The sequence below is a fragment of the Physella acuta genome, unplaced genomic scaffold (genome assembly GCF_028476545.2).
Source record: "Physella acuta isolate Inbredline_101_S28 unplaced genomic scaffold, ASM2847654v3 ptg000257l, whole genome shotgun sequence".
Taxonomy (NCBI): Eukaryota; Metazoa; Mollusca; class Gastropoda; family Physidae; genus Physella; species Physella acuta.
In genome coordinates, this window is record NW_026731776.1 from 1,130,510 (window position 1) to 1,259,517 (window position 129,008).

General features: G+C 41.8%; 7 protein-coding genes and 1 long non-coding RNA gene across 13 annotated transcripts; 5 read left to right on the top strand and 3 right to left on the bottom strand.

Annotated features, from left to right (window-relative positions):
* Positions 1–203: 203 nt before the first annotated feature.
* Positions 204–3,874, bottom strand: LOC131938787 (uncharacterized). 4 transcript variants are annotated; one of them, XR_009386359.1, is made up of 3 exons: positions 3,792–3,874; positions 1,218–1,654; positions 204–497 (listed from the first exon to the last, which is right to left on the bottom strand). It is a non-coding gene; the product is annotated as an uncharacterized LOC131938787 (long non-coding RNA). The 4 variants fall into 4 exon arrangements; XR_009386358.1 differs by having other exon boundaries at positions 1,218–1,361; positions 3,792–3,859; XR_009386360.1 differs by having other exon boundaries at positions 3,798–3,846.
* Positions 3,875–4,136: 262 nt separating this feature from the next.
* Positions 4,137–17,023, top strand: LOC131938773 (coiled-coil domain-containing protein 177). Its single transcript, XM_059296938.1, has 17 exons — positions 4,137–4,234; positions 5,336–5,448; positions 5,611–5,725; positions 5,975–6,073; positions 6,388–6,460; positions 6,542–6,628; positions 6,806–6,926; positions 7,530–7,715; positions 7,813–7,917; positions 8,178–8,231; positions 8,575–8,700; positions 8,882–8,955; positions 9,194–9,301; positions 10,088–10,190; positions 11,057–11,166; positions 12,953–13,061; positions 15,966–17,023. Exons 1-17 carry the CDS (start codon positions 4,225–4,227, stop codon positions 16,119–16,121), a joined length of 1,749 nt encoding a protein of 582 aa, XP_059152921.1. The 5' UTR covers positions 4,137–4,224; the 3' UTR covers positions 16,122–17,023.
* Positions 17,024–19,495: 2,472 nt separating this feature from the next.
* Positions 19,496–76,744, bottom strand: LOC131938778 (FMRFamide peptide receptor frpr-18). Of its 3 annotated transcripts, none has more exons than XM_059296949.1 (3): positions 76,588–76,744; positions 24,711–24,765; positions 19,496–24,215 (listed from the first exon to the last, which is right to left on the bottom strand). In XM_059296949.1, the coding sequence occupies exon 3, from the start codon at positions 24,206–24,208 to the stop codon at positions 22,988–22,990; it is 1,221 nt and encodes a 406-aa protein (XP_059152932.1). In that variant the 5' UTR covers positions 24,209–24,215; positions 24,711–24,765; positions 76,588–76,744; the 3' UTR covers positions 19,496–22,987. The 3 variants fall into 3 exon arrangements, with proteins under 3 accessions (XP_059152932.1, XP_059152931.1, XP_059152930.1); XM_059296948.1 differs by lacking the exon at positions 76,588–76,744 and adding an exon at positions 44,439–44,642; XM_059296947.1 differs by lacking the exon at positions 76,588–76,744 and adding an exon at positions 44,439–44,642 and having other exon boundaries at positions 24,711–25,139.
* A 14,632-nt stretch (positions 76,745–91,376) lies between these two features.
* LOC131938793 (uncharacterized) lies at positions 91,377–92,132 on the top strand. The gene has a single exon (XM_059296981.1). It carries the CDS (start codon positions 91,377–91,379, stop codon positions 92,130–92,132), a length of 756 nt encoding a protein of 251 aa, XP_059152964.1.
* Positions 92,133–95,453: 3,321 nt separating this feature from the next.
* On the top strand, positions 95,454–95,825 carry LOC131938795 (protein FAM98A-like). Its single transcript, XM_059296982.1, has one exon. It carries the CDS (start codon positions 95,454–95,456, stop codon positions 95,823–95,825), a length of 372 nt encoding a protein of 123 aa, XP_059152965.1.
* A 28-nt stretch (positions 95,826–95,853) lies between these two features.
* On the top strand, positions 95,854–96,372 carry LOC131938796 (putative PE-PGRS family protein PE_PGRS20). The gene has a single exon (XM_059296983.1). It carries the CDS (start codon positions 95,854–95,856, stop codon positions 96,370–96,372), a length of 519 nt encoding a protein of 172 aa, XP_059152966.1.
* A 215-nt stretch (positions 96,373–96,587) lies between these two features.
* Positions 96,588–96,989, top strand: LOC131938797 (golgin subfamily A member 6-like protein 2). Its single transcript, XM_059296984.1, has one exon. It carries the CDS (start codon positions 96,588–96,590, stop codon positions 96,987–96,989), a length of 402 nt encoding a protein of 133 aa, XP_059152967.1.
* A 15,584-nt stretch (positions 96,990–112,573) lies between these two features.
* Positions 112,574–120,312, bottom strand: LOC131938798 (neurogenic differentiation factor 6-A-like). The gene is made up of 2 exons (XM_059296986.1): positions 120,273–120,312; positions 112,574–113,932 (listed from the first exon to the last, which is right to left on the bottom strand). The coding sequence occupies exon 2, from the start codon at positions 113,861–113,863 to the stop codon at positions 112,574–112,576; it is 1,290 nt and encodes a 429-aa protein (XP_059152969.1). The 5' UTR covers positions 113,864–113,932; positions 120,273–120,312.
* Positions 120,313–129,008: the final 8,696 nt, after the last annotated feature.

Genomic DNA, 129,008 nt, shown 5'->3' on the forward strand with positions numbered 1-129,008 from the left:
TAATTTTCAACAACTCTGAGACACACCCCCTCCTTAATGTAGATACTAAGCAGCAGCTGCTATTTTTAGTTTGACGTGAAATGAAAGCTGTTTGACGACCTTCCTAACACTTCTATAAATATTCTACAAATAAAACAGTTCTAGATAGTAACTTTCAGTAATATACAACTCCCTTGAAAAATCATGAAATGCACACACAGTCAACAACAAAAAATTTATTATTATTATTGAACTATTTTTGTGTTTCGTTTATTCACATATTAAAAACCCCCTACACTTTATTAGCTATCTATTTGAAAGTAACATCTTTACTGTCTTGATTTGAGTTCAATTGTTTTAACTTTAACTGATATAAAGTTCTTCCATCTTCTTCTATGTTGTTCATTGTCCTTTTCTCCAAGTAAGGCACTCCAAGAAACTTGTAACACATTGCTCCAATAGTTAGTGTAGAGAAGACTACAGTTACTTTTAATGGTATCTTAAGTGACATGTTTCTGCTGTAAAAATAAACAGACAAATACAGTTAAAACTCAAATGAAGAATGCAGGTAAAATGTTTATAACCTATTTTAGTTACATCTATTAATGGGAAATAAACATTGAAACATTGACTTGACTGAGAATGGGAAAAATTAAACCAACTGTGAAAATCATACGAGAAAATAAAGGCCAAAGTGAAACAGTCAACATTATAAATACACTAAGTACTTGCAAGAAAGTCTACCACTAGAATTACTGGGGAGAGGGAAAGTTAAATTCCTTTTCAGACCAATTGGTCCATGGGGCACATGAAGTACAAATCATCTGTTTCTCTAATATTATAAATTAATAAAAACATTATAGGCCTACCGCTATAGCATCATACAGGAAATGTTAAATTTCATTATTTAATAAATTAGCTAATTAATTAATTAAATATCACTACTGATCAGATAATGAAGGGAGATTTATTTTGGTTAAGGCTTGACACACAACACTGCGTGTGGTATGTGGCTTGACAGTGGTGACTGGTATAATGAGATTGTTCATATTATTGTTTATTATATATAGCGCCGGGATGTGTCGCTAAGCCTCTGGTCTTATTAATTAGGCCTATAATAATTTTAATTATTTAGTAATTAGACCTATGTCTAATAATTCATTAGGTTACAACCAGGCCTAATTAATAATTATAGACCTAACCTAAAAGTCAACATAAAATATTACACTGTTCTTTACCTTGAGAAAATGCTGCCGGCAAAGAAAAAGACTCTCTAAGACTGTAAGAGTTTTTTAAAAATTATTTCTTGAATTATTCTTTTCCACTGTCCAGTTTGTTGTCTGCTTGTGTGGATTTATTCCCTTGATTGTTCAAGCGTTGCTCTGCAAAAAGTGGATGCCAAATATAAGCTCCACCAGCTACTCCAAGAACAGTTGTAATTAAGTACACAGAGATTGGCATGCGTCGTCTTATTCTTAATCGCATGATTCAATATCAATTTACACAATAATAAAACTTAGAATCTATTCTAGTCACTTGTGATTGACTTAGAACTCTAGAGTCTAGTCTAGAACTAGTCGCCTCTAGTTTCAGTAAGTTCGTATGAGTTTAGTTTTTTTTATGTCCAGGATCCATCACTCATCACACACAATATGATCAGCACAGGTACATGAACCTAAAAGTAAAATCTTAAGTCTTAAACTATTCTTAAACTAACTACTAGACTAGAATTTAGACTTACTATTACTAAATTAGTAATTACTAAAATACTATAAAGCTAAAAATTAAAATAGTAAAATAGGCCTAATAGTATAGTTAATATAAGTAGGCCTAATATTTAAATATTAATAATATTATTAGGGCCTATTAATTAGATCTAGTTCAAAGTTAAAAGAATCTAGATGACTCTTTAGATCTATAAACTAAATACAGTAAACAGATCTAGGGTAAAACTTCATTTTAGCGTATTTTGTTCGCTGCTTCACGTTCACCTCTGGTTGAGCGTATTTTATTATAAACAAAACCAAAACACACAAAAAGTTAGGAAAACACTAGGATTAGAATCATTAGATTATAGATATAGATCTACTTATTTTTTATTAAAGTGTTTTAATTAGAAACGGTAAAAAATATTATAAATAGGCCTAAGCAATACAGTTACAGTCCCAATTAAATAGCTTGTGATCGTCGGCGGGGGAAAAATCCCTAGATTTCTACATGGTCAAGTGTTCACCGTGAGTTCACATTGACTTTAATAAAAATTATCAGCATACGTCATAACGTAGGGTCATTATGAGTTCATGATAGTTATAGTATCATCATACATGCCTTGCAATTAGATCTAGATTATATGCGTTTCTCCTTTACCCATTACCATGAAAATCTTAACTGACACGAACACATTTTCAAGAAAAAAAAGTTAAATCTAGATAAATATAGCCTACACATTCAATATTCCAAATTTTGGATTTTTTTCAAGTTTTGACAAAATTAATTTAAAAAACTAAATAAAAAATTCATAAAGAAAAATAGGCAGTGTGATTTCCTAACATTTTTGTGTGTAAGTCATATAAATATAAGGTAATCTATCATTTTAGGTGCGTAAAATCGGCAGACGCTAGTAATGTGCGGAAAAGTTGCCTCATTGTTAATGCTTTGATAGAAGTAAATTGTGATATATTTGTGTCAAATATTAGAGATAACTGAATAATAAACCAACATCAATGGCTTAATACTAAATATATCAATATAGGCCAGAAATTAACTTTATACAGAAGTGTTTGCCAGCAAGATTTGCTATATTAAAACTATATTTATATAAACATCGGCCATCTGTAAGTAAGAGTGGTTTCCCCTGAATCTCTAACTATAATTTTACAAAAAAAAAAAACCTAAACAAGATGGCTGCTAAAAGTAAATAAGCTTGGCTGCATCTGATGAAAACATCGCTAGTCATTATTTTCTTCTGAAAAGTTTTAATACAGTTGTTTAAAAACAGCTACATTAACTTTGATAATATTTCTGTAAGTTTCAAAACATAGATCTAAATCATCTTTAAAATATGAAATAATTACTAAAATTTAATGAGTCACCTTTTTTTCACATTACTAGTCTCGGCCGATTTTACGTACCTAAACAAAACGGTAATCTATCGTTTTGAGTACGTAAAATCGCCCGCGGCTATTAATGTACGAAAACGTTACCTCATTGTCAAGGCTTTAATAGAAGTATATTGTGATATATTTGTGTCAAATATTATAGATAAATGGATAGCCTAATAAACCTAAATCAATGGTTAAATATATCGATATAGGCCAGAAATTAACTTTAAACAGCAGTGTCTGATGGCATGATTTGCTATATTAACAGCAGCCATTTGTAAAATAGAGTGGCTTCCCCCTGAATCTCGCGCTAAAAGCTTATAAAAATAAAACGGCTGCTATAGTAAATAAATGAGCATGGTTGCATCTGTTGGAAACATCGCTAGTCTTCATTTATTACGGAAAAGTTTTAATTCAATTGTTTAAAAACAGGTACATAAATGAAACATTTTTGTATTTTAAAAAACATAAATCCTCCTCAAAATGTGAAATAATTATTAAAATTTAAGGAGTCACCTGGTTTTCACATTACAAGTCGCGGGCGATTTTTTTACGTACCCATAAATTAAGTCAGTGAGTGTGTTTCGGTTGTGTTTTGTAATAAAATACGCTCAATTTGAGGTGAAGGGGGGAATAAAATTCGCTAAAATGGAGTTTTACCCAGATCTATTCAAGTAGTGATAGATATTCTAAACTATTTCAAAAAGTGACCTTTACTTCCTAAGTAACAGTGTACTGTAGAACTAACACATATAGTTCTCCTACTTGTTCTTTTTTTTAAGAAACCAAAAAAGGCATTAACACTAGCCTAGTCTAAATAAATTCAAAATCAATATTTTAAAGAAGAAAAGTCCTAAAAATACTACTAAAAATTGGTTTTAGAATCTGCCTGGGGTTAATTATTATTATAGATATAATTTTATAATTGTTATGAATTACACTAAGATTTTTTTACAGAGGAAAAACTAGATTAAAAAATAAAACCATCATCATTTTTTCCGTGTAAAAAAGATCTATAGTTACCAAAACAACTTTTTAACTTTCTGTTGTTGTACAATGGCGGCATAAGCCTACTTTGGTACCTAATCATGGCTAGCCAATGACAATATTTCTAAAAAAAATTGTTTTACCATAAGTGAAATAAATGGAGACCGGTAAGTCTGATTAATTTTTTACGTTATTTAAAGCACTGAAATCAAAGCTTAAACTTTAGAGTATAAATAAATCCAGTGTTGGATTTTAGCTAAACGTCTCGTAGATCTACCTATCCCAGGGCCTACTTATAACAACTATACTTTACTAAACAAGTCAGAACACGACTCAGGGTAAAATCAAAATTTAACTTCAAAATTATCAATTTAAACTCAAATAATTCATTTTATTATTGTTGGCCCATAATAACATTTACATTAATAGTAAGCAATGGGTTTTAAGTTAAGGCTTAGCAGTTCAGAGTAAGCCTACTATTTATTATACTATAGGCCATACATAGGCCTACTATAAATCATAGGCTATTAAAGCAGGTATTGAGGAATTATTAATTGTTTATCAATTTTACTGGTTACATAGCATTTCTAGTGAGTTGTCATTTTGAGGCTTTAAGTTAAAGTACTATTTAAGCATCTCATCTTGGTCAACCGCATAGTTTTTATGTCTGAACAGTAAAATTATAGGCCGATTCTAGCTGGAAAAAGATACACATGCACAATGGAGAGAAACTGTAAAACCCTAACCCCAGTGCAGCAGTTAAGGTCACTGCGCATGCGCAGAATTATTGAGTTTCATATTTTCCACCAAAAAATCTTTTTCCGAGTAGTCACTTTGAAAATTATATTTCCCTGGGGTCTTCCATAAAGATGTCACACTCTTAAGGGGGGGGGGGGATATCTGCAAGTGTAAAGTCACATTATTGCATTTAAAATATATATTTTTTTATCAGAATTATAGTAGTTATTTTTCATTTTAAAAATAATTCTAATAAGCCTACCAAATTTAACCCAATCTAATAACCTTTTTTTTCTTCTAAAATTGAGATTTTTTGGAGAGGGTAGGCTGCAGTGTGACATTTTGGGGTGTGTGTGTCAAAAAAAAAGTGGTGTCATGGCTTTTGTGATATGTGACAATGGACTAGGGGAGATAAGATGGGGAAAAAAGCATCACATCTTTAATGGACAATTATTTTTGTGGAGATATTGTTCTATTTATGATTCTATTATGACTTTCATCACAGTTTATTGTTTTAAATGCATATATAGAGCTGAGTGTGAAAATTGACCTGTACAACTTGGATGATGCAAAGTTTGAAAATAGCAAATATGTCCTGACTAGCCCAAGATCTTTAGAAGCCTGCTCAAGGTTAAATGTAAAGGTGGGCGTACCAGTGTATTACTTATCTTAAGTTAATTGTCAGCTCAGTTTACATTGATTATCATTTATTAAATTTATTGAAAGTAAATAACCATTATGCATCCTAAATAAAACCAGCAATAAAATTAACTACATTGTAAAATGAAGAAACTTTTTTCCCTAGCCTATAGAGCTCCTGTACAAACCATTATCTGAGTTTCATGAGGAATTTTTACCCCAAGATGTCCCCCAACACACCATTTATGCCCTCTATGACGAGAGCGAGCAAATCAGACAAAGTAAGAAATTTAGTTCTCTGTTGCTCAAATCTTCTAGTTACCATAAGCGTTTATTTTTAAATGCAATAAACATAAAGTCTTGAATTCAAACAACCCTTATGAGTACCTGGCATATTTAGGGGAGAGTAAAGACACAACTTTGGCATTGGCAACATAAACAGATGAAACAGGTGCATCACACACTCTCATTCACTAATACTGTGTGTGATGCAAAGTTGTGATTGAAACTTTTCAATTATTTTCTTACAGAAAAGTTGAAATTATGTAGAGAAGAAAGAAGTAGGTTAATACTAGAAAACCAGAAGAAATCCAGATTGTTGGTGGAGGCTAAGATGTTTCCAACTCATGGTATGTTAGTATGTTGATGTCACTGTGTCTATTTGGTTGCTTTAAAATGGTATGTTAGCTATTTTGTGTGATATTATGTTAATGTGTAATGTTTATGTATGTCAGTATGTTACATCATGTCCAAATTATTAAATGACTTACAATGATACAACACATATCAGTACGGAAGAGCAGCTGAAAATCAGCAAAATGATGGTTATATGTCAACACAATCAATAACACATATACAAATTAAAACAAATACATTTTAGTTGACAGAAGTATGTGCTAGATGAGAAATAATATTATTTTAAAAGTTAGAATTTTTTTAACAGGTTTTCCTAGTCATGCCCTAAGGAGGAATAACTCATCTAATCTGGCGTTGAATTCTACCAAGGGACGGAAAAGGTTGAGATTAACATAAACTTCATTAAAACATTCTGAGTTCATTTAAAAAAAAATCTGATTTAATCTTTTTCTTTTAATTAGGTCATTTGAGAGAGAAAGCCCAAAACTTCACAGAGAACTGATATCAAAGAAAGACTTGCTGCCCCAAAAGCATCATTCTGCCAGAAGGTAAATTAGTAAAGTTGTATTAGAAAATTTTGTTGAATGAAAGGATTTTCATTCTTAAAATTTAAAAATGCTGGACTATATTAGAATTTATATATAAAAGCATAACCCTTCAACTTAAGTGGAATTATAAGCCTGAATATGCAATAACAATGTTGGCATTATTGTATCCTTGAGCAGGTCTCGGCCAGTGTCAGCAGAAGGAAGGAAACCTCAGCGCCGTAGCACCTCTGCTGTTGTAGGCTCTCGTGTAGAGTACAGAAGTGGCTCTGCTCCATGCCATGTCCGTCTGCCTGCTAGAGTAAGTTGCTGAAACAACATTAAGTCATACAACCTCATCAGGATTCATTACGTCATACAACCTCATCAGGATTCATTAAGTCATACAACCTCATCAGGATTCATTAAGTTATACAACCTCATCAGGATTCATTAAGTTATACAACCTCATCAGGATTCATTTAAGACAGCTGAAGACAGTTTTCTATTGACAAAAGCATTTCTGGCAAATGGAGCCAAATTTTAAAATCTTGTTTGGTTCATTTCCAATACATTTTTCACACATTAATTTTTATTTAATGTTACATGTACACTTTTTAAAAAAAAGTTTCCTTTTTTATGTTTCTGTGCCAGATTTGTTATATTTTTCTGAGTGCATTGGTGTTTTTAGATTTTAAGTTGATTATTGTTTTGATAAGAAGAATATTATTAAAAAAAACATGTTAAAAAAAGACCAAGTAGCTTCCCCTTGTTCAGAAATTGGTTTGTAAACTGAAAGCAGGTATGTTAAAAAAAATTCAATAAGTTAAGGTAAAGCAAACCATCATAACTTTTTTGTGTGCATGTGTGGTAAAGATCATGACCTTTATGTTTAGGATGAAAAGATCATGACCTTTATGTTTAGGATGAAAAGATCTTGAAGCTGATGACAGAGCGCAGAGAGAAGGAAAGAAAAAACTTGTCAGTCAGCAGAGAGGCTCACAGAGTGTGGGAGGAACAGAAAAGGAGGGAGGAGATTCTAAAACTCCTGGCAGAGAATAAGAGAAGACAACTCTTAGATGAAGAAAACAGACTTAATTACCTTTACAAGGTGTGCAGAAACTAGATGTCAAAGTTTTGTTCAAACAGAGCATTGTAGGGGGCCTAATCTTGTACAACTTTACCATAAAAATTTTCAACTTCCCCAGACAGATGGACCAGAGAAGTTGGAAGATGACAACAAAAATAGATTGAAGGTGGACATTGACCAACATAGCTCAGATGCTTCTTTAATGAGGCAGTTACGCTTGCAGGTAGACTATGGATGTGTTTGATGGTGGAGTATGGATGTGTTTGATGGTGGAGTATGGAAGTGTTTGATGGTGGAGTATGGAAGTGTTTGATGGTGGAGTATGGATGTGTTTGATGGTGGAGTATGGAAGTGTTTGATGGTGGAGTATGGATGTGTTTGATGGTGGAGTATGGAAGTGTTTGATGGTCTAGTGTATATGTGTTTGATGAATATACTTGTCACTTGAAAACCAAATTTTTTGTTGATGTCTATCACTATCAGGAACAGAAACTTGAGGACAGAATCAGGAAAGAAACTTTAAAAAAGACTTCGCAGGTAAGACTTGTTACGTTTGGTGATCAACTTTTTAGTGTTTAGTTCTGTCTATGAGTTTACAAGTAGGCCTACATTGTTTATTGTCTAGTATATTGCTAGCCTCTGTTTCACATGCTTGTCTTGCTTGTATGAGAAAGATTTTTGAGTCACTTTTTCCCTGTATTGTTTTTGGTCAACTAGCAAAAATAATTTGAAGATTTTTGAACACAAGGAGTTTATTGAGGTTCATGTCTAGATTCTGGTGTTGCTGCTGGGTTGCGTATAGTTCTCCTTCTATTGGTGCTATTGAAAACAACTTTAAGTAACATTGTTTTAATTATCTGAATTCTTTAACACACTATAGGAGAGGAATCTGCAAAGAATTTCTGACTCTGACAAATACTTGGCCAAACTACTTTTAAAGGATCAAACATCTGATCTGAACTCAGCCTCTGAGAGGAAAGGTGTTCGGATCCACCATGAATCATTGGTGGGTAGTGAAAAAAATTTAATGGAAATAATTTTTTTCCAAAGCACAATTTTTTTACTTCATTATCTCCATTAGTACCTTTATTATACATAATGCATATGTTTAAAATTCAGTTTTCTTTTGTAAAATGTTAATATTCTATATATTTGGTTTTAAAATCTAAATTTGAATTTTATCTTAGAAAAAATTCTTGGAAAACAGAAAAGCAAGAGAAGAATTTGAACGAAGAAAGAAAAGCCTGACAAATCAAGAGAAGTAAGTTCAATAAAAAAACCATGATGGTGGAAAAATTTTTGTTACTGGGTGTTTGTAGAAATGCCATGCAGAAAATATGGGGAGGAGACTGGTCAGTATAGCCAGTTGAGTTCATACCTAAGAATTGTGCTGGTTTATTTTTATTTAATTTGTGTTTCTGATGCCCTCTGATACATCTCTTTGATCCCATCTTCTGCTCTGTGTACTCATCTACAATATATTTTATGATGGATGACAGAGAAAATGAAGATTTGATTCGATCTTCCATGGAAGTCAGACTGGGCCAAGCAGAAGCAAAGTTATACCAGGTGCTTGACAAGAGGAATAGGCAGCTAGAGGAGCAACAGTAAGTGGTGGATGTTGTTGTTATAGCAGTAAGTGGTGGATGTTGTTGTAGCAGTAAGTGGTGGATGTTGTTGTAGCAGTAAGTGGTGGATGTTGTTGTAGCAGTAAGTGGTGGATGTTGTTGTAGCAGTAAGTGGTGGATGTTGTTGTTGTAGCAGTAAGTGGTGGATGTTGTTGTAGCAGTAAGTGGTGGATGGTGTTGTAGCAGTAAGTGGTGGATGTTGTTGTTGTAGCAGTAAGTGGTGGATGTTGTTGTAGCAGTAAGTGGTGGATGTTGTTGTTGTAGCAGTAAGTGGTGGATGTTGTTGTAGCAGTAAGTGGTGGATGGTGTTGTAGCAGTAAGTGGTGGATGTTGTTGTAGCAGTAAGTGGTGGATGTTGTTGTAGCAGTAAGTGGTGGATGTTGTTGTTGTAGCAGTAAGTGGTGGATGTTGTTGTAGCAGTAAGTGGTGGATGGTGTTGTAGCAGTAAGTGGTGGATGTTGTTGTAGCAGTAAGTGGTGGATGTTGTTGTAGCAGTAACTGGTGGATGTTATAGCAGTAAGTGGTGGATGTTGTTGTCATTGTTGTAACTGAATTTTTCAGCTTTGGTAGAACATTTTTGTTTGAGGTATTAGATGAGCAGATTAAGATAATGATTGAGAGGATGACTGAGGAAAATGACTGAGATAATGATTGAGATATGATACTGATTGAGATGATTGAGGAAAATAACTAAGATGATGAATGAGATGCCGACCTAGAGAATAATTGAGAGAATGATTGTGATAATGACTGCCAACTTTCCAGCCATCAGGAACAAGTTAAACTACAGAAAGCTCGCAGCTCTAATAAACAAAAAGATGCCGCCATTCAGGAGTACCTGCAGGAGCTCTTGGAGCACAAGAAGCAGGTTTCTGTCTTTCTGTCTGTCCACTGTCTGTCTGTCCACTGCCTGTCTGATGCCCATGTCATCCAAGTGAACAACCACTTTAATTAAACCTTAACCAGCTTATAGTTAGGGTGTAGATGTACTCATGATCCAGGTATCACTGATCAATGCTCCAGTCATTTGGTAGAGCTTGTATTGTTCCTATAACTGGTATGAAACAAAACAATTTGTATACATGACAAATGACTGTCCCATGTTTGTGCCTATAACTGGTATGAAACAAAACAATTTGTATAGATGACAAATGACTGTCCCATGTGTGTGCCTATAACTGGTATGAAACAAAACAATTTGTATACATGACAAATGACTGTCCCATGTGTGTGCCTATAACTGGTATGAAACAAAACAATTTGTATACATGACAAATGACTGTCCCATGTGTGTGCCTATAACTGGTATGAAACAAAACAATTTGTATACATGACAAATGACTGTCCCATGTGTGTGCCTATAAGTGGTATGAAACAAAACAATTTGTATACATGACAAATGACTGTCCCATGTGTGTGCCTATAAGTGGTATGAAACAAAACAATTTGTATACATGACAAATGACTGTCCCATGTGTGTGCCTATAACTGGTATGAAACAAAACAATTTGTATAGATGACAAATGACTGTCCCATGTGTGTGCCTATAACTGGTATGAAACAAAACAATTTGTATACATGACAAATGACTGTCCCATGTGTGTGCCTATAAGTGGTATGAAACAAAACAATTTGTATACATGACAAATGACTGTCCCATGTGTGTGCCAATAACTGGTATGAAACAAAACAATTTGTATAGATGACAAATGACTGTCCCATGTGTGTGTTCAGGTGGAGCTGCGCGCCCAGGCAACAGCCCAGCGCAGCATTGAGCACAAGTCTCATCAAGCCAGGGTCCAACGCACACAGAAACAACAGGAGCACAGGAGGAACATGAGCAAGTGGGTCACAGCCTGTCTGGACAGCCAGTCTGGACAGCCTGTCTGGTCAGCCTGTCTGGACAGCCTGTCTGGTCAGCCTGTCTGGACAGCCTGTCTGGACAGCCTGTCTGGTCAGCCTGTCTGGACAGCCTGTCTGGTCAGCCTGTCTGGACAGCCTGTCTGGACAGCCTGTCTGGTCAGCCTGTCTGGACAGCCTGTCTGGACAGCCTGTCTGCTCAGCCTGTCTGGTCAGCCTGAGTAGGGCGGGTGGCAGTGACCTGACATTAGCCTGACAGTGAGCTGACACTATCCTGACAGTTAACTGACAGTGACCTGCCATTAGCCAGACAGTGAAATGACACTAGCCTGCCAGTGACCTGCCAGTGAGATGACACTAGCCTGACAGTGACCTGCCATTAGCCAGACAGTGAGCTGGCACTAGCCTGACAGTGAGATGACATTAGCCTGACATTGCGATGACATTAGCCTGCCAGTGACATGACATTAGCATGACAGTGAGATGACATTAGCATGACAGTGAGATGACATTAGCCTGACAGTGAGATGACATTAGCCTGACATTGAGATGACATTAGCCTGACAGTGAGATGACATTAGCCTGACATTGAGATGACATTAGCCTGACATTGAGATGACATAAGCCTGCCAGTGAGATGACATTAGCCTGACAGTGACCTGCCAGTGAGATGACATTAGCCTGACAGTGAGATGACATTAGCCTGACAGTGACCTGCCAGTGAGATGACATTAGCCTGACAGTGACCTGACATTAGCCTGACAGTGACCTGACACTAGCATGACATTGACCTGACACTAGCCTGACAGTGACCTGACATTAGCCTGACAGTGACCTGACACTAGCCTGACAGTGACCTGACACTAGCCGGACAGTGACCTGACATTAGCCTGACAGTGACCTGACAGTGAGATAACATTAGCCTGACATTGAGATTACATTAGCCTGACAGTGAGATGACATTAGCCTGACATTGAGATGACATTAGCCTGACAGTGAGATGACATTAACCTGACAGTGACCTGACAGTGAGATGACATTAGCCTGACAGTGAGCTGACATTAGCCTTACAGTGAGATGACATTAGCCTGACAGTTACCTGACAGTGAGACGACACTAGCCTGACAGTGCGATGACACTAGCCTGACAGTGACCTGACACTAGCCTGACAGTGAGATGACATTAGCCTGACAGTGAGATGACATTAGCCTGACATTGAGATGACATTAGTCTGACAGTGAGATGACATTAGCCTGACATTGAGATTACATTAGTCTGACAGTGAGATGACATTAACCTGACAGTGACCTGACAGTGAGATGACATTAGCCAGACATTGAGATGACATTAGCCTGACATTGAGATGACACTAGCCTGACAGTGACCTGACAGTGACCTGACATAGCCTGACAGTGACCTGACACTAGCCTGACTGTGACCTGGCATTAGCCTGACAGTGAGATGACACTAGCCTGACAGTGACCTGACACTAGCGTGACAGTGACCTGACAGTGAGATGACACTAGCCTGACAGTGAGATGACACTAGCCTGACAGTGAGATGACACTAGCCTGACAGTGACCTGACACTAGCGTGACAGTGACCTGACAGTGAGATGACACTAGCCTGACAGTGAGATGACACTAGCCTGACAGTGAGATGACACTAGCCTGACAGTGACCTGACATAGCCTGACAGTGACCTGACATAGCCTGACAGTGACCTGACATTAGCCTGCTGTATCATCAAAAATATTGTCCTCTGCCACAGGATCCAGAAAGAAAAAGACAGACAACGCAAGCTGCTTGAGATCTCGCTGTCACAGAAAGACAGAAAAATTGAGGAACTTCTGGAAGAAAAAGAGAGGACAGTGGCTGAGGTAAGTGACAACATTTTGTGTTAGACAAAAGTTGGGATGGAGAAAAGTTGAGCAAATATTTCAAGTTGTATTCATCATTCTAACATTTTGTGTTAGACAAAAGTTGGGATGGATAAAAGTTGAGCAAATATTTCAAGTTGTATTCATCATTCTAACATTTTGTGTTAGACAAAAGTTGGGATGGAGAAAAGTTGAGCAAATATTTCAAGTTGTATTCATCATTCTAACATTTTGTGTTAGACAAAAGTTGGGATGGATAAAAGTTGAGCAAATATTTCAAGTTGTATTCAGCATTCTAACATTTTGTGTTAGACAAAAGTTGGGATGGATAAAAGTTGAGCAAATATTTCAAGTTGTATTCATCATTCTAACATTTTGTGTTAGACAAAAGTTGGGATGGATAAAAGTTGAGCAAATATTTCAAGTTGTATTCATCATTCTAACATTTTGTGTTAGACAAAAGTTGGGATGGATAAAAGTTGAGCAAATATTTCAAGTTGTATTCATCATTCTAACATTTTGTGTTAGACAAAAGTTGGGATGGATAAAAGTTGAGCAAATATTTCAAGTTGTATTCATCATTCTAACATTTTGTGTTAGACAAAAGTTGGGATGGATAAAAGTTGAGCAAATATTTCAAGTTGTATTCATCATTCTAACATTTTGTGTTAGACAAAAGTTGGGATGGAGAAAAGTTGAGCAAATATTTCAAGTTGTATTCATCATTCTAACATTTTGTGTTAGACAAAAGTTGGGATGGATAAAAGTTGAGCAAATATTTCAAGTTGTATTCAGCATTCTAACATTTTGTGTTAGACAAAAGTTGGGATGGATAAAAGTTGAGCAAATATTTCAAGTTGTATTCATCATTCTAACATTTTGTGTTAGACAAAAGTTGGGATGGATAAAAGTTGAGCAAATATTTCAAGTTGTATTCATCATTCTAACATTTTGTGTTAGACAAAAGTTGGGATGGATAAAAGTTGAGCAAATATTTCAAGTTGTATTCATCATTCTAACATTTTGTGTTAGACAAAAGTTGGGATGGATAAAAGTTGAGCAAATATTTCAAGTTGTATACATTTGTTTGACTGCCATTAGTCAGCTGTTGATTGGTTTATGTTTGAATGCCATTTGTCATCTGTTGATTGGTTTGTTTGACTACCATTAGTCAGCTGTTGATTGTTTATGTTTGACTGCCATTAGTCAGCTGTTGATTGGTTTGTTTGACTACCATTAGTCAGCTGTTGATTGTTTATGTTTGACTGCCATTAGTCATCTGTTGATTGGTTTGTTTGACTGCCATTAGTCATCTGTTGATTGTTTATGTTTGACTGCCATTAGTCATCTGTTGATTGTTTATGTTTGACTGCCATAAGTCAGCTGTTGATTGGTTTGACTGCCATTAGTCAGCTGTTGATTGGTTTATGTTTGACTGCCATTAGTCAGCTGTTGATTGGTTTGTTTGACTGCCATAAGTCAGCTGTTGATTGGTTTGTTTGACTGCCATTAGTCATCTGTTGATTGGTTTGTTTGACTGCCATAAGTCAGCTGTTGATTGGTTGACTGCCATAAGTCAGCTGTTGATTGGTTGACTGCCATAAGTCAGCTGTTGATTGTTTATGTTTGACTGCCATAAGTCAGCTGTTGATTGGTTGACTGCCATAAGTCAGCTGTTGATTGTTTATGTTTGACTGCCATTAGTCAGCTGTTGATTGGTTTGACTGCCATTAGTCATCTGTTGATTGTTTATGTTTGACTGCCATTAGTCAGCTGTTGATTGGTTTGACTGCCATTAGTCATCTGTTGATTGTTTATGTTTGACTGCCATAAGTCAGCTGTTGATTGTTTATTTTTGACTGCCATAAGTCAGCTGTTGATTGGTTTATGTATGACTGCCATTAGTCAGCTGTTGATTGTTTTTGTTTGACTGCCATTAGTCAGCTGTTGATTGGTTTATGTTTGACTGCCATTAGTCAGCTGTTGATTGGTTTATGTTTGACTGCCATTAGTCAGCTGTTGATTGGTTTGTTTGACTGCCATTAGTCAGCTGTTGATTGGTTTGTTTGACTGCCATTAGTCAGCTGTTGATTGGTTTGACTGCCATTAGTCAGCTGTTGATTGGTTTGACTGCCATAAGTCATCTGTTGATTGGTTTATGTTTGACTGCCATTAGTCAGCTGTTGATTGGTTTGACTGCCATTAGTCATCTGTTGATTGTTTTTGTTTGACTGCCATTAGTCATCTGTTGATTGTTTATGTTTGACTGCCATAAGTCAGCTGTTGATTGGTTGACTGCCATTAGTCAGCTGTTGATTGGTTTGACTGCCATTAGTCAGCTGTTGATTGTTTATGTTTGACTGCCATTAGTCAGCTGTTGATTGGTTTGACTGCCATTAGTCAGCTGTTGATTGGTTTGACTGCCATTAGTCATCTGTTGATTGTTTATGTTTGACTGCCATTAGTCAGCTGTTGATTGTTTATGTTTGACTGCCATTAGTCAGCTGTTGATTGGTTTGTTTGACTGCCATTAGTCAGCTGTTGATTGTTTATGTTTGACTGCCATTAGTCAGCTGTTGATTGGTTTGTATGACTGCCATAAGTCAGCTGTTGATTGTTTATGTTTGACTGCCATTAGTCAGCTGTTGATTGGTTGACTGCCATAAGTCAGCTGTTGATTGTTTGACTGCCATTAGTCAGCTGTTGATTGTTTGACTGCCATTAGTCAGCTGTTGATTGGTTTGTTTGACTGCCATAAGTCAGCTGTTGATTGTTTGACTGCCATTAGTCAGCTGTTGATTGGTTGACTGCCATTAGTCAGCTGTTGATTGGTTTATGTTTATGTTTGACTGCCATTAGTCAGCTGTTGATTGTTTGACGGCCATATTTTTGTTCGCCCCACAGACCCGGGCCCTGGCCCAGTTGAGCCAGACCCTGAGGGACGACATCAAGGACAAGTATGAGTCAGACACTTTTGACAAGAAAGTTCTGGAAGCCCAGCTGTACGCCAACCTGGAGAAGCCAGTCAGACAAAAATCATGGACAAAAGCTGGACATTGACAAAAGCTGGAGATTGACAAAAGCTGGACATTGACAAAAGCTGGACATTGACAAAAGCTGGACATTGACAAAAGCTGGACATTGACAAAAGCTGGACATTGACAAAAGCTGGACATTGACAAAAACTGGAAATTGACAAAAGCTGGACATTGACAAAAGCTGGACATTGACAAAAACTGGACATTGACAAAAGCTGGAAATTGACAAAAGCTGGACATTGACAAAAGCTGGACATTGACAAAAGCTGGACATTGACAAAAGCTGGACATTGACAAAAACTGGAAATTGACAAAAGCTGGAAATTGACAAAAGCTGGACATTGACAAAAACTGGAAATTGACAAAAGCTGGACATTGACAAAAGCTGGACATTGACAAAAGCTGGAAATTGACAAAAGCTGGACACTGACATAAGCTGGATATTTTATTTTTTAACTTTTTCTTTTAATGAATTTTTAAGCACATTTTTTATTCAATGTACAAATTATACACATCTACATAATTGCTTTAATCTTCTGTACAAATATGCTTGACTTGATAAGATATGATTCTATTTCTAAGCAAATATTTACATACATTTATTATTTGTATTTCTTTATTTGATTTGTACTACTTCTTAAATATTTTAAAAAGTATTTAGTGTTTATGTTTTAATGTGTATTTGCTATTTTTTTTTTCCAAAGAACTGTAGAATTTGAGTACTTTCCCCATACCAGATTTTTATGAACAACACAACTATCTAACTACACCTTAGAACTACTCAAGTTGATTTACTTATATAAATGATGTACAATACACAATTCTGTTGCTTTTTTTTTCACAAGCTGTATAAGTTTAAAATACAATTTGTGTGCAATTTTTTATTAAGCCGCGCATATTTTCAAAATAAATGTGACAGTCAAATGTAAAGTTGATTACCAAAGCAGTATTGTGCCCTACATTTGCTAATGCAACATCCTCTAACTATGACACTGGCTATGTGGTTAAAATAACCTATAGCCTACCTGCTTGGTTATAGGCCTATGTGCTGTAAGTTATTACATGGTTAGAATAAAATGTGTGAGACACTGTATAGAGATTTGTGCGGGGAAGACACTAGATAGATGGGGCAGAGATTTGTGTGGGGGAGACATTGGATAGAGATTTGTGTGTGTGGGGGGGGGGGGGGAGGGGAGACATTGGATAAATGGTGCAGATATTTGTGGGGGAGAAACTAGATCATTAATTAATTACTAAGTAATACATATTACATAGATCTACTAAATACTGTTTTAAAATGTAAACTAAAAAAAAATACTAAAATGTTGGGCTGAAATTTTAAACAACCACAGATCTAGCTTCACTACTTTACTAACCAGATACTAACTCAAGCTCAAGACAAAATAACATCTAGATCTAGATATCTACTAGTAACACATTCTAGATCAATCACAAAACTAACAGCTGTGTTACAAACATAATAATGAGGTTATCAACATCTCTAGATTTGTGTAGCAAATGTAGGACACCCTTCATAAACGAAGTAACAGAAACTTAAAAATCACAAGGCGGAAGTGACTGTTGTTATTGAACTCGATTATTCCAAAAACAAGTTATCAATATTTTATCATCATCATTATCTCTTAATTTAGAATAGAATTCCTTACGTTTTAATTTTAACGACTAATATTCTGTGGTCGTTTTGCAAAGGTCATGGAACGTAGATTAAGATCTGTAACGTCTTCAGTTTTTAAAAGACGTTTGACAAATAAGATTAAGATCTAGATCTAGTTTCTAGAATCTAGATCTAGAAAATCTAGATTCTAGATACTAATAGTAATAGTCTACCTTACCTACGTTTGAAATGCTAAAACAAAAACAGTATAAACAGAGTTTCTTCCAGGCAGTGGCGTAGCCAGGAATTGGTCATGGGAGGGGTTAAAATATTTTTCCATATCTATAAAATTATATATATATATATATATATATATATATATATATATATATATATATATATATATATATATATATATATATATATATATATATATATATATATATATATATATATATAAAGTATATAGAGGTGTGAGTCCATGGGAGGCAGGGGCGTAGCGAGGGGGGTGGGGCGGGGGGTGCGGACCGCACCGGGTGACACCATTTAGGGGGGGGGGGGTGACACCAAGGCAAAAAATTGCAAAATATATAGAGAAAAACTTGAGGGGGGGGGGGGGTGCAAATCGAAAATTTGAAAGTTTGTCCCCGGGAAGGGTCGCTACGCCTCTGGGGGGGGGGGGGGTGACACCATTAAGTGCCGCACCGGGTGACACCCGACCTCGCTACGCCACTGATGGGAGGGGTTATAACCCCCCTAACCCCCCCCCCTTGCCTACGCCACTGCTTCCAGGCATCTTTTCGGGGTGGGGGGGGGGGGAGAAAGTCCACCCGAAGAAACTCCCCCCCCCCCCCCCCCCAATCGAGATGGAATTTATATAGTAAACATATACTTCTGATTCACGGCCCCCGTGACGGCGCATGACGTGATAGCGTGACACAGCAAGACCCTATGTGAGGCTATGTCTGACTGCTGTTTGACGTCACGGTGACACAGGACAGCACTGCCCACCACGGATGAGTCGAGATGACGCACGGCCCACCACGGATGAGTCGAGATGACGCACGGCCCACCACGACCACACAGAGTGGGGTCTGCGGTCCCGTATCCTGCCAATTAAAAGTCTCGAGTTGCTGAAGAAAAAATAAACATGATGCTAAGCTGGAAATTTGAAACGTGAGCTCAAAGGAAGTCGGGATAATGAGTTCTTTCCCCTACCATTCAGGTCACAACCTCGCTTATTTCCCCTGGCCGCTAGAGGGCTTATTTTTTCTTTTGTCATGAAATGCTAAATTATTTTTCTATCTTTTGTTCGTGAAGCGCTACTTTCGTTTTATTATCTTTTGTTTATGAAATGCTACATTAGTTTTATTATTTGTTGTTCAAGAAGTGCTAAATTATTTTTTCTATCTTTTGTTTAAGAAATGCTAAATTATTTTGTCTCCAGCCAAAGCAAACAAATGCCCTTTTCTACATGCAGACACAACAATGCCCTTTTCTACATGCCTGACACAACAATGCCTTTTTCTACCTGCAGACACAACAATGCCCTTTTCTACCTGCAGACACAACAATGCCCTTTTCTACCTGCAGACACAACAATGCCCTTTTCTACCTGCAGACACAACAATGCCCTTTTCTACCTGCAGACACAACAATGCCCTTTTCTACCTGCAGACACAACAATGCACTTTTCTACCTGCAGACAAAACAATGCCCTTTTCTACATGCCTGACATAACAATGCCCTTTTACTAAAGAGACCAAGAAAAAACCGATTAAAGAAGTCAATAATTTTAATAAATGCATTAATTATAAACAAAGTTAACATCAAAGTAGCACCGATTGCAGTTAAGTCATGTATAGCATCGGCGTAAGTCATGTATAGCATCGGTGTGATAGGTCATGTATAGCACCGGTGTGATAGGTCATGTATAGCACCGGTGTGATAGGTCATGTATAGCATCGGCGTAAGTCATGTATAGCACCGGTGTGATAGGTCATGTATAGCACCGGTGTGATAGGTCATGTATAGCACCGGTGTGATAGGTCATGTATAGCATCGGCGTAAGTCATGTATAGCACCGGTGTGATAGGTCATGTATAGCACCGGTGTGATAGGTCATGTATAGCACCGGTGTGATCTAGGTCATGTATAGCACCGGTGTGATAGGTCATGTATAGCAGCGGTGTGATAGGTCATGTATAGCACCGGTGTGATAGGTCATGTATAGCACCGGTGTGATAGGTCATGTATAGCACCGGTGTGATAGGTCATGTATAGCACCGGTGTGATAGGTCATGTATAGCACCGGTGTGATAGGTCATGTATAGCACCGGTGGGATCTAGGTCATGTATAGCACCGGTCTGATAGGTCATGTATAGCACCGGTGTGATAGGTCATTTATAGCACCGGTGTGATAGGTCATGTATAGCACCGGTGTGATAGGTCATGTATAGCACCGGTGTGATAGGTCATGTATAGCACCGGTGTGATCTAGGTCATGTATAGCACCGGTCTGATAGGTCATGTATAGCAGCGGTGTGATAGGTCATGTATAGCACCGGTGTGATAGGTCATGTATAGCACCGGTGTGATAGGTCATGTATAGCACCGGTGTGATCTAGGTCATGTATAGCACCGGTCTGATAGGTCATGTATAGCATCTGTGTGATAGGTCATGTATAGCACCGGAAGCTTCGTGGAAGTGGGGTGGTTAGGACTAGCTTCGTGAGAGTGGGGTGGTTAGGACTAGCTTCGTGGAAGTGGGGTGGTTAGGACTAGCTTCGTGAGAGTGGGGTGGTTAGGACTAGCTTCGTGAAAGTGGGGTGGTTAGGACTAGCTTCGTGTAAGTGGGGTGGTTAGGACTAGCTTCGTGAAAGTGGGGTGGTTAGGACTAGCTTCGTGAGTGGGGTGGTTAGGACTAGCTTCGTGAGAGTGGGGTGGTTAGGACTAGCTTCGTGGAAGTGGGGTGGTTAGGACTAGCCTCGTGGAAGTGGGGTGGTTAGGACTAGCTTCGTGGAAGTGGGGTGGTTAGGACTAACTTCGTGGAAGTGGGGTGGTTAGGACTAGCTTCGTGAGAGTGGGGTGGTTAGGACTAGCTTCGTGAGAAAGGGGTGGTTAGGACTAGCCTCGTGGAAGTGGGTGGTTAGGTCTAGCCTCGTGGAAGTGGGGTGGTTAAGTCTAGCTTCGTGAGAAAGGGGTGGTTAGGTCTAGCTTCGTGGAAGTGGGGTGGTTAAGTCTAGCTTCGTGAGAAAGGGGTGGTTAGGTCTAGCTTCGTGGAAGTGGGGTGGTTAGGACTAGCTTCGTGAGAGTGGGGTGGTTAGGTCTAGCTTCGTGGAAGTGGGGTGGTTAAGTCTAGCTTCGTGAGAAAGGGGTGGTTAGGTCTAGCTTCGTGGAAGTGGGGTGGTTAAGTCTAGCTTCGTGAGAAAGGGGTGGTTAGGTCTAGCTTCGTGGAAGTGGGGTGGTTAGGACTAGCTTCGTGAGAGTGGGGTGGTTAGGACTAGCTTCGTGAGAGTGGGGTGGTTAGGACTAGCTTCGTGAGAGTGGGGTGGTTAGGACTAGCTTCGTGAGAGTGGGGTGGTTAGGACTAGCTTCGTGAGAGTGGGGTGGTTAGGACTAGCTTCGTGAAAGTGGGGTGGTTAGGACTAGCTTCGTGAGAGTGGGGTGGTTAGGACTAGCTTCGTGAGAGTGGGGTGGTTAGGACTAGCTTCGTGAGAGTGGGGTGGTTAGGACTAGCTTCGTGAAAGTGGGGTGGTTAGGACTAGCTTCGTGAGAGTGGGGTGGTTAGGACTAGCTTCGTGAGAGTGGGGTGGTTAGGACTAGCTTCGTGAAAGTGGGGTGGTTGGGAATAGCCTCGTGGAAGTGGGGTGGTTAGGTCTAGCTTCGTGGAAGTGGGGTGGTTAGGTCTAGCTTCGTGATGAGAAACTGATAAAATCGATCCATCACAAGATACTGGCGTCCACAGGAAACCAGCGTCTCGTCGCTGGAATTCGAATCACTCCCAGCCCTTGTTTACCCATGCGCAATGAGGCAAGACACGATTGGTGAGAGAGCGCATGCGCAGTCGAGTATCCCACTCTAACGACACACAAGCTTCTTGTCTAAGCTGTTAGGGCTATCGCGGAGTTTGTATGTCTCACCGGTTCAAATCACTCATGATTAATATTTTCAAATCACTCATGATTAATATTTTAAAATCACTCATGATTAATATTTTAAAATCACTCATGATAATTATTGTAAAATCACTAATAATAATTTTTTTGAAAACACTTATGATGACATTTTAATAAATAATAAAAATGCGTATGTATTTACAAAGTATTTCTAACTTGGTCGGCTATTCTCAGTTTGTTTTAATGCATCGTTTGACCCCCACATATGTTTAAATATGGTGGCCTGCAGCATACAGCTGGACCCAACACACCATCCGCCTCAAGTTGGGCTGGAACCCCCTGACAAACGAGGAGAATCAGACTGCTAGAACTGCCAGACAAATGTGGTAGATACCCAGAGTTCGGCTATCACAGATTAGACGTCACACTAGTCACATCAACAGCCTGACAACATACGGGTCCAATATAACGGTCCCTGGGACTGTCAGTGTCAGCCATGTCATCCTGATGACATCCACGGTGACACGTGTGCGTATTGACATTTGTGGTGTCATCCTGATGACATCCACGATGACACGTGTGCGTATTGACATTTGTGGTGTCATGCTGATGACATCCCCAGTGACACGTGTGCGTATTGACATTTGTGGTGTCATGCTGATGACATCCCCAGTGACACGTGTGCGTATTGACATTTGTGGTGTCATCCTGATGACATCCACGATGACACGTGTGCGTATTGACATTTGTGGTGTCATGCTGATGACATCCCCAGTGACACGTGTGCGTATTGACATTTGTGGTGTCATGCTGATGACATCCCCAGTGACACGTGTGCGTATTGACATTTGTGGTGTCATCCGGCTGACATCCACAGTGACACGTGTGCGTATTGACATTTGTGGTGTCATGCTGATGACATCCACGGTGACACGTGTGCGTATTGACATTTGTGGTGTCATCCTGATGACATCCACGGTGACACGTGTGCGTATTGACATTTGTGGTGTCATCCTGATGACATCCACGGTGACACGTGTGCGTATTAACATTTGTGGTGTCATCCTGATGACATCCACGGTGACACGTGTGCGTATTGACATTTGTAGTGTCTTCCTGATGACAATGATACATGTCATTGAGGCCAGCAGAGCTCACATTGTGGTAGAGAAGTTGGTGGTGAATGTCTCGGACAACTGACCGCCGTTGGTGGACACCATGGAGTACTGCTCCCTGCCTCTCCTCCTCGACACCATGTTGGCCAGCCTCCCGTGGAGCGTCAGTAAAAAATAAATCTCTTTCCGGAAGTGCTTGCCCGTGCAGCAGTAAATGAGGAAGTAGCAGGCGTAGTGGGACAGACACAACGCATCCACCACCCTCTTCACTTCCAAGTAGCGGAACAAGCTCATCCAGGTGGAGTCTTGACGGATCTGGTCGTCCGTCATGTTGTGGTCGCCTGTTGGAAACAGGGGCTGCAGGTTGTTGGCCACGGTGGCGCTGAGCTGGGTGACGATGAAGAAGAATGAGACGGCCAGGAGCGTGACCGTTGAGGCCGTGCTGCCCCCGCCCCCGCGAGTCTGCTGGCGATTGACCAGATCGTTGCGAGAGATCTTGTAGATCTCCCTCAGCACCAGCATGTTCAGGAGCAGCACCAGCAGCGGGAGGAGCACGAAGAACGGGATCTCCGTGCACCAGCCCCACACGCTCCAGAAGTTGCCGTCGTGCGCCTCCTCCCGCAAGTAGCACGCGCTTGTATTCAGGTTGTACGTCCAGATGTAGCCTTGAACGGATGCCACGCACAAGCTGAAGACCGCTAGGCACAGGACGATCACGACAGCTCGCCAGACGGTGCACCACTTTTCCTTCATGAAGGGATGGCAGACGGCGATGTAGCGCTCCGCGGTGAAGCCGAGCACCAACAGGGAGGACAGGTACTGGGGTGCGTAAAAGAGGACCATAAAGAGCTCACACGTGACCGGACCGTTGTATATCCCGTAGCCCCACACAGTGTGGAGGTAGTAGAGCAGGTGGAGCATCAGGAACATCAAGTCCGAGATGGACAGGGCGCCCAGGTAGATGGCGGAGGAGTTGTTTCTGCGCATGCGCTGGCTGAGCCAGATATAAGCAGACAGTGGGTTGCCGATGTATCCGATGAAGTAGAAGAGTGGCATGAGGCACTTCTCGACCATCTGGCCAGCAGGGGTGAACACCTCCAACAGGCCTGTGGGGGTGTAGCGTTCAAAGACATAGTTGGCCATCTTGTTGGCCATAAGCTCCGTGCTGTTGGCCATCAGGTCGGTGCTGTTGGCCATCAGGTCGGTGCTGTTGGCCATAAAGCTCGTGCTGTTATCTGTAATGTCTCTGGTGTTGGCCATTAAGCACCTGGTAAAAAATGGAAGACCTTAGTCCCATGTAATCTTAAGAAACTGGCAAAAAATGGAAGACCTTAGTCTCATGTAATCTTAGATATTATGCGACCTGAGGTGAAAGGCTGACGCATCAGTTTTCATCAATGCGCTAACAATATAATTGTGTATTTTTTAGATGCGCGACCTTTTTTTTAAAAAAAAAGAATTGAGTTATTTAAATGTAAACCATGCCGGGGCTATATTTCTGGGACCCTAGTTGTTGGAGGCAGGTCTGTCCACACTACTGTCCAGACGCCCCAAGGTGTAGGAAATCAAATAATGCGAGTCCACCGGCGCCCTGCAGTCGGGTGACTTGGAGCGCCCTAACCTGCTCTGCGAGCACAATGGCGTCTACATTTATTTTAAAAAGCACTCTACAAATTGGACACGGTGGCACACGAATTCGATGACCTAACCGAACAGGGGACGAGAGGACCAGCCTTAGAACTATGACGTCAGTTTTCCTTACCTCTCTTGTGTGGAGAGTCAAGTCAGGTCATGTGACAGGTTGCGTCATGTTGGCCCTGTGAAACAAGAAGAGTTGTATTCATCATGTGACAGGTTGCGTCATGTTGGCCCTGTGAAACAAGAAGAGTTGTATTCATCATGTGACAGGTTGCGTCATGTTGGCCCTGTGAAACAAGAAGAGTTGTATTCATCATGTGACAGGTTGCGTCATGTTGGCCCTGTGAAACAAGAAGAGTTGTATTCATCATGTGACAGGTTGCGTCATGTTGGCCCTGTGAAACAAGAAGAGTTGTATTCATCATGTGACAGGTTGCGTCATGTTGGCCCTGTGAAACAAGAAGAGTTGTATTCATCATGTGACAGGTTTATGTTGGCCCTGTAAAACAAGAAGAGTTGTATTCATCATGTGACAGGTTGCGTCATGTTGGCCCTGTGAAACAAGAAGAGTTGTATTCATCATGTGACAGGTTTATGTTGGCCCTGTAAAACAAGAAGAGTTGTATTCATCATGTGACAGGTTTATGTTGGCCCTGTAAAACAAGAAGAGTTGTATTCATCATGTGACAGGTTTATGTTGGCCCTGTAAAACAAGAAGAGTTGTATTCATCAAGTGGTCATACTGGTGGGCAGGGGACTGGAGATGCCTGATGTGATTGTTGGTCAGGTTGGTAAGTTGTAAGAGAATGTTGAATGTGTTTGTTGATTAGGTTGATAAGTTGTAAGAGAATGTTGAATGTGTTTGTTGATCAGGTTGATAAGTTGTAAGAGAATGTTGAATGTTTGTTGATCAGGTTGATAAGTTGTAAGAGAATGTTGAATGTGATTGTTGATCAGGTTGATAAGTTGTAAAAGAATGTTGAATGTGTTTGTTGATCAGGTTGATAAGTTGTAAGAGAATGTTGAATGTGTTTGTTGATCAGGTTGATAAGTTGTAAGAGAATGTTGAATGTGTTTGTTGATCAGGTTGATAAGTTGTAAGAGAATGTTGAATGTGTTTGTTGATCAGGTTGATAAGTTGTAAGAGAATGCTGAATGTGTTTGTTTAGACCGCACAACTGGCCCCATTTTTGGACATACTAGTGACGTCACAATGCGTGCCCTTACACGCTGCAGCGGTCTCTTAAGTGAAGCAGAAGTAAGCGTTAGTTCTTGTAGGACAGCCCGAGATCTCACGAGATTCGAGATCTCACGAGAACCACCAGATCTCACGAGATCCACCAGATCTCACGAGATCCACCAGATCTCACGAGAGACGGTTGCCGAGGTTGTTTAAAAACACGACCGAGGGGACTTGTTTAGAAAGCGAAAGTCAGTGGGAGAATGTAACGATGGCCACTGTAACGATGGCCTCTGTAATGATGGCCACTGTAACGATGGCCACTGTAACGATGGCCACTGTAACGATGGCCACTGTAACGATGGCCACTGTAACGATGGCCACTGTAACGATGGTCACTGTAACGATGGCCACTGTAACGATGGCCACTTTACCGATGGTCAATGTAACGATGACCACTGTAACGATGGCCACTGTAACGATGGCCTCTTTAACGATGGCCACTGTAACGGTGACTAATGTAATGATGGCCACTGTAACGATGGCCACTGTAACGATGGACACTAACGATGGCCACTGTAAGAATGGCCAATGTAGGGCTGAGATGTGACGCTGTAATTGCTTTTGTGTACAAACAAACTTGACATTGTACCAACAAACATGACAGACTTGACATTGTAGCAACAAACTTGACATAGTACCAACAAACTTGACAAACTTGACATTGTAGCAACAAACTTGACATAGCACCAACAAACTTGACAAACTTGACATTGTAGCAACAAACTTGACATAGTACCCACAAACTTGACATTGTACAACATAAACTGGCGCTATACCCGGGATATTTTAAATCTTTTGCTATCATTGAGCCCCTTAAAGAAAGAAAATTCAAGAAAATAGTTTCCGGTCAATAAAAAATCTGCCTGTCAAATATCTGTGGTGGAAACCTGCTGCCTGTCAAACACCTGCGGCAGGAACCTGCTGCCTGTCAAATATCTGTGGTGGAAACCTGCTGCCTGTCAAACACCTGCGGCAGGAACCTGCTGCCTGCAGGCTCCTGCAGCAACTGTGTACGAGGGCACCTGCCGTTTTTATCCTTGCACCATTTTTAAAGCAGACAGCAATTAGCTCACCCTTTTTTTTTTAAATTTACAATTTTCAAAGTTGTGCACATAATTTGAGATTGGACAACCGCTAGCAGCTATACCGTGCTAAAAAACGTGGCACAAAATCTCGTCAACTCTCGCACAATCTCGTCTACTCTCGCACAATCTCGTCAACTCTCGCACAATCTCGTCTACTCTCGCACAATCTCGTCAACTCTCGCACAATCTCGTCTACTCTCGCACAATCTCGTCAACTCTCGCACAATCTCGTCTACTCTCGCACAATCTCGTCTACTCTCGCACAATCTCGTCTACTCTCGCACAATCTCGTCAACTCTCGCACAATCTCGTCAACTCTCGCACAATCTCGTCTACTCTCGCACAATCTCGTCTACTCTCGCACAATCTCGTCTACTCTCGCACAATCTCGTCTACTCTCGCACAATCTCGTCTACTCTCGCACAATCTCGTCAACTCTCGCACAATCTCGTCTACTCTCGAACCATCTCCTTTGCTGTCACAGGTTCATGTGACGACCACGTGACACCTCTGTACTACCAACCTATACACGTCATTTCCGCTTCTCTAGACAACTCTTTAAGACAGTCAGCACCGGAAGCCAGGGGTTGAGGGCGAGACCAACAGGCAAGAGCGTAACGAAGGAAGCGGAAGTTGAGGTCATCACTTGCCCGACCCTGACCTTGGCTCACCCTGACCTACTTATGTATACAACCATGGTCCTTTCACATGAAAATAAAGTAGGTGATAAACACCTTTTAGAAAGCCCAGCCTTGACCTTGGTAAACTTTCAAGAAACATCCAGTTGTGTACAAAAGACATTAACAAATAATCTATCAAGCAAGCAACGTAGTTAACTAAACTATGCAGCAGCAGTTATCTATACAGAGTGCATAGACTTGCCAGTAAAGCTAATGAAGGCGAATTACTTTTTTTTCTCATTACGTTTAAAGCTATCTCAAATTGTTTTTTAAAGAGTTAAATGTTTTTAGAATGTAGACATCCGATAAATGGACTAGGGGTAGGGGGGTGGGGACGGTAAAATAGATGTACACATCAAAGCGGTTAAGATGGAAAATACACACATCTGCGCATGTGTAAGGGAGGTATAACACAACAGCCATTAAAGAATCAAGGGAGATTAATCCAACTAGTTTAAATTAGCAATGGGCAGATAAATCTGCCACCAACAGCATCACACATCCAGGTACACAGGTTTTATCTGGGGAAGGAAGCCTGTTACACCTCATTGCAAGTTATCTCCAGATGTGGTAGAGTTGTCCTGTTAACTTGTGTACATGTCACTTGAGTTGTCCTGTTGACTTGTGTACATGTCACTTGAGTTGTCCTGTTGACTTGTGTACATGTCACTTGAGTTGTCCTGTTGACTTGTGTACATGTCACTAGAGTTGTCGTGTTAACTTGTGTACATGTCACTAGAGTTGTGTTAACTTGTGTACATGTCACTAGAGTTGTCGTGTTAACTTGTGTACATGTCACCAGAGTTGTGTTAAATTGTGTACATGTCACTAGAGTTGTCGTGTTAACTTGTGTACATGTCGCTACAATACCACAAGCAGTCAGGTAGCGCCAGACAGGTACGATTGGTTGCTTGATCTCATACAGAAGGTTTAGACCAGTTCAAACCAACTGGAAACCATTGTTACATTTTGACGTCAACTGGAAACCATTGTTACATTTTGACGTCAACTGGAAACCATTGTTACATTTTGACGTTACCAAAAGGCAGAGATCTTTTGTCGCGTTATAAACCTCAAGTCGATGACATATAACATCTTCAAGTTGAATGTCACACCCTAGCCAAGAAATATTTGATCTATCTTTTGCGTAGCCCCCCCCCCCCTCCCCACCACACACAAACAGCTGTAGTGTAGGCTACAACAAACAGGTAAACAACATTAGTGTTGCCCCCCCCCCCCCCCAAAAATTAGGCGCACACTGGAGGTCAACCGGTGCAGACGGCCATAAGTTTAAGGTATGTTGGACGTGTATGTTGGACGTGTGTGTTGGACAGGTATGTTGGACGAGTGTGTTGGACGGGTATGTTTTACAGGTATATTGTACGGGTAAGTTGGACAGGTATGTTGGACAGGTATGTTGGACAGGTATGTTGGACGGGTATGTTGGACGGGTATGTTGGACGGGTATGTTGGACGGGTATGTTGTACGGGTAAGTTGGACAGGTATGTTGGACAGGTATGTTGGACAGGTATGTTGGACGGGTATGTTGGACGGGTATGTTGGACGTGGATGTTGGACGGGTATGTTGGACGTGGATGTTGGACGGGTATGTTGGACGTGGATGTTGGACGGGTATGTTGGACGTGGATGTTGGACGGGTATGTTGGACGTGGATGTTGGACGGGTATGTTGGACGTGGATGTTGGACGGGTACGTTGGACGTGGATGTTGCACAGGTATGTTGGACGGGTATGTTGGACGGCTGTGTTGGACGGGTATGTTGGACGGGTATGTTGGACGGGTATGTTGGACGGGTATGTTGGACGGGTATGTTGGACGGGTATGTTGGACGGGTATGTTGGACGGGTATGTTGGACGGGTATGTTGGACGGGTACGTTGGACGGGTATGTTGGACGAGTATGTTGGACGAGTGTGTTGGACGAGTGTGTTGGACAGGTATGTTGGACAGGTATGTTGGACGAGTATTTCATCAACTTGTAATCTATGCTACACGTGTGTTTCCCGTACCGTTGCCTTATGGGAAACCCAAACCAAAATGGTTTTGACTTCCGGTTCAACTAGGAACAATAACTCGAAATGAAAAAATAAATCCAAGTCAATTACGGTGTTTTTCTCTTGTGATCGTTCTAAAACAGGAGGGGTGGGGGTGGGGGAGGGGGAGGGGGGAGAAATTGATCCAAGACGAGCGAGGGGTCGGGCGGGAGGGACAAGATGGACGCTGAGACACGAATCAATCGCTGAAAATAAAACTTCGCCATTTCCGCCGGCTCCAGCCCATGGGGGTCTAAAGGGGGTTTAGAGTGCAGGGATAGAGGTGTTTTACGTGTAGAGGTGTTTTACGTGTAGAGGTGTTTAACGTGTAGAGGTGTTTTACGTGTAGAGGTGTTTTACGTGTAGAGGTGTTTTACGTGTAGAGGTGTTTTACGTGTAGATGTGTTTTACGTGTAGAGGTGTTTTACGTGTAGAATCGTGGTCAGAGGTGTTTAACGTGTAGAGGTGTTTAACGTGTAGAGGTGTTTTACGTGTAGAGGTATTTTACGTGTAGAGTCGTGGTCGGATGTGTTTTACGTATTGAATCTAGATCAGAAGTGTTTTACGTGTAGAAATCGTGTTCAGCGTATTGACCGGAAAATTCCGGTTAGTGAGTTAGACCTATCTGTGCAATGGATAAACAATGTAGTATTGACCGGAAAATACCGGCTGATCAGCTAGACCTATGTCGTGGCCGCTAATGAGGCGTAAAGATGGCGCACCGAGCCTCCAGCTAAACGGACTTTTGAGCGGATATTTAACAGGACATTTGAGCGGATATTTAACCGGACATTTGAGCGGACATTTAACCGGACATTTGAGAGACGTCGTGCACTAACGAGATGCCGTGGTCAATGCTCCACTTGATGGCCGTCTAGTGTTGGCCAGTTTGTTGGCCAGTTTGTTGGCCAGTTTGTTGGCCAGCTTGTTGGCCAGTGTGTTGGCCAGTTTGTTGGCCAGTCTATTGTTGGCCAGTTTGTTGGCCGGCCTGTTGGCCAGTCTATTGTTAACCAGTTTGTTGGACAGTTTGTTGGCCAGTTTGTTGGCCAGTCTATTGTTGGCCAGTTTGTTGGCCAGTCTATTGTTGGCCAATCTATTGTTGGCCAGTTTGTTGGCCAGCCTGTTGGCCAGTCTATTGTTAACCAGTTTGTTGGCCAGTTTGTTGGCCAGTCTATTGTTGGCCAGTTTGTTGGCCTGTTTGTTGGCCATTTTGTTGGCCAGTCTATTGTTGGCCAGTCTGTTTGCCAGTTTGTTGGCCAGTTTTTTTGGCCAGCTTTGGTTATCTCCCTCCTAACTCTGTAGGGCCATTGAACGGCCAGTTTTTGACCTAAAATGACATTTTGTTCCTATCAATAAGTGTGTGGGACCTCGCAAGGCTTTGATTCAGCTACACGCTGTAGATCTGAATTCAGGTGTAGGTGTAGGTGTAGGTGTAGGTGTAGGTGTAGGTGTAGGTGTAGGTGTAGGTGTAGGTGTAGGTGTAGGTGTAGGTGTAGGTGTAGGTGTAGGTGTAGGTGTAGGTGTAGGTGTAGGTGTAGGTGTAGGTGTAGGTGTAGGTGTAGGTGTAGGTGTAGCTTTAGGTGTACGTGTATGTAGGTGTAGGTGTATGTAGGTGTAGGTGTAGGTGTAGGTGTAGGTGTAGGTGTAGGTGTAGGTGTAGGTGTAGGTGTAGGTGTAGGTGTAGGTGTAGGTGTAGGTGTAGGTGTAGGTGTAGGTGTAGGTGTAGGTGTAGGTGTAGGTGTAGGTGTAGGTGTAGGTGTAGGTGTAGGTGTAGGTGTAGGTGTAGCTTTAAGTGTACATGTATGTAGGTGTAGGTGTATGTAGGTGTAGGTGTAGGTGTAGGTGTAGGTGTAGGTGTAGGTGTAGGTGTAGGTGTAGGTGTAGGTGTAGGTGTAGGTGTAGGTGTAGGTGTAGGTGTAGGTGTAGGTGTACGTATAGGTGTAGGTGTAGGTGTAGGTGTAGGTGTAGGTGTAGGTGTAAGTGTAGGTGTAGGTGTAGCTTTAGGTGTAGGTGTAGGTGTAGGTGTAGGTGTAGGTGTAGGTGTAGGTGTAGGTGTAGGTGTAGGTGTAGGTGTAGGTGTAGGTGTAGGTGTAGGTGTAGGTATAGGTGTAGGTGTACGTATAGGTGTAGGTGTAGGTGTAGGTGTACGTATAGGTGTAGGTGTAGGTGTAGGTGTAGGTGTACGTATAGGTGTAGGTGTAGGTGTAGGTGTAGGTGTACGTATAGGTGTAGGTGTAGGTGTAGGTGTACGTATAGGTGTAGGTGTAGGTGTAGGTGTAGGTGTAGGTGTAGGTGTAGGTGTAGGTGTAGGTGTAGGTGTAGGTGTAGGTGTAGGTGTAGGTGTAGGTGTAGGTGTAGATGTAGATGTAGGTGTAGGTGTAGGTGTAGGTGTAGGTGTAGGTGTAGGTGTAGGTGTAGGTGTAGGTGTAGGTGTAGGTGTAGGTGTAGGTGTAGGTGTAGGTGTAGGTGTAGGTGTAGGTGTAGGTGTAGGTGTAGGTGTAGGTGTAGGTGTATGTGTATGTGTATGTGTAGGTGTAGGTGTAGGTGTAGGTGCAGGTGTTGATCTTGATGTTGATCGAGATGGAGATGTTGAAGTAGATGTAGATTTTACTGTTGTTTAAAGTGGGGCGTGTCTATGTTGGTCGGATGAAATTGTATGTGTTAGTGTTTGTGTCTACGGATGTGTTTAGTATGTGTATGTGTATGTGTGTGTGTGTGTGTGTATTTCCAGTGTACGTGTTGACGTGTTCTAAAGTACGCCTCTAAAATCTATCGGACGACTCCGTGAGGCCAACAGGAGACTGCTAGAGATAGCAGAAGATCGTCCGCCTGCTGGATGGTACTTGAACCAAAGTTTAGATTACACATCACGTGACAAGTGGCAGGTTTGGTAGGGGTGACGTCATTAAGTTGTCCAAAGACCGGTTGGTTTTTTATAAACAGAGCTGGAGAAAAAAAATACTTGTTACAAATGTAGAGCGAACTTGTCAGAGTAAGAAGAAACTTGTCAGAAGTGAGAAGAAAAACTTGTAAGAAGTGTGAAGAGAAACTTGTCAGAAGTGTAAAGAGAAACTTGTCAGAAGTGTAAAGAGAAACTTGTCAGAAGTGTAAAGAGAAACTTGTCAGAAATGTAAAGAGAAACTTGTCAGAAGTGTAAAGAGAAACTTCTCAGAAGTGTAGAGCAAACTTGTCAGAAGTGTAAAGAGAAACTTGTCAGAAGTGTAAAGAGAAACTTGTCAGAAGTGTAAAGAGAAACTTGTCAGAAATGTAAATAGAAACTTGTCAGAAGTGTAAAGAGAAACTTCTCAGAAGTGTAGAGCAAACTTGTCAGAAGTTTAAAGAGAAACTTGTCAGAAGTGTAAAGAGAAACTTGTCAGAAATGTAAAGAGAAACTTGTCAGAAGTGTAAAGAGAAACTTCTCAGAAATGTAGAGCAAACTTGTCAGAAGTGTTAAGAGAAACTAGTCAGGAGAAACTTGTCAGAAGTGTAAAGAGAAACTTGTCAGGAGAAACTTGTCAGAAGTGTAGAGAGAAACTTGTCAGAAGTGTAAAGAGAAACTTGTCAGAAGTGTAAAGAGAAACTAGTCAGAAGTGTTAAGAGAAACTTGTCAGAAGTGTAAAGAGAAACTTGTCAGAAGTGTAAAGAGAAACTTGTCAGAAATGTAAAGAGAATCTTGTTAGAAGTGTAAAGAGAAACTTCTCAGAAGTGTAGAGCAAACTTGTCAGAAGTGTAAAGAGAAACTTGTCAGAAGTGTAAAGAGAAACTTGTCAGAAGTGTAAAGAGAAACTTGCCAGAAGTGTAAAGAGAAACTTGTCAGAAATGTGAATAGAAACTTGTCAGAAGTGTAAAGAGAAACTTCTCAGAAGTGTAGAGCAAACTTGTCAGAAGTGTAAAGAGAAACTTGTCAGAAGTGTAAAGAGAAACTTGTCAGAAATGTAAAGAGAAACTTGTCAGAAGTGTAAAGAGAAACTTCTCAGAAGTGTAGAGCAAACTTGTCAGAAGTGTTAAGAGAAACTAGTCAGGAGAAAATTGTCAGAAGTGTAGAGAGAAACTTGTCAGAAGTGTAAAGAGAAACTTGTCAGGAGAAACTTGTCAGAAGTGTAGAGAGAAACTTGTCAGAAGTGTAAAGAGAAACTTGTCAGAAGTGTAAAGAGAAACTTGTCAGAAGTGTAAAGAGAAACTTGTCAGAAGTGTAAAGGGAAACTTGACAGAAGTGTAAAGAGAAACTTGTCAGAAGTGTAGAGCGAACTTGTCAGAAGTGTAAAGAGAAACTTGTCAGAAGTGTAAAGAGAAACTTGTCAGAAGTGTAAAGAGAAACTTGTCAGAAGTGTAAAGAGAAACTTGTCAGGAGAAACTTGTCAGAAGTGTAGAGAGAAACTTGTCAGACGTGTAAAGAGAAACTTGTCAGAAGTGTAAAGAGAAACTTGTCAGAAGTGTAAAGAGAAACTTGTCAGAAGTGTAAAGAGAAACTTGTCAGGAGAAACTTGTCAGAAGTGTAGAGAGAAACTTGTCAGAAGTGTAAAGAGAAACTTGTCAGAAGTGTAAAGAGAAACTTCTCAGAAGTGTAGAGCAAACTTGTCAGAAGTGTTAAGAGAAACTAGTCAGGAGAAAATTGTCAGAAGTGTAGAGAGAAACTTGTCAGAAGTGTAAAGAGAAACTTGTCAGGAGAAACTTGTCAGAAGTGATGAGAGAAACTTGTCAGAAGTGTAAAGAGAAACTTGTCAGAAGTGTAAAGAGAAACTTGTCAGAAGTGTAAAGGGAAACTTGTCAGAAGTGTAAAGAGAAACTTGTCAGAAGTGTAGAGCGAACTTGTCAGAAGTGTAAAGAGAAACTTGTCAGAAGTGTAAAGAGAAACTTGTCAGAAGTGTAAAGAGAAACTTGTCAGAAGTGTAAAGAGAAACTTGTCAGGAGAAACTTGTCAGAAGTGTAAAGAGAAACTTGTCAGAAGTGTAAAGAGAAACTTGTCAGAAGTGTAAAGAGAAACTTGTCAGAAGTGTAAAGAGAAACTTGTCAGAAGTGTAAAGAGAAACTTGTCAGGAGAAACTTGTCAGAAGTGTAGAGAGAAACTTGTCAGAAGTGTAAAGAGAAACTTGTCAGAAGTGTAAAGAGAAACTTGTCAGAAATGTAAAGAGAATCTTGTTAGAAGTGTAAAGAGAAACTTCTCAGAAGTGTAGAGCAAACTTGTCAGAAGTGTAAAGAGAAACTTGTCAGAAGTGTAAAGAGAAACTTGTCAGAAGTGTAAAGAGAAACTTGCCAGAAGTGTAAAGAGAAACTTGTCAGAAATGTGAATAGAAACTTGTCAGAAGTGTAAAGAGAAACTTCTCAGAAGTGTAGAGCAAACTTGTCAGAAGTGTAAAGAGAAACTTGTCAGCAGTGTAAAGAGAAACTTGTCAGAAATGTAAAGAGAAACTTGTCAGAAGTGTAAAGAGAAACTTCTCAGAAGTGTAGAGCAAACTTGTCAGAAGTGTTAAGAGAAACTAGTCAGGAGAAAATTGTCAGAAGTGTAGAGAGAAACTTGTCAGAAGTGTAAAGAGAAACTTGTCAGGAGAAACTTGTCAGAAGTGTAGAGAGAAACTTGTCAGAAGTGTAAAGAGAAACTTGTCAGAAGTGTAAAGTGAAACTTGTCAGAAGTGTAAAGGGAAACTTGTCAGAAGTGTAAAGAGAAACTTGTCAGAAGTGTAGAGCGAACTTGTCAGAAGTGTAAAGAGAAACTTGTCAGAAGTGTAAAGAGAAACTTGTCAGAAGTGTAAAGAGAAACTTGTCAGAAGTGTAAAGAGAAACTTGTCAGGAGAAACTTGTCAGAAGTGTAGAGAGAAACTTGTCAGACGTGTAAAGAGAAACTTGTCAGAAGTGTAAAGAGAAACTTGTCAGAAGTGTAAAGAGAAACTTGTCAGAAGTGTAAAGAGAAACTTGTCAGGAGAAACTTGTCAGAAGTGTAGAGAGAAACTTGTCAGAAGTGTAAAGAGAAACTTGTCAGAAGTGTAAAGAGAAACTTCTCAGAAGTGTAGAGCAAACTTGTCAGAAGTGTTAAGAGAAACTAGTCAGGAGAAAATTGTCAGAAGTGTAGAGAGAAACTTGTCAGAAGTGTAAAGAGAAACTTGTCAGGAGAAACTTGTCAGAAGTGATGAGAGAAACTTGTCAGAAGTGTAAAGAGAAACTTGTCAGAAGTGTAAAGAGAAACTTGTCAGAAGTGTAAAGGGAAACTTGTCAGAAGTGTAAAGAGAAACTTGTCAGAAGTGTAGAGCGAACTTGTCAGAAGTGTAAAGAGAAACTTGTCAGAAGTGTAAAGAGAAACTTGTCAGAAGTGTAAAGAGAAACTTGTCAGAAGTGTAAAGAGAAACTTGTCAGGAGAAACTTGTCAGAAGTGTAAAGAGAAACTTGTCAGAAGTGTAAAGAGAAACTTGTCAGAAGTGTAAAGAGAAACTTGTCAGAAGTGTAAAGAGAAACTTGTCAGAAGTGTAAAGAGAAACTTGTCAGGAGAAACTTGTCAGAAGTGTAGAGAGAAACTTGTCAGAAGTGTAAAGAGAAACTTGTCAGAAGTGTAAAGAGAAACTTGTCAGAAATGTAAAGAGAAACTTGTCAGAAGTGTAAAGAGAAACTTGTCAGAAATGTAAAGAGAAACTTGTCAGAAGTGTAAAGAGAAACTAGTCAGAAGTGTTAAGAGAAACTTGTCAGAAGTGTAAAGAGAAACTTGTCAGAAGTGTAAAGAGAAACTTGTCAGAAATGTAAAGAGAATCTTGTCAGAAGTGTAAAGAGAAACTTCTCAGAAGTGTAGAGCTAACTTGTCAGAAGTGTAAAGAGAAACTTGTCAGGAGAAACTAGTCAGAAGTGTAGAGAGAAACTTGTCAGAAGTGTGAAGAGAAACTTGTCAGGAGAAACTTGTCAGAAGTGTAGAGAGAAACTTGTCAGAAGTGTAAAGAGAAACTTGTCAGAAGTGTAAAGAGAAACTTGTCAGAAGTGTAAAGAGAAACTTGTCAGAAGTGTAAAGAGAAACTTGTCAGAAGTGTAAAGAGAAACTTGTCAGAAGTGTAGAAAACAACTTGCCACAGCTGTAAAGTAAACGTGCCAGTTATCGCAGGTCAATCAGTTTGTTATCTAAAGGTTTCAAGTCATTAGTCCAACAAGACGTACGTTATCAACTCATGTCTGATTAGGCCCCGGGGGGTGGGGGGGGGGTGCTTGGGTCAGATCTAGAAACACATTTTATTTCAATTAACACTTTATAACATGTAAATAGTGTGCGGGGTGCATTATGGGTAGGAAGAAAGTTGGGGTGAAGAGGGTGTTGGGATGGCCCTCCAATGGAGCACCACTATATGTACCAGTTTATGCTGAGTACCGTACTCACGGCTAACATAGAGCTGGGAACTAATCACCTTTACGTTTTAAACAACTCACGCTTGTGGTCAACTAGCTTAGAGAGAAAACCATTTGATGGAGGGACGAATGCTGGGTGTGACGTACAAAGTCATGACATGAGCTGGATGTGTCGTAGAATGGCCATGACAAAAGCCGGATGTGACGTACAATGTCATGACATGAGCCGGATGTGACGTAGAATGTCCATTACAATAGCCGGATATGACGTAGAATATCCATGACAAAAGCCGGATGTGACGTAGAATGTCCATGACAAAAGACGGATGTGACGTAAAATGTCTGACAAAAGCCGGATGTGACGTAGAATGTCCATGACAAAAGCCGGATGTGACGTAGAATGTCCATGACAAAAGCCGGATATGACGTAAAATGTCCATGACAAAAGCCGGATGTGACGTAGAATGTCCATGACAAAAGACGGATGTGACGTAAATGTCCATGACAAAAGCCGGATATGACGTAAATGTCCATGACAAAAGCCGGATGTGACGTAAATGTCCATGACAAAAGCCGGATGTGACGTAAATGTCCATGACAAAAGCCGGATGTGACGTAGAATGTCCATGACAAAAGTCGGATGTGACGTAGAATATCCATGACATGGACCGGATTTGGCCTACAGTTCCATACGGTTAATCAGCACACGGAAACATTTTAGATTCCAAGTGAAAAAAAAAGATTATTTTAAATTTCCAAATAAAAACCGAATTAAAAAGGCAAGCGTAGAAAAACGATTTTAATGGGTGTAATAGATTTGAGCTGAACCATAAACATGATATTTAGTGTGGGAGTTCACAGCAGTGGGAGACGGGTTGGGGGCAGGTGTGGGGGAGGTGGGGGTGGGGGAGGTGACGGAGGGGGAGGTGGAGGCATGGGTAGGGGGTGGGTCCTTCCTGACTTGACGCGGAAGCTAAACTATCGTTTTTGTGTACGCCAAAATAGATGCAGCAGACATTATATATATATATATATATATATATATATATATATATATATATATATATATATATATATATATATATATATATATATCGTTGGAAATGTCCTTGGATATTTTTTCAATGACAAGATTCGTCAGTCAGGTTTTGCTGTCTGTCATTAGGTTCCCACAGCGTGTAATGTCCTACAAACGATTGTGTCTGTTCCCACAGCGTGTAATGTCCTACAAACGATTGTGTCTGTTCCCACAGCGTGTAATGTCCTACAAACGATTGTGTCTGTTCCCACAGCGTGTAATGTGCTACAAACGATTGTGTCTGCCATTAATGACAGACTGAACGACTACAAAGTTGTGCCTCTGTTTATAGTGACAAGAAATGTCAGAACGATTGTATGATCGACAAGATATTGTATGACAGCTAAGATGGTGTATGACAGACAAGATGTTTTATGACAGACAAGATGTTGTATGACGGACAAGATGTTGTATGACAGACAAGATGATGTATAACAGACAAGATGTTGTATGACAGACAAGATGGTGTATGACAGACAAGATGGTGTATGACAGACAAGATGATGTATAACAGACAAGATGTTGTACGACAGACAAGATGGTGTATGACAGACAAGATGATGTATAACAGACAAGATGTTGTACGACAGACAAGATGGTGTATGACAGACAAGATGTTTTATAACAGACAAGATGTTGTATGACAGACAAGATGTTGTACGACAGACAAGATGGTGTATGACAGACAAGATGTTTGACAGACAAGATGTTGTACGACAGACAAGATGTTGTATGACAGACAAGATGTTGTATGACAGACAAGATGTTGTATGACAGACAAGATGTTTTATGACAGCTAAGATGGTGTATGACAGCTAAGATGGTGTATGACAGACAAGATGGTGTATGACAGACAGTGTGGTGTATGACAGACAAGATGGTGTATGACAGACAAGATGTTGTATGACAGACAAGATGATGTATGACAGACAAGATGATGTATGACAGACAAGATGATGTATGACAGACAAGATGGTGTATGACAGACAAGATGGTGTATAACAGACAAGATGTTGTATGACAGACAGGATGGTGTATGACAGACAAGATGGTGTATGACAGACAAGATGGCGTATGACAGACAAGATGTTTTATGACAGCTAAGATGGTGTATGACAGCTAAGATGGTGTATGACAGACAGTGTGGTGTATGACAGACAGGATGGTGTATGACAGACAAGATGGTGTATAACAGACAAGATGTTGTATAACAGACAAGATGTTTTATGACAGACAAGACGTTGTATGACAGACAAGATGTTGCATGACAGACAAGATGTTGAATGACAGCTAAAATGTTGTATATAACAGCCATTTAAAAATATAAAAAAAAAACAACTAAAAGGTTAATGTATCTAATAATCCTATTGCGTTTTTGCACTTAAGTTCGGCGAAATCACCCCCCTCCCCCCCATTCTGTGAGTGGAAATGCCAGAGTTTGATAAGGGGCGACAACTGACCAGCTAAGATGTTTGTTTACAGGCTGGTAGCGCTAGCTTAAGCTGGTAGTGGCGAGCTAATTGGTGTGTGGTCATGTTCCAAGTGGTAGGTCACCACACAGGGACTTATCAAAACCACGCCACACGGGCAAGACACCCCCCACACACACGGGCAAGACCCCCACATGAACAAGAACCCCACCCACACACACACACAGACAAGACCCCCACACGGACAAGACCCCCCACACGAACAAGACCCCCGCCCCTCACACGGAAAAGACCCCCCCCCCCCCCTACATTGAATTATCAAGACCACTACATAGGTAAGACAATAAAAACCATACATCTAGAGAAAACCACATCGCATTGACAAAATCACCCTACCTACACAAAATCCACCTCACCTCGAAAAAAACCCACCTCAACTTTTCGCCGAATCTTGACTAACTGGCCGCCAAGGGACAAAACCACCTCTAGGGAGTCAACAGGAATTTATTTGTCCCGCCCAGCAATTGTCCCGCTCACCATTGTCCCGATCAGCACCCGTTGTGATGACGTCACACGGGGGACCAATTAACGTAAGCCGATTATCTTTAAACGCTTTTAACCGCTTATAATCCCCGAACGCCATCAATAAAACCTAGCTAAGCCTGCCGATAAAAAAACGCCTTCAAACATTCAAATTTTCTCGGGACCAGGTTTGAAGGGGCTGACATGGGCATCAAATATTGACAGCACTTGCTGTCTATGTCATGCTGGGCTAATTACACGGGAGTCACGTGGTTGAACGTCGCGGACGCACAATACAGGAATCATTAATCTTATGTCATGTAAATGCTAAATGAAATCATATATTAATCAAATCTTATATAGGAATAAATGTCATATCAAAAAAGATCTCAAAAAACTTTCACACGATAGCGCTATAGATCAGACAGACAGTAAGAGAGGCAGACAGAGGGACAAACAGACAGACAGACAGACTGATGGACGGACCGACAGACAGACAACAGGAGTTGATCAAATCAGATTCATGTGCCACTCCTGTAGAGTTGATCAAAACAGATTCATGTGCCACTCCTGTAGAGTTGATCAAATCAGATTCATGTGCCACTCCTGTAGCTGTAGTTGATCAAATCAGATTCATGTGCCACTCCTGTAGAGTTGATCAAATCATTTGCCACTCCTGTAGCTGTAGTTGATCAAATCAGATTCATGTGCCACTCCTCTAGAGTTGATCAAATCAGATTCATGTGCCACTCCTGTCGAGTTGATCAAATCAGATTCATGTGCCACTCGTGTAGAGTTGATCAAATCAGATTCATGTGCCACTCCTGTAGCTATAGTTGATCAAATCAGATTCACGTGCCACTCCTGTAGCTGTAGTTGATCAAATCAGATTCATGTGCCACTCCTGTAGAGTTGATCAAATCAGATTCATGTGCCACTCCTGTAGCTGTAGTTGATCAAAACAGATTCATGTGCCACTCCTGTAGCTGTAGTTGATCAAATCAGATTCACGTGCCACTCCTGTAGCTGTAGTTGATCAAATCAGATTCATGTGCCACTCCTGTAGAGTTGATCAAATCAGATTCATGTGCCACTCCTGTAGCTGTAGTTGATCAAAACAGATTCATGTGCCACTCCTGTAGAGTTGATCAAATCAGATTCATGTGCCACTCCTGTAGCTGTAGTTGATCAAATCAGATTCATGTGCCACTCCTGTAGAGTTGATCAAATCAGATTCATGTGCCACTCCTGTAGAGTTGATCAAATCAGATTCATGTGCCACTCCTGTAGCTGTAGTTGATCAAATCAGATTCATGTGCCACTCCTGTAGAGTTGATCAAATCAGATTCATGTGCCACTCCTGTAGAGTTGATCAAATCAGATTCATGTGCCACTCCTGTAGCTGTAGTTGATCAAATCAGATTCATGTGCCACTCCTGTAGAGTTGATCAAATCAGATTCATGTGCCACTCCTGTAGAGTTGATCAAATCAGATTCATGTGCCACTCCTGTAGCTGTAGTTGATCAAATCAGATTCATGTGCCACTCCTGTAGAGTTGATCAAATCAGATTCATGTGCCACTCCTGTAGAGTTGATCAAATCAGATTCATGTGCCACTCCTGTAGCTGTAGTTGATCAAATCAGATTCATGTGCCACTCCTGTAGAGTTGATCAAATCAGATTCATGTGCCACTCCTGTAGAGTTGATCAAATCAGATTCATGTGCCACTCCTGTAGCTGTAGTTGAGTGCTGATTCATGTGCCACTCCTGTAGCTGTAGTTGAGTGTTGATTCACGTGCCACTCCTGTAGCTGTAGTTGAGTGCTGATTCATGTGCCACTCCTGTAGCTGTAGTTGAGTGCTGATTCACGTTTCATTTGCTCGGGTTTGGCCAGGGGTCCATGACAGAGGCTGGGGGGGGGGGGGGGTGGCAGAGGTGCTGTTGTGGAAGTTGAGACCTCACCAGGAGGGGAAGAAAAATAGGGAAAGAATGGGGAGCTGGGGGGGGGGGGGTGGAGGGTATAGTCCTCTCGGGTGTGCTGAACTTAGAATACGAAGAAACTGTAACTGTATATTTGGCTAGTGTCTGGCTTTTATCTGGCTTGTATCTGGCTAGTATCTGGCTAGTATCTGGCTAGTATCTGGCTAGTATCTGGCTAGTATCTGGCTAGTATCTGGCTTGTATCTGGCTAGTATCTGGCTTGTATCTGGCTAGTATCTGGCTAGTATCTGGCTACTATCTGGCTAGTATCTGGCTAGTATCTGGCTAGTATCTGGCTAGTATCTGGCTTGTATCTGGCTAGTATCTGGCTTGTATCTGGCTAGTATCTGGCTAGTATCTGGCTACTATCTGGCTAGTATCTGGCTAGTATCTGGCTAGTATCTGGCTAGTATCTGGCTACTATCTGGCTAGTATCTGGCTAGTATCTGGCTAGTATCTGGCTAGTATCTGGCTAGTATCTGGCTATCAGTCTAAAAATAGTGTCGGCTCTTCACATCAGACACTAGAGGTTACATACCAGCTACTGAAACATACCGACACATACACACCATTGTGCACGCACATATTGGCCTACATTCTGACACACATACACACCATTGTGCACGCACATATTGGCCTACATTCTGACACACATACACACCTCTGTGCACGTACACATCAGCAAGAACTGGGTTCTGAAGTGACCTCTGACCTCCTGACATTTCTCTGGCACATTTCTGGCACAAAACAATGGGGTCAATCATTTCTAACGGGCTATCAATACTTTGTAACGGGCATCGAATGTTTACAAGTTCGGCTCTCTTTAGATGTACACCATCCCTCTACCTTCTTCCTCCAGCCCTACCCCACCTCTCTACCACCCCACCTCTTCCTATCCTCTCCTCCTACCCCCCCCCCCCCCCAAAACCACATTTCTCTTTCTCCTTATAGCTACCTCCCTTATCCACTCTCACCTCTACCTCACTCAACAATCCACCCTTAACACCAATCCACCCTTAACACCAATCCACCCTTAACACCAATCCACCCTTAACACCAATCCACCCTTAACACCAATCCACCCTTAACACCAATCCACCCTTAACACCAATCCACCTTTAACACCAATCCACCCTGAACACCAAACCACCCTTAACACCAATCCACCTTTAACACCAAACCACCTTCGTACACATATATCTTTCACCGCTACATCACAATCAAATATACACCTCCCATAATGTGATGTAAAATTAGAGAGGAACAAGGGATAAAAACAAGACGATAGAAAACTGGTAAGCTGACAGGCAGAGCAGCGGCTACCCCCCCCCCCCCACCCCAATGGAATTATGGAATTTATACAGGAAACATATACTTTTACCAGAGTCTGCCCTCCCCGGAAAATGTAGTCCGCCCGTCTCCAGAAAGTATCAAGAGCCCCCCCCCCCCCCCCCCCCGTTGGAGAAAATGTTTAGAAAAAACACTGAGCATTGTCGCCAAATTCTGCTGTAAAGCTGTTGTGTAGAGCGGTGTATCATGTTGTGGACAGATACAGTTGTAAAGTTGATGTTATAATAGACGGATACAGTTGTAAAGATGATGTTATAAACATATACAGTTGTAAAGATGATGTTATAAACATATACAGTTGTAAAGATGATGTTATAAACATATACAGTTGTAAAGATGATGTTATAAACATATACAGTTGTAAAGATGATGTTATAAACATATACAGTTGTAAAGATGATGTTATAAACATATACAGTTGTAAAGTTGATGTTATAATAGACGGATACAGTTGTAAAGATGATGTTATAAACATATACAGTTGTAAAAATGATGTTATAAACATATACAGTTGTAAAAATGATGGTATGGACAGCTGCAAAGCCACAGACATTTCTCACAGGTAAATCACTTTAATCGATTTCTTGAGTATCGATATTTTGAAAGTCAACTAGACATTTCTTTGTTCTCGAACGTTCCATTAAACACCGCGAGACCGCGAGACTCTAAGTTTGAGCTGTACATTGAAAGATTCGCCAGGACAGAGTTGTCTCTTGACGTGGCTGGTGTACACATGTAGACTGAAGCTGACTAGACTGCGGGGCGAAATTAACGCTCAAATATCAGATTTAGCTCACTCACCGAGTGGAGCAATACAACATCTTTAGATAGATTTATGTACAACAAATTGTAGAACGACATCAAATACTTGACACAATGGTAGGACGGCATCAAATAATTGACACAATGGTAGGACGGCATCAAATACTTGACACCAAATTTTCTCAAATTGATGGCACGCGCGAGTAGAAGCTTTAATTGTCTTATCTTCTTACAATGTAATCTAACCCATCTAGCTATAAATAGATTCACGAGCCAAAACAAGTGTGTCAACTTGTATTGAATGTTTGCTTAGAGAGTTTATTTAACTGTAACCATTAAAAAAACTCACGTCTGATGTCACGTGATGCCCGTCTCTCACTCACTGGGCGGTCCACGGAATTTGTAGTCCAATAATTTTATGGTCCACTAGAAACAGTTGAGGCGTATCCTGCGTCACAACACATTTGGTCAGGTCCGTCTCACGGTGTCCAGCTGCTGACAATCTAGTACACCTAGCGAACTTGGGCCCCTAAAGATGGGTACCTTGTGTCGACATCTAGCGAACTCTGGGCCCCTAAGGATGGGCCCACGGCCGTGGAGAAACGTGTGATACAGCCGCCAATGGCAGAAAGGCCAGGCTTGATCAAGTTTTTCACACCATAGGGTGGGGGTGTGGGGGTGTGAGTGGTGGTGTGGTGGTGTTGGGTGGTTAGTGGGATGGTGTGGTTTGGTAACTTGGTTTAGAGGTGTGGGGTGTTGTAGTGGGGTGGTGGTGTGGTGTGTTGGTGTAACGGTGTAATATGGGGTGGCGTGGTATGGTGGTGTGGTGTGGTGTGGGGAGGTGGGGAGGTGGGGCGGGTTTTTTGTGTAGTAGTGTGGTGTGGGGTAGTAGTGTGGTGTGGGGTAGTAGTGTGGTGTGGGGTAGTAGTGTGGTGTGGTGTCGGTGGTAGTGGTTTGAGTTTGTGGTGTGTAGTATACCAAAGATGGCCAAGAACAAAGAAGATGGCCAAGAACAAAGAAGATGGCCATCTCCTACCCGTATAATTAGTCGTTCGAGACTTCAGATTAGTTCAAAAGGCGTCCCGCAATTTGAACAGGTACAGGGTGTGCAAACATGCCCCAACCTTGGCCTAATCAAACATGCAACCATCCCCCTTCAAGACCTCATGTATACGTTTACTCGGACCCTTTGTACCCGTACATTCTTCTAGATCAAATGACAAGAGGAAACCTGGCATTTAGATGACACGGATGTCACATACGTGCAGTTAGTTGATGGAAATATGTCAGGGTTTCAGACAGTAATGACAGACGTAGAACGTAGGCTGACGTTAGAACGTCGCAAACAACGTCGCTAGTCACGTATGGCGAGAATAGAACAGTGACGTCACGTATGGCGAGATTAGAACAGTGACGTCACGTATGGCAAGATTAGAACAGTGACGTCACGTATGACAAGATTAGAAGAGTGACGTCACAACTCTCGTCTGACGAGATTGGCCTCACACACGATAGTCTCGAACACAAATTGTCGTGTTTGTTCCTGGTGCTAACTCTAATGTCATCAGGCAAGGGAAGCTATCCGACATAGATCTGCTTGCATGTCAGCCAGCAGTTGCCGTTCCTGAATACCCACCTCATTAATCTGACGACTCCATTGAACTCAGCCTATCAATTGCCCTTTCAAGTCATTTAATTGGCTCTTTCGTTTTTATAGGATTTATATTCAAACTTAAAGCATGTTAAAATTATTTTTTTTTTAAATTTAAAACTTGAGGCATGTTGAAATTAGGTTCTTATTTAAACTTAATGCATGAAAAAATTAGCTTTTAAACATTTTTTTTTTAAATCATGTTAAAATTAGATTTTTATTTAAACGTTAGGCTTGGTAAAAATAAGTTTTTTATTCAAACTTAAAGAAGTTAAAGTTAGTTTATAGGTTTTGATCCGAACAGATAATAAATAAGAGAATGTAAGAACCTTTATTACCAGTAGGCATTCGGGGAAACATTGGACACATCTCGAGGATTGACACTGTGTCCGGGTGTGTCTGTGTGTGTGTCTATATGAATCTGTGTGTGTGTCTGTGTGTGTGTCTGTGTGTGTTTGTGTGTGTCTGTGTGTGTGTCTGTGTGTGTGTCTGTGTGTGTTGGTGTGTGTGTGTCTGTGTGTGTCTGGGTGTGTGTGAGTCTGTGTGTGTGTGAACATGATAACTTAAGCTGTGCTTCGGTTAGCTGAACCAAATTTCACATAGAGGGTCTATAAGTATTATATCGTATGCGTGGGTTATCACCGACTTTTGAGCGATTTCCGATAACCAAAAGTGACACATTATTCCGTTTCTCGTTTCCTAAAAAACCTTCATAATTTTTGAATTTTAAATCATTTTCTCACAAAGCGGTACATTCTAGACCTTCCACCTCCAAGTTTGCTCGAAAAACGAAATGTTGTGTCAAAAACTTACCATTTCTATAGACCGATACCATAGTGCCATCCCAACCCTTGCTCTTAAATAAGAATATACGAGAAAGTTTAGGGGAGCTAACTCCACGTTTTTAAATTTAGATTTATAGAAAGTTAATTCTAGACAGACAATGACAGAGTTTCAGACCACGACTGCATTAATATTATAGTTCTAGCAGCCGATGTGGAGCGATCTGTTTGAATAAGAAATGTGACTCTCCGATGGACAAAGTTGAAATCAGCTTACATCTAACACGACTAGAGTTGCCGTTCTTACAACTACGATCCAAATTTACATTGAAGCCGCGGCCCTTTAATTTCTTGAAATTTTTTTGGAGCAAGTTTTTTTGCTGAACACAGAGGTAGTAACATCTGACCAGGGGAAGAGCAGGTCCTGTATACAGTGAGCAGGTCCTGTAGACAGTGAGCAGGTCCTGTAGACAGTGAGCAGGTCCTGTAGACAGTGAGCAGGTCCTGTAGACAGTGAGCAGGTCCTGTAGACAGTGAGCAGGTCCTGTAGACAGTGAGCAGGTCCTAGTGAGCAGGTCCTGTAGACAGTGAGCAGGTCCTGTAGACAGTGAGCAGGTCCTGTAGACAGTGAGCAGGTCCTGTAGACAGTGAGCAGGTCCTGTAGACAGTGAGCAGGTCCTGTAGACAGTGAGCAGGTCCTGTAGACAGTGAGCAGGTCCTGTAGACAGTGAGCAGGTCCTGTAGACAGTGAGCAGGTCCTGTAGACAGTGAGCAGGTCCTGTAGACAGTGAGCAGGTCCTGTAGACAGTGAGCAGGTCCTGTAGACAGTGAGCAGGTCCTGTAGACAGTGAGCAGGTCCTAGTGAGCAGGTCCCGTAGACAGTGAGCAGGTCCTGTAGACAGTGAGCAGGTCCTGTAGACAGTGAGCAGGTCCTGTAGACAGTGAGCAGGTCCTGTAGACAGTGAGCAGGTCCTAGTGAGCAGGTCCCGTAGACAGTGAGCAGGTCCTGTAGACAGTGAGCAGGTCCTGTAGACAGTGAGCAGGTCCTGTAGACAGTGAGCAGGTCCTGTAGACAGTGAGCAGGTCCCGTAGACAGTGAGCAGGTACTGTAGACAGTGAGCAGGTCCTGTAGACAGTGAGCAGGTCCTAGTGAGCAGGTCCTGTCTAGTGACGTCAGCTGATGTAGGTAAACAAACAGGGCAAGACGAGTGACGTCACCTGAGCTGTCCCACAAAGTATTGGCGTTTATGTCGCCGTGTCAACACAGCCCCCACCCCCCACCCCCCACCCCCACAAAACGACCATCTCGAGTCAACACTGGTTAACAAACTAAAAGCACGTGCACAAAATCTGCTCACGAATGTTGTTTTCCCATCATGCAGGCGGCCATACAACTCAACATGTACACAATGATGTACAACAGTACAGTACTTAGTACACAGCTACACCATCATTACAGTACTTAGTACATGCCAACACCAGCATTACAGTACAACAGTACAGTACTTAGTACACAGCTACACCATCATTACAGTACTTAGTATATGTCAACACCATCATTACAGTACTCAGTAGTACACAGTAGTACACAGACACACTCACACTCGCGTGGGCGCATATAGACACACACAAATAGACACACAGACACATACACAAACATGATAGAACAACTGTAACCAATTCAATCTTTAAAGCTTCTACGTATTCCCGTCATTTCTGGAAATTTTTTTTGTAGCACCAACCATTATGTGATGTTACCACACATCATCACGTGATGTCACCACACATCATCATGTGATGTTAACACACATCATCATGTGATGTCACCACACATCATCACGCGATGTCACCACACATCATCACGCGATTTTACCACACATCATCATATGATGTCACCACACATCATCACGCGATGTCACCACACATCATCATATGATGTTACCACACATCATCAAGTGATGTTATCAGAAACCATCTTGTGATATTCAAAACAATGGACACTAACATATATAGAATTATAGCTCAACACAATTGAGTAAAGTCGATTTACTTTTTCTTGTGTTTAAATACAGCGAACAGACGCTTGCTAACGCAAGGCCAATAGTAGAAAGCCGATGTTTAATTAAAGAAGGCCGATGTTTAATTAAAGAAGGCCGATGTTTGATTAGAGAAGCTCGATGTTTGATTAGAGAAGGCCGATGTTTGATTAAAGAAGGCCGATGTTTGATTAAAGAAGGCCGATGTTTAATTAAAGAATGCCGATGTTTGATTAAAGAAGGCCGATGTTTGATTAAAGAAGGCCGATGTTTAATTAAAGAAGGTCGATGTTTAATTAAAGAAGGCCGATGTTTAATTAAAGAAGGCCGATGTTTAATTAAAGAAGGCCTATGTTTAATTAAAGAAGGCCTATGTTTACTAACAGATGTTTGATTACAGAAGGCCGATGTTTGATTAGAGAAGACCGATGTTTGATTAAAGAAGGCCGATGTTTGATTAGAGAAGGCCGATGTTTGATTAGAGAAGACCGATGTTTGATTAGAGAAGACCGATGTTTGATTAAAGAAGGTCGATGTTTGATTAGAAGAGGCCTATGTTTACTAACAGATGTTTGATTAGAGAAGGTCGATGTTTGATTACAGAAGGCCGATGTTTGATTAGAGAAGACCGATGTTTGATTAAAGAAGGCCGATGTTTGATTAGAGAAGGCCGATGTTTGATTAGAGAAGACCGATGTTTGATTAGAGAAGACCGATGTTTGATTAAAGAAGGTCGATGTTTGATTAGAAGAGGCCTATGTTTACTAACAGATGTTTGATTAGAGAAGGTCGATGTTTGATTAGAGAAGGTCGATGTTTGATTAGAGAAGGTCGATGTCTATTAAAGAAGGTCGATGTTTGATTAGAGAAGGCCGATGTTTGATTAAAGAAGGCCGATGTTTGATTAGAGAAGGTCGATGTTTGATTAGAGAAGGCCGATGTTTGATTAGAGAAGGTCGATGTTTGATTAGAGAAGGCCGATGTCTATTATAGAAGGCCGATGTTAACTTGATATTCTCCAACCCCGTGAAGTACCGCTAGCGACAAACTATGGAACAAAAGTTGAAAAAAAAGAAGAAAAAAACACTTGTTAAAGCGGTCTAGCAGAAGATTGAAACGAAAATTGAAAGATCAGATTGAAATGGGGAGTGGGATTATGGGGATTATGGGGATTACAGTGTACGGGGAAGGCCATTGACGTAGACTTTGCTGGGGGCGCCTGGTGGTAAATGGTTGGTGGTGGTATTTGAGGGGGTAAGGTGGTGGGATATCTGATGGGGGTAAGGTGGTGGGATATCTGGGGGGGGGGTATTAGGTGGTGGTATATCTGAGGGGGGTAAGGTGGTGGGATATCTGGGGGGGGGGTAAGGTGGTGGGAAATCTGACGGTTATATCTGGTATATATGCTGGTGTTATTGTTCGATGTCAGCGTGTCACTACACCGACCAATCAAAGTCCGACAGTTAGAGGTGTCAGTCGGGGAATGAAATATTCACGTCTGCTTGCCTGATGTTAAATGTCATGGTAAAAACAAGCTGTTAAACACGCCCCCTCCCCCCGCAGCCCATAGAGCAGAAAACTGCTGACATATGTCAGGTTATGTGGCCGAATCATGTCTTATTTAAAAGTGTTTCCCATTTAAAACATCTTGATCGATTTCTTGTGTGAGTGGAGACATTGGTCCGTCTTGAAATTTGGGACAATTTTGATTCACTTGGGTGAGACGTTTCTATTGTGTAGGTGCTGTGATAGGGCTCGTTATTTTTTCTGAGGGGTCGCCTCTTGAAAAAACGGTTGTCATAGCTCAACTGGAGCTAGTCTTTAAACTCGAGCTAATAGCTCAACTGGAGCTAATCTTTAAACTCGAGCTAATAGCTCAACTGGAGCTAGTCTTTAAACTCGAGCTAATAGCTCAACTGGAGCTAGTCTTTAAACTCGAGCTAATAGCTCAACTGGAGCTAGTCTTTAAACTCGAGCTAATAGCTCAACTGGAGCTAATCTTTAAACTCGAGCTAATAGCTCAACTGGAGCTAATCTTTAAACTCGAGCTAATAGCTCAACTGGAGCTAGTCTTTAAACTCGAGCTAATAGCTCAACTGGAGCTAGTCTTTAAACTCGAGCTAATAGCTCAACTGGAGCTAGTCTTTAAACTCGAGCTAATAGCTCAACTGGAGCTAGTCTTTAAACTCGAGCTAATAGCTCAACTGGAGCTAGTCTTTAAACTCGAGCTAATAGCTCAACTGGAGCTAGTCTTTAAACTCGAGCTAATAGCTCAACTGGAGCTAGTCTTTAAACTCGAGCTAATAGCTCAACTGGAGCTAATCTTTAAACTCGAGCTAATAGCTCAACTGGAGCTAGTCCTTAAACTCGAGCTAATAGCTCAACTGGAGCTAATCTTTAAACTCGAGCTACTAGCTCAACTGGAGCTAGTCTTTAAACTCGAGCTAATCATATCTTTTTGATTGACATTTTGTTTTCTCGTTATCTAAGACACTAAATGTCAAGGTCAGCAACCACGTGACTCTATTGGACGCCTGACTTCCGGTCACGTGGCACCAGCTGGGATTGTCCGGTAATTGGTCGGCTTTCACGTCATTAAAATTGTCCGTTTATGGACTAAATTTGTCCGGGACAACCTACGTCTCGCTTAGTGATGGGTCTCATGATGTGTCTCATGATGTGTCTCATGATGTGTCTCATGATGTGTCTCATGATGTGTGTGATATTTGATGATGTTTCTTATGATGTGTTAGATGTTTGATGATGTGTCTGATGTGATGGACAGTGAAGGTATTTGCGGATACAGAAAAAAAAAAGTTAGGAACATGGAAACAAGGACTCTTCCCCCCCCCCCCCCGCGTTCGCACAGAAAAAACTGAGAACATGGGAGTCGTCTGCTACCAGCAAAATGTTGCTGGGGGGGGGGGGGGGGTCAGAGTTAATCATTCAGCCTCACCTTTCGTGTAGCCCATGCAGCCTCACCTGTAGCCCATTCAGCCTCACCTGTAGCCCATTCAGCCTCACCTGTAGCCCATTCAGCCTCACCTTTTGTGTAGCCCACTCAGCCTCACCTTTAGTGTAGCCCATTCAGCCTCACCTTTCGTGTAGCCCATTCAGCCTCACCTTTCGTGTAGCCCATTCAGCCTCACCTTTCGTGTAGCCCATTCAACCTCATCTGTAGCCCATTCAGCCTCACCTTTCGTGTAGCCCATTCAGCCTCACTTGTAGCCCATTCAGCCTCACCTTTTGTGTAGCCCATTCAGCCTCACCTGTAGCCCATTCAGCCTCACCTGTAGCCCATTCAGCCTCACCTGTAGCCCATTCAGCCTCACCTTTCGTGTAGCCCATTCAGCCTCACCTTTCGTGTAGCCCATTCAGCCTCATCTGTAGCCCATTCAGCCTCACCTTTTGTGTAGCCCATTCAGCCTCACTTGTAGCCCATTCAGCCTCACCTTTCGTGTAGCCCATTCAGCCTCACCTTTTGTGTAGCCCATTCAGCCTCACCTTTCGTGTAGCCCATTCAGCCTCATCTGTAGCCCATTCAGCCTCACCTGTAGCCCATTCAGTCTCACCTTTCGTGTAGCCCATTCAGCCTCACCTGTAGCCCATTCAGCCTCACCTGTAGCCCATTCAACCTCACCTTTTGTGTAGCCCATTCAGCCTCACCTTTTGTGTAGCCCATTCAGCCTCACCTTTTGTGTAGCCCATTCAGCCTCACCTTTTGTGTAGCCCATTCAGCCTCACCTTTTGTGTAGCCCATTCAGCCTCACCTTTTGTGTAGCCCGTTCAGCCTCACCTTTTGTGTAGCCCATTCAGCCTCACCTTTTGTGTAGCCCATTCAGCCTCACCTTTTGTGTAGCCCATTCAGCCTCACCTTTTGTGTAGCCCATTCAGCCTCACCTTTTGTGTAGCCCATACACGTTCACTTGTAAAGACCTACCTGTTCGCATGTAAAGACCTACCCGTTCACTTGTAAAGACCTACCTGTTCGCATGTAAAGACCTACCTGTTCGCCTGTATCTACCTGCTATACACACACAGGTGCCTTCAAGTCTCGGCGATATCCTGAGCCTTTTAGTGCGATGAGGGCAAACTATTAAACGTCAACAAAAAATTGAAAGACTTTCTAAAACAAGCAAATCTCTCCTCCCTCCCCCGCCCCTGATTCCATTGCCCTCGCTTACAACCAGGAAAGGTTATCCTAATTACACTAATATTACACATACTACAAACATGATAATTACACCTATATAACACTACAAACATGACAATTACACCTATATAACACATACTACAAAACATGATAATTACACCAATATTACAAATACCACAAACATGACAATTACACCAACATTACACATACTACAAAAACCCAAAATTATCACAAGTGCATCAGCATAATTCTGAAACAGACCAACGGAATGTGACGAGGCAAGGAGGATGTGATGTGGAGAGTATGATTTGGTTGTTAGGGAAGTAGTTTAAATCCGTCTTGGTCTTGTCGTGTGAGGGTGTGGATGTCTTCGTAGTGTGGTGGTGGTGTGTGGATGTCTTCGTCCTGTGGTGTTGGTGTGTGGATGTCTTCGTGGTGTTGTGTTGGTGTGTGGATGTCTTCGTGGTGTGGTGTTGGTGTGTGGATGTCTTCGTGGTGTGGTGTTGGTGTGTGGATGTCTTCGTGGTGTGGTGTTGGTGTGTGGATGTCTTCGTCGTGTGGTGTTGGTGTGTGGATGTCTTCGTGGTGTGGTGTTGGTGTGTGGATGTCTTCGTCCTGTGGTGTTGTGTTGGTGTGTGGATGTCTTCGTGGTGTGGTGTTGGTGTGTGGATGTCTTCGTCCTGTGGTGTTGTGTTGGTGTGTGGATGTCTTCGTGGTGTGGTGTTGGTGTGTGGATGCCTTCGTGGTGTGGTGTTGGTGTGTGGATGTCTTGGTCATGTGGTGTTGGTGTGTGGATGTCTTCGTGGTGTGGTGTTGGTGTGTGGATGTCTTCGTGGTGTGGTGTTGGTGTGTGGATGCCTTCGTGGTGTGGTGTTGGTGTGTGGATGTCTTGGTCATGTGGTGTTGGTGTGTGGATGTCTTCGTCCTGTGGTGTTGGTGTGTGGATGTCTTCGTCCTGTGGTGTTGGTGTGTGGATGTCTTCGTGGTGTGGTGTTGGAGTGTGGATGTCTTCGTGGTGTGGTGTTGGCGTGTGGATGTCTTCGTGGTGTGGTGTTGGTGTGTGGATGTCTTCGTGGTGTGGTGTTGGTGTGTGGATGTCTTCGTGGTGTGGTGTTGGTGTGTGGATGTCTTCGTGGTGTGGTGTTGGTGTGTGGATGTCTTCGTGGTGTGGTGTTGGCGTGTGGATGTCTTTGTCATGTGGTGTTGGTGTGTGGATGTCTTCGTGGTGTGGTGTTGGTGTGTGGATGTCTTCGTGGTGTGGTGTTGGTGTGTGGATGCCTTCGTCCTGTGGTGTTGGTGTGTGGATGTCTTCGTGGTGTGGTGTTGGTGTGTGGATGCCTTCGTCCTGTGGTGTTGGTGTGTGGATGTCTTCGTGGTGTGGTGTTGGTGTGTGGATGTCTTCGTGGTGTGGTGTTGGTGTGTGGATGTCTTCGTCCTGTGGTGTTGGTGTGTGGATGTCTTCGTCCTGTCCTGTGGTGTTGGTGTGTGGATGTCTTCGTGGTGTGGTGTTGGTGTGTGGATGTCTTTGTCATGTGGTGTTGGTGTGTGGATGTCTTCGTGGTGTGGTGTTGGTGTGTGGATGTCTTCGTTCTGTGGTGTTGGTGTGTGGATGTCTTCGTCCTGTGGTGTTGGTGTGTGGATGTCTTCGTCCTGTGGTGTTGGTGTGTGGATGTCTTCGTGGTGTGGTGTTGGTGTGTGGATGTCTTCGTCCTGTGGTGTTGGTGTGTGGATGTCTTCGTGGTGTGGTGTTGGTGTGTGGATGTCTTCGTCCTGTGGTGTTGGTGTGTGGATGTCTTCGTGGTGTGGTGTTGGTGTGTGGATGTCTTCGTCCTGTGGTGTTGGTGTGTGGATGTCTTCGTGGTGTGGTGTTGGTGTGTGGATGTCTTCGTCCTGTGGTGTTGGTGTGTGGATGTCTTCGTCCTGTGGTGTTGGTGTGTGGATGTCTTCGTGGTGTGGTGTTGGTGTGTGGATGTCTTCGTCCTGTGGTGTTGGTGTGTGGATATCTTCATCCTGTGGTGTTGGTGTGTGGATGTCTTCGTGGTGTGGTGTTGGTGTGTGGATGTCTTCGTGGTGTGGTGTTGGTGTGTGGATGTCTTCGTGGTGTGGTGTTGGTGTGTGGATGTCTTCGTCATGTTTGTCGTCGATGTAGTCGTGTCTATGGTATGCAATTAAAAGATGAAATGAACAACGTCCGCCCTGTTCAGTTTTATATGGAATCGTCGTCTTGCGTACATTGTCCTTCCACCCCGTCCATATCTCATATTCATAACAGACAGCTTATCAAATTAATAAAGCATATTAATGCTTGCATTGTTTGCATATAGCATTAATTCTAAGCATAATTCGAATTATATAATTTATCTAACAAAAAATAACATTTAATTTGGTAATTTAAAAGTATCCAATAAATCAAGAATTTGATCCACATATTAGATATTAACATATTTAAATGTCGACATCTTGTCCTATGCTTGCTCGTCAGAATATCTGAAAACCCCCAGATAGGCTCGCCCCCCCCCCCCCCCTGTGTGACGGACGCCCGCTTAGACAGATCATCACGTGAGGACACCTATCGATGACGTCACGAGACGGCCCGACCCCCACCAGGTCGACCCCGCCAATCTCTTAACTTGATTGCACGGGGCCCTGGTGTCTCAGGGGGCCCTGGCTGGGGGGGGGGGGGGGGGGGGCTGGTCGATCACTTGTTTTTCTTTGGTGCCAGAAGTGGACGTCAGGTCAGGAGTTTAAGATTTATACGGTCATCACGTGGTCTGTAGGTGTCTAGTGGTCACATGGTCTAAACTCTAAATGATGGGATAGGTGGACTGACCAGCCAGCCAATGACGTGGTTTGAACTGACCAGCCAGCCAATCAGATGGTTTTAACTGACCAGCTAGCCAATCAGGTGGTTTTAACTGACCAGCTAGCCAAGGTTTTAACTGACCAGCCAGCCAATGTTTGAACTGACCAGCTAGCCAATCACGTGGTTTTAACTGACCAGCTAGCCAATCAGATGGTTTGAACTGACCAGCTAGCCAATCAGGTGGTTTTAACTGACCAGCTAGCCAATGTTTGAACTGACCAGCTAGCCAATCACGTGGTTTTAACTGACCAGCTAGCCAATCAGATGGTTTGAACTGACCAGCTAGCCAATCAGGTGGTTTTAACTGACCAGCCAGCCAATGTTTGAACTGACCAGCTAGCCAATCACGTGGTTTTAACTGACCAGCTAGCCAATCAGGTGGTTTTAACTGACCAGCCAGCCAATGTTTGAACTGACCAGCTAGCCAATCACGTGGTTTTAACTGACCAGCTAGCCAATCAGATGGTTTTAACTGACCAGCCAGCCAATGTTTGAACTGACCAGCTAGCCAATCACGTGGTTTTAACTGACCAGCCAGCCAATCAGATGGTTTTAACTGACCAGCCAGCCAATCAGGTGGTTTTAACTGACCAGCTAGCCAATCAGGTGGTTTTAACTGACCAGCCAGCCAATCAGGTGGTTTTAACTGACCAGCTAGCCAATCAGGTGGTTTTAACTGACCAGCTAGCCAAGGTTTTAACTGACCAGCTAGCCAATCAGATGGTTTGAACTGACCAGCCAGCCAATCAGGTGGTTTTAACTGACCAGCCAGCCAATCAGGTGGTTTTAACTGACCAGCTAGCCAATCAGGTGGTTTTAACTGACCAGCTAGCCAATCAGGTGGTTTTAACTGACCAGCCAGCCAATCAGGTGGTTTTAACTGACCAGCTAGCCAATCAGGTGGTTTTAACTGACCAGCTAGCCAAGGTTTTAACTGACCAGCTAGCCAATCAGATGGTTTGAACTGACCAGCCAGCCAATCAGGTGGTTTTAACTGACCAGCCAGCCAATCAGGTGGTTTTAACTGACCAGCTAGCCAATCAGGTGGTTTTAACTGACCAGCTAGCCAAGGTTTTAACTGACCAGCCAGCCAATCAGGTGGTTTTAACTGACCAGCCAGCCAATCAGATGGTTTTAACTGACCAGCTAGCCAATCAGGTGGTTTTAACTGACCAGCTAGCCAATCAGGTGGTTTTAACTGACCAGCTAGCCAAGGTTTTAACTGACCAGCCAGCCAATCAGGTGGTTTTAACTGACCAGCTAGCCAATCAGGTGGTTTTAACTGACCAGCTAGCCAATCAGGTGGTTTTAACTGACCAGCCAGCCAATCAGGTGGTTTTAACTGACCAGCCAGCCAATCAGGTGGTTTTAACTGACCAGCTAGCCAATCAGGTGGTTTTAACTGACCAGCTAGCCAATCAGGTGGTTTTAACTGACCAGCTAGCCAAGGTTTTAACTGACCAGCCAGCCAATGACGTGGTTTGAACTGACCAGCCAGCCAATCAGGTGGTTTTAACTGACCAGCCAGCCAATCAGGTGGTTTTAACTGACCAGCTAGCCAATCAGGTGGTTTTAACTGACCAGCCAGCCAATGACGTGGTTTGAACTGACCAGCCAGCCAATCAGGTGGTTTTAACTGACCAGCTAGCCAATCAGGTGGTTTTAACTGACCAGCTAGCCAATCAGGTGGTTTTAACTGACCAGCTAGCCAAGGTTTTAACTGACCAGCCAGCCAATCAGGTGGTTTTAACTGACCAGCTAGCCAATCAGGTGGTTTTAACTGACCAGCTAGCCAATCAGGTGGTTTTAACTGACCAGCCAGCCAATCAGGTGGTTTTAACTGACCAGCCAGCCAATCAGGTGGTTTTAACTGACCAGCTAGCCAATCAGGTGGTTTTAACTGACCAGCTAGCCAATCAGGTGGTTTTAACTGACCAGCTAGCCAATCAGGTGGTTTTAACTGACCAGCCAGCCAATCAGGTGGTTTTAACTGACCAGCTAGCCAATCAGATGGTTTTAACTGACCAGCCAGCCAATCAGGTGGTTTTAACTGACCAGCTAGCCAATCAGATGGTTTTAACTGACCAGCTAGCCAATCAGGTGGTTTTAACTGACCAGCTAGCCAAGGTTTTAACTGACCAGCCAGCCAATCAGGTGGTTTTAACTGACCAGCTAGCCAATCAGATGGTTTTAACTGACCAGCCAGCCAATCAGGTGGTTTTAACTGACCAGCCAGCCAATCAGGTGGTTTTAACTGACCAGCTAGCCAAGGTTTTAACTGACCAGCCAGCCAATCAGGTGGTTTTAACTGACCAGCTAGCCAATCAGATGGTTTTAACTGACCAGCCAGCCAATCAGGTGGTTTTAACTGACCAGCTAGCCAAGGTTTTAACTGACCAGCTAGCCAAGGTTTTAACTGACCAGCCAGCCAATCAGGTGGTTTTAACTGACCAGCTAGCCAATCAGATGGTTTTAACTGACCAGCCAGCCAATCAGGTGGTTTTAACTGACCAGCTAGCCAATCAGATGGTTTTAACTGACCAGCTAGCCAATCAGATGGTTTTAACTGACCAGCTAGCCAATCAGGTGGTTTTAACTGACCAGCTAGCCAATCAGATGGTTTTAACTGACCAGCTAGCCAATCAGATGGTTTTAACTGACCAGCTAGCCAATCAGATGGTTTTAACTGACCAGCTAGCCAATCAGATGGTTTTAACTGACCAGCTAGCCAATCAGATGGTTTTAACTGACCAGCTAGCCAATCAGATGGTTTTAACTGACCAGCTAGCCAATCAGATGGTTTTAACTGACCAGCTAGCCAATCGGATGGTTTTTGTCACCAGGTGCATGAGAACCCATGTGATAGGTGCATGAAGCTACAAGATGGCCGCTAGGCTACAGCTAGAACATTGCAGGCTGTGTTGTGTGATACAACAGCTTGTCTTTAGAGCACATTTTTAAACATTAGGAAAACAGACCCCCACACCCACACACGCACACAATATAACAATATGTACACGTTACACATGAAAACAGACCCCATACAAAGTGTAAATCGATTCCCCTAGTAAGCCCTACTATGTTAAGCAATAAGCCATCTTTTTAAAAAAGATAAAACCCTCTTATTTTTGAAATCCTGTTTTCCCGTTTGCAAAGGATTGAAGTCGCCATTGTTGCAAGTATCCATTGTTAGCTGTGTACCCTAGCAACCGTGATGAGTGGGTTCCCTTCATAAGCTGAACATGGTTTGACAAGACATTCAGCCACGTTTTATTTTTAGACTTTAATTACAGCTAGATATTGGGTTTAGCTAGTTCATTGAATAATGGAAGTTTTAAAAATATATTTCATATGCACAGGCGCACATGTATAGCAACCTATATATATATATATATATATATATATATATATATATATATATATATATATATATATATATATATATAAGTATATAAACCGACGTTATTGTTAGGATGTAAGCATTTATTTTACCAAGCCACCCCTGCTCTATATGTTTGCCTATCCCACCCTATCAGTACATTAGTTGTAGTCCTAGGAATCGACCGTGAACGATCAAGACATAAAATGAAACATCAACATTTTATTTCATTGAAACATTTTATCATAAGAATTATAGTAAGAATGTGGAGATGATATACACTTCAACTTTTGGATGTGTGAAGGACACATTTTGTGAGAGTGCTATGTTTTAAACCCCCACTTTTAGATGTGTGTAGGACACATTTTGTGAGAGCGACGACTCCTGAATGTGCACTAGAGTAAAGGGAACCTATAATGGGGTCAGAACTTCTATTTTTAGAATTTCCGCTTTAGAGCCAAGTGTTACATGATTGTTACTGTGTCCAAATTTACAACATGTTGAACTTAGGTTGAGTACACTGGAGTGACGTAACAATGTGCGGCTTAACAGTGTGATCCGATAATCAAATTTTTATCAAGTTTCCGGTGAAGCCTTCTAACTAGAAATTTGATATTTTATTTTGGGGATCAATGACGTGACATGATCGTAAAACACATTAAAAACACCCCGACCCCACCACACCCCCCTCGCTAATTAAAACAGTGGGGTTATGTGACATTGTGTTTAGTTTTATCGGACTTCGCTGATGACGTAAGATGGTGAGGGGCTGGGGGTGGGGGAAGCGTGTTTGTGTGTTAAAAAAAGCTGTCGAATGCTTTTAAGAAAAGATTAACATAAACTTGGATTAGATGTGAAATTTTATTACTTTAGAAACCTACACCTGACACCACGGCCATCGCCTGACACCACTTTACACTATAGACACCATTTTGTCCTAGTGGGGCGGCAGGACTATGTCCAACTAGGACAACTGACATTACCCAGCATTCCTGTTTTATCAAATCAAAGGTTTTTAAACTATGAATGTTTTAATTAAAATTGATAAAAGAGTAAAAATACCACTTCCGGTTACCGGAAATCGCTCAAAAGTTGGTAGAAACCAACGTATACATGTAATACTTGATATGAAATTTTGTCCTCCTAACTAAAGCGGTACCCAAGTTATCGCAATAAAACACACACATACACACCGATATACACATATACACACAGCTACACACATACTTACATACACAGTCGCACATACACACAAGATTGCAAAACTGGGTTTTTCTGACTCGGGAAGGTGTAAAACTTCGATTTTTTGCACGATGAAAATATTTCCGTGTGACCAAGCGGGTTTCAACTGCCATCACACAATGGCGAGAGTTGAAAACAAATGGTTTTTTTTTAAAGTGGTAATGATGGAAATATCTCATTAAATACAGGAATTTCTATTTACGCCGCTGTTGAAATTTTATTTGTGAAACCAGTGCTTTATAACGAATTGTGAAATTCTAAATTTTTTGTGTGTTATACATTAGAGGCTAAAAGCAGAACTCAACAAAATGAAAGCAAATAATTAAGTGCTACCGGATTAAAATAATTAGACGCCATATCACAAATTTTAATTAGTGGATTGGTTTTTTAAATGAGTGGAAAGTAAATGGCCATCGAGAGATCGTACAGTAATGTCAGTGGCCACCACATGTGGCAAGATATTGAACCTTTGGCCACTAGATGACTACAGGATAGCTAACAAAAATGGCCAACTGAAAGCCACAAGATGGCCGACTGACAGCCGAAGTATGGCCAATGGTCAGCCGCAAGATGGCCGACTGACAGCCGCAATTTGGCCAATGGACAGGCACCTCCCCTATATATAGCTAGACAAGGTTTAAAGTTTACCAGCAGACCAAGAGATGATCCGTGGTTAGCTCATTACCGTGTCATGAATTCATTGTTTCACTAATTAATGACTGAAGCCAGTAAAAATTACCTGAGACGCCCGTAACAGGCATATCGTTAGCTGACCCGTATGACCCGCACTATCCAGCTGACCAGTGTGAACCACACACCAAACTGACCCATGTCTCCCCACACACTAACTGACCCATGCCTCCCCACACAATAACTGACCCATACCTCCCTACACAAACTGACCCATGTCTCCCCACACTTAAACAGACCCATACCTCTCCACACACTAAACTGACCCATGCCTCCCCACACACTAACTGACCCATGTCTCCCCACACACCAACTGACCCATGCCTCCCCACACATTAACTGACCCATGCCTCCCCACACATTAACTGACCCATGCCTCCCCACACACCAACTGACCCATGCCTCCCCACACACCAACTGACCCATGCCTCCCCACACATTAACTGACCCATGCCTCCCCACACACCAACTGACCCATGCCTCCCCACACATTAACTGACCCATGCCTCCCCACACACTAACTGACCCATACCTCCCCACACAAACTGACCCATGTCTCCCCACACACAAACTGACCCATGTCTCCCCACACTACACACTGACACATGTCTCCCCACACTTAAACTGACCCATGCCTCCCCACACACAAACAGACCCATGCCTCCCCCCACACACCAAACTGACCCATACCTCCCCACACTTAAACAGACCCATACCTCCCCACACAACAAACAGACCCATGCCTCCCCACACACTAACTGACCCATACCTCCCCACACACTAACTGACCCATACCTCCCCACACACAAACTGACACATGTCTCCCCACACTACACACTGACCCATGCCTCCCCACACTAAATTACCCATACCTCCCCACACACCAACTGACCCATGCCTCCCCACCGACTTAACTGACCCATACCTTCCCACACACATACTGACCCATACTTCCCCACACAAACTGACCCATACTTCCCCACACAAACAGACCCATGCCTCCCCACACACCAACTGACCCATGCCTCCCCACACATTAACTGACCCATGCCTCCCCACACACTAACTGACCCATACCTCCCCACACATTAACTGACCCATGCCTCCCCACACATTAACTGACCCATGCCTCCCCACACACTAACTGACCCATACCTCCCCACACAAACTGACCCATGTCTCCCCACACACAAACTGACCCATGTCTCCCCACACTACACACTGACACATGTCTCCCCACACTTAAACTGACCCATGCCTCCCCACACACAAACAGACCCATGCCTCCCCCCACACACCAAACTGACCCATACCTCCCCACACTTAAACAGACCCATACCTCCCCACACAACAAACAGACCCATGTCTCCCCACACAACAAACTGACCCATACCTCCCCACACAACAAACTGACCCATACCTCCCCACACAACAAACAGACCCATGCCTCCCCACACACTAACTGACCCATAACTCCCCACACACTAACTGACCCATACCTCCCCACACAACAAACAGACCCATGCCTCCCCACACACAAACTGACCCATGCCTCCCCACACACTAACTGACCCATACCTCCCCACACACTAACTGACCCATACCTCCCCACACACAAACTGACACATGTCTCCCCACACTACACACTGACCCATGCCTCCCCACACTAAATTACCCATACCTCCCCACACACCAACTGACCCATGCCTCCCCACCGACTTAACTGACCCATACCTTCCCACACACATACTGACCCATACTTCCCCACACAAACTGACCCATACTTCCCCACACAAACTGACCCATGCCTCCCCACACACCAACTGACCCATGCCTCCCAACACACCAACTGACCCATGCCTCCCCACACACCAACTGACCCATGTCTCCCCACACACCAACTGACCCATGCCTCCCCACACAATAACTGACCCATGCCTCCCCACACAACAAACTGACCCATACCTCCCCACACAACAAACAGACCCATGCCTCCCCACACACTACACTGACCCATGTCTCCCCACACAACAAACTGACCCATGCCTCCCCACACAACAAACTGATCCATGCCTCCCCACACAACAAACTGACCCATGCCTCCCCACACACCATCTGACCCATGCTTCCCCACACTACACTGACCCATGCCTCCCCACACACCAACTGACCCATGCCTCCCCACACAAACTGACCCATGCCTCCCCACACACCAACTGACCCATGCCTCCCAACACACCAACTGACCCATGCCTCCCCACACACCAACTGACCCATGTCTCCCCACACACCAACTGACCCATGCCTCCCCACACACTAACTGACCCATGCCTCCCCACACACTAAACTGACCCATGCCTCCCCACACAACAAACTGACCCATACCTCCCCACACAACAAACAGACCCATGCCTCCCCACACACTACACTGACCCATGTCTCCCCACACAACAAACTGACCCATGCCTCCCCACACAACAAACTGATCCATGCCTCCCCACACAACAAACTGACCCATGTCTCCCCACACACAAACTGACCCATGCCTCCCCACACACTACACTGACCCATGTATCCCCATACACAAACTGACCCATGCCTCCCCACACACAAACTGACCCATGCCTCCCCACACACTACACTGACCCATGCCTCCCCACACACCAACTGACCCATGCGACACTGTGTGACTACGGGTCGTGCTAGTGTAATTACGGAAATGACTGGCGATCAATTCTCCGTGCGCCGAGATGACTTACAGGCGAGATGACCTACAGACTAGGTGCCTAAAATAGCTCAAAGACTTTAATGATCGTTTAATCAACCCCCACCCCCACCCCCTCCCACACACTCGTTGTGTGGGATGTTGACTGTCTCAAATGATGGGTGGTCGGTGGCCGCCAGTTTTGCTTCGATTTTAAAACTGGGATTGTGGCTTTAGGGCTCATGGTTTATCTATTTTTTAATCGGTTTTAAATTGTGTTTTAAAAGTGGCATATTTTTTTTTAACTTCCCATGGTTTAAATTTTGTTTTAATCAGTTTTAAAATTATGTTTTAAAGGTGGCATATTTTGACTTCCCATTAAGGTGGAGCTGTGGAGTGGGGTAGGAAGAAAACCAGGACACACATCATCAGATACAACTACAGCAACGATTTTATAGTCTCGCCGTTTAAGATTCTGTCTCGGTTTTAGTCGACAGCCTCTGATTTCGTCGACATATCGCATGATTTAGCCCCTTATAGCCCTACCCCCCTAGCCCGGCCCTCAAGAGCTCCCCTAATTGCCCACCCCCGGCCCTGTACTCCCCCTGGAGTATTTACCGCTAGCACCCAGGGAGGGCTAATGTGATCAAAATGCTACACAATCTAATCGAACCCGTCCCAGGAATAACAAAACCAATTTGGGGGTTGCCAGATACGTTTACTCGCGGTCTTTGTGTGGCCCACCTCTGTAAAAATCGATGGTCTTCCAGTGGTCCACATTAATCTTTACACCAATGGTCTACATTAATCTTTACACCAATGGTCTACATTAATCTTTATACCAATGGTCTACATTAATCTTTACACCAATGGTCTACATTAATCTTTATACCAATGGTCTACATTAATCTTTACACCAATGGTCTACATTAATCTTTACACCAATGGTCTTCATTAATCTTTACACCAATGGTCTACATTAATCTTTACACCAATGGTCTACATTAATCTTTACACCAATGGTCCACATTAATCTTTACACCAATGGTCCACATTAATCTTTACACCAATGGTCTACATTAATCTTTACACCAATGGTCTACATTAATCTTTACACAATGGTCCACATTAACCTTTACACCAATGGTCAACATTAATCTTTATACCAAATGGTCCACAATCTTTACACCAATGGCTTCATTAATCTTTACACCAATGGTCCACATTAATCTTTACACAATGGTCCACATTAATCTTTACACAATGGTCCACATTAATCTTTACACCAATGGTCCACATTAATCTTTACACCAATGGTCCACATTAATCTTTACACCTATGGTCCACATTAATCTTTTCACCAATGGTCCACATTAATCTTTACACAATGGTCCACATTAATCTTTACACCAATGGTCTACATTAATCTTTACACAATGGTCCACATTAATCTTTACACCAATGGTCCACATAAATCTTTACACCAATAGTCCACATTAATCTTTACACCAATGGTCTACATTAATCGTTACACCAATGGTCTACATTAATCGTTACATCAATGGTCAACACATTAATCTTTACACAATGGTCCACATAAATCTTTACACCAATGGTCTACATTAATCTTTACATAATGGTCCACATTAATCTTTACACCAATGGTCTACATTAATCTTTACACCAATGGTCTACATTAATCTTTACACAATGGTCCACATTAATCTTTACACCAATGGTCTACATTAATCTTTACACAATGGTCAACACATTAATCTTTACACAATGGTCCACATTAATTATTTATACCAATGGTCCACATTAATCTTTACACAATGGTCAACACGTTAATCTTTACACAATGGTCCACATTAATTATTTATACCAATGGCCCACATTAATCTTTACACCAATGGTCTACATTAATCTTTACACCAATGGTCTACATTAATCTTTATACCAATGGTCTACATTAATCTTTACACCAATGGTCTACATTAATCTTTACACCAATGGTCTTCATTAATCTTTACACCAATGGTCTACATTAATCTTTACACCAATGGTCTACATTAATCTTTACACCAATGGTCTACATTAATCTTTATACCAATGGTCTACATTAATCTTTACACCAATGGTCTACATTAATCTTTACACCAATGGTCTTCATTAATCTTTACACCAATGGTCTACATTAATCTTTACACCAATGGTCTACATTAATCTTTACACCAATGGTCCACATTAATCTTTACACAATGGTCCACATTAATCTTTACACCAATGGTCTACATTAATCTTTACACCAATGGTCTATATTAATCTTTACACAATGGTCCACATTAACCTTTACACCAATGGTCTACATTAATCTTTATACCAAATGGTCCACAATCTTTACACCAATGGTCTACATTAATCTTTACACCAATGGTCCACATTAATCTTTACACAATGGTCCACATTAAACTTTACACAATGGTCCACATTAATCTTTACACCAATGGTCCACATTAATCTTTACACCAATGGTCCACATTAATCTTTACACCAATGGTCCACATTAATCTTTTCACCAATGGTCCACATTAATCTTTTCACCAATGGTCCACATTAATCTTTACACAATGGTCCACATTAATCTTTACACCAATGGTCTACATTAATCTTTACACAATGGTCCACATTAATCTTTACACCAATGGTCCACATAAATCTTTACACCAATAGTCCACATTCATCTTTACACCAATGGTCTACATTAATCGTTACACCAATGGTCTACATTAATCGTTACACCAATGGTCAACACATTAATCTTTACACCAATGGTCCACATTAATCTTTACACCAATGGTCTACATTAATTTTTACACAATGGTCTACATTAATCTTTACACCAATGGTCTACATTAATCTTAACACCAATGGTCCACATAAATCTTTACACCAATGGTCTACATTAATCTTTACACCAATGGTCCACATTAATCTTTACACCAATGGTCCACATTAATCTTTACACCAATGGTCCACATTAATCTTTACACCAATGGTCCACATTAATCTTTACACCAATGGTCCACATTAATCTTTACACCAATGGTCCACATTAATCTTTTCACCAATGGTCCACATTAATCTTTTCACCAATGGTCCACATTAATCTTTACACAATGGTCCACATTAATCTTTACACCGATGGTCTACATTAATCTTTACACAATGGTCCACATTAATCTTTACACCAATGGTCCACATAAATCTTTACACCAATAGTCCACATTCATCTTTACACCAATGGTCTACATTAATCGTTACACCAATGGTCTACATTAATCGTTACACCAATGGTCAACACATTAATCTTTACACCAATGGTCCACATTAATCTTTACACCAATGGTCTACATTAATCTTTACACAATGGTCTACATTAATCTTTACACCAATGGTCTACATTAATCTTTACACCAATGGTCCACATAAATCTTTACACCAATGGTCTACATTACTCTTTACACCAATGGTCCACATTAATCTTTACACCAATGGTCCACATTAATTATTTATACCAATGGTCCACATTAATCTTTACACCAATGGTCCACATTAATCTTTACACCAATGGTCCACATTAATCTTTACACCAATGGTCCATATTAATCTTTACACCAATGGTCCACATTAATCTTTACACCAATGGTCCACATTAATCTTTACACCATGACGTCCAGTTGTCAACACATTTATCTTTATACCAAGATGATTTTACCCCACGCAGCTCTGTATACCTACCTACCCTTACCCCCCTCCCCCCCCTTAACCACATGCTTTTAATTCCTGATCAGCGTGAATTATGTCCATCAGTAGCTTCGGTGGGGGTAGGAGAGCGTGGGGTAGGGTGGGGGGGGGGTGTCGCGGATTAACGTCGACACTGGCCAGAGGGCATAAGGAGGTGCATTATGTCCATTAGGGCATTCGATGACGCTGCCAAAGCATCGGTCAGCAAATGTCATGTCAGCAAGGGTCAGCACATGTCATGTCCAGCAAGGGTTAGCACGTGTCATGTCCAGCACTGTATGTGACGTACTGTCACATCATGTCACAATTTGTTCAAATAAAAATGTTTAGAATAACAAGCTTTTATTCATGGACTGAGAAGAAGAAAATAAAATGATTTTCTTTAAAGATCTTACAATGAACCACAATTCCAACAACTAAGCAAAGAAACATGTGTCATCCACTAAAGTTTATTGTGGGTATTTAATCTATATCTATATACATGTGAAGCACTGTATATGTGTCTGTCTTTTATGCATTACTGCACCTTTCATCCAATCACCATGAAACTTTGGGAAGTTGTTGAGAATACTCCTGGAGATGTTTCTGCGAAAAAACAAATTCAATTTTGCATGCGCGGCGCCCCGGCAGGGCGTTATTTTGCGCCTCGGCTAACCCGCGAGCGCTATGGCGACTACGTTTGTTTTAAACAGTGCGATAGACATGGATAAGATGGGGCGTTATAGTCATTCACTAAATTGAATCAGGCGCGTTTGCAGGTGCCCTGGCAGGGTGCAATTTGGCCTCCCCCCCCCCGGTTAATCCCATGAGCGCTAATGCACCTACGTTCGTTTTAAACAGTGCGATAGACCATGGATACAGCGGGGCATTATAGTCTATTACTGAACTGAATCAGTCGCGTCCGCCGACGCCCTGGCAGGGTGTGATTTGTCCCGGACTATCCTCTGACTTTCTTCTAACGGCAACGTGTGGAGACGGGCACGCTAGTACATTATATAGAGACCCACGCATCATAATATTGATATTACTTTACTCATTGTTTAAAATTTAAAATAGTTTTTGTGGAGACGGTGTGGACATCCATCCTCACCGCTGAAGGGAAAATGGCCAAGAAAACCTCCGAGAGAAGAATGAAAACATCTACACACAAAATTGTACCACCCCCAATGGTCTGCAGGAACTGTGGCAGAGATTGTCATTCTACGACTGTCATGATCAGCCACCACCTGCAGGAACTGTGGCAGAGATTGTCATTCTACGACTGGCATGATCAGCAACAACAGGGACTACATCAAAAGAAAATTAATTAACATCTTAATCTCTGGGCTCAGTCCATTGTCTGACGAGGCAAAAGGAGACATCTAATATAGAAAGTTCAAATGGACTCTGTGACTCAGTATGTGGCGAATTTGTGGATCTTCTTCTTCTTCTTCGTTCTTAATTATTAGTGTTGAAGAGGATCGAGATTTATCTGCCAGTGGGTTTGAACTCGAGACTTTTTTTTTTCGAATTTATCAACCATGAGCTTTTTTCCGACTCGACCACGCCTCCAACACAATTAAGCGTTACGTGTCAACTGGTTATGCGCCATTGACTCCGATTTCAGCCTGCTTTTCTTTTTGGATTTGCTTCCATAGCCTTTGTCCAACCAAGAACAAACTACAAGGCAGCAGTTGTTTAATTTCGGAGTTGTCTCTCCTAGAAGAGTGGCTGTCCCCAGCTATCGAGCCTCATCTGCCCGAGGGTTCGAACTCGAGACTTTTCGGTTTAGCAACCATGAGCTTTACCGACTCGACCACGCCGACCCCCGAATTAGTGGATGACAGATCGAAAAAACTCGATCGCCATTTTGTAATATTTTAAAAACTGTTCATGTTTGTACTAAAATCTTAATTGATGTGTAAAAAAACTCAATATTGATTATTTTCAAATTTATTTTCATTTTACAACTTATAATTTTGATTGACGTAATGTGCAAAGAGCATAATTAAAATAAATGTATTACCCTTTACAAAACATTCCGTTTTGTTTAAAAATAAGTATACAAATTACGTCCCTTTGTACCTATTACTTCTCTTGATAGATGACTTACAAAAAAAAAATAAAGCAGGGAAAAAAATTACTTTCTTCTGTTTGTTTTGATGTTGGAAAAATGTATTTAATTAACATGGTTTGATAAAGTGCAATATGGTAGGTAAAATACAGGTATTTTAAATACTGCCTTTTATTTATTTTATACACTGAATGTACTGTTTACTAATTATTATTTTTGATCAATAATAGTTTATTGTTTGCTTTTATGCATGCGTTTGTGTTTGCGTTTGCATTTGTGTTTGTGTTTGCGTTTGTGTTTTGGTTTGCTTTAGTGTTTGCGTTACGTTTGCGTTTGTGTTTTAGTTTTGTTTTTTGAGGGTTGTTAGTGTTAAGTTTAAAGTTGAGTTAGGTTTAGGGTTATGTGTTATTTTCTCAAACGTCCATATTTGCATATAGATATTTTATTGGAAAAGTAATATATTTCTTAAACCCGGACAATGCGGGTATATGCTGCTTACTAAACACACAAGTTATGGTCCTATACAGATAGATTTTTCACAGAGGCCAGTGCAGGGCCTGGTCGGGACGGCTAGTAAAATATACTTTTTAGTTTTTTTAAAACTCAAACTCTTACGCAACAAACAAATGTGAGCAATTGTGTGACAAGATGAGTAATTTATATTGCAATATTTTAATTAATTTAAAAAAAAATTTAAACATCATTTTAACAGGCGGGTTGCATTGTCACCGGATCTTGACCTACATTTCGCGTTTGTAAAAATAAATCGGATGTTGGTAAAATTTTGTTCGCAAATTTTCTACCCAGAACAGGTATTGTATACACCCAAAGTCTAGAACACTCCGTATGTAGTATGATGGTATATACACCTGAAATGTTCTCTAGAACACATTTAAAGCTATATACACCTGAAATGTTCTCTAGAACACACCTATAATTTGCCATGAGCGAGAGTGATAGAGCATAGCTTTACAATTTGGGATGTTTATGTTCAACTCAATGCTTTAATGATGCCAGCCTTCGCCCATGGGATTTTAATTGCAGGTTTTAGAACGTTTGTTTTTCTAGCACGGCAGACGGTACCTGCACGCTCTCAGATGGCAGCACAAGCATGTTTACATTTGGTCACGTGCTTACAGCAGTGCATGATGGGGAAATGCAAGGGGCGGGGCGAAGTTTTAGCCCATTCCGTCTCTCAGATTTTTATATTTGCCGCCATTTTTTGTGTCAACTGCTGTTTTTCTTAGCCCTTGTACATGTATATAGCCTATATCGTGTACATGTATATAATATCTTGTAAATATATATAGCCTTTTTTCTTGAGGGTGTAGGGCCTATATTGCCGATACTATTATATACTAACTATTTAAAATGATTGAAATTGAATCGTAATTTTTAGGACTACAAAGCTAAACGGTTTAATATCTAAATATAGCCATATATAACCAATACATAACCGGCTATGTATCTAGATTTAGCCAGCAACTAGCCACTTTGTAGGCATGTGGCTATAATGGAGCCATCTTGAAAAGCGCCATTGGTGTTACCTTCACATATCTTTTATGCAGGTAATAATCTGAAAATCGATCCAAAACTAATTTAAACCCCGCATAATCAATACACTAGTTAATATTTCATCACAATAAACTGCTCTCAGACCCTGCTAAACTAATCATTTGGTGTAAAGAAAACACCCCCCCCCCCCACACACCCCCTTTGCCGTTTCACTACATACATGCACATATTTGAAGAGCATATTCATAAAGAGCAGCATATTCAGACGGCTATTTACCGGAGATTAGTTCGCTTTATCCGGACAAAAAATGTGCGGGCAAATTGAAACAACTCATTGACCCAGTCACGTGGTCTATGGCTCGTCGCTTGATTAAATCAGAGAAGATTGGCGTGCGACCTATGCCTGGGCAGCTGGGCAGTTGGGCAATTGGGCAGTTGGGCAGTTCCTTCTGGGAGTTGTGGGCAGCTGAAGCTGATGTTGATGTAATGTTGCTAGATAGAAGCGGTTAAATTACAGATGTAATTAGGTTTTTTTTTCAGGCAGCTCCCGTAACCAATCGTGTCAACATATGGTCGGGTGACTTCAACGCTTCATTGTGTGTTCTTAGATAGCCCTCACATAGCCCTTACACAGCCCTTACATAGCTCTTACATAGCCCTTACACGACCCGTACATAGCTCATACATAGCTATTAAATAGCCCTTACGCAGCCCTTACGCAGCCCTTACACAGACCTTACATAGCTCTTACATAGCTCTTACATAGCCCTTACATAGCTCTTACATAGCTCTTACATAGCTCTTACATAGCTCTTACATAGCCCTTACATAGCCCTTACAGCAGTTGTTTAACTTTGAATTCGTCTCTCCTAGATGAGGTGCTGTCCCTAGCTACCGACCCAATCAGTCCGGGGTCCGAACTCGGGACTTCTGGGTTAGCACCATGTGCTACCCACTCGATCACCTTCTACCAGAGCTACACCTTTTTACTTTCTCGTGTACGGAGTAGAGGAAGTGTTGTAATCGTGCAAAAAATTGAAATCGAGATTTTCACTAATCGGAAAAACGTCGGAAAAACATAGTTTTGCAAATTTGTCCGTATGTCTGTGTATGTGTGTCTGTGTGGATGTGTGGAGGTGTGTCTGTGAAGACGATAACTTGAGTACCGATACAGCTAGGTTGATGCAATTTCTTATATACACGTATTATACCAAATTTTGTAGTCCGGTAACATCTTTTCACCGATTTCCGGTAACCGGAAGTGGAAGTTATTCTACTTTTGGTTTTTCAAAAGCATATCACTTTAGTATTGTTTACGATGGATAAACAAAATTTCACGTATAAGTAAAAGATCTAATTCTCTGCCGTCCATCAAATTTATTTTAAGTAATTTCCGAATACCGGAACTAGTATTTCCGATTTCTAAAAAAAACGTGTATGAATTTATATAGTACTAATATTCCGCACTATTATACACACATTGTTTGCTGTACACTTGTTAAGCAATTCTTTTTTCTAAGAGATTCTATTATATTTTTAAAAGTTTAAATAATTTAAAATTGATTAAAAATCATATTCTATATTCCGAATTGCCATCCCCCGTAGTGTTATATAAGTATATTCGAGAAAAATTGGGGGGGGGGGGGGCACTCCAGCTTTATTTAAAACATCTACTGTGTTTATCATAGGAGAATGAATTTATCGAATTACCTTGGTGGTCGCACTCATATAATGTTTTAAGACATTTTGGATTGAACCATCAAACTTTCAAACAAAGACATTTTGGATTGAACCATCAAACTTTCAAACAAAGACATTTTGGACTGAACAATCAAACTTTAAAACAAAGACATTTTGGATTGAGCCATTAAACTTTTAAACAAAGACATTTTGGATTGAACCATCAAACTTTCAAACAAAGACATTTTGGATTGAACCATCAAACTTTCAAACAAAGACATTTTGGATTGAACCATCAAACTTTCAAACAAAGACATTTTGGATTGAACCATCAAACTTTCAAACAAAGACATTTTGCATCAAGCCGCCACATTTTGACGGAACAAATTTTGTCTAGACAAAAAAAATGATTGACAAGTTTGCCCCAGGACTTAGCAGATTTTTTTTTAATCTCTTCAGTCTTGGCCTCACTCACACGCAATCTATTCCAGTTGGGTGAATTGTGGGAGATGTGGGGGTCAGACAATCGTGTGGTGCTAGTGTTGTGGGGGAGAGGGTTGTGGGGGTGTGGGGGAGAGGGGTGTGGGGGTGTTGGGGAGAGGGTTGTGGGGAGAGGGTTGTGGCGGTGTGGGGGAGAGGGTTGTGGTTTGTGGTGGTGTGGTGGTAGTGTTTGTCGAGGTGTGTTTGTCAGATGATCCCGTTGTTAAATGTGTGGAGGTCACGTTTGGGTGTGGATGTCATGTTTGGGAGGTGTGGATGTCAAGTGTGGGAGGTGTGGAGGTCAAGTGTAGGAGGTGTGGAGGTCAAGTGTGGGAGGTGTGGAGGTCAAGTGTGGGAGGTGTGGAGGTCAAGTGTGGGAGGTGTGGAGGTCAAGTGTGGGAGGTGTGGAGGTCAAGTGTGGGAGGTGTGGAGGTCAATTGTGGGAGGTGTGGAGGTCAAGTGTGGGAGGTGTGGAGGTCAAGTGTAGGAGGTGTGGAGGTCAAGTGTAGGAGGTGTGAAGGTCAAGTGTGGGAGGTGTGGGGGTCAAGTGTGGGAGGTGTGGAGGTCAAGTGTGGGAGGTGTGGAGGTCAAGTGTGGGAGGTGTGGATGTCAAGTGTAGGAGGTGTGGAGGTCAAGTGTAGGAGGTGTGGATGTCAAGTGTAGGAGGTGTGGAGGTCAAGTGTAGGAGGTGTGGAGGTCAAGTGTGGAAGGTGTGGAGGTCAAGTGTGGGAGGTGTGGATGTCACGTTTGGGAGGTGTGGAGGTCAAGTGTGGAGGTGTAGAGGTCAAGTGAGGGAGGTGTGGAGGTCAAGTATGGGAGGTGTGGAGGTCAAGTGTGGGAGGTATGGATGTCACGTTTGGGAAGTGTGGATGTCACGTTTGGGAGGTGTGGATGGCAAGTGTGGTAGGTGTAGAGGTCAAGTGTGGGAGGTGTGGTGGTCAAGTGTGGGAGGTGTGGATGTCACGTTTGGGAAGTGTGGATGTCACGTTTGGGAAGTGTGGATGTCAAGTGTGGGAGGTGTGGATGTCAAGTGTAGGAGGTGTAGAGGTCAAGTGTGGGAGGTGTGGAGGTCAAGTGTGGGAGGTGTGGAGGTCAAGTGTGGGAGGTGTGGAGGTCAAGTGTGGGAGGTGTGGAGGTCAAGTGTGGGAGGTGTGGAGGTCAAGTGTGGGAGGTGTAGAGGTCAAGTGAGGGAGGTGTGGAGGTCAAGTGTGGGAGGTGTGGAGGTCAAGTGTGGGAGGTGTGGAGGTCAAGTGTGGGAGGTGTGGAGGTCAAGTGTGGGAGGTGTAGAGGTCAAGTGAGGGAGGTGTGGAGGTCAAGTGTGGGAGGTGTGGAGGTCAAGTGTGGGAGGTGTGGATGTCACGTTTGGGAGGTGTGGATGGCAAGTGTGGTAGGTGTAGAGGTCAAGTGTGGGAGGTGTGGAGCTTAAGTCCGGAAAGTGTGGTAGTTGTGTTGTTGGAGGTGTGTTGTCGTGTCTAAAAATAGCCTTGAATGTTGATGTTATTGTCTAAACATAGTCTTCAATCTTCCTGCTATTTTCAAATCTACGCTACCATTCTGGATCGGGAAACCCCGATTAGATAAAAAAAACCAGCCAAACTCCTGGCAATTGACGAGGCATGCGTGCGACATTTGCACGTTTGTCCGTTTGATTTCTGATAATTTCAAGTGAACTAGATTGATTTCATGTTATCGGTGATTGTCTTAGGATCGATACGACACGCCGGGATAAAGTCTGATGCGATTACTTTAGTCAGATAAAAACAGAGGTACATAAGCAAAACATAATAAAGGGTATGTTAGTTTGACCGGTGTTGACGTCACTCGGGTCAGCTGGTGTTGACGTCACTCAGGTGAGCTGTGTTCACGCATATTGTTTACAAACATTTAACCCAGGTGGATGTAAAAAAAGGGCAGATAATGCTCGGATAGAGTGACTTTTATGATCGAATAAAAACGCTTTAGTTGATCGAGTCAACTTCTCAAAGGCTTTTACTTAGTTGACATTGTTTGAATGTCTATCTGTTTGTCTGTTTGTTTATGGGTTTGTGGCAATCTTTTAGCTCAAATTAGACCCACCTCTAATGCAGCGATCTCGTTGCAGCTATGTTCGACTCCCATGACAATGCAAAAGTATTTAATTTCGTTAAGAATTTAGATTAGTCATTAAAACTAAATAGGAAGATCACTATTCCAATAATAAAAGGGAAGACAGAAGATAAAATACTAGCGATTGCAGCTTTATGATGATGGTAAACATTTTTTTCTAAAACTGACCGTCGACCATACAAAGGGCAGACGACTGACTTTTAAACCTTGCCCGTTACAGAACCGACTTTAAAGCAAATATTTTTTTAGTACGTGCTGTCAGTTAAAACAAATCACTCAAAATGTGGAAAATAAAACAAGCATAAAAACCTTTACAATTATAGGCTTTTAAATGCACTGGAAATATGGAGAAAAACATTGATCGCTAAAATGTATTGGGGATTTAATGCGCGACCAATGCTTTTATTAAAGGAAGCAAATTTTAAAAAAAAACTATTTTTGTTTATTTAAAAGCCTATTATTATAAATATTTTTATGTTTGTTTCATCTAATGAGGGTATGGGCACGGGACATAAGAAATAAAATAAAGGGCATTGTCTTAGGCAGCTGCCTATTAAGTTGACTGTCTCACAATAGAGTGAGTAGCCTATCGTTTATAACATCCTTTATAGTAACACGATTTTTCATGCAAGAAATAAAAATAAATAAACAGGAAGTATATTTAACTATAAAAGTTAAAGTATATTCAATTAACCGTGTAATTACGTTGTAGTAATCGAATATGTTTATTTTCTTTTTACGTCATTTGAGACGTGTTATTATTAGTTGATAGACTGGTTCTATTTATAGACCGACTGGTCTATTTATAAACTAACCGGTGTCTTCATGGACTGACCGCTCTATTGACAAACTGACCGGTCTTTTGACCGACCAACCGCTCTATTGACAAACTGACCGGTCTTTTGACCGACCAACCGGTCTACTGACAGACTGACCGTAAAATGACAGAAAACACACAAACCGCAATTAAAAAAAATAGTTTTTAAATTTGAACAAAAACAAGATTTGGATATGTTAAAAAAAAAACATTTGTAAATATTTAAATAAAATTACACTTATAAATATTTAAACAAAACAGGAATCATAAATATTTAAATAAAATTACACTTATAAATATTTAAACAAAACAGGAATCATAAATATTTAAATAAAATTACACTTATAAATATTTAAACAAAACAGGAATCATAAATATTTAAATAAAATTACACTTATAAATATTTAAACAAAACAGGAATCATAAATATTTAAATAAAATTACACTTATAAATATTTAAACAAAACAGGAATCATAAATATTTAAATAAAACAAAAAGCTAGACGAAACTTTAAAAAACCAGAGAGAAAAAAAACTTACCGAATCTCTCGGTGCTGGTGTAAATTTCTCTTTTCAAGATATTGTGTACAACTCTTCACTGCTAATGCGTACAAGTATATTCCATTGCGTACAAATCTCGTCCACTGTTATAAACACATTTTTCCACTGTTATTTATATTTACATATTTCTTCCATTGTTATTTATAATTATATGTACATATTTCCTCTACTGCTATGGTGTACATATTTCCTCTACTGCTATGGTGTACAAACCTTCGACAGGTACGTGGGAAGTCTACCTGCACGTGACGTCACCATTAAGTCGTGTTGATATCACTAATGATATCTGTCCATTCCAAACACAACAACTGCCTGGTCGGCCAGTTTTATCAGACCTAGCCGCCGTCTTACCTCGGTCTTACCTCGGTCATACCGCCTTCACGCGATTCGCGGGGTGGGGCGGCTAGAAAATCTTCGCGCTTCTTGTGGTCTAAGGGCGACTACTTGATTGGAAATACGGGCAGGGAAGTAACTGTGATCAACTTTATAAACATTAAGGACAGGCGAACTAAGGGCGATCACTCTATGGAAACTTTGGACAGGGAACTAAAGAAATATGGACAGGGAACTAAAGAAATATGGACAGGGAACTAAAGAAATATGGACATGGAACTAAAGAAATATGGACAGGGAACTAAAGACATATGGACAGGGAACTAAAGAAATATGGGCAGGGAAATAAAGAAATATGAACAGGGAACTAAAGAAATATGGACAGGGAACTAAAGAAATATGGACAGGGAACTAAAGAAATATGGACAGGGAACTAAAGAAATATGGACAGGGAACTAAAGAAATATGGACAGGGAACTAAAGAAATATGGACATGGAACTAAAGAAATATGGACAGGGAACTAAAGAAATATGGACAGGGGACTAAAGAAATAAGGACAGGGAACTGAAAAATGTAGACAGGGAACTAAAGAAATATGGACAGGGAACTAAAGAAATATGGACAGGGAACTAAAGAAATGTGGACAGGGAACTAAAGAAATATGGGCAGGGAACTAAAAAAATGTGGACAGGGAACTAAAGAAATATGGACAGGGAAATAAAGAAATATGAACAGGGAACTAAAGAAATATGGACAGGGAACTAAAGAAATATGGACAGGGAACTAAAGAAATATGGACAGGGAACTAAAGAAATATGGACAGGGAACTAAAGAAATATGGAAAGGGAACTAAAGACATATGGACAGGGAACTAAAGAAATATGGGCAGGGAACTAAAAAAATGTGGACAGGGAACTACAGAAATGTGGACAGGGAAATAAAGAAATATGAACAGGGAACTAAAGAAATATGGACAGGGAACTAAAGAAATATGGACAGGGAACTAAAGAAATATGGACAGGGAACTAAAGAAATATGGACAGGGAACTAAAGAAAAATGGACAGGGAACTAAAGAAATATGGACAGGGAACTAAAGAAATATGGACAGGGAACTAAAGAAATATGGACAGGGGACTAAAGAAATAAGGACAGGGAACTAAAGAAATGTGGACAGGGAACTAAAGAAATATGGACAGGGAACTAAAAAATGCGGACAGGGAACTAAAGAAATATGGGCAGGGAACTAAAAAAATGTGGACATGGAACTAAAGAAATATGGACAGGGAAATAAAGAAATATGAACAGGGAACTAAAGAAATATGGACAGGGAACTAAAGAAATATGGACAGGGAACTAAAGAAATATGGACAGGGAACTAAAGAAATATGGACAGGGAACTAAAGAAATGTGGACAGGGAACTAAAGAAATATGGACAGGGAACTAAAAAATGTGGACAGGGAACTAAAGAAATGTGGACAGGGAACTAAAGAAATATGGACAGGGAACTAAAAAATGTGGACAGGGCCCTAAAGAAATATGGGCAGGGAACTAAAAAAATGTGGACAGGGAACTAAAGAAATATGGACAGGGAAATAAAGAAATATGAACAGGGAACTAAAGAAATATGGACAGGGAACTAAAGAAATATGGGCAGGGAACTAAAGAAATATGGACAGGGAACTAAAGAAATATGGGCATCTGAAGTAAGCTGTATTCACTGATGTAAGATATATTCACTGAGGTAAGATGTATTCACCGAGGTAAGATGTATTCACCGATGTAAGATGTATTCACTGAGGTAAGATGTATTCACTGAATAGAAAAAAATATACCCGCCAGAGGGGTGGGCAACCATCCTTATAATCTGACGTCAAAACCTCGTACCATTCATCTTATGTAGGAGCTAAACAATGACGTCATTCGATCCTCGCATCGTTTTTATAAAACTTATAGAAGATGGCTGTGAATGAAATGTTTAAATAATTCTTTGGACAAAATTTTCTGGAATGTCAGCCGTTATTCTAAGCTGTCATTGGAATGTCAGCCGTTATTCTAAGCTGTCATTCTCACTTGTTAACCTCATCTGCTATTCTCAACACAAGACCATGTCACCACAAGACCATGTCACCACAAGACCATGTCACCACAAGACAATGTCACCACAAGACCATGTCACCACAAGACCATGTCACCACAAGACAATGTCACCACAAGACCATGTCACCACAAGACAATGTCACCACAAGACAATGTCACCACAAGACCATGTCACCACAAGACAATGTCACCACAAGAAAATGTCACCACAAGACAATGTCACCACAAGACCATGTCACCACAAGACCATGTCACCACAAGACCATGTCACCACAAGAGCATGTCACCACAAGACAATGTCACCACAAGACAATGTCACCACAAGACCATGTCACCACAAGACAATGTCACCACAAGACAATGTCACCACAAGACAATGTCACCACAAGACCATGTCACCACAAGACCATGTCACCACAAGACCATGTCACCACAAGACCATGTCACCACAAGACCATGTCACCACAAGACAATGTCACCACAAGACCATGTCACCACAAGACCATGTCACCACAAGAGAATGTCACCACAAGGCAATGTCACCACAAGACAATGTCACCACAAGACAATGTCACCACAAGACAATGTCACCACAAGACAATGTCACCACAAGACAATGTCACCACAAGACCATGTCACCACAAGACCATGTCACCACAAGACAATGTCACCACAAGACCATGTCACCACAAGAGAATGTCACCACAAGACAATGTCACCACAAGACCATGTCACCACAAGACCATGTCACCACAAGACAATGTCACCACAAGACCATGTCACCACAAGACAATGTCACCACAAGACAATGTCACCACAAGACAATGTCACCACAAGACCATGTCACCACAAGACCATGTCACCACAAGAGAATGTCACCACAAGGCAATGTCACCACAAGACCATGTCACCACAAGAGAATGTCACCACAAGACAATGTCACCACAAGACCATGTCACCACAAGACAATGTCACCACAAGACAATGTCACCACAAGACAATGTCACAACAAGACAATGTCACCACAAGACCATGTCACCACAAGACAATGTCACCACAAGACAATGTCACCACAAGACCATGTCACCACAAGACAATGTCACCACAAGACCATGTCACCACAAGATAATGTCACCACAAGACCATGTCACCACAGGACAATGTCACCACAAGACCATGTCACCACAAGACCATGTCACCACAAGACAATGTCACCACAGGACAATGTCACCACAAGACAATGTCACCACAAGACCATGTCACCACAAGACCATGTCACCACAAGACCATGTCACCACAAGATCATGTCACCACAAGACCATGTCACCACAAGACAATGTCACCACAAGACCATGTCACCACAAGACAATGTCACCACAAGACAATGTCACCACAAGACAATGTCACCACAAGACAATGTCACCACAAGACCATTTCACCACAAGACCATGTCACCACAAGACAATGTCACCACAAGACCATATCACCACAAGACAATGTCACCACAAGACAATGTCACCACAAGACAATGTCACCATAAGTTAATGTGAAGTCATCTGGTCCATTCAACTGGACACATACCCCCCTCCCGTCCCCCCATCCATGCGCGCCCCATCTTTCTACAAAGCTTGTATTACCTAACAACGACAAAATGGACACATACAACATCCCCCCCTCCCCCTCCATGCCCCCCCCCCCCATCTTTCTACAAAGCTTGTATTTCCTAACAACGACAAAATGCCGCCGGCCTTTCTTCAGCTTACAATGGTAGGGTGGGATTAGGCGGTGTGTGTGTGTGTAGATATAAAAGTTCTTATGTGAGGGTTTTACTGGTAGGGTGGGGGGGTGGGGGATGAAGGTATTAATGCTTTCCAGCAAACTCAACTTATGGAAATGTTTGATTGGATTGAAAGAGTTGGAGATTGTAGATTTGATATGGGGAATGTAGATTTGATGTTGGAGTAATTCATGTTTTTGTTTTGGAATGGAGACCAGAGTTATATATATATATATATATATATATATATATATATATATATATATATATATATATATATATATATATATATATATATATATATATATATATATATATATATATATATATATATATATATTTATATATATATTTATATATATATATATATATATATTTATATATATATATATATATATATTTATATATATATATATATATTTATATATATATATATATATATATGTGTGTGTGTGTGTGTGTGTGTGTTCTGGGTTACGATTTAAACATTCAAATAGTTTTTTATAAGAAAAGAGAAGAACAGAAGACAAAACAGAATAATACACCACACAAAATAAAACCAAAGAAATCACAAAGACAACAATACAACACAACACACAGTAAAAAAAACCACATCACAACGGGTTATGTAATCCTTGTAACAATACATTTTAATTAAGCTTAACAATAAAGGCACTAATATTGAAACCATTTTCGGAGAACAGATAACAGTGATGTACACAAAACTGTTTAATTCCGTACACAAATTTAATTCTATCTTTCAAATTCCATATTGCAAAGGATTTACGTTAGAAAATGTTATATAAAATAGCTGTTTCTAATTAACATTACAATATACTTCTGTATCTTCAAAATGTATCTCTTGTAATTATGATATTTGTAGTCCAACCATGTATTATGTTAGTAAAAAAACTAAATTGTTTTGAAAACGATCTCCATAAAAACTGGCTAAAACGTACACGTCATCGGTCTTCAAAAGCTAAAAAAAAAAAAAAATTCAGCTAAGTGACGAAACGTCATGAAAACTTTGACCAACCTACTGTAAGACTTTTCAAATGTTGTCTTGTTGGCGCTTGTGATGACGTGGCCAGCACTTTACTCAGGTCTCGTTTCACTTTACTCAGGTCTCGTCTGTCTCACTTTACTCAGGTCTCGTCTCACTTTACTCAGGTCTCGTCTCACTTTACTCAGGTCTCGTCTCACTTTACTCAGGTCTCGTCTCACTTTACTCAGGTCTCGTCTCACTTTACTCAGGTCTCGTCTGTCTCACTTTACTCAGGTCTCGTCTCACTTTACCTGAGTAAATTTAGACGAGACCTGAGTAAAGTGAGACAGACGAGACCTGATTAAAGTGAGACACCTGCAGCAGACATCAAACAAAATTCTGAAGCCGTCGTTAGCTTCTTCCAGACCGTCATGGCGACCGGAAATACAATTGTCAATCCTAGAAAAACCTGGAATCGAATTTACACGGAATGGAATATACATGGAATCGAATGTCCATTGTCTGTTGTGATTGCCAAGCTTCCTTGTTTATGTGCTCTTTCCTTGGATCCGGTTAAAAGAATTTATTAGGGGTGGGGGTCGGAAACTTGTGGGGGGGGGGGGGGGTCGGAGGTTGTGGGGGTTGGGAGATTGTGGGGGTTGTGGGGGTTGTGGGCGTTGGGAGGTTGTGGGCGTTGGGCAACTACAAAATAAAGCGATGATTGTACTGACTACAAAAATATTTCTCTTCGGATATTTTCTTGCGAACAGACGTAACACACAACCATGACAAGACACATTCAAAAACACACAGAGACACACAACCATGAGACAGCGTCGACAAACAGTGACACACAACCATGACACAGCCACGACACACAGAGACACACAACCATGAGACAGCGACGACAAACAGTGAGACACAACCATGACACAGCAACCACACACAACGATGAGACAGCCACGACACACAGAGACACACAATCATTAGACAGCCACGACACAGAGACACACAACCATGATACAGCCACGACACAGTGACCCACAACCATAAGACAGGCACGACACACAGAGACACACAATCATAAGCCAGCCACGACACAGTGACACACAATAATGAGACATCCACGACACACAGAGACACACAACCTTGAGACAGCCACGACACACAGAGACACACAACCTTGAGACAGCCACGACACACAGAGACACACAACCATGAGACAGCCACGACACACAGAGACACACAACCATGAGACAGCCACGACAGACAGAGACACACAACCATGAGACAGCCACGACATACAGAGACACACAACCATGAGACAGCCACTACACACAGAGACACACACGGACGCACACATACTGTTTTCTTTGTCAGCCTTAAACCCGCCATTGTTGTAAATAAAAAGTTAAAATCGTCCAATTTCTACTAGCTGCATGATACATAATCCATTTCATCAACGGGGGAGGGTAAGGGTGGGGGGGGGGTGGGAGACGGCGAGGGATTGGAGGTGGGGGCAAAGCTAGCGGGATTAGAAGCATTTAAGTATTTAAATCTCAGTGTATCATGTATGCATGTTATTGTATACCTATGTAATATTTGTATATATAAGAATCTACCAGATGAGATTCTGTCAGGTGGAGAGGTCATGTCAAGTGTAGAGGTCATGTCAGTTGTAGAGGTCATGTCGGTTGTAGAGGTCATGTCAAGTGTAGAGGTCATGTCGGTTGTAGAGGTCATGTCGGGTGTAGAGGTCATGTCAAGTGTAGAGGTCATGTCAGTTGTAGAGGTCATGTCGGTTGTAGAGGTCATGTCAGTTGTAGAGGTCATGTCGGTTGTAGAGGTCATGTCAAGTGTAGAGGTCATGTCAAGTGTAGAGGTCATGTCAGGTGTAGAGGTCATGTCAAGTGTAGAGGTCATGTCAGTTGTAGAGGTCATGTCGGTTGTAGAGGTCATGTCAAGTGTAGAGGTCATGTCAAGTGTAGAGGTCATGTCGGTTGTAGAGGTCATGTCAGGTGTAGTACAGGTCGTTCCACGTGTAGTACAGGTCATGCCATGTGTAGAGGTCATGTCAACTGTAGAGGTCATGTTAGTTGTAGAGGTCATGTCAGTTGTAGAGGTCATGTCGGGTGTAGAGGTCATGTCAAGTGTAGAGGTCATGTCAAGAGTAGAGGTCATGTCGGTTGTAGAGGTCATGTCAGGTGTAGTAGATGTCATGTCAGGTGTAGAGGTCATGTCAAGTGTAGAGGTCATGTCAAGTGTAGAGGTCATGTCAAGTGTAGAGGTCATGTCGGTTGTAGAGGTCATGTCAGGTGTAGTAGATGTCATGTCAGGTGTAGAGGTCATGTCAAGTGTAGAGGTCATGTCAAGTGTAGAGGTCATGTCAAGTGTAGAGGTCATGTTAGATGTAGAGGTCATGTCAAGTGTAGAGGTCATGTCGGGTGTAGTACAGGTCGTTCCACGTGTAGTACAGGTCATGCCATGTGTAGAGGTCATGTCAACTGTAGAGGTCATGTTAGTTGTAGAGGTCATGTCAGTTGTAGAGGTCATGTCGGGTGTAGAGGTCATGTCAAGTGTAGAGGTCATGTTAGGTGTAGAGGTCATGTCAGTTGTAGAGGTCATGTCAGGTGTAGTGGTCATGCCAAGTGTAGAGGTCATGTCAGTTGTAGAGGTCATGTCAGTTGTAGAGGTCATGTCAAGTGTAGAGGTCACGTGGTACAGGTCTTAATCTGTCACGTGGTACAGGTCTTAATCTGTCACGTGGTACAACTCTGTAACGTTGAACATTTCTAAATCGACTTGTTGAAAGATTGTATATTCTATACCTTTATATATTCTATACCTTTATATATTCTATACCTTTATATATTCTATACCTTTATATATTCTATACCTTTATATATTCTATACCTTTATTTTCCAGTGGTAAATCATACGTGTTTATCTGTACGTGGTTGAAATATACACTCTCTTTTATACTAGATCCAATTCAAGTCACTAAAGATGACGTCATCCATCCCATTCTTACATGTCCTCTAGAGGTTTCTCAGTGTTTGTGTCCGCCATTTTGAACAAACTTCTTGTCTTTTCATGGCCCTTGTGGTCGTCAATTATAAATGAGAAGATGATAAATCGCTCTTTAATTATGTAAAGACTTCTAGGACTGGCTGTTGTCTGACACTTAAAGACGAAACTCTGGCTGGTGTCATGGTGTCAGGTGTCAAACACCACAGTCATCTCTCACAAGTCATGTCTCAAAGTCATCTCTCACAAGTCACGTCTCAAAGTCATCTCTACCAAGTCATGTCTCAAAAGTCATCTCTACCAAGTCATGTTCCCCAAGTCATTTCTCATAGATAATCATCACGTCAAGACTATTGAGAATAAAAAAACATCACGTCAAGACTATTGAGAATAAAAAACATCATGTCAAGACTATTGAGAATAAAAAACATCACGTCAAGACTATTGAGAATAAAAAACATCACGTCAAGACTATTGAGAATAAAAAACATCACGTCAAGACTATTGAGAATAAAAAACATCACGTCAAGACTATTGAGAATAAAAAACATCACGTCAAGACTATTGAGAATAAAAAACATCACGTCAAGACTATTGAGAATAAAAAACATCACGTCAAGACTATTGAGAATAAAAAACATCACGTCAAGACTATTGAGAATAAAAAACATCACGTCAAGACTATTGAGAATAAAAAACATCACGTCAAGACTATTGAGAATAAAAAACATCACGTCAAGACTATTGAGAATAAAAAACATCACGTCAAGACTATTGAGAATAAAAAACATCACGTCAAGACTATTGAGAATAAAAAACATCACGTCAAGACTATTGAGAATAAAAAACATCACGTCAAGACTATTGAGAATAAAAAACATCATGTCAAGACTATTGAGAATAAAAAACATCATGTCAAGACTATTGAGAATAAAAAACATCATGATGTCAGATATTTGAAGGTAAAGCACATCATAATGTCAGATATTTGAAGGTAAAGCACATCATGATGTCAGATATTTGAAGGTAAAGCACATCATGATGTCAGATATGTGAAGGTAAAGCACATCACGATGTCAAATATTTGAAGGTAAAGCACATCATGATGTCCGATTCTTTAAGGTAAAGTGCATTTGAAGGTAAAGCACATCATGATGTCAGATACTTCAAGGTAAAGCACATCATGATGTCCGATTCTTTAAGGTAAAGCACATTTGAAGGTAAAGCACGTCATGATGTCCGATTCTTTAAGGTAAAGCACATTTGAAGGTAAAGCACATCATGATGTCCGATTCTTTAAGGTAAAGCACATCATGATGTCAGATATTTGAAGGTAAAGCACATCATTATGTCAGTTATTTGAAGGTAAAGCACATCATGATGTTAGATAATTGAAGGTAAAGCACATCATGATGTCAGATATTTGAAGGTAAATCACATCATGATGTCAAATATTTGAAGGTAAAGCACATCATGATAAAACCTAACACAGCTGAAACTCCGATACTAAAGGTTAAAAGGTGACACATCAAGTATTAAAGGAGAGGTGACACATCAAATATTAAAGGAGAGGTGACACATCAAATATTAAAGAATGAAAGGTGACACATCAAGTATTATAGAATGTAAGGTGACACATCAAATATTAAAGAATGAAAGGTGACACATCAAGTATTATAGAAGGAAAGGTGACACATCAAATATTAAAGAATGAAAGGTGACACATCAAGTATTAAAGAATGAAAGGTGACACATCAAATATTAAAGAAGGAGAGGTGACACATCAAATATTAAAGAAGGAAAGGTGACACATCAAATATTAAAGAATGAAAGGTGACACATCAAATATTAAAGAAGGAGAGGTGACACATCAAATATTAAAGAATGAAAGGTGACACATCGAATATTAAAGAATGAAAGGTGACACATCAAATATTAAAGAAGGAGAGGTGACACATCAAATATTAAAGAAGGAAAGGTGACACATCAAATATTAAAGAAGGAGAGGTGACACATCAAGTATTAAAGAATGAAAGGTGACACATCAAGTATTAAAGAATGAAAGGTGACACATCAAATATTAAATAATGAAAGGTGACACATCAAATATTAAATAATGAAAGGTGACACATCAAATATTAAAGAATGAAAGGTGACACATCAAATATTAAAGAAGGGGAGGTGACACACCATGATAAAAAGTGACACACAGAGCGCGGCAAAAACATTTGACGTGAGCTGCACTTCAAACAGGGGGTGGGGAGATGTCGGTCGGCGGGGGGTGGGGTGGGGTGGTGAAATGGAGCTGACCAAAAATGTATCCGGCAAAAGTGTCGGGTTACTGTCTTTGATTTAGATGACACCTTCCTATACACTACACTGCTGGGAGATCACAGGGTCCAAACAATGACATGTAGAAAACATCAGCAACTACTGCATGTAGCAAACATGATTAGCTACTGCATGTGTTTCTCGTTAGCGACGTTAGTTGACACACGAGATTTCATGTTCACTAATCTTTGGTGTATAGTGTTTGGTATCGTGTCTGGTATCGTGTCTGGTATCGTAATTGGTCTCGTGTTTGGTATTGGGTCTGGTATCGTGTTTGGTATCGTGTCTGGTATCGTGTTTAGTATCGTATCTGGTATCGTATCTGGTATCGTGTCTGTGTGGTATGGTGTATCTACCGTGTCTGGTATCGTGTCTGGTATCGTGTTTAGTATTGTGTCTGGTGTATCATGTCGGGTATCGTGTCTGGTATCTTGTCTGTGTGGTATCGTGTACCTACGTGTCTGGTATTATGATTGGTGTATCGTGTTTGATATCGTGTTTTGTATTGTGTCTGGTATCGTGTCTAGTGTATCGTGCATGTTGTATCGTGTCTATTTTATCGTTTCTGATGTCGTGTACGGTACTCAGTTAATATATTTGGTAACAAGTTTGGTATCGTGTCCAGTATCGCGTCTGTTGTGTCATGTCTGGTATCGTGTCTGGTATCGCGTTTAGGATAATGTCTGATGTATCGTGTCTGGTATCGTGTCTGGTATCGAGTCTGATATCGTGTCTGGTATCGTGTCTGGTATCGCGTTTAGGATAATGTCTGATGTATCGTGTCTGGTGTATCATGTCTGGTATCGTGTCTGGTATCGAGTCTGGTATCGTGTCTGGTATCGTGTTTAGTGTAATGTCTGGTGTATCGTGTCTGGTGTATCATCTCGAGTATCGAGTATAGTATCGTGTCTGATATTGTTTCTGATATATCGTGTCAAATTCTTGAATGAGTACATCCAATTTACCCAAAATTTGATCCTCTGCTAATGAATTCAACCAATTTAGCCGGCTCCAATAGCCGGTCTAATCAAGTCAGCCATTACTGCCGGCTCATATTGCCGGACTTTTGTCGTATCCGTTTTCGGCCGGTTTTTGAGCGAGTAATCTTATGGGGATGTCTTACATTTTTGGTTTTTGATGGGTCGGGCGTGTGTGTGGGGGGTGGGGGGTGGGGGTGGGGGGGAGGGGGAGGGCAGGGATAACGACGTGCTCATAGCAAAGAAATAATCTGCTGCTGTATTTGATGTACGTCTGATACATCGTGATTGGTCGGGAACCGTCACGTGACTATAAACTGTCCAATCAGAGTCGACATTACACGTCTCATGCAATCTCGCAGCCCCCGCGATTTGCGACATTGTTTATTCCATCAACTCGACCAAGCGGAAGTAGAAAGTTAAGGTCTAAAAGGTTAGCCGTCATTTGCTGACTGGCAAAGTTGTCTTGCTGAGAGGGGATGTTTTATCACCATCTAGGCGTCATTTAGATGCTGGCTCTGTCTAGTCAGTTGGTCTAGTCACCCCTTAGTCTACGAGTGACTCTGTCTAGTCAGTTGATCTAGTCACCCACACGAGTGACTCTGTCTAGTCAGTTAGTCTAGTCGCCCACACAAGTGACTCTGTCTAGTCAGTTGATCTAGTCACCCACACGAGTGACTCTGTCTAGTCAGTTAGTCTAGTCGCCCACACAAGTGACTCTGTCTAGTCAGTTGATCTAGTCACACCCTAGTCTACGAGTGACTCTGTCTAGTCAGTTGATCTAGTCACACCCTAGTCTACGAGTGACTCTGTCTAGTCAGTTGATCTAGTCACACCCTAGTCTACGAGTGACTCTGTCTAGTCAGTTGATCTAGTCACACCCTAGTCTACGAGTGACTCTGTCTAGTCAGTTGATCTAGTCACACCCTAGTCTACGAGTGACTCTGTCTAGTCAGTTGATCTAGTCACACCCTAGTCTACGAGTGACTCTGTCTAGTCAGTTGATCTAGTCACACCCTAGTCTACGAGTGACTCTGTCTAGTCAGTTGATCTAGTCACACCCTAGTCTACGAGTGACTCTGTCTAGTCAGTTGATCTAGTCACACCCTAGTCTACGAGTGACTCTGTCTAGTCAGTTGATCTAGTCACACCCTAGTCTACGAGTGACTCTGTCTAGTCAGTTGATCTAGTCACACCCTAGTCTACGAGTGACTCTGTCTAGTCAGTTGATCTAGTCACACCCTAGTCTACGAGTGACTCTGTCTAGTCAGTTGATCTAGTCACACCCTAGTCTACGAGTGACTCTGTCTAGTCAGTTGATCTAGTCACACCCTAGTCTACGAGTGACTCTGTCTAGTCAGTTGATCTAGTCACACCCTAGTCTACGAGTGACTCTGTCTAGTCAGTTGATCTAGTCACACCCTAGTCTACGAGTGACTCTGTCTAGTCAGTTGATCTAGTCGCCCCCTTCTTCACGAGTAACTGTCTATCCCTAGACCCTTCTCTGTGTTTTTCTCTAGTTTCAGCTATTTCACCAAATTATTTTAATTAAAGCACTAATTAAAAAGTAATTAAAACTTTCACATCCGTTTTGTTCAGATGATGAAAGAAATACTTGATCAATAACAGATCACTAGCTCTACAGGATATGGGATGGATAGAGGATTGGTGGATGGATAGAGGATTGGTGGATGGATAGAGGATTGGTGGATGTAGAGAGAATTGGTGGATAGATAGAGGATTGGTGGATGTATCGAGGATTGGTGGATGTATAGAGGATTGGTGGATGGATAGAGGATTGGTGGATGGATAGAGGATTGGTGGATGGATAGAGGATTGGTGGATGTAGAGAGGATTGGTGGATGTATAGAGGATTGGTGGATGGATAGAGGATTGGTGGATGGATAGAGGATTGGTGGATGGATAGAGGATAGAGGATTGGTGGATGTAGAGAGGATTGGTGGATGTATAGAGGATTGGTGGATGGATAGAGGATTGGTGGATGGATAGAGGATTGGTGGATGGATAGAGGATTGGTGGATGGATAGAGGATTGGTGGATGGATAGAGGATTGGTGGATGGATAGAGGATTGGTGGATGTATAAAGGATTGGTGGATGTAGAGAGAATTGGTGGATAGATAGAGGATTGGTGGATGTATCGAGGATTGGTGGATGTATAGAGGATTGGTGGATGGATAGAGGATTGGTGGATGGATAGAAGATTGGTGGATGGATAGAGGATTGGTGGATATATAGAGGATTTGTGGATGGATAGAGGATTGGTGGATGGATAGAGGATTGGTGGATGGATAGAGGATTGGTGGATGGATAGAGGATTGGTGGATGGATAGAGGATTGGTGGATGTAGAGAGGATTGGTGGATGTAGAGAGGATTGGTGGAACTATAGAAGATTGTTGGATGTATAGGGGATTGGTGGATGTCTAGATCCCCGTGTTTCTCAACAAACAACACATTTATAAAGTACTTTGTGAAGAAAAGAACAGAATACAAAATACACATTTATAAAGTACTTTGTGAAGAAAAGAACAGAATACAAAATACACATTTATAAAGTACTTTGTGAAGAAAAGAACATAATACAAACTACACATTTATAAAGTACTTTGTGAAGAAAAGAACAGAATACAAAATACACATTTATAAAGTACTTTGTGAAGAAAAGAACATAATACAAAATACACACTTATAAAGTACTTTGTGAAGAACAGAATGCAAAATACAACACAGACATTCAAATATGTAACATGTAATAAAACATATTAAAAACTAGTAGCAAGCTTTCAACTGAAGTGAAAAAAAAAAGAAAAGAAAAGCTCTTGTTGCTAAAATATGTAAAAGATTTCATGAATAACCAAAGCTTTTATGGAAGAAAGCCAATTCGTTTCATTTTCTTATTTTCAGTGCATTTAAAAGCTTGCTATGGGAAATGTTTTTTAATTTGTTTTATTTTCTACTTTTTAGTAATTCAGTAGTGTATTCGTCAAAGAAAGTCGAAATATATAAGAAGGGTTTTACCAATGCTTTACCAATCCTATATTCCTAGACGCGTAAACTTGTTTTCTAAATCTGAGTTATTTATATGTAAACAATGTCTGCGCTTAGATCATATTTATAGGGGCACGGGTTTACCTACACTACCGCGTGAAATCCCTGGCTCCTTAAAAGTAACGGACGAGTCGACGGACGTGTCTGATTCAGTTTAGTGAACGACGACAATGTCCCGTTGTATCCAGTCTATCGCACTGTTTAAAACGAACGTAGGCGCCAGTCAACATTCCTCAGCCTTCAGTCAACTTTCCTCAGTCAAATTTCCGCAGCCTTCAGTCAACTTTCCTCGGCCTTCAGTCAACTTTCCTCAGCCTTCAGTCAACTTTCCTCAGCCTTCAGTCAACTTTCCTCAGCCTTCAGTCAACTTTCCTCAGCCCTCAATAAACTTTCCTCAGCCCTCAATCAACTTTCCTCGGTCAACTTTCCTCAGCCTTCAGTTAACTTTCCTCAGTCAACTTTCCTCAGCCTTCAGTCAACTTTCCTCAGCCCTCAATAAACTTTCCTCAGCCCTCAATCAACTTTCCTCAGCCTTCAGTCAACTTTCCTCAGTCAACTTTCCTCAGCCTTCAGTCAACTTTCCTCAGCCCTCAATAAACTTTCCTCAGCCCTCAATCAACTTTCCTCAGCCTTCAGTCAACTTTCCTCGGTCAACTTTCCTCAGCCTTCAGTTAACTTTCCTCAGTCAACTTTCCTCAGCCTTCAGTCAACTTTCCTCAGCCCTCAATAAACTTTCCTCAGCCCTCAATCAACTTTCCTCAGCCTTCAGTCAACTTTCCTCAGTCAACTTTCCTCAGCCTTCAGTCAACTTTCCTCAGCCCTCAATAAACTTTCCTCAGCCCTCAATCAACTTTCCTCAGCCTTCAGTCAACTTTTCTCAGTCAACTTTCCTCAGCCTTCAGTCAACTTTCCTCAGCCCTCAATAAACTTTCCTCAGCCCTCAATAAACTTTCCTCAGCCCTCAATCAACTTTCCTCGGTCAACTTTCCTCAGCCTTCAGTTAACTTTCCTCAGTCAACTTTCCTCAGCCTTCAGTCAACTTTCCTCAGCCCTCAATAAACTTTCCTCAGCCCTCAATCAACTTTCCTCAGCCTTCAGTTAACTTTCCTCAGTCAACTTTCCTCAGCCTTCAGTCAACTTTCCTCAGCCCTCAATAAACTTTCCTCAGCCCTCAATCAACTTTCCTCAGCCTTCAGTCAACTTTCCTCAGTCAACTTTCCTCAGCCTTCAGTCAACTTTCCTCAGCCCTCAATAAACTTTCCTCAGCCCTCAATCAACTTTCCTCAGCCTTCAGTCAACTTTCCTCAGTCAACTTTCCTCAGCCTTCAGTCAACTTTCCTCAGCCCTCAATAAACTTTCCTCAGCCCTCAATCAACTTTCCTCAGCCTTCAGTCAACTTTCCTCAGTCAACTTTCCTCAGCCTTCAGTCAACTTTCCTCAGCCCTCAATAAACTTTCCTCAGCCCTCAATCAACTTTCCTCAGCCTTCAGTCAACTTTCCTCAGTCAACTTTCCTCAGCCTTCAGTCAACTTTCCTCAGCCCTCAATAAACTTTCCTCAGCCCTCAATAAACTTTCCTCAGCCCTCAATCAACTTTCCTCGGTCAACTTTCCTCAGCCTTCAGTTAACTTTCCTCAGTCAACTTTCCTCAGCCTTCAGTCAACTTTCCTCAGCCCTCAATAAACTTTCCTCAGCCCTCAATCAACTTTCCTCAGCCTTCAGTCAACTTTCCTCAGTCAACTTTCCTCAGCCTTCAGTCAACTTTCCTCAGCCCTCAATAAACTTTCCTCAGCCCTCAATCAACTTTCCTCAGCCTTCAGTCAACTTTCCTCAGTCAACTTTCCTCAGCATTCAGTTAACTTTCCTCAGCCAACCATCATAAGTTCCATCCAACACAATTTGTGGATGTAATCAGCGCTTTGAGTCGACCATCATAAGTTACATCCAACACAATTTGCCGCCTGATTGCCGGTAGATTCCGTGGCAAAGCTGCCGGCTGACGAGAGTAAATGGGAAGAAATTCAATGATCAAATTATGGCTGCCCTCCCCTTAACTCTAACAATGGCCACAGATGGGAGGAAATATCTGCGTGACGTTTTATAATTGTTTGCACTGGTTTGACCCGTGGGGTGCAGTGTCACACGGTACAGTATCACGTAGTACAGTGTCACGTACAGTTTCACCAACAGCCCATTTAAGTCACAGCTACATCACTACCTTGCCGACTCCCCAACGTTGCCTACATCACTACCTTGCCGACTCCCCAACGTTGCCTACATCACTACCTTGCCGACTTTCCAACGTTGCCTACATCACTACCTTGCCGACTCCCCAACTTTGCCTACATCACTACCTTGCCGATTCCCCGACTTTGCCTACATCACTACCTTGCCGACCCCCCAACTTTGCCTAGATCACTAGCTTGCCGACCCCCCGACTTTGCCTACATCACTACCTTGCCGACTGCACCATTTCATCAGCACCAATCTTCTGCTAATGTCTAGAAAATTTATGACCTGTGGCTAAAACTAATTACAAAAGTGGTTAGCGTCTAATCAAAGTCATAAAATTCTATCTGAAGCAATCACGAGAAATGATGTCGACACTGATTAACACCAAACCTTCCAGCACGGAGTGTAAAGACCGGAATTTTCCGGCTATATGTAATGACAATTTGGATAGATAAATTTGATTTGTTCTGATTATTTCTGGCTATAAAAATTTATTTTATAGAGGACTAAATGAATAGGTGATGTGTTCATGTTTTATGTTTATTACATAAACACACTGGGTTACTACACACGAGGGTAAACTCAACTCACACACGCACTCTCCCCTTAGTTCAAGATTATTCTAACCTACAACTAACCTGTAACAACTAGCCCCCCCCCCCCCCCCACCCAAAGATTTGTAGTACATACTACAAATACTGACAAAAAAACCTATTCCTATGAAAACTATTCGGTAAAACTTGTTTAAATAAGTGTGTATGAGAACCGTTTTCTTACTTCATAAAATGTCCGAGCCTTTTTTTATAACAAACACAAAAATGTTGAGTTAAACAAAATCACACAAAAATGTTAAATTTTAAAAAATCACGCAAAAATGTTGAATTTAAAAAAACATTCGTCGAAGGTTTCCTGGGTGCAGTACTTGTCTCCGTGTGAAATGTTTCAAACTTCATTTCCCCACGGTGTAAATATATCTGCTATGGAATGTAAAGATATCAGCTATGGAATGTAAAGATACCAGCTATGGAATGAAAAGGTACCTGCTATACAATGTAAAAATACCAGCTATGGAATGTAAAGATACCAGCTATGGAATGAAAAGATACCAGCTATGGAATGAAAAGATACCAGCTAACAATGTAAAGATATCAGCTATGGAATGTAAAGATACCAGCTATGGAATGAAAAGATACCAGCTATGGAATGTAAAGATACCAGCTATGGAATGTAAAGATACCAGCTATGGAATGTAAAGATATCAGCTATGGAATGTAAAGTTCCTAAATGTAATTTAAACTATCCCTGAGATCCCATTGATGCCAACATAAGCGAACAATGTAAATCATTAATTCAAGTATTTCACCGGGTGAAAACAAATGTTACAATGGTGTGTGCTTGTTAGCCGGTTCAAATGTCGGCAGATAAACAACAGGTGCCGGCTGATCAACATGAGGTGCCGGCTGGTGTACTGCCAGATGAAAGTACATTTGATAGCCCACACAAAGTCAACATCAATTCAAAGCTAGCGGACAAATCTTCACATCACGGATCTGACGTCAGACATACGTAGACATTACCACTTCCTGTTTGGGGGCAGAAGTCAGTGTTTGTGTGCCGATTATAATCAAACATTCCTTCAATCCAGCGATTGATAGGATTGTCTGAAAGAAACGAGGGTCAACTGTAGAAAGTGCTCACAGAGTTCAGAGGTACTTTTGTCAGTGGTTTGATTAGCACAGGACATTTCGGGATGGAGGACATTGGGGGATGGAGGACATTGGGGGATGGAGGACATTGAGGGATAGAGGACAGGAGGACATTGGGGGATGGAGGACAGAAGGACATTAGGGGATGGAGGACATTGGGGGATGGAGGACATTAGGGGATGGAGGACAGGAGGACATTGGGGGATGGAGGACAGAAGGACATTGGGGGATGGAGGACATTAGGGGATGGAGGACAGGACATTGGGGGATGGAGGACAGGAGGACATTGGGGGATGGAGGACATTAGGGGATGGAGGACAGGACATTTGGGGATGGAGGACAGGAGGACATTGGGGATGGAGGACAGGAGGACATTGGGGGATGGAGGACAGGAGGACATTGGGGGATGGAGGACATTAGGGGATGGAGGGCAGGAGGACATTGGGGGATGGAGGACAGGACATTAGGGGATGGAGGACAGGAGGACATTGGGGATGGAGGACAGGAGGACATTGGGGGATGGAGGACAGGAGGACATTGGGGGATGGAGGACAGGAGGACATTGGGGGATGGAGGACAGGAGGACATTGGGGATGGAGGACAGGAGGACATTGGGGGATGGAGGACAGGAGGACATTGGTGGATGGAGGACAGGAGGACATTAGGGGATGGAGGACATTAGGGGATGGAGGACAGGAGGACATTGGGGGATGGAGGACAGGACATTAGGGGATGGAGGACAGGAGGACATTGGGGATGGAGGACAGGAGGACATAGGGGGATGGAGGACAGGAGGACATTGGGGGATGGAGGACAGGAGGACATTGGGGATGGAGGACAGGACATTGGGGGATGGAGGACAGGAGGACATTGGGGGATGGAGGACAGGAGGACATTGGGGGATGGAGGACAGGAGGACATTGGTGGATGGAGGACAGGAGGACATTGGGGGATGGAGGACAGGAGGACATTGGGGATGGAGGACAGGTGGACATTGGGGGATGGAGGACAGGAGGACATTGGTGGATGGAGGACAGGAGGACATTAGGGGATGGAGGACATTAGGGGATGGAGGACAGGAGGACATTGGGGGATGGAGGACAGGACATTGGGGGATGGAGGACAGGAGGACATTGGGGGATGGAGGACAGGAGGACATTAGGGGATGGAGGACAGGAGGACATTGGGGGATGGAGGACAGGAGGACATTGGGGGATGGAGGACATTAGGGGATGGAGGGCAGGAGGACATTGGGGGATGGAGGACAGGACATTGGGGGATGGAGGACAGGAGGACATTGGGGGATGGAGGACAGGAGGACATTAGGGGATGGAGGACATTAGGGGATGGAGGACAGGACATTGGGGGATGGAGGACAGGAGGACATTGGGGGATGGAGGACATTAGGGGATGGAGGACATTAGGGGATGGAGGACATTAGGGGATGGAGGACAGGACATTGGGGGATGGAGGACATTGGGGGATGGAGGACATTAGGGGATGGAGGACAGGACATTGGGGGATGGAGGACATTGGGGGGTGGAGGACATTAGGGGATGGAGGACAGGACATTGGGGGATGGAGGACATTGGGGGATGGAGGACAGGACATTGGGGGATGGAGGACATTGGGGGGTGGAGGACATAGGGGGATGGAGGACAGGAGGACATTGGGGGATGGAGGACAGGAGGACATTGGGGGATGGAGGACATTAGGGGATGGAGGACAGGACATTGGGGGATGGAGGACATTGGGGGGTGGAGGACATAGGGGGATGGAGGACAGGAGGACATTGGGGGATGGAGGACAGGAGGACATTGGGGGATGGAGGACAGGAGGACATTAGGGGATGGAGGACAGGAGGACAAAGTGGGATAATGAGGTCAAAGTGGGATAATGAGGTCAAAGGGGGATAATGAGACAAAGTGGGATAATGAGATTAAAGTGGGATAATGAGATTAAAGTGGGATAATGAGATTAAAGTGGGATAATGAGATTAAAGTGGGATACTGAAACAGTGACGAGCGAGGCCAAAAGGTTTCAGCGCTAGTTGAGATTGCGCCAAAACCCAATGCTGTCACTTCTAGCAGACTTGAACTTTGTCTTGATTCTCTTCCTGTTCGCATTTTACCCAGACGGCAGGACAAAACTGGGGGAGCAGACGATAAAACTTGGGGAGATTGCACGGCCAATTATCACGAGCCTGTGTCACGTGACGAATTGGTCATTTCCGTGACGTTTATCTGGTCATATTGATTCACCGGTGGCGTCGGTCTAGACGACTTGGTCCCCAATTGGCCGTCTAAAGGGGGACTACTATTACTTCTTAGATCAATTCAAGGGAGATCACACAAGCTAGACTTGATTATATTTCCTTGACCAAGGGCAGATAAATGATTTGATCAAACGGAGTGAGCTGTTTGAAAGTGGGACAATCGTTTGGCGGGTCGGATCTGCAAGTCCAGCGGTAAGGTTTGTTTGAGTGTTTGGGCGAGGGGAAGGGGGGGGGGGGGGGGGGGAGAGAGACGACTCTGTGAGCAAGACTTGTGCCGGAAATGACGTCATTCCATGAGACCGCCCCCTTCTCATGGTGGTCAGGTATAAGGAAGGTAATTCCATTTGATTAAGAAACTTGGAGAATATTTTCTTTTAGAAGTGCAGGAATTATGGGATATAATTTTCTTAGGTCACGACATGTGATGACGTCACCGGATGTCATCTTTCAACTGCCAAACGTCTGCTGACATTTGGCAAATTACACTGTGCATCATGGCAGGGTATGACATCATTCCTGCTGTTCTGTTGTGGGACACCACGGACACCGATGTTGGACGGTGAGCGGATAAAAAAGTCACAGAAAAAAGTTACAGAATAAAAGTCACAGAATAAAGTCACAGAAAAAAGTCACAGTTTTTTTAAGAAAAAAAAGTCACAGAAAGGTCTCAAAAATACGTGAAAAATATTTTGATCTACTTGCTGATACTTGTTAAGTTTTGGGTGTTTATAAATATGGATGGTGTTTTATTTAATTAACATTTTTAAGAACTTCAAAGCATTAGGGCTTATACTAATATTCTGACGTTCATCTTCTTAACGAGTAGAAATACCTTCAGATAATTTACACAGCAGCTTCAAAATATGTTACATTTTTATTTAAATACTCGGAAGATAAATTAATCATAAAAAATAAATGTAGGCAGTAAATGTGGGCAGTAAATGTGGGCAGTAAATGTGGGCAGTAAATGTGGGCAGTAAGTGTGGTTGAACTATTGTTGCGATGAATTAAGGACAACAAATCATATTAACTACCCTAATTTTCCCGCAGCATATTAAATAAATAAATAAATAAAAACTTAGTAGTTTTAAAGATTGTACCAAATTCTAATTAATTCTATTAAATGTTATTTTATCAAATTCTAATTAATTCTATTAAATGCTATTTTATCAAATTCTACTTAATTCCATTTAATGTTATTTTATCAAATTCTACATAATTCTATTAAATATTATTTTATCAAATTCTACTTAATTCGATTAAATGTTATTTTATCAAATTCTACATATTTCTATTAAATGTTATTTTATCAAATTCTACATAATTCTATTAAATTTTATTTTATCAAATTCTACATAATTCTATTAAATGTTTTTTATCAAATCCTACTTAATTCTATTAAATTTTATTTTATCAAATTCTACATAATTCTATTAAATGTTTTTTATCAAATCCTACTTAATTCTATTAAATGCTATTTTATCAAATTCTCCTTAATTTTATTAAATGTTATTTTATAATATTCTACTTAATTCTATTAAATGCTATTTTATCAAATTCTCCTTAATTTTATTAAATGTTATTTTATAATATTCTACTTAATTCTATTAAATGCTATTTTATCAAATTCTCCTTAATTTTATTAAATGTTATTTTATAATATTCTACTTAATTCTATTAAATGCTATTTTATCAAATTCTCCTTAATTTTATTAAATGTTATTTTATAATATTCTACTTAATTCTATTAAATGCTATTTTATCAAATTCTCCTTAATTTTATTAAATGTTATTTTATAATATTCTACTTAATTCTATTAAATGCTATTTTATCAAATTCTACTTAATTCTATTAAATGCTATTTTATCAAATTCTCCTTAATTTTATTAAATGTTATTTTATAATATTCTACTTAATTCTATTAAATGCTATTTTATCAAATTCTACTTAATTCTATTAAATGTTATTTTATCAAATTCTACTTAATTCTATTAAATTTTATTTTATCAAATTCAACTTAATTACATTAAATGCTATTTTATCAAATTATACTAAATTCTATTAAATGTTACTTGCGTAACTGAATTAAAACCTACATGCTTCAGACTAAAATATTTTACGTGTGATATAAATTTTGTCAAACGAGTACAACCTAAGCATTTATATCAGCAATGTTTACATTGAATTTAATTAATCGTATGTTGGCTTATACTTAATGATACTTAATACATAATAGTATTTACAAATTCATTGTAAATAATCATTTGTGACATTTTTCATGTGACAAGTTTTCCTATGACTTTTTTCCTATGAATTTATATTTCAACAGTCTGTTAGACACCACTTGACGGACACCACAATTAGACACCACTTCACAGACACCAGCGATGAACACCACTAATGGAGGCTGACACCAGACACCCTTTGATTAGCAGAACGTGAGCCGACGTCACAGAGTTTGGTCAAGTTTTGGTCAGGGTTTTTTTTTATATTGGGGCCGGTCACGTGACATGCCAGGTCAAAAATATCTCATTGGATGATCTAAGCTTGTTCTATAGAACATCTAAACTTGTTCTATAGAACATCTAGACTTGTTCTATAGAACGTCTAGGCTTGTTCTATAGAACATCTAGGCTTGTTCTATAGAACATCTAGGCTTGTTCTATAGAACGTCTAGGCTTGTTCTTTAGAACATCTAAGTTTGTTCTATAGAACATCTAGGCTTGTTCTAAAGAACATCTAGGCTTGTTCTATAGAACATCTAATCTTGTTCTATAGAACGTCTAAGCTTGTTCTATAGAACATCTAAACTTGTTCTATAGAACATCTAGACTTGTTCTATAGAACATCTAGACTTGTTCTATAGAACGTCTAGGCTTGTTCTATAGAACGTCTAGGCTTGTTCTATAGAACATCTAAGTTTGTTCTATAGAACATCTAGGCTTGTTCTAAAGAACATCTAGGCTTGTTCTATAGAACATCTAGGCTTGTTCTATAGAACATCTAGGCCTGTTCTATAGAACATCTAGGCTTGTTCTACAGAACGTCTAATCTTGTTCTATAGAACATCTAAGCCTGTTCTATAGAACATCTAGGCTTGTTCTATAGAACATCTAGGCTTGTTCTATAGAACATCTAGGCTTGTTCTATAGAACATCTAGGCTTGTTCTATAGAACATCTAGGCCTGTTCTATAGAACATCTAGGCTTGTTCTATAGAACATCTAGGCTTGTTCTATAGAACATCTAGGCTTGTTCTATAGAACGTCTAAGCTAGTTATACATATCTTCATACAAGCTTCATCTATTATTTATTACTTATTCTATAGAACATTCAGACTTGTTCTATAGAACATCAAGACTTGTTCTGTTGAACATTTAGGCTTATTAGGCTATAGAACATATTGTTCTACTGAACATCTATTGATGTTCGATATAACATCCAGATGTCTATACAATGACCTTTAGTTTTACCATCTAAGATTCTAGCAGCCGGCCTTTACCCTAATCAAGACTGTCGTTTAACACCCACATTGCTAGTTTTTGTTTCTTGTGGCAGCTACGAAAAGAAAAATCTGGGATATTTTGTTTCCAATGAATGGCCCAATGCTGGTGTGGTTCTTCTCTCTCAGCTAGGCTGTCTTGTGTACTGTCTGCTGTACTGTCTTGTACTGTCTGCTGTACTGTCTGCTGCACTGTCTGCTGCACTGTCTTGCACTGTCTTGTACTGTCTGCTGTACTGTCTGCTGCACTGTCTTGCACTGTCTTGTACTGTCTGCTGCACTGTCTGCTGTACTGTCTTGTACTGTCTGCTGCACTGTCTGCTGTACTGTCTTGTGCAATGTCTTGTACTGTCTTGTACTGTCTGCTGCACTGTCTTGCACTGTCTTGTACTGTCTGCTGTACTGTCTTGTACTGTCTGCTGCACTGTCTGCTGTACTGTCTTGTGCAATGTCTTGTACTGTCTTGTACTGTCTGCTGTACTGTCTGCTGTACTGTCTTGTACTGTCTGCTGTACTGTCTGCTGTACTGTCTTGCACTGTCTGCTGTACTGTCTGCTGCACTGTCTTGTACTGTCTGCTGTACTGTCTGCTGTACTGTCTTGTACTGTCTGCTGTACTGTCTGCTGTACTGTCTTGCACTGTCTGCTGTACTGTCTGCTGCACTGTCTTGCACTGTCTGCTGTACTGTCTGCTGTACTGTCTGCTGCACTGTCTGCTGCACTATCTGCTGCACTATCTGCTGTACTGTCTGCTGTACTGTCTGCTGTACTGTCTGCTGTACTGTCTGCTGTACTGTCTGCTGTACTGTCTTGTACTGTCTGCTGTACTGTCTGCTGTACTGTCTGCTGTACTGTCTGCTGTACTGTCTGCTGTACTGTCTGCTGTACTGTCTGCTGTACTGTCTGCTGTACTGTCTGCTGCACTGTCTGCTGCACTATCTGCTGCACTATCTGCTGTACTGTCTGCTGTACTGTCTGCTGTACTGTCTGCTGTACTGTCTGCTGTACTGTCTGCTGTACTGGCTGCTGTACTGTCTGCTGTACTGTCTTGCACTGTCTTGTACTGTCTGCTGTACTGTCTGCTGTACTGTCTGCTGTACTGTCTGCTGTACTGTCTGCTGTACTGTCTGGTGTACTGTCTGTACTGTCAGCTGCACTGTCTGCTGTACTGTCTTGTGCAATGTCTTGTACTGTCTTGTACTGTCTGCTGTACTGTCTGCTGTACTGTGTTGTACTGTCTGCTGTACTGTCTGCTGTACTGTCTACTGTACTGTCTTGCACTGTCTGCTGTACTGTCTGCTGTACTGTCTGCTGCACTATCTGCTGTACTGTCTGCTGTACTGTCTGCTGTACTGTCTGCTGTACTGTCTGCTGTATTGTCTGCTGTACTGTCTTGTACTGTCTGCTGTACTGTCTGCTGCACTGTCTGCTGCACTGTCTGCTGCACTATCTGCTGTACTGTCTGCTGTACTGTCTGCTGTACTGTCTGCTGTACTGTCTGCTGTACTGTCTTGTACTGTCTGCTGCACTGTCTGCTGCACTATCTGCTGCACTGTCTGCTGCACTGTCTGCTGCACTGTCTTGCACTGTCTGCTGCACTGTCTGCTGTACTGTCTGCTGTACTGTCTGCTGCACTATCTGCTGTACTGTCTGCTGCACTGTCTGCTGCACTGTCTGCTAGACTGTCTTGCACTGTCTTCTGCACTGTCTTGCACTGTCTGCTGCACTGTCTTGTACTGTCTGCTGCACTATCTGCTGCACTGTCTACTGTGCTGTCGTCTGCACTGTCTTGCACTGTCTGCTGCACTGTCTTGCACTGTCTGTTGCACTGTCTTGCACTGTCTGCTGTACTGTCTTGTACTGTCTGCTGCACTATCTGCTGCACATTCTGCTGCACTGTCTTGCACTGTCTGCTGCACTGTCTTGCACTGTCTGCTGTACTGTCTTGTACTGTCTGCTGCACTATCTGCTGCACTGTCTGCTGTGCTGTCGTCTGCACTGTCTGCTGCACTGTCTTGTACTGTCTGCTGTACTGTCTTGTACTGTCTGCTGCACTGTCTGCTGCACTGTCTGCTGCACTGTCTTGCACTGTCTGCTGTACTGTCTGCTGTACTGTCTGCTGTACTGTCTGCTGCACTATCTGCTGCACTGTCTGCTGCACTGCTTGTACTGTCTGCTGTACTGTCTTGTACTGTCTGCTACACTATCTCCCTACTGTCTGCTGCACTGTCTTGTACTGTCTGCTGCACTATCTGCTGCACTGTCTTGTACTGTCTGCTACACTATCTCCCTACTGTCTGCTGCACTGTCTTGTACTGTCTGCTGTACTGTCTTGTACTGTCTGCTGCACTGTCTGCTGTACTGTCTTGTACTGTCTGCTGCACTGTCTGCTGTGCTGTCGTCTGCACTGTCTTGCACTGTCTGCTGCACTGTCTTGCACTGTCTGCTGCACTGTCTGCTGCACTGTCTTTTACTGTCTGCTGCACTGTCTGCTGCACTGTCTGCGGCTATCTGGCCATTTCAAACCACTGATCACTGCATGAAAGTTTGGATAGAAACCAAACGACTATTTATTTTTTGTTGAGTGTCTACCTTCAAGCTTAACACTAAATAAATCACGCAGATAGTCTTGGCCAATGTGTGTACACTTAGGCCTAAGGAGTGTCCTGGCCAATGTGTGTACACTAAGGAGTGTCCTGGCCAATGTGTGTACACTTAGGCCTAAGGAGTGTCCTGACCAATGTGTGTACACTTAGGTCTAAGGAATGTCCTGGCCAATGTGTGTACACTAAGGAGTGTCCTGGCCAATGTGTGTACACTAAGGAGTGTCCTGACCAATGTGTGTACACTTAGGCCTAAAGAGTGTCCTGGCCAATGTGTGTACACTAAGGAGTGTCCTGGCCAATGTGTGTACACTTAGGTCTAAGGAATGTCCTGGCCAATGTGTGTACACTTAGGTCTAAGGAGTGTCCTGGCCAATGTGTGTACACTTAGGCCTAAAGAGTGTCCTGACCAATGTGTGTACACTAAGGAGTGTCCTGGCCAATGTGTGTACACTAAGGAGTGTCCTGGCCAATGTGTGTACACTTAGGTCTAAGGAGTGTCCTGACCAATGTGTGTACACTTAGGTCTAAGGAGTGTCCTGGCCAATGTGTGTACACTTAGGTCTAAGGAGTGTCCTGGCCAATGTGTGTACACTTAGGTCTAAGGAGTGTCCTGGCCAATGTGTGTACACTAAGGAGTGTCCTGGCCAATGTGTGTACACTAAGGAGTGTCCTGGCCAATGTGTGTACACTTAGGTCTAAGGAGTGTCCTGACCAATGTGTGTACACTTAGGTCTAAGGAGTGTCCTGGCCAATGTGTGTACACTTAGGTCTAAGGAGTGTCCTGGCCAATGTGTGTACACTAAGGAGTGTCCTGACCAATGTGTGTACACTTAGGTCTAAGGAGTGTCCTGGCCAATGTGTGTACACTAAGGAGTGTCCTGGCCAATGTGTGTACACTAAGGAGTGTCCTGGCCAATGTGTGTACACTTAGGTCTAAGGAGTGTCCTGACCAATGTGTGTACACTTAGGTCTAAGGAGTGTCCTGGCCAATGTGTGTACACTAAGGAGTGTCCTGACCAATGTTTGTACACTTAGGCCTAAGGAGTGTCCTGGCCAATGTGTGTACACTAAAGAGTGTCCTGACCAATGTGTGTACACTAAGGAGTGTCCTGGCCAATGTGTGTACACTAAGAAGTGTCCTGGCCAATGTGTGTACACTTAGGCCTAAGGAGTGTCCTGGCCAATGTGTGTACACTAAGAAGTGTCCTGGCCAATGTGTGTACACTAAGAAGTGTCCTGGCCAATGTGTGTACACTAAGGAGTGTCCTGGCCAATGTGTGTACACTTAGGTCTAAGGAGTGTCCTGGTCAATGTGTGTACACTTAGGCCTAAGGAGTGTCCTGACCAATGTGTGTACACTAAGGAGTGACCTGACCAATGTGTGTACACTAAGGAGTGTCCTGACCAATGTGTGTACACTTAGGAGTGTCCTGGTCAATGTGTGTACACTTAGGCCTAAGGAGTATCCTGACCAATGTGTGTACACTAAGGAGTGCCCTGACCAATGTGTGTACACTTAGGCCTAAGGAGTGTCCTGACCAATGTGTGTACACTTAGGCCTAGGGAGTGTCCTGGCCAATGTGTGTACACTAAGGAGTGTCCTGGCCAATGTGTGTACACTAAGGAGTGTCCTGACCAATGTGTGTACACTTAGGCCTAAGGAGTGTCCTGGCCAATGTGTGTACACTTAGGCCTACGGAGTGTCGTGGCCAATGTGTGTACACTTAGGCCTAAGGAGTGTCCTGACCAATGTGTGTACACTTAGGCCTAAGGAGTGTCCTGGCCAATGTGTGTACACTAAGGAGTGTCCTGACCAATGTGTGTACACTTAGGCCTAAGGAGTGTCCTGGCCAATGTTTGTACACTTAGGCCTAAGGAGTGTCCTGACCAATGTGTGTACACTAAGGAGTGTCCTGGTCAATGTGTGTACACTTAGGTCTAAGGAGTGTCCTGACCAATGTGTGTACACTTAGGCCTAAGGAGTGTCCTGGCCAATGTGTGTACACTAAGGAGTGTCCTGACCAATGTGTGTACACTTAGGCCTAAGGAGTGTCCTGGCCAATGTGTGTACACTTAGGTCTAAGGAGTGTCCTGACCAATGTGTGTACACTTAGGTCTAAGGAGTGTCCTGGCCAATGTGTGTACACTAAGGAGTGTCCTGACCAATGTTTGTACACTTAGGCCTAAGGAGTGTCCTGGCCAATGTGTGTACACTAAGGAGTGTCCTGGCCAATGTGTGTACACTAAGGAGTGTCCTGACCAATGTGTGTACACTTAGGTCTAAGGAGTGTCCTGACCAATGTGTGTACACTTAGGTCTAAGGAGTGTCCTGGCCAATGTTTGTACACTTAGGCCTAAGGAGTGTCCTGACCAATGTGTGTACACTAAGGAGTGTCCTGGCCAATGTGTGTACACGTAGGTCTAAGGAGTGTCCTGGCCAATGTGTGTACACTAAGGAGTGTCCTGACCAATGTGTGTACACTTAGGTCTAAGGAGTGTCCTGACCAATGTGTGTACACTAAGGAGTGTCCTTACCAATGTGTGTACACTAAGAAGTGTCCTGGCCAATGTGTGTACACTAAGGAGTGTCCTGACCAATGTGTGTACACTTAGGTCTAAGGAGTGTCCTGGCCAATGTGTGTACACTAAGGAGTGTCCTGACCAATGTGTGTACACTTAGGTCTAAGGAGTGTCCTGACCAATGTGTGTACACTAAGGAGTGTCCTGGCCAATGTGTGTACACTTAGGCCTAAGGAGTGTCCAGACCAATGTGTGTACACTAAGGAGTGTCCTTACCAATGTGTGTACACTAAGAAGTGTCCTGGCCAATGTGTGTACACTAAGGAGTGTCCTGACCAATGTGTGTACACTTAGGTCTAAGGAGTGTCCTGGCCAATGTGTGTACACTAAGGAGTGTCCTGGCCAATGTGTGTACACTAAGGAGTGTCCTGGCCAATGTGTGTACACTTAGGTCTAAGGAGTGTCCTGGCCAATGTGTGTACACTAAGAAGTGTCCTGACCAATGTGTGTACACTAAGGAGTGTCCTGGTCAATGTGTGTACACTAAGAAGTGTCCTGGCCAATGTGTGTACACTAAGAAGTGTCCTGGCCAATGTGTGTACACTAAGGAGTGTCCTGGCCAATGTTTGTACACTTAGGTCTAAGGAGTGTCCTGACCAATGTGTGTACACTTAGGCCTAAGGAGTGCCTGGCCAATGTGTGTACACTAAGGAGTGTCCTGGTCAATGTGTGTACACTAAGGAGTGTCCTGACCAATGTGTGTACACTAAGGAGTGTCCTGGTCAATGTGTGTACACTAAGAAGTGTCCTGGCCAATGTGTGTACACTAGGAAGTGTCCTGGCCAATGTGTGTACACTAAGGAGTGTCCTGGCCAATGTTTGTACACTTAGGTCTAAGGAGTGTCCTGACCAATGTGTGTACACTTAGGCCTAAGGAGTGTCCTGGCCAATGTGTGTACACTAAGGAGTGTCCTGGCCAATGTGTGTACACTTAGGCCTAAGGAGTGTCCTGGCCAATGTGTGTACACTTAGGCCTAGGGAGTGTCCTGGCCAATGTGTGTACACTTAGGCCTAAGGAGTGTCCTGGCCAATGTGTGTACACTAAGGAGTGTCCTGACCAATGTGTGTACACTAAGGAGTGTCCTGGCCAATGTGTGTACACTAAGGAGTGTCCTGGCCAATGTTTGTACACTTAGGCCTAAGGAGTGTCCTGACCGATGTGTGTACACTTAGGTCTAAGGAGTGTCCTGGCCAATGTGTGTACACTAAGGAGTGTCCTGACCAATGTGTGTACACTAAGGAGTGTCCTGACCAATGTGTGTACACTAAGGAGTGTCCTGACCAATGTGTGTACACTAAGAAGTGTCCTGACCAATGTGTGTACACTAAGGAGTGTCCTGACCAATGTGTGTACACTTAGGCCTAAGGAGTGTCCTGACCAATGTGTGTACACTTAGGCCTAAGGAGTGTCGTGGCCAATGTGTGTACACTAAGGAGTGTCCTGACCAATGTGTGTACACTTAGGTCTAAGGAGTGTCCTGACCAATGTGTGTACACTTAGGCCTAAGGAGTGTCGTGGCCAATGTGTGTACACTAAGGAGTGTCCTGACCAATGTGTGTACACTTAGGTCTAAGGAGTGTCGTGGCCAGTCATTGGTCCAATATTTCCGTATCAACTTCAGTCCATTTTCCAAGTTCGGGGGAAAATGTTTTGGGTGTAAAAACAAGTTTTAGAGTTGCGAGCAATGAATCATCAGTTAAATGATTGAACTAATTGAGGATTAAAGTTAAATGAATTAACGAATGGAGGATTAACATTAAATTAATTAACGAATTGAAGATTAAAGGTAAATGAATTAAGGAATTGAGGATTAAGTTTAATGACGTGGTTAGTTTGTTAAGGCTTAAAATCATCTTTATCGACTAGTGTTTGTTATTTCTGTCTACAGCCAAATATTTTGATTCCACTTCGCGGCAAGACGCGTGTCTGTAAGAAAATGCTCAAAATTTTCTCCAATTTGAGGAAATCAATTTCTCGAGGTCCCGTGGTATCGTCCCAGCAAATCACGTGACTCCCTCTGTCGTGTTAGGGTACAGCAGTGATTTCATTTACTGTTTATGGGGGTGGGATGAGGCGGACGGGGGTGGGATGTAGTGTTTATGTAGGAGGTAGGGGTGGAATAATGTGTATGTGGGGGTGGGGAAGGGGACAGGTCAGGGCACACAAGAGAATGGTCTCTTGACGATGTGAGAGATTTGACAAGTTGATCAGCTGACAAGAAAAATAATCTGGTGCTACAAGTGGCGACAAAATGATTTCTAGTATTTGCATACAAGTCCGTCGTGTCCCCCCCCCCCCACCCCCCCCCCCCCCCATCATAGTACTCACAGATTCACATGTAAAAGGTTTGTGCTGGCTGTATGCCATAACAATCCCCTGCCGCTATGTAATCCCACACTGTACCTCCCTCCAGCTGTCACCCCCCCCCCCCCCCTACTGATCCCAACATACAAATGTTATGGATGGTCCAACGCAACAACTCTCTTCACTGGCGTATAGCGTCATCAACATCATTTCAAGAGCATACAACTCCTGATAAACCAATAAAAACATAAATTTACGCGGTTACTGGACTTAGCATAATCAACACATTTGCTCAAAGCTTTATCGTGCAAATGGTTCAGGGGAGACAAAAACACACAAACACAAAATTTTGATTCCCAAAATACGTCATTAAAAAATAATTATAATCAATTTAAATAACAAGTAGAGACTTCTTAACTGTACGAAAAATAAGAAGAGAATCACGAAATTCGTGGGTACTCTGTTGGTAGATCTACAAAATATGTTCAGTAATTGATTAGCCATCATTGACCAGGGTGGGGTGACACCATGCAGAACATTGTTCTCTCTCCCAAACAATGGACAACAGTCTAGACTTTCAAGCATCAAGAGATCATTTGTTTGTGTGTGCTTTACGTATAGTCAAAAAATTAACTAATCTTGATGTTTCTAGTCACCAATTTAATTTTTTGTATAAAAATGTAACCCTTAGGAATATAAACCAATAGTGACCAAGTGTAGTTGTTTTTTGTTTCTCAAAATACAAATATTCGTCATAAACATACAAACACAGTCCATATATATATATATATATATATATATATATATATATATATATATATATATATATCCTATACCTTTTTCTTTTGTTTGGGAGGTTACACCATGAGGTGCCGCACAGGGTGACACTCGACCTAGCGACGCCGCTGAACCTTTGTACTTGTGTGAGTATTGTTGTTGTGTGTGTTTTCGTCAGTTTGCGTGTGTGTGTGTGCATGAGTGAGTGTGTGATGAGTTTTTTATAATTTTTCTAAAGTAGAAAATTAACAATATATTTTATTCACGAAATTAAGGCTATAATAAAGAATTTTAAATTTAAAGGGGAGCAACCAATAAAATATCAACAGTTATACTTTTTTTTAATGATAGCGTCCCCTTGGAATAATCTCTGACCATTATAAAAAGAATTAGTGTTCACATGGACGTAAGTTAAATGTGTTTGTTTTTTTTTTTTTTTTTTTTTTTTATTAAATTAATCATTGAAATGAAACTGCATTTACACTTATAACAAAACTCTAGACAAGAAAATCTACACGACCTGGGAATGTATTGTCTTTGGTCTAGAACTTGGTGTCAAGATTAAAAAAAAAAACGGTTCGGTAGACATAGATGAGATTTTGCTCGACAGTTTCGACACGACGGAATTTCAGTACAACAAAGGAATCAAGGTGAACCAAATGTTGTCGTCATTTAATATTGAGCTTTAGTCGTTTTGATCAATCGTTCAATTTATTATTGAGAAAATATTTTACATCAAAGATGCTCAACAGATTCATTGACTGACTTTTATCTTGTGAATATATTCTCGAAATGGATATGTGCAGCCAATAATTAGTTCGTATGGGTGCGTGTATGTGTTAGCGGAATTTGATTGTGCGTCACAATAACTACATGATAACATTATAAATTAGCCGTCACGGTCAGGCGCTGCCCTGGCCATAAAAAGGGCAATAACCTAACACAAATACTAACATAAAAACCATCTCTTAAAGCTACAGCATTTCTAAATTAAAATATTGTGTAGCTTATTGTTACAAAAGCTCAATCAAAGATCAAGTTTTATCTAATTATTAAAATCTAATAGAAATTCAAATGTAAAGTTCACATAAATCCAAACTAAAACCAACTTTAAGTCCTGTTTCAATTAATCGTGGATATTAGTGCCAGCTTCAGAACTTTATACGTCAATTTCAATAGAAGATTTTACTGAACTTGTAAATGGTAAAAATAATTTGCTTTCTCGTAAATATTTCGTAAACTTACATCAGCAGATCGACGCCCTAATAAACTCAAGGTGTAGTTGTTTTTTTTGTTTTTTTTTTAACGGCAGAATAAAATAGTAGACTCTCCTCAATCTAAGCAAATCTACTGCGCTAAGTTTACCGCAAAACTTTTCTTATAATCCCAGTTTCCGTGTATAGTCCTTATGAGTGATTTTTCTTTTAAAACCGCGCTTTCCGGGCAGAACATTGTTCTCTCTCCCAAACAATTGGCAACAGTCCTGACTTTCAAGCATCAAGAGATCATTTGTTTGTGTGTGCTTTACGTATAGTTAAAAAATTAACTAATCTTGATGTTTCTTGTCACCAATTTAATTTTTTGTATAAAAATGTAACCCTTAGGAATATAAACCAATACTGACCAAGTGTATTTGTTTTTTGTTTCTCAATATACAAATATTCGTCATTAACATACAAACACAGTCTATATATACATATATATATATATATATATATATATATATATATATATATATATATATATATATATATATATATATATATATATATATATATATATATATATAAAGAACGTCACAATAAAAACAAAACCATTTGGTTTTTGTCAGTGCATTTAATCCTGAATAAATCACACCAAGTTTGGAGGAAGATCTACAAACACAACCAATGCTGTTATATCAGGCACGGGAGGGTACAGGCGCTGAATAAACTAAAGGGGGATAAAATCTATTTTAAACAACAGGGGAGGCGACTACTATTTTTACACCAAGGGAGGCAATTAGTATTTTAACAACAATTTAAAATAGAAGAGGCAATTTCATAGTTAAAAAAAAAGGCAACAAGAGAGGCAACTATATTTGCATAAACAGGGTAGGCAACTCAATGTAAACAACGGTGGTAATATTTCTAAAAAATAAAAATAAAATGTAAAGGATTATTATCATGTATAGGAATGGAGGCCATTTAATGCTAACAGTTTTTAACAGTAATCCTTAAAATGATTGCACAGTATTATACATATGTGTAAAAATAGATCAGGTATAGAAATAAAATATTGCAGTTTAAATAATATTGCACATAAAACATTGCATGTAAAAAAATTGCACGTAAGTATAAAGGCATGAATTATAGAATAACATTGGCTATATTTTGGTCAGAAGTCGAAGGATTTGATAACTTTAATTCCTGAAAAGTATTATTAGACGACCACAACAGGTGTGTACATACACTGGACAGCCGAGGTACATGCTTACGGCCCTTTTGTTTAGTTTTACTTTAGTCTATATTCTGCTTGTATAAGTAAAGTATACTTTATTCTCTGTTCTACTTGTATAAGTACTTGCAGTCTACTTTATTCTCTGTGTTACTTGTATAAGTACTTGCAGTCTACGTTATTCTCTGTTCTGCTGGTCTGTATGTTTGACTGTTAGACAAGTTTATTTCTGTTTGTATTTAAATATTTATTGCCAGCAAAAGAATAAAAGTTTCTGGAAAGTAAAATTCATCTTTCTAGACCAGATTTCAAATGTTATGACCCATACCCCAGAGCTCAGCAGTAAAGGTCTAAGCTCTTGAGCTCAACCCGAGTCTAAGCTCCACCATTTAACACTGAAGGTCTAAGTTCAAGCGCTCAACAGTAAAGGTCTAAGCTCCAGAGCTCAAAAAAGTCTAAGCTCCAGCATTTAAAAGTGGAGGTCTAAGTTCAAGCGCTCAACAGTGAAGGCACTAAGCTCCACCATTTAACAGTGAAGGTCTAAGCTCCAGAGCTCAAGAGAGTCTAAGCTCCACCATTCAACAGTGAAGGTCTAATCTCCAGAGCTCAACTGAGTCTAAGCTCCGTCATTTAACAGTGAAGGTCTAAGCTCCAGAGCTCAACCCGAGTCTAAGCTCCGTCATTTAACAGTGAAGGTCTAAGCTCCAGAGCTCAACCCGAGTCTAAGCTCCGTCATTTAACAGTGAAGGTCTAAGCTCCAGAGCTCAACCCGAGTCTAAGCTCCGTCATTTAACAGTGAAGGTCTAAGCTCCAGAGCTCAAGAGAGTCTAAGCTCCGTCATTTAACATTGAAGGTCTAAGCTCCGTCATTTAACATTGAAGGTCTAAGCTCCGTCATTTAACAGTGAAGATCTAAGCTCCAGAGCTCAAGAGAGTCTAAGCTCCGTGATTTAACAGTGAAGGTTGAGCTGGAAGATGGCATCAGATGACGTGATCATGGCAAGGTCATTGTCCAAGATGTTCTCTGGCGTGAGGTCATTGAACCCGCTGGACACGGCAGGTGAGCAGGTGGGTGCCAGGCGGCTGCCCAGGTGGGCGGGCAGGAAGCAAGACTGTCTGCAGGACGGCTGCTCACCTTCTCGTCTGCTCGCTGGCAGGGTCAAGGTCGTCTCAGGTGGGGCGCCCGGGGTCAGAGGTCGCATGTGGGCGCTGGGGGTCAGGTCACTGCTGCCTTGGGAGAAGTGCGAGCAGGAGGAGCGGGGAGACTGGGGGCCCCGGGCCGAGGGGGAGAGACCCGCGGGCCGGGTGGAGGGCCGCGGGGTGGCCCGGCGCCTCTCGCCCACGGCGGCCAGGCTGTCCGGCTCCCGTAGCTCGCAGCTCAGGAAATTCCCGATGGCGCACGAGCTGCTGATGGGCTCAAAGCCCGGGGGGAGGAAGTTTCGCGGCGGCTCGGGCGGGGAGAACGGGTAGGGCGTGAGGGGGTCGGGGGAGCCCTCCACGCTGGTGTACGGCATGACCTGTTGGCACTGTCCGAACGTCTGCTGGCTGCCCGGCATCTCGGCGCGGCAGCCAAGGGGCTGGAGGGCGAACATGGCGTACGGGTCAGGGGGGTAGCGTGACGTCATGTCCAGAGAGTTCTCGTACATGAACTGGTAGGGCTGGGCGTAGGCCGACTCTGGCAGCAGGGTGCGGGGGTTGAGCTGCAGGCAGGCGGCCACCATGTTCATCGTGTTCTGGGAGAGACCACGTGACAGGGCCTTGGCGAAGCTGACGCTGTCGGGCCGGATGCCGGACTTGAGGATCTCCGCCAGCACGTGGATGTAGTTCCTGGCCAGACGGAGCGTCTCGATCTTGGACAACTTCTGCGTCTTGGAGTGGCACGGCACGTGGTTCCTGAGTTCATCCAGTGCAGAGTTCAAACCGTGCATCCGGTTGCGTTCACGGGCATTGGCCTTGACCCTGCGGACTTTGAGTTTGACCTGTCTCGTTTTGGTCAAAGCTTTTTTCTTCGGGCCTCGTTTTCGTTGACCGCTACCCTCGTCCTGACTCTCGGCTTTCCTCTTCCTCCCATCTGGGCTGGAGTGTCCGCCATCTTTGACCCCGTCCTCCCCCGTGGTCGAGTCGGGGAGGTCATCGACCTCTGAGGAAAGCAGCTCGTCGTCGTCATCGTCGTCATCGTCGTCGTAGAGGTCAATGAACTGGTCAGACAGAGAGTCGCTGTCGCTGGACTTGATGGGCATCCTGGGTCTGGTGGTCAGCGACAGGAAGTGACGTCACGTCCGGTGGCTTACATCAACTCGTGGTTAAATCTGGGGAAGATAAAATGTGGTTTTTATGTCGTGTAAGATTGGTATGATTATATTGTGAGCTTCGTGTGGGTTTGGTGTGAATTTTATCTGAGTTTATTGTAAGTCCTACCAGGCAATAAGAGAGTGTGAGAGAGAGAAAGAGAACGAGAGCATCACAACGACAACAATCATTGAACCCGACAACAGGGCCGGTGTAGCAGACGACAGCCACGTCACGCGAGCTAACACCCCAGCCCGCGATAAAGCAGGTTCTTTTGGGAGGCCGCGACACGTTGGATTATGTGGTGGATTAGGTGCCAGCCTTGTTTAAACATCAACACCTAATCCATCTTATCCAGCATCAGGCCAGCGATCCACTGTTATCTGGCTGTATCCACATAATCCATGTTATGACAAGTTTAAATTATTTCAACATGGCCGAAGTTAGAGAGAAATCAGGTTCTATGTTTGTTATCGCCCTTTAATCCCCCCTACTACAGACAACAGTAAACAGACAATGTTATCCTGATGTCTTCTCGTTCGTTCGCCTTTTATTTAGTCACACAAATACATTCTTCACTCAGTCTTTTCCCACAAATATAATTTCCTGTCTCTAGCCCGGCTGGTCGATCAAATTTAAATTTTCCATTTTAAAAGACTGTTCAGTAAAATAAAAATCTTCCACTTTACAAGACTATTTGGTCAATAAAATAAAAATCTTCCATTTTACAAGACTATTTGGTCAATAAAATAAAAATCTTCCATTTTACAAGCCCGCTGGTTTTAAAAAAATATTTTAATTGACGATTTGGTGAAAAAAAAAATATTGTCCGGACAATCTAGGCAAGTGAAACAACATTTTAGTGGCCAAATGAAATTATTCAAATATTTAATTGGCCAAATGAAATTATTCAAATATTTAAGTGGCCAAATGAATTGATTTATAGGTTTGACGTAACTAAATTAATTAATTCAAATGTTTAATTGACCAACTTTTTTAAATACTTTCCTGGCCAAATGAATTAATTCTATTGTTTATTAGACCAAATGCACTTATTCATATGTTTAATTTGCCAAATTATTCAAATATTTAACTGGCCAAATGAACTTTTTTCGTATGTTTAATTGCCTAAAAAATTATCATGTATAATTCGCCTGTTTACTAACTTTACTTGTGTAATAAAACAAATATAAAATACTTTTTAAACATTATTCTACCAGGAAAAGAAATTTAGTTTTATTTTCTTCATTTAAGCTCAAATTATTTCCAAGATTTTTATACTTGTTTTATTTTCTACTTAGTGGTGACTTCGAATAAACAATAAAAACTTTTTTCATTCCTTTTGTTCTAAATAAAGTCACCACCCACATATGAGTCAACAACTGAGAATATTTGCTTTACAATCCGAACATAAGCTTGCGTTCTTAGCTCTATCAAACAATTATCGATCACTTATCCGTGGTCAGCTTCAGACGTGAAATCATCCGTGACCACCAGCTTAACGCCGTCATCTGAGCGATATAAATATCGCTTCTAGTTAATCCTGTTATCTCCCTTCTTAATCTTGTTATCTCTCTAGTTAATCATGTTACCTTATAGTTAATCCTGTTATCTGTCTAGTTAATCCTGTTGCCTTCTAGTTAATCCTGTTATCTCCCTTCTTAATCTTGTTATCTCTCTAGTTAATCATGTTACCTTCTAGTTAATCCTGTTATCTGTCTAGTTAATCCTGTTGCCTTCTAGTTAATCCTGTTACCTCCCTTCTTAATCTTGTTATCTGTCTAGTTAATCCTGTTATCTCTCTAGTTAATCCTGTTACCTTCTAGTTAATCCTGTTATCTGTCTAGTTAATCCTGAATAGTGAAATCTTTAAATAAACTTGTAATGACTAATTTAATATCCAATCTGGCTAGATATTCTTGCGTTGTTTTTTGAGACGAAGGAAGTGATTCAAATGGACTTACAAAATTTGGCTCAATCAGACTGACAGAAGGCACCCCACAGGACACACAGACGGACGTTATGACCTACATAAAATCTTATAAAATAGCATTTGACAGCCACGAACTTATTAGTTTCTAACAGGCTCTAGGACTCTAGGACTTTAGAAGTAGGACTCTAAGACTTAAGGACTCTAGGACTAGGACTCTAGGACTCTAGGACTTTAGGACTCTAGGACTTTAGGACTCAAGGACTAGGACTCTAGGACTAGGACTTTAGGACTCTAGGACTTTAGGACTAGGACTCAAGGAATCAAGGACTAGGACTCTAGGACTCTAGGACTCTAGGACTAGGACTCTAGGACTCAAGGACTTTAGGACTCTAGGACTAGGACTCTAGGACTAGGACTAGGACTAGGACTAGGACTCTAGGACTCTAGGACTCTAGGACTCTAGGACTCTAGGACTAGGACACTAGGACTCTATGACTCTAGGGATTAAGAGATCACTTTAGTAAACTTTTATCTGTGTTGAGATGGCCAGAACACTAGCTGCTGTCTGAGTAGTCTTAGCTCTGCTTTCATTCAAAGTGTAACTTCGGTAATTACTTTAGATGTTTTGGTTTTTACTTTCACATTTATGCTGTTACGGAAACATACACATTATTTTGGATAGTTTGGCTAACGGAAAAGGGGCCGTTGTGGTCGAGTTGGTAAATTAAACCGAAAAGTCCCGAGTTCGAACCCTCGGGCAAATGAGGCTCGACAGCTAGACACAGCAACTCTTCTAGGAGAGAAAACTCCAAAATAAAAACTTCTGGCTTGTAGTTTGTTCTTTAGAAAAAAAATCCAAAAAGAAAAGGACACAGCTCTATAAAGTCCTTCACTTTCTGCTAACATAGACCACACGCCACATCGCCACACGCCACATCACAGACTAGCCCCGCTGAACTCATGCCAAAGATTTTCAGCGGAATCTGTGTCTAACATAAAACATTCACAATTTTTAGCGGAGTCTGTGTCTAACATAAAACATTCACAATTTTCAGCGGAGTCTGTGTCTAACATAAAACATTCACAATTTTCAGCGGAGTCTGTGTCTAACATAAAACATTCACAATTTTTAGCGGAGTCTGTGTCTAACATAAAACATTCACAATTTTCAGCGGAGTCTGTGTCTAACATAAAACATTCATAATTTTCAGCGGAGTCTGTGTCTAACATAAAACATTCACAATTTTCAGCGGAGTCTGTGTCTAACATAAAACATTCACAATTTTCAGCGGAGCGTGTGTCTAACATAAAACATTCACAATTTTCAGCTGAGTCTAAGATCAACCAAACACAAAGTCTAGAGAGATCTTTCAAGTAAAATGTGATCAAATCGAGTCAATGAATGTGAATCAATTCTCAAGATGAAGTCTAATAAAAAAAATTCTTATCAACGAATACAGCGTGAATAGTCTAGAATCATTAATTAATTAACTACTTTAAAAATCATATCAAAATAAATGTGGTTATAAAAACTTTATGTTGAAGTCAGACTTTACTAAAGACGGATGTATTTGATGGTTTTAGTATTTTGTTAACTAAACATAATTTTTAAAAAGCCAAAAACAATATAGTTTTCATTTTATCACTGAAAATGTAATTAAACTTGGCATATTTAGGACATGTGGATTTAAAAAAAAAATTGTATAAAAAAGCTGTATCGGCAAAGTTTTGAGTACAAATTACAGCCGAGTGGGGTTTTCATAAGATCGATCACCTAGTTCTGAACAGCCAATCAATGTTTGTCTTACGAAAGCGAAACTTTCAGTTAAAATTTAGGCTGGATGAAACATAATAGTAATGAAGACTTTAATATTATTTTTAAAAATAATTTTCATGTTGTTTGCATAAGCAGCTTTTGTACCGTTGATTCTAAAACTATTACATTTCCAAGTTTTTCTTACGGCTTACGAATTGTTTTTTTTTTTTTTTTTTGTATTTATCTATGTCGACAATAAAGATCAAACCCAGTTCGTCAAACTAGTGTGCCACAAACTTTTTTAACACACACAATTTATTTACAAAGAGCAGTTTTAGGGATACTAATGCTCATACATACATTTGTTTTTCACAACGTATTTTAAAAACATAGTCATTCTACTGTGAATCCTTAAGATATTCTGTTTTCAAGTGTTGTTTGTGAATAAACTTATCCTCCAGTCATCTTAGTTATCCTAAAATTGTCCTGAAATTGTTATCCTAAAAGTATCCTAAAATTTTTATCCCAAAAGTATCCTAAAATTGTTATCCTAAAAGTATCCTGAAACTGTTATCCCAAAGCTGTGTGTATGAAATATCTGGGCCTTATCCTGAGACCACAGTAAACATTGGCCCACCAACATGTCCGCACTTCCGCTTTGTGCTCGCGGGTTCTATTTCTGTCTTGCTTAAAGATCATGTCAACTTCCTGCCCAAAACTGATTGGGAGTCCCGGGGGAGGGGGGTTAATTTCCAGCCCCGCCCAGCCTCCCCCCACCCCAGCCCTGTGAGTACCTCATGCACCCGATGAGTTTAATTCACTTAACAGTGAGTCAGAAAACTTTCATGCTAATTACACCCGGGCGGCTGGACGTGTGCCTGTGTAGGTTCAACTTACGGTCGCGTGCACATCATTTGAATCGGTTGTAAAAAAATAAAAAATAAAAACATCAGTTGGACGATGAAATGTCAAACATATTGTACACAACACAAAGATCTGGTAAATCATATGAGTGCTATAATAAGCTGGGTTATATTGGGCGAGATTTCTATTTCAGTTTATTCATCTTGAAAATAATTGAACTTTCAGTTGCGATTGTTATATATTGTGATGTTAAGTGAAACATCAAGATGTTTTAAAACATCTCGATACAAAGCCCTCGTTAGATAAAAAGTCAAAGTAAATTATTGCCAGATCAATTTGTAATACATGAAGTTAAAGTCATCATTGAGTTAAAGTCATCATTGAGTTAAAGTCATCATTGAGTTAAAGTCATCATTGAGTTAAAGTCATCATTGAGTTTTATATGTTTTCTAAAATAAAATTGGTTTTCACCCTATAAAAGGCCTGTTGTCTACTAGACTTTTAGAAATGCATGCAAATATAGTACACAAAATGAAATTAAACAACAGACAAACTTTAAAAAAAAAATAAACCGGGAGTGATCTCCCCTAAACTTTCTCGAATATTCTAATATAAAATTACGAGGGATGGCAACTCAAGACATAGACAATATTTGTAATCCATTTTTAATTACTTAAACTTTTTATAATAGAATAGAATCTCGTAAAAAAAAAGAATGGCACACCAAGTGAAAAGTTTCCCTTTCAAACCTGACGGTCTATGGGGAAAGTGAAGTAGAGTTCAATTGTTTCTGTGACCTCGGCATATGCATAGATAGTGTGGTCAGCACTATGCCCAGCCGCCTTTACTTTCCCTAACAGGAGTTAGGTGGACTCAGCGACGGTCTACTGACTTGAACCCGGATTCGAACTCGAGACTAATGGGTTAGCAGTCCAGTTCTCTACCGCTAGACCACTCCGTCCCACACCAAGTGAACGCCTAATAAAATATGCATAAAAGTGCGGGATATTATTAGCACTTTATAAATTTACATGCGTTTTTTGGGAAATCAGAAATAGCGTAAATTAGTACTTCCGGTCAACGGACATTACTCAAAATCTGAAAGAAGGTAGGGAATTAGATCTTTTACTTACGTGTAAAATTTCATGCATCTATCTAAAATAGTACGCAAGCTATAGGCTTTTGAAAAATTCAAAGTAGAAAAAGTACCACTTCCGGTTATCGGAAATCGCTCAAAAGTTGATCAGGATCTACGATTTTGATAAAATACTTATATATGAAATTTCATCAACCTAGCTGTAACGGTACTCAAGTTATCGTGTTTACACACAGACAGACACACAGACACACAGACATACGGACAGAATTGCAAAGTCCAGTTTTTCCGACTCGATATCGCATAAGACGCCAAAATGTTTATATATTTGTATTTATAATTTTTGCCTGATTAAAAAAAGTCCTCTATACTCCGGATGTGATGAAGGACTGAGGTGTAAAACGGTGAAAACTGCCAAAATTTCATGCAATTTTTGTGCACGATTACAAGACTTTCTCTATACTTCGTGTATACGAGAAAGTAAAAAGAAAAAGATACACTTTCGAATAAGCATCACTTCGAGTAAGTAAACATCGGTTACATTTCTTTGGTTTGAATATCTCACCCGTAGACTAGACAATAAAAAAGTTATAACACACAGATGAGACAAAACAAAGTTTAGATGACAGTAAATGTAGCGCCCATAGAGTACAGGTCAGAGATAGAAACGTGCAGATGATGACAGAAAATGTTAACTGGGTGAGTACTTACATCAGAATGACAACAGCAGACGAGCTAATTATATTCCCAATAGATTCTTGCAGTCATGGGTGTATCACGTGGTTTTTGTAATATTTATTTTTCTACTTCTTTCCTTTTAATTTTTTTAACATACATTTTATCTACTGGCTACTGTCTACTAGCTACTGGCTACTGGCTACTGGCTGGCCACTATCCAGAGAGTGAGCGCTATCTCGAATGCTGTTAATCAGCTCCCAGCTTTATGACTGTGCCAATGTGAGATCACGTGGGCAACTTTTAAAATCCTGATCGCCCCTGACACTTCTGCTCCCCGCGCATGCGCACTGGGGCCGGTTATTATGCAAATGATCGTGGTAGCCAGTAAGCTCCAAGTCGTCGTCTGCCGCCATCTGTCAGTGTTTGCCTCCACCCTCCCTCCCCACCCGTAGTACCACGCCCCCACCCCCGGTGAAATATAATATATTGATTTTTCTAAGAAGACGAAACCTTTTAATTAGACCTAATCCCCGGCAGGAGGCGCTATGACCTTGCATGAGGTCACGTGACCTTGTGCTCGATACTTTCCCCCACTAGCCAGCGAGGGTCAGTTGGTCAGAAGTAGCTACCAATCTTGCGCATGCGTGTTGGGATCGCGTGGAGACGTCCCATATACAAGGCTGAGTTGTGTGCACTGAGCGTGAGTGCACACACTAGTACCTGCAGCACGTGCAGGGTGGGCGGGGCTAGGTGTTGTTGGGGCGCCTACTTTACATGCGGCTACAATAGAGGGGTGCACGGGGCGCGACCCTGGCACCCTTGTTTAGGCAAACAAGGTCCACCCCGCGGGGTGAGAGAAAACGAATGCGGTCCATTGTAGGTGTATAATGGCAGCACGTGTCATTTGTCACGGGCCCCGCCCACACCAATCTAGTAAACAGACGGGTCTATTATTAGCGCTAAGTACATGTGGACATGAGGACAGACACAAGACGGACGTGTTGTGACCAGCGGTCAAGGCCGGACAATAGATGTCACGTGACCAGAAACTGTCGACATGCCATGACCTGCTCTAATGTTAGGTCTGGTCTGTAGTGGCTCGCCATGCTACCCTGGTGTTTGTGGCTACCCTGGTGTTTGTGGCTAGTGGCTACCCTGGTGTTTGTGGCTAGTGGCTACCCTGGTGTTTGTAGCTAGCCTGGTGTTTGTGGCTAGTGGCTACCCTGGTGTTTGTGGCTAGCCTGGTGTTTGTGGCTAGTGGCTACCCTGGTGTTTGTGGCTAGTGGCTACCCTGGTGTTTGTGGCTAGCCTGGTGTTTGTGGCTAGTGGCTACCCTGGTGTTTGTGGCTAGTGGCTACCCTGGTGTTTGTGGCTAGTGGCTGGTGTTTGTGGCTAGTGGCTACCCTGGTGTTTGTGGCTAGTGGCTACCCTGGTGTTTGTGGCTAGTGGCTACCCTGGTGTTTGTGGCTAGTGGCTACCCTGGTGTTTGTGGCTAGTGGCTACCCTGGTGTTTGTGGCTAGTGGCTACCCTGGTGTTTGTGGCTAGTGGCTACCCTGGTGTTTGTGGCTAGTGGCTACCCTGGTGTTTGTGGCTAGTGGCTACCCTGGTGTTTGTGGCTAGTGGCTACCCTGGTGTTTGTGGCTAGTGGCTACCCTGGTGTTTGTGGCTAGTGGCTACCCTGGTGTTTGTGGCTACCCTGGTGTTTGTGGCTAGTGGCTAGCCTGGTGTTTGTGGCTAGTGGCTAGCCTGGTGTTTGTGGCTAGTGGCTAGCCTGGTGTTTGTGGCTAGTGGCTACCCTGTTGTGTGTGGCTATATCTAGAAATATAAAGTGGTCAAAAGTCGTTTAGGACACTTGCCGGTACAGCAGGCGACAGAACAAGGGACAAATGCTGATTGGTCAAAAAGTCCACGATGAATGAGTGAAAACTGACCACAACTGACCAGCGCCTTATATACGCTATAAATCGGGAAAAAATCTCCACGAGGGGTCAAATTTAACCAGAGGCCTATTTCCTTATATAAACATAATCATTTTTTAAAAAGTTTTTTAGGGTTCATTTGTACATCTGGCGCAGTTTTTTGCATGGACCTTGCATGGTAGGGCAGATCCCGTAGAGAGATGGTGAGATATGCCTTAAAGAGGGAGTGAGATATGCCCTAGCGTGGTGGTGAGATATGCCCTAGCGAGGTGGTGAGATATGCCCTAGCGAGATGGTGAGATATGTCCTAGCGAGGTGGTGAGATATGCCCTAGCGAGGTGGTGAGATATGCCCTAGCGAGGTGGGGAGATATGCCCTAGCAAGGTGGTGAGATATGCCCTAGCGAGGTGGTGAGATATGCCCTAGCGAGGTGGTGAGATATGCCCTAGCGAGGTGGTGAGATATGCCCTAGCGAGATGGTGAGATATGTCCTAGCGAGGTGGTGAGATATGCCCTAGCGAGGTGGTGAGATATGCCCTAGCGAGATGGTGAGATATGTCCTAGCGAGGTGGTGAGATATGCCCTAGCGAGGTGGTGAGATATGCCCTAGCGAGGTGGTGAGATATGCCCTAGCAAGGTGGTGAGATATGTCCTAGTTAGGTGGTGAGATATGCCCTAGCGAGATGGTGAGATATGTCCTAGCGAGGTGGTGAGATATGCCCTAGCGAGGTGGTGAGATATGCCCTAGCGAGGTGGTGAGATATGCCCTAGCGAGGTGGTGAGATATGCCCTAGCGAGGTGGTGAGATATGCCCTAGCGAGGTGGTGAGATATGCCCTAGCGAGGTGGTGAGATATGCCCTAGCGAGGTGGTGAGATATGCCCGAGAGAGATAGTGAGATATGTCCTAGCAAGGTGGTGAGATATGCCCTAGCGAGGTGGTGAGATATGCCCTAGCGAGGTGGTGAGATATGCCCTAGCGAGGTGGTGAGATATGCCCGAGAGAGATAGTGAGATATGCCCTAGCGAGGTGGTGAGATATGCCTAGCGAGGTGGTGAGATATGTCCTAGCAAGGTGGTGAGATATGCCCTAGCGAGGTGGTGAGATATGCCCTAGCGAGGTGGTGAGATATGCCCGAGAGAGATAGTGAGATATGCCCTAGCGAGGTGGTGAGATATGCTTTAGCGAGGTGGTGAGATATGCCCTAGCGAAATGGTGAGATATGCCCTAGCGATGTGGTGAGATATGCCCTAGCGAAGTGGTGAGATATGCCCTAGCGAGGTGGTGAGATATGCCTAGCGAGGTGGTGAGATATGTCCTAGCAAGGTGGTGAGATATGCCCTAGCGAGGTGGTGAGATATGCCCTAGCGAGGTGGTGAGATATGCCCTAGCGAGGTGGTGAGATATGCCCTAGCGAGGTGGTGAGATATGTCCTAGCAAGGTGGTGAGATATGCCCTAGCGAGGTGGTGAGATATGCCCTAGCGAGGTGGTGAGATATGTCCTAGTTAGGTGGTGAGAAATGCCCTAGAGAAGTGGTGAGATATGCCCTAGCGAGGTGGTGAGATATATGCCCTAGCGAGGTGGTGAGATATATGCCCTAGCGAGGTGGTGAGATATGCCCTAGCGAGGTGGTGAGATATGCCCTAGCGAGGTGGTGAGATATGCCCTAGCGAGGTGGTGAGATATATGCCCTAGCGAGGTGGTGAGATATGCCCTAGCGAGGTGGTGAGATATGCCCTAGCGAGGTGGTGAGATATGCCCTAGCGAGGTGGTGAGATATGCCCTAGCGAGGTGGTGAGATATGCCCTAGCGAGGTGGTGAGATATGCCCTAGCGAGGTGGTGAGATATGCCCTAGCGAGGTGGTGAGATATGCCCTAGCGAGGTGGTGAGATATGCCCTAGCGAGGTGGTGAGATATGCCCTAGCGAGGTGGTGAGATATGCCCTAGCGAGGTGGTGAGATATGCCCTAGCGAGGTGGTGAGATATGGCCTAGCGAGGTGGTGAGATATGCCCTAGCGAGACGGTGAGATATGCCTAGCGAGGTGGTAAGATATGCCCTAGCGAGGTGGTGAGATATGCCCTAGAGAGGTAGTGACTTTTTAACACATACATATAACTGTAGTCCAGTAGGTAAATGAGGGGTGATACACTTCGGGTGACTCAGCTGGTGACACAGGTGATACATAGACAACAATGTTGTCAACAAAATCCCAAGAAGTCGTCAGACACAGAGAGTGACCTATTGGCAGTTGGTGATTTATGACAGTTGGTGACAATTGACAGTTGGTGAATTATGACAGTTGGTGACTTGTGACAGTTGGTGACAATTGACAGTTGGTGACTTGTGACAGTTGGTGACTTGTGACAGTTGGTGACTTGTGACAGTTGGTGACTTGTGACAGTTGGTGACTTGTGACAGATGCTGACTTGTGACAGTTGGTGACTTGTGACAGTTGGTGACTTGTGACAGTTGGTGACTTGTGACAGTTGGTGGCTTGTGACAGTTGGTGACTTGTGACAGTTGGTGACTTGTGACAGTTGGTGACACTGTTGAGTTATTGCCACTGCCTGTCCCACTGCGGCACCTAGACGTTATGAGTAAACGAACACGAAACTTGAAGATAAGACTTGCCCGAGTCCCCCCCCCCCCCCCCCCGGGGTTATCTCTATAGGCAAGCACTTGAGGCTGGACTTCCGTGCCGACAGATTGCGGCGTCCCTGTGTTGCTAGGCAAACACGTGTCCGGCACGCGCCGCTGATGTCGCGCGACGTTTGTGTTGGTGAGCAGTGAGGCCGTCTAATCTCTCACCCCGGCAATCACGCCGGGCTGTGAGAGCAACACGCCCAAATGTGCTTCAATTTTCTAATTGGGAAATTTTTTATTCATTTCATCCGATTGGTTGCGCCGGTCCCAGAGACACAATGCTGATAGTGAGACAGTATAGGGCACGATACAGTTGAACTGGTTTGGTACTGTCGTGTCAATAGACATTGGCTAGGAACAGTCGTGTCTAAAGACATTGGTAAGGTACAGTCGTGTCAATAGACATTGGTAAGGTACAGTCGTGTTAATAGACATTGGCTAGGTACAGTCGTGTCAATATACAATGGCTAGGTACAGTCGTGTCAATAGACATTGGCTAGGTACAGTCGTGTCGATAGACATTGTCACTGTACAGTCGTGTCAATAGACATTGGTAAGGTACAGTCGTGTCAATAGACCTTTGCTAGGTACAGTCGTGTCAATAGACATTGGCTAGGTACAGTCGTGTCGATAGACATTGTCACTGTACAGTCGTGTCAATAGACCTTTGCTAGGTACAGTCGTGTCAATAGACATTGGCTAGGTACAGTCGTGTCGATAGACATTGGCTAGGTACAGTCGTGTCGATAGACATTGTCACTGTACAGTCGTGTCGATAGACATTGTCTAGGTACAGTCGTGTCGATAGACATTGGCTAGGTACAGTCGTGTCAATAGACATGATGTCATTGGGGACAAGGAAGTGTACCTATCATCTCAATAGGTTTATTAGACTTGAATAAATGTTTTTAAAATGTTGCCTTGCCGCTATGATCATCTGAATCATCTTGTGTGATTAAACGGCTTTAGGACACAACTTGTCTGCATTACAGGACAAATTACTTCATGCGCTACCTATGGACAAAAATAAATGTAACAAATCATCGGGCTAAATAAATGTAACAAATAAATGGGCTAAATAGATGTAACAAATCATCGGGCTACTTCGAGTCTTTGACGTTACAAATCAACGAACAATTTGTGTTTACACATTGATTTCTGAGCGGGCAGACGACAGAGCCTATCGCAGACGACAGGGCCTTATCGCCGTGAAATAGTGGCCAATTCTGGCCACCGTTTAAGTGTCGGCCATTTAGGGCCATCAAGTCAGGCAGCCTCAAGTATTTGGTCGTTTCTTGGAGTCCCCAGCAACTAACGACCAAGTGGAATCGATACCACTGATAAGGAGAATCGACAAATCCTGTGTCACAAGTTACAAGAGAAAAAAAAAGTTGCATAAAACGTTTTAATGACAAGCTTTTGTGTAATAATGCACTAAAAAGGGGAAAAATTATTTTCTTTAAATATATTATAATACTATTTAAATAACAATAAATATTATATGTATAACGGAATTAAAACCTACACGCTTTATACTAAATATTTTTACGTGTGTTATAAATATTACTTTACGTATACAACCTAAGAACACTACATTACATTTAATTAATCTGAGTTGATTTTCACGTTCTGAATATCTAGATCTAATATATAAAGCTCAAATGGACTTTGTTTTGATGATGAAACAAAAAATTATTATATAATTAGCATGCATTGATAAAGTGCTATGTGGTAGGTAAAACACGGATATTTTAAATACTGACTTTTATTTATTTTATTCTTTGAACGTACTGTTTACTAATTATTTTTTTTAATCAATAACAGTTTAGAAACCGCTCCTCCTCTGGGGATGGAATGGTCTAGCGGTAGAGAGCTGGACTGCTAACCCATAAGTCTCGAGTTCGAATCCGGGTTCAAGTCAGTAGACCATCCCTGAGTCCACCCAACTCTGATGGGTACCCTAACGGCTACAACATACACTACTAAAAGTGAGAAGTTTGTATGTTTATTTATTTTTGTTTGTCTGTTCCGTTACACGAGAGCATCCGCACAATTTGTAGAACTGTAAAATACGTATTTATGTAGAGAATTTTTTTTCCCAAACTGATATTTCACACATTTATTTAAGAAGTTAATTAATTTATTGATATACTCGTTTGTAGAAACACACCTTTTAATTGTAACAAATCAGAACAAGAACCTTATTTTCAGAAAAAAATAAAAACTTTCACAGTTTTAGTGACGACTTTTGATTTATGTACATTTTTTCCAACAAACATGGCAGTTTCCATGGAAGGCCGTGTTGCCCATTCAAACGTTTAACGCATTATAAAGTTAAATGCACAGTGCGAAATCACAACACACGTGATTGGGTCTAATTCATTAATATTAGTTTGACGCAGAGGCGTAGCTAGGGGGGGGGGGGGGGGCGGGGGGGCGGCCGCCCCGGGCGCCGACCCTATGGGGGCGCCAAAAGGGGTGGGAAAAATTTTTTAAAGCTGATTTTATGCTGCAGTTTTGAATTATAAACTGTCTAAGTTAAGAAATGTAATGGCTACACGCCTTTACATACTGATTTAACTGTTTTCTACCTTGATTTCTTAATGTAAAACATATACTCTTAAGAAACAGTGACCGGCAAAACCGCTTTGAAGCTTTTCCTAGATGGGGGGGGGGGGGCGCTTTTTTTGAGACTTAAAACGGAAGAATTTACACTAGATTGTTGAGTCGATAAACGTTACCGCTATTAAAGAAACCAATTGTATTAAAACGTATTGTACGATTGTTGAACTGTAAAATACGTTAGTGACTTTTATCAAGATGGTGCAGGGGGGCGCTTTTGGGCTAAATAAAATAGCAAAATTACACAGGATTCTGAGTAAAACAACCTTTAGCTCTCAGAAAGAAACGAATTGTACTGTGCATTGTATAATTGTGTAACATTTTTAAAAAAGTTAGTTACGTTAAAAACCGCTCTAAAAACTTTGTCCAAGATGGTTGTGATGAGTGTGTGTGGGGGGCGCTTTTTTCGCTAACAAAAATCGCAAGTATTTGTACTGGATTGGTGAGTAGATAACTCTCTTAACACTTAGTAAAGAAACCAAGTGTATTAACGCGTAATGTACAATTTCAATAGCCAGTTTTGTTTAAAAAAAAGACGCGACTAGTTCTTTGTAAGATTCTTACGATTCTCTCAACTTCAACGTGAGAGATCAGATACTTTTGATTGATTGCATTACATCTTACCTGGATCACTGTTCTATATTAAAGAGAACTAATATCACGGATTCTTGAATCCCTAAGCCACTAACCACCACTTTTTTCCATGCTCTTATTTCATTCTCTACTGTCTGTAATCTAGCCATACAGTAAAAGAGACCACATTTAGTTATAGATCCTGATTGAATTTTTTTGACAATGCATGCATTTGAATTCCTACATTTTCTTAGAGTGTTAAAACGCGTTTTATTGCTGCTGATTATAATCAAAACGTCATGGGCTAATCATTAAATTGATTGTTACTGCTTCTTCAATCAATACAATTAGTTCTGCATTTGTTGTTGACGTTGTGCGAGCAGTGTTTCTTCCAGACTTTTTTCTCCGGGGGGCACTTGAAATTTTTTGATGGGGGGGGCGGTAGACTTTCTTCGGGGGGGGGGGCGGACACTGTTAAACGTATATATTTTCTATATATAAATTATATAAATTTCATTTCGTTCGAGGGGGGGGGGCGTAAAAAAAATTTCGGGGGCTTCGCCCCCCCCCCCCCCCCCCCCCCCCCCGAAGAGATGCCTGGAAGAAACTCTGTGTGCGAGAAGGCAGGGCAAATCTGCGAAATCAAAGGACTACGAGCTGTTAACATCCGTTGGATTCCAGTTTGTTTTCTCTAGCTTGTTTTGTCATACCATCAACCAATCACGAAATACCCATGTCGTATTCCAATGTGAACAATAAATATTTCTGATAACTTCTTGTATGTCACTTGTGTGTCCTTACTCTAACAAACTTCGAATCCAACTATGTACCATATCACAACAGAGATCGTTCCAAACTAGAACATAAAAGCTGGTCTAAACATATTAGCGTTAGCTACAAACTACCCTCTAACACAGATCAGGCTTATTTTTTTTTACTGACATTACTAATCTTTCGCAAAAAAAATTAACGCATCTTAATGGGAATTAAATTGTCGTAAAGTTTTAAG

What these genes read in the sequence shown, in the direction of transcription:
- LOC131938795 (XM_059296982.1), top strand. Translation starts at nt 95,454, where the DNA reads ATGGAGGACAGGACATTTGGGGATGGAGGACAGGAGGACATTGGGGAT.
- LOC131938773 (XM_059296938.1), top strand. An exon ending in AGCCTGACAAATCAAGAGAA is followed by an intron (nt 8,956 to 9,193) that starts GTAAGTTCAATA and finishes GATGGATGACAG; the next exon opens with AGAAAATGAAGATTTGATTC. An exon ending in TCTTGGAGCACAAGAAGCAG is followed by an intron (nt 10,191 to 11,056) that starts GTTTCTGTCTTT and finishes GTGTGTGTTCAG; the next exon opens with GTGGAGCTGCGCGCCCAGGC.
- LOC131938778 (XM_059296949.1), bottom strand. Translation starts at nt 24,208, where the DNA reads ATGGCCAACACCAGAGACATTACAGATAACAGCACGAGCTTTATGGCC.
- LOC131938796 (XM_059296983.1), top strand. Translation starts at nt 95,854, where the DNA reads ATGGAGGACAGGACATTAGGGGATGGAGGACAGGAGGACATTGGGGAT.
- LOC131938798 (XM_059296986.1), bottom strand. Translation starts at nt 113,863, where the DNA reads ATGCCCATCAAGTCCAGCGACAGCGACTCTCTGTCTGACCAGTTCATT.
- LOC131938793 (XM_059296981.1), top strand. Translation starts at nt 91,377, where the DNA reads ATGTCCCGTTGTATCCAGTCTATCGCACTGTTTAAAACGAACGTAGGC.
- LOC131938797 (XM_059296984.1), top strand. Translation starts at nt 96,588, where the DNA reads ATGGAGGACAGGACATTGGGGGATGGAGGACATTGGGGGATGGAGGAC.